This window comes from Hirundo rustica, chromosome 1 (genome assembly GCF_015227805.2).
Source record: "Hirundo rustica isolate bHirRus1 chromosome 1, bHirRus1.pri.v3, whole genome shotgun sequence".
NCBI classification, from domain to species: Eukaryota; Metazoa; Chordata; class Aves; order Passeriformes; family Hirundinidae; genus Hirundo; species Hirundo rustica.
In genome coordinates this window covers 62,527,518-62,671,696 of record NC_053450.1, presented here as the reverse complement: position 1 = coordinate 62,671,696, position 144,179 = coordinate 62,527,518, and the positions used below count along the sequence as shown (strand labels likewise).

Genomic DNA, 144,179 nt, shown 5'->3' with positions numbered 1-144,179 from the left:
CTTGTGATATCTCTTCAGATTTAAGGTAGTGAGATCTGCTTTGCACCTAAACCTGGAGTTCAGCCTCCTTCTTCTGCATAAAAATTCTAAAAAACTTACTCTTTGGACATTGAGCAATTATTTTGATACTTAAAATAAACTCACTGGACAAAATAGAAAAAAATGCAAATGAGTTTGCATAAGAAAAACACCATGAAACCGAGAGAACATGAAATATGAAAATATAAAAAGCTGCATCATCTTAACCATTTAGAAAAACATCTACAACATACAACTTAAGCTGGCATTTCCAAGCACATTATTTTTAACTCTCACACACTGAAGTGTTTTGAGGCAAGGTATTTTATCTACATTTCTAGTCATAAATTGAACCATTTAGAGAAGTAAAATACTGAAGCAGGGATGTCTAGAGAACAAGGGCAAGAGCAATCTCTGCAGTTAGCATTACAGGACATTGTGCAAATAGCTTTGTGTGAAAGAACCAGGCAGAAGGGGTATCTACCAAAAGCCTGCAATGCACACTGAAATCACTCATGAAATCAAACTTCTGCACACTCAGCAGTAATAACACTCAGAGAGTAGATCCTTACCTTTCATGTTGCATTAACTGTCAACAAAACTAAACTTACACAAGGCAAGGGTAAAATTTTACCTCATTTTGAGTGCATGAAAAATTGTCATTTCACCAAGGAATATTGTCAAGGTAAATTGCAATGTGCCTCATAGTTCCTTCCTCACTTCTTCCATTTCTTCCATCCAAAAAGTCCATCTTCCATGTAATCAACAACAGCAAAACTTTTCTTTTGCCAGGCTTTCCTTGCAGTCCAAGACATGGAGAGCTACATCCTCCTGGTTATACTTACAAATTGTGGGGAAAACAGGTTGGAGTAAGAGATCTGGGAATTTGGATTGATTGATGGCCATTTGAATATGGGTCGGCTGTGTGCCCTGAGCCAATCATAACCTGTGAGTCATCAGGAGATGGAGATAATAATGGTGATTATTGTCCTGCTCTGCTCTGCTCTGCACAGGGACAACCTCATTGGAGTCTACAGCCTCCTCAAGGGGGGCAGTGGAGGAGGAGGTGCTGAGCTTCTCTCTCTGGTGACCAGCAGTAGGACATGAGGAAATGGAATGGAGTTGTGTCGGGGGAAGTTCCGATTCTTTACTGCGATGGTGATTGGTCCCTGGGACAGACTCCCCAGGGGAGTGATCATGGCACTGAGCCTGTCAGAGTTCAAGGAGTATCTGGATTATATTCTTAATTTTATGGTAATTTTAGTAAGTCATGCAAAGAGCCGGGCGTTGGGCTCAATGATCCTTACAGGTCTCTTCCAACTTGAGGTACTCTCTGATCCTTTTCCTAGTCTGTCATTACCTTCTAGAAACCTTTTTGTTCCCCTTTTCATATCCCTTTCCCTCTCCTACTCACTTCTCTGTTGCCATAACTTCTTCACCGAGTGTTTTGTAGAGTGCATTGTGTTCAAGGAGCTGGCAATCCTGAACATCCCTGTTCTACTGGGCCTTGTACACAGGGCTGCAGCAGTCCATTCATTAGCGTGAGCAGCCCAACATGGGAGCCACCCCACACCAGCCTGAGCTGCACTGGTGTCTATGGGATGGAGATAACATTCCAAGCCACTGGAAGACTGACTGTTAGCCAGACAGCCCACTCAGATAATCTGTGACTTACAAAACGGTTGAGAAAGGCGACTTTTGTGTGGATCAGGGTGTGGAGCGCAGCTCTTCTGCCTGGGAGAGAGCTGCCCCTGGAGTGATTATCTCAGTTGCTTGGAACATGATGTTAATAACACCAAGGTCACTGTTTGATCCCTGTTTGGGCAATTCACTTAAGAGTTGGACTCGATCTTTCTGGTCTCTTCCAACTCAGCCTATTCTGTGTGATCGTATTTCTGTGTGAGCCCTGTCACTGTAACCCCAAGCAGGCGCAGGTGGGTGCTGGTCTGCCTGCCCAGCAGGGTCCTGGGGCTGTGCCAGGTTCCACAGACCCTCTGCCTCCAGGACTGCCTCACCTGCATCACAGTCACAGAGCTGCCTGTGCGCAGCTCCCACACCATAGCAGCAACTTTGCCTCCTACGTGGCCTTGCCTGTATCTAACCATGCAGCAAAAAGTTCTGTGAGCATCCTTTGGAAACAGAGTTTTCTTGTGAGAAAATCCTATATTAGCTCAAAGAATCAAAAGGGGGAGGATGAGAGAATGTCATGGACAGGATCTGCTCTGTGCGGAATTCCTTGGGGAAATCCATCTGGCTCCATCAGATGCTGCATGAGCACAAGAGTGCCCAGCATCTGAAGGGATATAAAATGTACTCACTTTATATATATTCCTCTTCTTATTGTACAAACCCTGCTATTTTATGAAGTTGTTTAATTTTCTAACCTTTCTTGTTGATATCTATAACAAGCCCTGCTCTGTCCCTTTCCCCCTTCACCTCACCCCCTCCCCAGAGCAGAACAACCTCCTCTGCCTTTTCCCCACTGCAGGTGTAACCCTGTCCTCTAATCCCTCCACCCCTCTGCACTGTCAGCTCACTTCCCTCATCACAGCCCTGAGAGCCAGGCCATAGAAAGGCTTTGAGATGCTCATGAAATGGCATAAAGTCCAAGCACAGGCGACTGAAAGATTCTGTCACCCACTTCAGTGTGTTTGCATTACATTTATATTTCTCATACTGTAACATATTCCCTGCACTGAAGAGTTGCATACCATGCCTTGTGCAGAAACCAGCTACACTGAGCTGGGGAACTGTCTATCATTCCTAGACTATGCAGGTGCCTAATGCTACCAAGTCGCCCAAAACCGCGCAGCAAGCAAGCAAGGCGAAGGAGAGCTGCTGAGATGACTTCTACTTGCACACTTCTCTGCCTTGTGTTTAGCTCTTTGTGAGACAGGCTTTAAATAATTCTGTTTTCAATAGTTTTGTTTTGTTTTGTTTTGTTTTGTTTTTGCCTGACTGTCATTAGTCATCACCTGACTTGGAAGTGCTCAGGGTCTGGGGAAGCCAAGGCATTTTGGTTCAGCTGTCAGGTGAGGCTTGTGACAGATGGCAAAACTTTATTCTTAATGAGAAGTTTTTCCACCACAGGTCTCCAGCAAGGGAGTCCTCCCTCCCTAAGGCTGCAAGTGAGCCCAAGGTCACTGCGGCAGGATGTGCTGAGGTGAGTGTCAAGGAAAAGCACAAGCCCGGGGGAGTCTGTAACAGTCTGCAGGTGGTGCAAGTGATACCCTGAGGACTGTTCTATCTTTTTGAACACCAGGGTAATGATAAGGATGGCAACAAAAGGACAAACCTTTAGCCTTGGGGAAAACTGAAAAAGGGGCTTTCACACTGGAGCCAAAAACAAACCAACGAAAAATTGAGTTATTTACTTGGACTTTATTACAGCCTTCATCCATCTGCATCAAACATTAGTCATAGTCACAGAGCTTTTAGTAGAAGGAATGACTAAATTATAATAACACAGCAGGCTTATTTTCTAATATGCTACAAAAATGACTAAAGTATTAGCAGGAAAGCTCTAAAACTATAGACCCAGCTTCTTATGGTCATATTTGAATTATATAATCTCTAATAATTCTTTCATATTTTTCCAAATGTATACCAATGGAATTGTTATCACAATCTTTTCCAAATTCCTGACAAAAGGCATCAATGTGAATAAAAAAATTATGGCATAGTCGTGATTAGCTTTATGGTATGTAAGAGTCATGATCTCTGTCTTGTATATTTGTAACTACCTGTATAAAAATTTATATCTAAACAATATTTTCTGACCCCCTTTTGAATATATAGCATCTGTTAGGAAGTAAACACAGATTTTCTTGTACTGTATAAAAGATCCCAATGTTCTAGAAAATGCTAAGAAAATGTTTTAAACATTTTTTTTCTTTTTTTTAACATGAGTCTTTTTTTTTCTCCCTAGATCTGTGAAGAGACTATGTTTTCCTACTTACTATTTCCATCACACAGAGGAAAATTTTATTTTCCTTAATTTAATCATAGAATCATGGAATGGCTTGGGCTGGAAAGGGACCTTGAAGATCGTCTGGTTCCAACCTCCCTGCCATGGACAGGGATGACTTAATTAGACCAAGTTACTCAGAGCCCTATCCAACTTGTCCTTGAACACTTCCAGAGATTTAGAGAACTCCTAGAATAAATCTAATCTCTCCCTAGACGTAACAAGCATTACAGGAGTTGTCCCAAGCTGATAGAAATTGTTATACTTCTGTTGGAGCAAATCTTTGATTGTTTACATCTTCTGAAGGCTTGCTTCTGAACTGTGGCAAAGTGGAATTTTATTTGTTACTTTAGTAAGTGTTCAATATGCCCAGTTTGCTATGATATAAATCAATTTATTGTAGCTCCAGCACACTACAAAAATCCTCTTACGAATGTTGGAAATTTATTCTACCATTTTCAGGGCAGCAGTTGAAAGACAAATTGAATAAATTTTAGGTGGGTGTTCATGAAACAGGAAAAAAATCAGCAGCCTCTTAGGCAGATTTTTCCCTTTCTGGCTTTTTTTTTGGTTTTGTTTTTATGACATAGAAACAGGATGTACTTTCTCTCTTTTATTATAGATAATTGCATCCAAATCTTCCCATATATTAAAAATAACTCATTTTCATGCATCTTTGTAAAATACCTGGTGGGTTTTTTGGGTTTTTTTCTATTTTCTGCATCTCTGTTATTCCAAATTTTATTACATCTGTTTGTCCAGGACTACACGTTTTTTCAAAGGAGATCATCAGATGCAATTTGACAGTATGTTTGAAGAAGCTCTGATAAACAAAGAATGACTAATAGGGGTTTTATCATTATTTCACATCATTGTTCAATTCCAAGTGAAAACCTCAGCCTACATTTTTAAGGATGCTATTTATACGAACAGCCTATTGGTTTGTTCAAATATTTTCTCAGAGTAGTTCCTTTTCTTTCCCTTCTTCCAGTTACTTTAAGTCCTTACTTGATACTTACAAGCACATTATTATATGAATATTTTAATTTTCAGCACGTGGACATCTTTCTGCTTTTAGCCTGCATATATTTTGTCCTTTCAAAACTTTAGAGATTATTTTTTTGTGTCTAAGAGACTTATATAGGTTAGCTGTTTATTTTGCTAAGTCATGTTCTTCTTTCTGAGTAAGACTGAATTCTAAGTAAGATTAGTGATAGACTGAATATTATACACAGTTATGAAATATATTAACCAACACATAATATGGCAATAATTTAGTTTTTATATGTATAATACCTATAAAAAGACAATCATATTAAAGCCCAAAATTTTCTTGAGCATTGGAGGCTGAGATAATCTGGTTTAGGGTTTATACTTCGTCATGGTTGCATTGATTTATGTCTCATTTGACAAGAAGGTACCTGATAAAGTGTCTTTTGAGTCATAGGACAGGAGGATTAAAGAAATCTAAAGTTTTCATATCTTTGGGCTCCAAATTCAAGTTAAGCATTGTAAAGCGGAGGTGACCTACCTTGCAAAGATGCTGAGTCTCAGCTGGTACGGACGTGAATTGTTCTCACTCATCGCATTATCCCTCTGAAATCCTCCTGTCTTGCCCTGTCTGTTCCCTGTTACATGTGACATGTCTTCTCTGATCACAGATTCCTTCACATTCTCTTGCCCAATTGTTTTTCCCCAAACCTCTTTTCTCCTTAAACCCTTTCAAAACTGTGCATGCTTGTAAATATTTCTAAATTCCATATAGAATTTTAAAAGGCAAGACACTAAGTAAAACCTTGACCATGACCTTTTCTTTGAACTCTCTTCTTCCATAATCCCCATTTGTTCCCATGGTATATTATTTCCCCTGTTCCTAACCTATTTAGAGATTTACAATGTTATGCTACTATAAAGAGATTTCGGATTTTTCTTTCTTCACAAATAACAATTTATTCCAGACAATGGACATTTTTTTTATCTCAGAACAAATATGGATTAAGGCCATGCTTCAATGCCTGAAAATTGTTGATGATCCTGCACATATGAGTTTGGTAATTTGTAGTTCTGAGTTCTGGGGCTCCAGTTGTCTTATGACCTTTCTGTAGAAAGAGGAAGGTAACTCCTTGCTCCCTTCCACCTTCCCCCAGTGCATCAATCCAGCCCTCCTGTGGAGACAGGGATATATATGAACCCTCAAGACTGAAGATGATATGGAGTCCAGTAGCCAGAATTCAGCTTAAGAAGTCCAGTTTTGCACAGAATTTCTGAGCAAACACTTCTGTCCTGCCAGCTTTGCTTTGCATTAGAGAGCTGTTACCCACAGCCAAAGTGCAGAGTGGGTTGGCACATTTTGTTATTTCCTAAATTGCTGCAACAAGTTTTGCCTGAACTTTTTGATCAATCTCCTCAACCCATAGAGTGAATATAATAACCAGGCAAAACACAATATTCACAAACAAGGAGGCCTCTTATCTGTCAGAGATGTTATTTTTTTCTGTCCTGGTTTCTTTTCCAGCAGACACATAATGGAACTGTCACCTTTTATCATGAGATGTTGTGATATTTCTCTGTTGCTTTCCTAAGCAACAGAGTCCCTTCAAGGCAAGTACAAGTTATGTTTTCAGTTAAAGCACAATGTCATACATTTGCTTCCATTTCCATCTCATTGACAAACAGTGAAGGTAAAGAATATATATTGTATTTCCATCCAGTCTGTTCAGGAATTTGAGAACCACTCATAAGCTGGCAGGGCAAAAGTATCACTGTGCATATGTAGCTTCTCACACTTATCACAGATTTGCACATCTAGGTCTGAAACGCATATCCATCTTTTCAATGTCATTTGATTTCAAGTAGTTGCCGATTTCACTCTGTATCATTTAGGTAACACCTTTAAGCCCAGTGTTCTCCTCCACTTCTGAGTACCGTGACCGTTTTGATCCATTTGTGCAAATGCCCTCCCACACAAAGGCAAGTCAGAGGTGTGATACTGGTCTTCACCACCTGGAAACCTATTCCTTTTAATAGAGAGCTATTTTGGTCCCATTCCTGAGTTCAGCAAATATTTTTACATTTAACGTTCCTATCTCTAATAAAAAGAATTGTCTTACATGAATCATTTCAGTGGGTCTGAAGAACTGCAGGTTTTGTTTTATTTTTGACTGAGTACAGTTTGGATTAAAATAAACTTGGTTTGTTTTGCTGAGCATCATTTATGAAGGCCTGGAAGGAGGTATTAAAGATGACTGGATGTGATGTGCTCTGAGCCCTTCATCTGCTGATGTGCCCCTGTATAAACTGCACTACAATATACAGGGTTTAAGGTGGACTCTAGGTAGCCTCCATCAGGGCTTTTACCACACTCCACTGAGGCTATGACTTTGCAAATGACAAAACTTAAATTGTTTAATCTCCAAACTAGAAGATAAGTCCCTTTGATGTCTTTGAATGTAGGGCTGCCAGGAATTCCAGGGCGCACTTCATACAGAAGCAAATCACCCAACACTGTACGAGACATTCTGGAAAATCTTTCCAGAGCTGCTTCTGTACCACCTACACAGGCTGTCCTCAGCCTACTACTGGCAGGCTGACCAAAGCCCTTTATGGCTAGTTTTCTTAAAACTTGGCATCTTCTTATTTCCTCTCCTCGTTGAAAAGAGCTTCTGCCGGTAGGTTGCTTTTTGCTCTGCTATGAAGGCACATGTACTCTCTGCTAATGAAATATGATGATAGCCTTTCTTATCTTTGCCCTGCTCCTTGATTTTCTTCCTTGTTGTTCAGCTGAGGCTGATTTTCAAACCTTTTCAAGAAACTTTAATTTCTTAAGAAAGAATTTGTGCATGGATCATCCTCCCTCCCACTTACAGCAATTGTGATTTTCTCCTCTTATTTGAGGCAACAATATTTCTAGAGACATTTCTTATGTGGAAATTTATTGCTTGGAAAAAGGCTTCTTCTCCTATTACTATTTCACAGTTTATCAGCTAGGATGGAGCTAAAATGGCTAATCCTATATTTAGTTTTCAGGCTGTAAACCACATATAATAATCCTATTTTGAAGTCCAGCAGCAGACATAGAAGGGATTAGATTACTCAGAGGAATAAAAAAGGCTGGGTGAGTATCTGGAAACATTTTCTTGGTCAGCCTGTAAAATATTGAACAGTGATTTCCCCAGGAGAAAAAACCAAAAATAATAATTTTGAGTAGCTTGAAACATTGAAAACAAGATTGGATGCAACAGCTCATAGAAGAAGAATGTTGTACTAAAGCAAATAATAAGCAAAAGGGCTTGAGAGTTCTTTCTGTTTCTTCTCTATGGAATGGTAATTAGGTATGTGCACAATTACAAAGCAAGTGGCATGCATGATGATTTCCTCAGTCAGGTTTGTTTTTCAGTTCTTCTAATTTGGCTTTAATTAACACTAACACAAATAGAGTTTCTTCCTGAATATAAGCACAGATATGTGCTGTGGTTAAGGTTTTAAATCACGCCTGTGGTGCACTTAGGTAATTTCTGTTGGTATTAGGGAGAATAACACCTTTCTTTTTTTAATGTGCATCTGGAGGAAATGGTACCCAAGTACAACACTGATAGTCATGCTTTGTTGTATGTATGAAATTTAGCAAAGGGAATTAACAACCCAAATGAGCGCTCCCACATGAAGGATAGTATTAAAGAAATCTAGCTCTAAGTCCTGACCTTCCTACCCATAATTCCTGTCAGGAGACTTTGAAGTCTGATTCTAAAAAGACTGTGGAGCTTGGAAACTGAAAACAGCTTTTCACAGGTATTAGCATGATAATTAGGAGTCTGTTTAACACATGATTTTAATTTGAAAGTAAGTAATCAGAGCTTAGATGACACTTCACTTAATTATATTGAGTGTTTGACATGGAAGTAAATTAATAGCAAATTTATTTCCACCATCTGCTACTATTAACACTGGGAAAACCAGTAGAACTCCAACTGTCATGTCTGTGTTTTATACATATATATTTTAATATTACTATCCAAAAAAGATGCTGCATCTTTGTAAGAAACAACACAGTGCACTCAATGGAAGAATAAAGCAGCCGAAACAGTTCCCTGGAGAGCAGAAGACAGTGTGGGATGTGATTGGAATTGAGCCTGTAGCACCACCACAGCCCACTGCACAAGGAAAACGCTGTTCCTGGAGTGTCACACGTTCCAGACTGTCTCCTGAAGTAGTTTGAGTATAGGTAGATAAGAAAGGAAAACAGTCCCACTAAAAACACTCAACCCTTTGCAACATAGAGAGAATCAGAAAGAGAGTACACGTGTTCAGATTTGTCATTATTCCTCACAGTTAACCAAGGCTCCATGGACCCTGTCCTGAGAAAACTGTCAATTGTTATCATCCCTCAGTTTCACAGACTGTTTGTTACAGAAAATATTCTTTCTTTTGAAATGTTCTGCCTTTGGCATTGTTATGAGGATTTTTTAATCTCACAATGCAAATTATGTCACAATCTAAATGTAGGAACCATTATCACTCTAATATTTTTGTTATGAGGAATACATAATTGGAAATTACTTCCTCTCCTGAAGAGCACAGCTTTCTCTACAAGGTATACAATTCATATTTAATAAAAAAAGACTACAGCGAGCATGAATTAGGCAATAGAACAATGAAGGTGTTTTTAAATGTGAATGTTTACTTGCTTTTACAACACAGTTTGAAAAAGTTGGACAAAGTCTGGAGTATAAAGGGAAACACTACCCCCTATCTAAAGCTGCTGTTGCTATGGGTTATCTCCCACAGTGGGTATATGTCATTTAAAACCTAGAATAATATTGCATCCAGCCAATATGGGCTATCACTGTGATCTGATTAAACCTGAGACAAGTTGTGCTCAAGTTGTTGAGGAGTGGCAATTTTAAAATATTCGCGTTCATAACACAGAGGTCCGTGACAAGGGTGGGACAGGTGTGGTACTGCTTCACAGTAGCTTAGGGGTAAAATGGAACTGCCATGTTATATCTCTTGAGATTAAGGTACTCCAAGAACACTTCTTCAAATAATGTGGACCCTCCAGCAAGAGAGCTCTCTTGTCTCACTGCGCTAAACAGCAGCAGAACCACTGCGCTTGTGCTGTCTTCTTTACACTGCCTTTGGCTACTGTTTTTCAGACTATTTTAGAGATCAGATTAGCTAAAAGAAATTATCTTAGAGAACCTGGAAAAGAATCCATCCTGAGAAAATAAAAAAGCTCAAATGAAAAGCCCGAGCCACTGTGCTGAAAAGAGCCAGGTTCTGGAGAGGCAGAGCTCAGAGTCCTGCAGACAACAGTCAGCAAGGCACTTACTACCAACAACTCCTAGTGCTTTACAGGATGCTTGCAGAACAGATTGGAACAATTTCTTGTTGCTCTTGTTGCTTTTGTTTCACACTGAGCCATCCCTCCAAAATTCCTGTCACACAAATGATAGATGTTTAAGGTTGTGATTCTTTAGGATCTCAAGTGGGTATTTGTTTCAGTCCCTAGGAGATGAAAAGGGGAAAAAAAAATTAAAATGTTTTTAGCCAAGGACTCCCATGTTACACTTTAGAGAGTGTATTTCCCAAAGTATATTGCATCTTGTTTATTATGAAGTCTACTGTATGAGTATAGACATTTAACATATACACTTCATATACATATATACCTCATACATCCTCAGAAAGGGAAGCTGAAAGCCTTTGATTTATGCTTCAGTGGCAATTTAAACTACATGGATTGTCTGTTTGTGAAGACAAAAATATCAAGATTACAAATTACTGTACGTTAGCTAACACTTTGCCAAATAAATAATTTTAGACCATGTAACTGGTGACAAAATTGAGGTGACTCCTTTATAGGAAATATCCTTAACATCGAATTTCATTTCCAGACAGTGTTCAGAGAGCTCCTGAGAATGGCTGTGAAATCAGACCAGTTTATCAATTACCACTTTCACAAAAGGGTTGTTTTAAATCCATTTTCCCTTGAAAGTATCTCAGCTCTTCTCAGTGAGAGAAAAGTTCGAATGGGGGAATTGGAAATAATTTCTCTTTGTCTCTCCTTCCATATTTTTTTTTTTAACATTTAAATAAATGTGTAGTGATTGTGCTTAAGTAGAAAAAATCAAACACTATTCATGAGCTAATTTTTACTGTCATGAACTTCCCACATCTGATTTTCCAACAAAGCCCCCCAGGTTTTTAATCTAGAATGATTTTGTTCTCTGAGCCTTACTTAGTCTCTCACAGATTTCCTTGAAGAGAAAGAACATCATATTAGGTGCCACATTGCTGTATTTTTCACATACGCTCTCACACAGCATGACAGAAAGGAGATTTAGGGGCAGAACACTCGGTTAAAAGTTCAAGCAAAAAGATCTGGCCTTCTCAAACAGTCCTCAGGTTCACGCTTGCCATGACGTATTAGCAGAAGGAACCCAGAATCCTTTGTTTTTCTTTTACAACTCTTTGTGTCACCACTTGTAGAGGTGTTTTTATCAGGTCTTCCACAGATCACCCTGTGTTTCCCATCCTAGTGGTGACTTGCTTTGTTAAAGTCTAAAACTAGAGAAGCAAGACATGGATTTGGAATAATTAAAATTTTAACTGGACAAGAATGTGAGGAGAAATGAATCATATTATCATAGTCAGAAAATAAAAGCAAACCCCTTTTTTCACAGAAGAAATTTTCTGTGCTGGATTTCCGTGAGAAGACTGGAGTGTTGCCACCCCTAAGAGGGAGCAGTAGGTGCAGTGCTTATGCAGCAGAGCTGCAGAGTCAGTGTGACTTGGGTGGGCTATGGGCTTTCCCTCTGACAGAGAGATTGTGTGTGATAAAAAAGTTAAGAGATAAAATTTAGATGCTTAGAGTTTTAACGAACTGGTTTGGTGTGAAACTCCAGGGAAACAATATTTGCAAATGATGCTGGAAGTAGGCAGAAATTATTAACCACTCCAGCACATCCATTTGCACCTTTGAAAAGAACTTGTCTTTCTTACTTCATTAAATACGTAGTTAAAAAAAAATACATAAAACATATAAAGATGTTTCCAGCCTATTTTACAAAGTGACCTGAGCCATAGTAATATCTGAATTTTTATGACTGGCTGCTCTTTCCTCTGTAGTTAACAAAGAAACAGCCAAGGAAAAAGAGTATCTTACTCTCATGGATCTATCTGTGCTGAGAATTTAGATTATCATACTGGAGCACAAGAGAGACTTACCTTCTCTTTACAAGACAATAAGGGAAAGATGCACCTCAATTTGAGGTGAGCCTCGTTAACAATCTTGTTAAGTCAATGGTCATATTAAGAAGCACAGACTTATTTCCTTGGTGGTGATCCTGTGAATAAAATATCAGTCTGTTAGACTTGTGCTATTCCTATTATTTTATGTATAGTGCTGTTGTTTAGGTATTTATTAAAAGTTATGGGCCTTGATACTCAGGATGGCCAACAAGGACAAACTTGGCATTTTACTTACTGATTCTCACGTCTGATTGTAGTGCTGTGACATTCAAATGCAAATCCATGAGGGAATATAGCACCTCAAACACAAAATGTGTCGCTGAAGTAATTTTTAATGCATAAGAACAACTGCAATGGCCCAGACTCCCAGGGCATATTTTTCTAGTGGTCATATTTGTCTGAATCCCAAGCTGGAAGCAGAGCTGTTTCTATTAAACAGGCAGTCCTGTGAACACCAGATCTCAGGAGTCCTGCTTGCATTCAGAGGGATCTCCCTGCCGAGGTGCAATCAACAGAGACACACTCTGATGGAAGACTGGGTTCCCTAACGAATCAGGTATGAATTACAGATGAAGCTTTCCTAAAGTTCTATCTCCCTCCTTTCTCACCTGCTTTCTTCAAATGTACTGGAAACTTGCATCTTTGAAACATCTGTCTTTTCTTTCTTTCTTTCTTTCTTTCTTTCTTTCTTTCTTTCTTTCTTTCTTTCTTTCTTTCTTTCTTTCTTTCTTTCTTTCTTTCTTTCTTTCTTTCTTTCTTTCTTTCTTTCTTTCTTTCTTTCTTTCTTTCTTTCTTTCTTTCTTTCTTTCTTTCTTTCTTTCTTTCTTTCTTTCTTTCTTTCTTTTTTTAACAGTCCTTGGCTGTGTCTTGTATTCATAGGTCATTAGGGGAAAGTGAAATATGTACACAAAAAGCAGTATCACACACTCTGTATTCATTCACTGGAGGCAGTGTAGAGTGACATGGGCTTTCTTGTCACCCACATGTGAGCATCGGAGTTAGCTCTTAGGGCCAGGATGTCAATGTATTTAAATGTTCACTGACTTCACAATAGATGTGGTGTTTTATACAAGTCAGAGACTTTGACCCCTGTATTTCCAAAGTGCAAACTCATTTAACTCACTTGATCTGAGAAACACTCCTGATTAAAAAGACTTTATTAGGGATAGCTGTTCATTATGCATACCCACAGCTTCCCAGAGAAACTCATTCTCAGCATCCTGCTGTGACAGAGATTAGTCATTATGCAGTAAAGCTGTACTGCTGGGACCACATTTGCATTATTAAATGAATTAGAGTATTACTTACCAAGAAAGCAGTCCCACAGCAGTGATCACCACCCCCAGACCTAGGCAAATGTGGCCAGGAAATGTCACAGGACACATCTCACCATTTCAGAAGAGGACTGCATCCTCAGTCATCTGTCCCAGTGGACCAGACTTACACTGGCATCTTACAGGATACAGTAGAAGGGAAGCCTCATAGAAACTTCACATTGACAGCCAAGTACCTAATATCAAAAGCAAAGCAGCAGTAGATACTGCTTATAAAACACTACAAATAGTGGATTGGGTTTTCTCTCCCACTGCACAAAGCCTGCAGCACCACTGAAACACATCTACATCCAAACTTTCTTCCAGGGCACTGCCTGACCCACTGGTGTCCTGGCTCAGCCAGCCAGGAGCAGCTAGCAGTTGAGGGGCAGGCAGGAAAAGCTTTTCAGTGACCATTTTCCAGGCATCTCCTCTCTTTGAAGTTCCCTTCTCATCTTAGAGCAAGCTTAAGTAGGTGTGTGAAAAGCATTTTTTAAATTTTTTAGTCTGAACTAAAGTGAACTAGAAGGACTCACACAGTCCACTTCTGTTTTGGGAGAAGACAAAAATGAGCTGAGGGCATTTCACTTTCTTGAATGGCCTCCTGACCATCCTAGGACATTTAAGCTTTTCCAGCCATTTTCAAGGCAATTTTAAACACAACTTTAATAAGGACTTGTGTTTCACCTTGAACCTTTGTGAATTAGGAAACTTCACGTGTGGCGCAATTAAAAAAATTCCTTATTTCTGTGCAGCTATAGATTGCCCACTTTTAGCCTCTGTTTCTGCCTGACTTATTCAAGCCACTCAGCAGGTAGAGCATGGGTCATGGCTACCTTTAGAAATGGGACTGCTCTTGCCTCTGCTCTGAACCACATCCTCAAGGAGCTAAGCCAGAGCACAGCACAGTCCAGGGCTGGTAATATGGCCAGAGAGTAAATGAGGGTACATGCTTTTATTCAGGTGCAGGTCTAGCTGTTCAGACATCATGTGCCACAATTCAGGCAGCCTGGAAAACCATGTGAGGGAAACCAGGACGGAAAACTGAGCTGCCAGCACGTCCTGGCCATCCAAATGAATCAGAAATGGATGGAGGCCAAATGCAACGAGCTGGTGCACTTTAGAGTACAAATACCAAATTCAGTAACATTTTGGAAAAAATGCCAAAATCATGCACTCTGGAAGCACACAGTCTCTGACTGAAATTAAGGCAGCCTTTTACCCCCTGCAGTAGCTATTACTGCAGGCTGTGAGCAAACTGGTGACTTGAACTCAGTTCATATTTTCAAAGTTACCACCACAATCAAAATTGCACAGATCCAAACACAATAAGGTATAGATCCTAGCTGTTACCAAACTCTTTGAAAAGCAAATCAAAAAGAAAGTTACAAGCCTAGAAGAAAAACCCACAAGCCTAAATATTTTATGAAATCTGTGCCCAAAAGCTTGGACTGTAGAGGCTTTGGGTTATTGCAAATCTATTGTAGGAGCCCAAAGGTCCAGTCAGGCCAAATAGGCTGAACTGATCCATCAACCCAGGGCTGCTAAAAGAAACAGTTCTTCTCCCTCTCCTCCTTTTTGTCACCAGTATCCTCCTTACTCTTCCCCACTGATCCCCAGCACCTCCCTGGGCTAACTTGGAGCTACCTAACCTTTCAAAGAGGCAACTGAGATCATGAAAGTGGTAGAAATCAAGAGTTTAAAAAAAAAAAAAAAAAAAAAAAAAGAGAGAGAGAATTATTTTTTAGACATAGCAAGCTGTGAAGTCAGCTAAGCCATCTCATCCGATTGTACCTTCAGACCTGCTGAGTATGAAACAAGCAAACACTGGCTGCTCTTGAAAAAAAATCTGCTGAGTTTTTCAAATACCAACATATGGCCTTTATTAATCTTACAAAATTGTATGAAGGTGCAAGACAATAGAGTCTGACTCAAAATCTGTAGAGATCTCTTGTTCTAATTAGAAGAGGCCTTTCCTTGTACCAGTTCCAAGTTGTTGCCTGAACTTTCAAGTGTTTCTGAAGACAACTGCAATTTCTTACTTGAATTTAAGGACCAAGGGCTTAATATTTAACCTGTAGCTGTTGTCAGCTATTTAACCTTGTCCAGAAGCGAATGGGTAATTCCCCTTTGCTAACACAAGTGTAAGAAATATCTTAAAATGACCTTGTGCTGAGTTTATGGTGAAAAGTCACACTTCAGTAAAGCCACACAGTGAGTAACAGTGTTGACCATTTGTTCTTGGCCATCTGAGGACATTAAAATCTGACTGAAACCTGAGGACACCATCTTAGATTCAAAGCAATTAAATAAAACAAGGGGCAATGGTAGGGAGGATCAGCCAGGCTGAGGCAGAGTGAGCTGAGCTCTGCTCCAGGCAGCCCTGAGGAAGATCTGTACTAATTTTACCTCACTGGTTCTTGGCTGGTTTTAAAAATTTTGTTATCAGAATAGTCTTCTTTATTTGGGCAAAAGCTGACTAAGAAGGGGGTTTTATTCATAATTAATCCTTATTTATTTAAGGATTTATTCACATTAACAGGCAGCCAGTATTAATGACTCATTAGCATATGATCAGAGAGGGTTTTTAACCCCTCAGGCTTGTGAGCAGGGCTGAGAGAATCAATAGGAGAAAAAATTATGTGTTTGCATTTGAAAGTTTGTTTTAGGAAAATAATCCAGATGAGAGGGTCATTAGTTATTAGGGACCTAGAATGGCTAGTGGATATTCCTGTTCAAGGCATGAGCATATTAGGATTTCTCAAACTGTAGTGTCTGTGCAGTCATATGAAACTTAGACTATGCTGCCAGCAAAAGGCAGAGATCTTTACTTATGACCCATAGAGCACTCTGGGGCTCTTGATGGCTTGGAGATGTCAGCCTAGTTACTCACACACCTGAAAGAAACAGAGAAAATTTTGTAAAATGCAGCTCATCAAACTTGGTTAATATCCCTGAAGGGTGAAACATGTCTTTTAATTTCACTCTGTGAGGGTGGGACCTACCTGATGTAGCCCTGTGAAAGCTAAAAAGGGAAAAGTGGATATTACCCACTGCTCTGCTACAGCCTCTTGGTACTCTTTAGCACAATCAGGCTCATCTGGAGAAGAAATCCCGCTTCTTATGAGTCTTAGTAATGAAGATTTTCTGATTCCCACTCAATGCCAGCCATGTGAGACCTTGCTTCTCCAAAGAAAAAACTGTGCAGTTCTCTGCAGAGGAAATCCCACTGCCCTCTGACTCAGCCATCATTAAAAAAAAAAAAAACAACCATTTGCTTTGATATAAAATTGTTCCTGAATGCACATAAAAAGGCAAAGTTTGAAATTTTGGTGTGGAATTTGTCTTTTGGGCGCAGTTTACTGTCTCTGCCATAATTATGTTTTGAAATGCTTGATTTCATTTGTACTTCTGTCCAAATGAGCTCTTATCCTCTTCCCCTGTAACCAAGCGGATCTTGCATCCGTTGTCAACAGAGTGGTGGCTCCTCATTCTAAAATGAGAGAAGGTGTGTGTCACCCTGCATATCAGTGATCACCATTGCAGCCTCTTCAAAAGTTTCCAGCAGCCAGAAGCAGGATTACGCTGCAAGTTCCATCTCCTCCTTGCCCCTTATCCAAGGGAGGGATACAGAAAACAACGTCCCGCTCAGCGCTGTGGGATGGAAGTCTTGGCTCTTTTGCCATGGGCAGCACGAGCTCTCCTGAGCAATAGTCCCAGCTCTGCCTTCAGCATTGCCTTTGCAGGCTGCCTGGCTGCCTCCCACCCCTGAGAGAGAGTGTGGTGCCTCTGCCCACGCAGGCACAGCGGGACGGACTGGAAATCACCGGTCACGGTCCATTCCACAGGCATGCTAAACAAACAGAAAATAATGGCTGGGAGTTTTCATCTGCGCATGGGAAATTCAGTGTGGCCTGCTTTGTTTTCAGACGGCTGGGAGAAATCTCTTTTGATTGCTCAGACTTCAGAGCAGCTGCTGTAAACATGACGTGTCTCAGCGTTTCTTCTGGGCGAGCGCTGGAGACAGTGCTGCTCGCAAATTCTGCGAAAACAGATTATCCTCCATCTTCCCGCTCACCCTTTTTAGGGCTAAGTGACAAGTCATTAATCCTCGAAAATTTACGACAGCTATGGGTCTCTTTGATTTCCACCTAGCTTCCTCTAATCTAAACTGATTTTTCCAGAAGCCAAAAATAACTGCTGCACATATCCAGCTGTTCCTTTATTCTACCAGGGGTGGCCTAAATACCAGTGGGGATGACAGCATGATTTTCTGCTAAATACCTCTGTCCCATCTCATTCCTGCCCCACGGAGATGATTTTCTTGGGGCCAATGACTGGCTTTGAAGCTCCTTGTGGCAGTGGAGAAGAAAAAACCGAATCACAGCAGAAGGGAAAATCAAAACATAAAGGTCACAATACTGATACTGAACTCAGCTATTTACTTAAAACTTTCCTAAGGAGGGAAATGTAAAGCTGTTACTGATGGTAAAATTGCAATCCAGAAGATAGATTTTTATCCCATTTCTGGAGGGTCAGCTGTGTTCTAGTTTCCAAGTGAAGACAATGTTTCACAGCAAAGATGAGCAGGTGAAAGTATGCACCAGCAGTGACCTATTTTATAAAACAAAATTTAATTTGCAGGTCTTTTGCAAGTGCCCAGCATCCAGTCTGAAAGCATGTGTCTGTTGACAGCATGACTTAATAACAGCCTCATTAAAAACAAAATCAAAGCAGCTTTGGTCTTTTGGCCACCTCAAGGCTGTAGAATTGTCCTCCCAGTTGGCTGTGTCCAAAATCCCCTTTTGATTTTCAAAACCTATTATCCAAATGCAGGAAGCATGCTAACTAGAACAATGAGCTCTGAACACAGGACTTTGCCACCCAAAAGACATTTCCCTGTGACCTCTAAAAAATAAAAGTCTCCCCACTCCTTTTCTGCCAAGGCAATGTCTGCATTAACGAGTTGTGCAATGCCAGTGGAGCGAATCCAACTCTGCAGCCTGCAGTCTGAGGCTGTGGTGACGATCCAGTGTTGACGTTCAGTGTTTCAGCTTTTCTCTGGTCATCTGGTCACCTGCACTGACAGCCCAGTGGTGGCTAGCACACATGGAGTGCAGTCCTGGAGCATACTGTCTGATGGAGCCAAATGTTCAATGTGCTGCCATGCTAAAGGAAGGGCTTTTCTAGGGACCTTAGGAAGACCTCATCCACCCATGTCAAAGACCTCTCTGTGATGCAAATAAAAACATGGTGAGTGAACAGAATCAGGAGAATCACTCAAAAAGCATAATTTTGATCCAAACTACGTCATTAATGCAAACATATTCTGACTGAGCCAGCACCTGCCTGGGCTTAGCTAACCAGAGGTGGGTTTTAAAGACGATGTCAGAAGAGGGGCAGCTTCTGATGTGCTCAAGTCTGTGAAGGCTGGTAAGACCTCACAGGGGTCAGCATTCCCAGCTGGCAGAAGAACCTTTATCACCATGGATGCACTCCATCCTTAATTGTAAGGGACATAGGTTTTTTTCATTCCCTTTTCCAGAGGATATGGGGAAGGTTGAACCATTCAGTCAAGTACTAAAACCGTAAGTTTTGCCAGGCAACACCAACAGATCACTGACCAAATCCTTTTTTCAGGCTATAGTTCAGCCTGAGGAAATGAAATATTTCAAAAGAAAAATCTAAACACAAAGCCTAAGAAAAATATGATTTTCTGTTATTCTGTGGCTATCCTGAATTACTAGCTTGAAATATAAAGTCATGGGTGTGGAATTGTTTTTGAGCCATTGGCTATTGAAGTGTGATGTTTATGCATTTGTAACCCAGTTAGGGATATGGCAAGCAAAAAAAGCAACCTTTCAAAGTCTTCAGGCTTTATGTAGGGCTATATGAACAGAAAATACTTCATGCTATTTGAAGTCTAGAATGTATTATTGCACATGTTTAGTGAGTACTGGGCAGAAACACGAAACAAACCAGCCCATATGGATTCCATAATTTCTTTTCTCTTTTTTTTAATTTTTTTAAATTATTTTTTAAGTAGAAGCTTTGCTAGCACTTTATAGGAGCTTCGTAACAGGCTCATGCTCCTATAAATAAAGGAGACCTTCAGCAGCTGGGGATTTTACTGTGTCACTGATGTTTTCATCCCCACAGACTACCACACTGAACAAATAAAAGTTACAGCTTTTGAAGGAACTGGAAGCAAGCTGAGACCCTTCTGATATGAAGAGAAAGACCATGTGAGCATTCCAGAGAGCAGGCAGCCTCTAAAAACAAACTGGCATGGAAACTTCTGCTGTTTTCTGAAGCGGAGAAACAGTTGAAAAAAGTATGAGTGCTCACTGCTAGAGAGACTCCCAAGTAATCAAATTAAATCCTGAACCCCAAATTTCATATGTTTCTTCATAAACTTCATATGGAAAGGATTTCAGATGCTCCTTAAGTGTAAGACGTTATCCTGTGTGTCTTCCAGAAAAGTTCTAGCTGACTGCCAAGGTCTCTGGCTAGAACTGCCTTCAATAAAGACTGTGCTATCCTACCTGTTTAAAATGTCATATACAGTCAAACATGACACCTGTCTCTGGACAGGCACTGAAGAAGTGAGTAATTGATTGTGGGTTAGGGTTGGCTATGGCCCTAATGAATTACTAATTTATTGAATTATCTACCTATATACAGGATGGCCATGACTTTGAAGATTACAAAAATAACTCATCTGTAAACTAGAGATACCCCCTCACTGTAGAAGAATTCTGCACATATCAAAAAAGTAAGACATCTCCAGTTTTTTCATGATGGATTGTCAGACATGGGATAGAACGTTGAAAAACAAAATATAAAACAATTTCCAGAAATTCTGCTAAGTAACAGCTAATTTTGTTGGTAAGAAAAAGGCTGAAGTGACCGTACCACAAGCAATAAAAAAGCGTGCCAAACAAACAAATCATAATTGTGGCAGTAGATTATTTAAGATGAAGTGGATGACTCATCTCTAATAACTTGAAGGAAAAAAAGTTTAAAAACTCTAATAGCTACTTCTTTTAAAAGAGAAAATAAAGACTGATGAAAAGGACATATTTTTCTCAGTATTCTCTGATAATTTTAATAGCTGGAATTAAATAGTGATCATAGTATTATTAACACCAGTTTATAAGGGGGATATTCTACTAGGAATACAAGAATATATTGTATCCTCTATCTAACTGCTGAGATCATATGCTACATATAACAACATGCGTAGCATAGCTCTTGATTTTAAAGGTATGTAACAAAACTTTCTTGTCACTCCCATTTATGCCAAAAAATGGCCAGAAATTTCAGGATATGTTTAATTTTGTTAGCAAAATATACAGGTATTCTGAGGTTTATTCACCAATGATACACGTTATCACTAAAAGGCACTTAAAAGCTTTCCAATAAGTCACCTCTGTATGTTAGGTGAAGATTTATCAAATGCAGTCTCTAAATTGCTTCAAGATGGCGAAGGTGTGGATGATGGCAAACCACTTTTGGTAACTGAAATGCTGCTTATATTCTTTTATAGTGAGCTAAAATCTTTTAATGGTGTAATCTTGGAGCAGTTTAATTTTATACGCTGAGATTTCTGAAATTATGCGTTCCCTGAAGAGTAATGACAAAGATCTGATGACAAATTCTTTTGTCAGAGCAGTAACTTTTATCTAAGAAACACATCAAAACAAAGCACAAGGCGTGTGAGAAGGGATAAATTCAGTAGCATATCTCGGCTCTCAGAAACTTGACTTTTTAGTTTTGTGTAAGTAAACAAATTTTCAGCCACCTCCTATAGGAAAATATCACTTTTCAACATAAGTAGAACTGAAGGGCTGAAATATGACAAAAGGCTGGAATTGGACTGTTTAAAAATAATACGTATGAAGAATAATATCTGGGGAGATATAAAGAATTTTTCTGAGGAAACTGTGAATGTATACCTAAAACTTACAGAGTTCCTACTTAAAACACTACCTGATATTTTTATGTTATCCCCTTTCCTTCCACCTCAAGGTGATCACGTAATTTCAGTTGCTCTTGTTAAGTTCAGAGTTTTTAACTCTTGCCTAACAGTTCTCACAACACCATTAAATACAGAATCATCAAAGCTGGAAGAGACCTTTAAGGTCATCCAAGCATCAACCCAGCACCAGCATAATCCCCCCTAAAGCAGAGCCTCAAGTTCCACATCGAGATGCCTCCTGAACACTTCCAAAGACAGTGACTCCCCCACTGCCCTGGGTGACTTATTCCTATACCTAAATTACCTTTCAGTGAAAAATTTCTCTTCCTAATGTCCAATCTAAACCTCCCTGGTTTAGATTGGACATTAGGAAATTAAGGTCTTTCCTGCAATTTAAGGTCTTTCCTCAAATACCCACCACAATGAGTTACTATTGCATTCCCATTAAATATGGTACTCTGGACTTTAAAGAGATTAATGGTGCAGGCACACAGAATGGACATAGGACTCCATCAGTGAGTGTTTCCCTGAAGTTTTCCTCAGCAGCATCACCTACCAAGGGCTCTTCAAAAAGTTCAGTGACTATTTCTTGCACACCTTTTCCATAGAAAGTGTGTTGTTTTCTCTCAGCCTGGAAGTGCTCTCCAGGCAGCTCATCACAACAAAGCAGGAAACTTTTTTGCCACTCAGGGATGCTCGCCCCACCCCAGACCCATAATATTATGCTTGTCATAAGAAACTGTTCTCAAATACCAGAAAACCAAAACAAGTATATCCAAGGAAAAGAGCATGAGACAGCTGTAAAAAATAATTCTGCAGCTGTTGGTCTCAGTTCCCAGCTCTCTACCATTCCCCCTGCTTCATAACAGCTGCTGCATAGACCTTGTGGGCGATTTCCAAAATTTTTAACATAAGCTGTTTTGCCTTATGAGAAACTCACAGTTTCATTCCTGTTTCCAGATTTAGAAGAAAAGAGCACCATGTTCTAGGGGATTTAACCCACAGCCACCTAAATCCTGAGAAAGCTTTCTAAAATCACTTGGAATTTGCCATGGAGGAGACTGCGTATTAAGTTCAGTGCAACCGCAGTGGTGTAACAGAGCAGTGAGGACACAAAGCATAATGCAGCTAAAACTGCTCAGTTGCATAAATATTGCATTTCCCATGCTCTAATGGATGGCAGCCCTTCCGACTACTCAGGTTGGAGGCAAAGTCTGAATACAGGTCAGCAGCAATAAACAAGGAGTGGAGGACCACTGGAATTCTCTTAGCTGAGCCCTTCCTGCAGGCATCCCAGTTAACGTGCCTCAGGCTTATCAGGTTGGGAGAAGAGCAATAGCATTCTCTCCGGTGATAAGTGATTTCACACTTATTTTTCCTGGTACTTTGAATAGTTCTATCATCCGTTTAACTCTCAGCAGTATCAGTCATCAGGGGAAGAGACAACTTAACTGAATCCATAAATTAATGAGTGCTTGGAAACAGTTGTGTTCCTCTTAAGTGTCCATGTCTTTGAAATAGTTGAAATAACTGGTATCATCTCCCCATCTTACTACCAAAATATATTTTTGGAAAAAAACCCAGTACCCAGCTGCCTGCTGTAAGGTGTGATTAACTTGTGTTGTGCCTCCCCCCCATGCTCTGTTACCCCTTTTTCTGAGGTTCTCTTCAAATCCACATAACTATTTACATGGAAAAAATAAAGGGGACTGAGAGAGCACAGAGGGTGAGTGGGTTTTTTTTGTGTGAGCTTGAGAAGAATAATCTGCCCGTAGCAAATTATGCTCAGATAAAACATCTCTAAATTTCAAATAATGAAGTGACCAGGTCCAAAATACCTGAAAAATAAAATACAATAGCAAACAGAAGAAATGGCAAAAAATAATCAGTGTAAAATTAAACCAATCAACAAATAACACCCCCCAAACATGCAAATTAAGGCAATTTTCTGCCCTAACACTGTTCCAGTTCCTAATGTCATCATTCATTTTAACATCAAATTTACGGAACAACGTACCTGATGAATGAAACTTGGATTCATGAGCTTACAAGGTAGTATCACACACATAGAGGTAAAATTCTTCAGAATAGGACTTGACCCATATCTATTAAGGCTTTTCTTATTTCATATTGTGGGCTGTGCTCTGTTTCACTGTGAGAAGGAGTGTGCACTATCCCCACACCAAAATGCAAATGTTCTGGAATAACAGAGTCCTGGCTATGCCAACACAGGAAAATGTAGAAACTGGGAAGGTTTTGAAGAAAATGAAGAAAGTGAAGAAAGCATGGGAAAATACTCTGAACAGAAGAATTATTGTGATGGGATTCTTTTGCTTGTAGCAATGAGAGCACTGCTTTGCCCCAGTACTGATCCTAAATGTTCTGGGCCTCTTGGGGAAGTGCTTTATACGGAGTATAGCTAGCTTGTTCCAATAGACAAGGAATACTGGCTGTCACAGATATGAAATTTATCTTTCTGTAAATGAATTACAGGCTTAGCAAGCAGCCAAGCCTTAGAAAACAAAACTGGAATTCAGATTGTCGAAATCTTAGTGAACTGTTTTGCACAGTGACCTGCCATTTTATCTCAGACTAAGTTCTTATACCAGCCCAGCTGCTTAGGACCCAGAACTTTCACAAATCTGAAATATATCTTCTAAAACAGCACTAGCAACTGAGTGATTCAGAAAGCTATTACTGTTATCCCCCTGTGACCTGTAAAGCTGAAGTCTAAATGAGAGGAAAGTCTCAGGTAGCTGTTCCTGTAAGAAGTATTTAGGAGGCCCGCCATGTATTTTATTTTCCAGGAGTATTTCTTAAAACTGATAATTTGTAGTTCCTGGGAATTCTATGGTTGAAAAATGGATGATAACCAAAAACCAAAATACTGATTTATTAATTTTCGATTAGCAAATTTCAGTTGAGATATGTAAAACACCATAATTTTGTCTTGGTTTGAAACCAACTTCTCCCTCCTCCTTCCTTTTGTACCTCAGATGAAGCTCTTCTCAGCACCCTGGGCTTCCCAGACAGGTGGCATGTGCCATTGCCCATGGTCCCCAAGTGCAGTATATCAGTTTAATTCAGTCTAATGATGGGGGACATTGCCTGACTTAGAATAATTGGAACTAAAAAAAAAAAGAAGGGATTCCAAACTAAGCTGCTTCAATTCAAGACAGACACCCTTGAAATCTCCTAATGAAATAATAATTTTTTTAATGGCCTATATATCCTTTATTAAGAAAAGAAATTGTGTGCAATTTTACTACCCTGGCCTACACTGAGAAAGAAATGCATTTCTAGATAGGTGTTTCATTATTGGAGCTTAACAGGAAAGTAAATCTGATCATTTTCCCTTACTCTACTTCCTTCTTTTTTGAAAAAGATATTCAGAGAAATTATAATTTTTATTAAATGGTGGAAACCCAATAATTTAAATATTATCTTTGGAGAATTAATATTTTTAAAATATTAGTGATTTAGAACAACTCTGACATATTTCATATCCACTGCCTGTTAATTTTTCTCTTTCCATTTTTCTGTCATGTATATTACCCAATGCAGCTGCCAAGTTCAGCTTAGAGTGTGCTCAACTTTCATAAATTTTTCCTTTTATGTTCATGCTGAATTTATAAAGCAGTTTATGATGAAAATTCACCATAAGAGAAAAAGTTACAAGATATTTTCATGGAGCAGTCATAAGTTTTACAATTTAAACTGGGAAGCAGTAACTGTGAAGTCATTGCCATTCCCGTGGTATATTTTAATCATCTGTCTACAATATGCATAAGTTGGAAAAAAGTTTTTAAAAACTGAAGTAGAATTTCCCCTCCTTGAGGAACAACAGAAACAGGAATAGAATTCTGAGATTTGGAGACTGTCATTGATACCAACACTCTGTAAAGATAGCAAAAATGGAATGTTACTGAAAGAATGGATTCACTGTTTGTTGACTCTTCTGTCAACAGTGATAGAAAGGACATAATACAAGGATGGAACTAATGACAGTTCCCCCCATGCTCAGAAATCCCCTTCCAAACCAATAACAAAGGCACAGAGAGCACTGCTTCCAGACCCTTCAGCTGAAGTCTCTCACTTGAACATGACAGTCAAGAGGTAGCAGAGTACAAGAGAAAATACCAGCCTCATGAAAATAAGTTATGGGCTAGCTAGAAATTTACATATCTAAAGCAACACTTCTGAATCCCCAAACATAATCCTCAACTAGCTGTTGCAAAACAGCACGAGTACACCGGTTCACGGTAAAATATCCCAATTAATGAAGCCTTCCATCTTGCACCAGTTTCAGTCTGTTAGTGGCTTGGATTTCCCTGTAGTCCAGCTCTGAGGTGCACAGGCAATGTGTAGATATTTGCTGGAGGGGATCACCATCACCATTTCATCTGTCACGGGTTTTACTCAGTATATAAACCAGCAGACAGGAGAGCAGAAAGTTCAGTCTCACTTGGGAGGACGCCTAGAGGAGCAGGGCAGAAGAAGGAGGGAGAAGGGGCAGCCTTTTCTCTGGGTAACTACAAGACAGTTGTGTTGTGAGGACAGTGGTGTCCCAGAGGATGGGATCTGGGTGTACTTGCTGTATTTTTTTCCAGTGCCACAAGTTTGAGGAAAACAAGCAGAAAGGGATGCAATTTGCAGAGGTAGAGGTCCAACTTAGAATCATAGAACATCCTGAGTTGGAAGGAACCCATAACGATCATTGAGTCCAAATGCCAACACTTACCAAATAGGACCAAAGGAGAAGTCTGCTACAGACCTGAACACAGTTTATGTGACCTGGAAGGAGGGCTGACAGTGAAGTCTGTGCTGCAAAGGATCAGTACACATCAGTAGCTGAATTAATGCTTTTCCTGGAACTTAATTACAGAACTGAGAGTGTACCCTTCAATTTAACTTCTTCTGCGAGTGGACAGGAGACCAGTAAGCCAGAACTGAAGGCCAGGTTGGGAAGGCTAGCATGGAACCTTGTCAACACTCTCAGACTCCACAACCATATTCAGTGCATTTAATCAGTAGTTACAAACTTTTTCTGAACCCTTAACAGAGTGTATTTGAGATAAACTGAACAATAGAAGTTCTCACCATGGTGGAATTGCAGGTGATGGGCCAACAAGTAAGAGCAAATTTACTAAAGTATTAGTCAGATTAGCAACATTTTATTTTATGAAGTTAAGAATTTGTCACCCAAAATGTCAACATAAAAATATTTGAAGCTCTCTTGTGAGCCCTTTTGCATGCCTGCACAGAACAGCAAGTAGCTGTTGTCCTGTAAGAGATGGCAAGGAGCTGTTGGTGGACTGACTTATCCTTTTCCTGGGGTGGGCAGAGTACATAAAACACCACGGGCTCATGGGTCAGCGGGTTGGGCTGCATCCCACAGCAGGAGAGGAGGAAATGGGCTGTGCCAGGAAAAAGGGTGGTGCAAACCACTTCCCCTCTGCAACAAGGAGGACGCTTGACCCCATGAGTCAGAGTTCCCAGGTCGGTTTGGCTGTGCCTCTCCTTTACATGGCTTGAATTGCTTGGTGGAAAGCCAATGTTCTGGGTTTGTTTTAGAGAGTTAAAACAGTTAAATCCTTTTGTTCAAAGTGTCTGCCCTGGGTTTCCTTCTGTTTAGGGTGGTAAAGCTTATTCATTGTGTTACAGAAGGATTGGAGTGGTTCCCCATGAGATTCAACAATACCAGTGTTTGAAAGGTGGTTTTCCATTTAGCACAGCGTTACAAAAAGTGTAACTGGTATATTAGTCAACTTCCCCATTTGCCTGACAAATTAAAAACCCTGCCAGAACTGAGCCTCTACACTTCTTTCCTTGTGATCTGACTCTACAGAGATCCTCCTTTTTTGTAGTTGTGAAACTTTATTAAATGTCTTGGAACTGGTAACTTCTCAAATTTTATGTTTGGAAATAGTTTCTCACTGCATTAATAATAACAATAGTCTGTGGGAGAGTAAACCTGAAGCATCCTCGAGCTTTACTAAAAAAAATACACCTGTTAAGGAGACATCTGCTATCTTTGTGTCTATGCAGTGTTTGGCATATTTTTGTCTCTATAATCCGAATTCTAGTCTAGGTATAAACAAAGCCTAACTGCTTCTCAAGGAGCGCTCAGGTTCCTAGCTTCACTTAAGCAGTATATTATAATATCGAAAGGGATTTGCCTAAGTGGCAGAGTGTACTGCTGAACAGCTTAGAAATGCTTTCTGGGAGGACTGGAGTAAAAAGAAATAGGTGGTCTGCAAGGAAATATACAGCCAAGCTGATGCTGAGTAGAATGGATGGTGAGATGACACTAGTTAAAAATATAATCCACCAATGACTCAGCTTCTACTTGAGCAGCTTCCTAACCATCCAGAATGCTATTGGTTCAAAACCCATGAGCTATCACATATGTATTGGCAAAAACACACAGTGAGTCTCATGGTTAGAGCAGAGGATGGAAGAACCCAGGCATCTGTTTATGGCTTAGCAACAGATTTGCTGTGGAAGTCCAAGTACATTTAACTCTTTATATTCCCCTAACTCAGTCTGCTAACTAGAGAAAGAAAAAAAACCAGCGAGTTATGTTGTAACATTAAAGTCTTGTCTTTAAGGAGTTAAAGGAAAAGCAAATATGTCAAAGTTAGTCCTAAATCACTAACTCTTTTTGCTGTAGCTACTAGTAAATTCCTCCCAGTAAGAAATGCCAAAACTAATTTAAAGTTCAGTCTCTCCTGGAAGTCTCTTGCTTTTGAGAAGGAGGGGAAAGGAAAGGCACCAGCCACATAAAGGCACTCACTTTAGAACTGCAAATGAGCCTGCACAATGTTTTATCCTTCACCAGTCCTCTTTGTCTCCTTCTCTTCTGACTGCGTTCTTGGAACATCTTGTACAAGAATTTATAAGACTATTTGTTTTATTGCCACATTTTTAACTGCATAGACCACATTGCAGTCTGAGAAATACATTTGAAAAAAATGGTGAACTGTATAATTTTGGTTAAAAATGGTTCTTGCTAAAACCAAAAGCCGTGTTTTTCTTACATTACAATTAAAGAAAAAATACTTTGGCAGAATTAGGACATGAAAGGTACCTGGAAAGTTGAACTGTGTGAACACTGAAATGCTATCAAACAGGGTTTCATTAGAAATTATGAGATGTAGCATCACTTATAAGTACTCATGAGTTTTATATATTTAAAATACACAAAAGCCACCTCAGTTTTCTGGTATTAGCAGCTTTCCTCACTTGATAATAATACCTGAACATAGTGTACCTGCTGATAAACAGAATTAAAATCAGTCAGAAGTGTTTAAAATTTGAGTACTGTTTTTATTAAAACCATAAGCCATAAGCTGTGCCTGGAAGAGAGTGCATATGTGCACCATGAGTGCAAATAGCCCTTTGCAGGTAAGATCTCTTCAGAAGGCAGCAGCACTGCTCACCTGCTAAAAGTGACAGATGTGCTGCTTTCCTGATTATCAGAGCAACTGCAGGGGATGGAAACACTGCAAACTCTGATCCTCCAGCCATCCTTTTGCACCAGCTAATATTTCAGATAAAATGGGTAAATTTCACTTCATGGAAAAAGTGACAAACGTCAGCAAACTAATCTGAGCATGCTGATTGCATCAGTAGGCTTTTGGTTACTGCAGGGTGCATTATTGGATGACTGGATCCATGAACTATATGGTAAATATTAAAGAAATTTTCAAAATTATATCATTAATATGATGACAAAATAGAGTCTGCTTCTTTCAATCATTCAAATTGCCTTGAGATAAGTGACACAGACAATGATTACAGAGGAAAATATAGAAAATAATTACAGGGAAGTAATACAGGCTAAACACATTAGTTGATGAAAGAAAACAAGTTAAGAGGTTTTTAAAAATACGTTTAGGAAAAATTAATAGGGAAGGCAAGCTTAGAGGTTGCAGGCTTCTACTTTCATGACATAAAGGCGTATTTCTCTAACAACGTCATTCCTAATCTGTAACAAAAAAAGTCTGTGGGAATGGCATTTTTTTAATGAGATGATACAAAATTGGTTGAAAATAGTATTGGATACAATTTTTTCCCATAAGTATTTAAAATAATTCAATGAATCAATTTTATGCATTACTTTCTACACTCATTCATTTGAATGGCACCATCTGTGAAATGCTTGCATAAAATGAATTTCAGTCTCACTACCAAACATTTGTTGGAAATAATTCTGAATTTACTTTGGAAAATATTCATGTAGAAATCAGATGAAAGCTCTATGTTCAATCAAGTAAAAGAAATTACCAGCAAATCTATAGCCAATGATATTAGCCTCATTTTTGGCTTTCAAATAACAAATAGCACAATATAAGAAATTAAAGAACACTTGGGTTTACATTTTCCAATAAAGCCTACACTGGAAAAAAAAATTGAAAGAAATTATACTCATTGCATCAGGCTGTTAGAAATCATATGACAGGCTGTGAGAAAATAAGACTAGTGTTCTTTATAGCCTTCTCCAACAGATCACAGCTGCCTGGAACACATTACTGCTGCACAAGTAAATGCTGCTGCACAAGAACTCTTCCAATTTTATGAAACTGCTCATTCAGGTTTTCCTTACAATGACTAATACATGGTTCCTGAGTCTTTCAAATGCAAAGACATTTTCAGGAACTACCAGCTTTGTGACTTATAATAGGTACTGTAACTTAATCCAGTATCCCTTTATTTTGTTGAAGTAAGATGTGCTACATACCTATGAACATTAGGGAACAATATTCAAAGAGTATGTTCAAGCTTAGCTTGTTATAGGGTTCCAGATTCCTGTTCTAATCTCTGATTTAGGGATCAACAGCTTTCTACAAGTATTTAAGTCTTAGGTCAGAAATGGTGATAGGAGAGGATCCCTAGCTCTGCATTATAATGGAGCAACAGGTTCCACCTACATTCAGCTTTGGGCTTTGCAAAATGTGTTGGAGAAATTATCCTAAAAAGAAATCTGTGTCTAACAAGCCTGCTTAACTTGTTGGCCTTGCCTGCCCTCTGTGCTTTAGTGCTGTGGAACAGAGGAGGCTCAATCATCTCCATTTGCCAACAGGCATTGATTTTAAACATTCCTCTGAAAACATGGAACTCCTCCATGAAGTAATATTAAAGTTGGCTAAAGAATTCCTTCTCAGATTGAATGGCTATGAATGAACTGGTTAGTGCTTAACAGCTGCATGGTTGGAAAAGTATGAATTGAAATGTCCATGTTGGATTGTAATGGTATTTTTTTTTTTTTTTAATATGGGACCTAAACTTCATGACTTTGCAAAAAGAGAGGCAGCTATTAACAATAAGAGTTTGACCTCAGTTAAAAAAATTGAATGGAGTGGCCTAAACTTAGCCTTTTTATCCTTGATCATAGTTCCTGGCATTGTCTTTTTCCAAGGCTGAACTTAATACAGTCCTACTTTCCCACCTAAAAAATCTTCTAAATTACCCTTCAGTCAACAATATTAAAATTTTGTCTGTCATCCAATGGACAGGGATAAAAGTTTACACAGCAACGTGTTTCAACTAGTAATCATTAAAACACCTACTCAGCTAAACCATGCAAATCCTCTTTGGAACAATAACATCACTTGTTACTCTTTCTGACTCTCCAAGATGCTCTCCAAGGCTGGGATCTATAGAAAGTAGAAGCCAGAGAATTGAATACACCAATTCTCCCAGCAGCCTCACATAAATAATCCGGAAAAGAGAACACTAACTACGGTATGGTTGGATCAGCTTTCATTCTTAGGATCAAAGGAAAATCTCTTTTTTTTTTTTTTTTAAAAAAAAAAAAAAAAAAAAAAAAAAAAAAAAAAAAAAAAAAAAAAAAAAAAAAAGGAAAATCAGTGACTAATTTTGAAGGAAAATTGCCAAGGAATCTTTTTACTGGGAGCAAATCTACTTCTGCTCTCTCTGAGTTTGTCATTGATTTTTGACTAGAGAAGTCTGTATCTCTGAAAAGCAGAGGAATAACTAATAATATGTATCACTACAAGGTGAATTCATCATTAGAAGGTGAATTCGACTACTGGGATACTTGATGATCAGTACTGTTCAGGGTCACATAATCAAAGAGGAGAAAAGGAATTCCTTCCCTTCCTCCTCCCCTCCCTCCCTCCCAATTTGCATCCATCACATTAGATGGGAAGTAAATGTAAAAAGAGATGAGTAAATAGGGATAAACTGCCTCTCACTATCAACTCTAGAACAGGACAAAAATAGAGTCATGACAACTATAAATATTGTAAGGTTCAATAGGTGCATGTTCCCTGAGCCTAATTCCTGCTAGCAATCTTTCCACATTAGTCTGCCAAAAACTGAGAACATCCATAGTGCCAAACAGAGGGAAAGGAAGAAAAGTTATCAGGTGGTGGGAAGCCAGAATACAACTTCACGACCAGAGCTTGGGCCATGTAAATGGGAATTCACAAATGTGCCTTTTATTAACCTGTGCCTGACCCAGAGGACTCAGGAGACAACAGCTGACTTCCACTGCAACTATTTTAGGCCAGCGTGTGAAGGGTTTTGACTCTCACCAAAGAATTTCCTTCGATGAAATCCTAATGGGAGAAGTATAATGCAGCAAAACAGTTTGTAGGGTTTTATTCTTCCTTGCTAGAGAGAATTGTGACCAAGTGTAACAGAATCAAAACCTGTGAGCAGGTTTGCTGTATTCATATGAGGAATATGACAAACTCCTGATTCTAATCTTAGGAATATTTTGATCTGTAAAAATTGGGGGAAAAATATCCTAAGGGATTACAAATGCAGGCTTTAAATGAGGAGAATGTTAACTGGAAAGCAGTTGTGATAAGAGATATAAAAGTAACAGTCTAATTCAAATTGCACGGCAACAGTACAGTTCCATCATGCACATTAAGTCTATTGGGATCAGCATCTATACACAATATCCCTGTCTGAAGACAGCTTCTCATGCCTTTTATAAAGTGCCCTTGGAACACTGAACTTTCTCTGAAACTCTTATTTAATATGTGACTTCTTTTTAAGAAAGATTTTGAAGGAAGAAGCAAAATGATGCATGATTTAGGAGTCAAAAGTATTAATTCAGTTTGCATTATGAAGGCTTTGGAGAGAAATATCTTAAAGCACCTTCAGATAGTGAAAAGAACATTAGGAATGACAAAAGAAACTTATGTTTAAAACCCTAAGTGGACTCTACCGTTCTTTGTTTGGGATGAAAGGTAAAGCTTCAGAAACAATGCTAAACATAGCAATGCTATGTTGCTCCAGATCACACTTTTAAGTCCCAAATCTATTTTGAAATAAAAAGAGCAGTAAAATATAAGTACATTAGTAAAATGTTAAGACTGAAAAGATACTATTGAATATTTTTTCTTTTTTCTTCCCTGAATTTAGGTAAGAATTAATTGTGGGGAACACAGCAGTTTCTGTTTTGTTTCTGAATGAAGACAAAGCCTGACTGAGATTTCTTCAAAAAAAGACACCACCTTGAAACATCCATAGCTAAACACGCAGATGGGAAGTGGGAATTTAGTTTCAAGACTAGGATCTGAGGCTGGCTAAGCAGGGATTTAAATCAGGTTATGAAAGCTACATGTGTGACCTGTACACCAAGCTACACTAATCTAGGTGGATTTTCACTTTATGTCTTGCCTCTGCTGTGCCCATTTTTTAAAAAAAATGTGAATCTTAATCATCTCTCTTTCAAAGTCAAAGATAAGCTCTGCTAGAGCTAAAAGAATATAACTATTTGTTGTATCCCCTTAGCACCTTGATCATAACTTTTGCGAAGGACACAGAGGCAGATAAAATACAGTTGTTGCAGTTTCTGCTGGAAGGGCTGAGATTCCCTACTCGATGTGTACCGGTATTTGAGCATGACAGGCAGAGTAGGCAGCAATTCCATCAGGATATAATTATCAATTATATATCACTCTGTGATGTTTTAAGTTTCAAAAAGTACACTGTTTTGAAGTGGAGTGATATTTTTCTAATTATGCTGCTTGGTAAAACATATAGTATCTTGTGAGAAATCAAAATGGGTACATATAGAGGCATAGACAGTAAATTAAGTCTTGAGAATCCTGAAGCAACTTGCAGGCTAAATAGCTGGCATGAATGCTGGAACTCTGAAAACACAAACTGTCTCCCATAGATTGGTTTCTCCTCTTTTCAGAGAAGCAGGGTTTTTGCCATCCTTTATGGCAGGATCAAAGAAACATTGATTAGGAAACTATTTTCTCCTTATCCAAAGCCCACAATTAGATTTCACATTCTGATTGCTAGAATAGACCAGCTGTGAAAGAAGAAAGCTTGGACTCTGAAGCGCTTTCCACCTGTGATCTGCAAACTCCTTCCTGCCGAGGAACATGAACAGTGTCCCGAGCACACCTGAACATGCAGTGCTCATGTGGCACCACCCCAAAGTGCATCAATGGCAGAGTCGCCAGGTCAGGACTACTGTTAGTGAGTACAGCAAAAATCCATTCTGTCAACATTCTCCTTGCACTGCCACACCTCATTTTGCCTTCAAAACTTTTGCCTATTAGGGCCTGTCTGCATTAGGATGTCTTCCAAAAGTGGCTGATATTGCACTGGCAATTCAGTACAAATGTCAGGTTCTAAGAAATGTTTTTAGTACTTTGAACATGACTGGAAAAGAGAAGCTTCTAAATTTTCAGTTATTTACATTATGCTTTCTGGAACTTTTAATATTTAGTATAAACTCACTGAATGTACTTTTTTTCAAAAATCCTTGTGCTCCCTTGGCAATAGCTTGCCGCTTCCCCTTCCATTTTAGCTGCACTTACAATTTTCTGCTCCAATTCTGATACTTCAGCATGTACTCTCCTGCTGCCAGAAACAGAATTGAATCCTACCAGCTGCTTGTAAGGGTCAGCAACAATATCTTTTAGCACTGGAAGTATTGTCTTAGTAATGTGTATTAGTAATGTATTTGTTGGGCTTAAGTTGGTTTGTTAACTGAGAAACTACAACCCACGTTTTAAAAGGAACATACACTTAAACAAAGTAGGGTTTACTACCCTGTTAATGAGGAATTTTAAGTACTGCTGTGAACACAAGTCTAGAAGCGGCTCATTTTTTTTAGAACAGATCCAGGTTAATTGAACCATGTCACATGGGTGAAATTCCCTAAAAAATTACAACAGTTTGGAGGTCAGGGAGGCCTGAAAATTGCAATGTCCTTAGATACCCCTCGGTTCTTTTCCTTTAAGGAGATTAAAAAAAAAAAAAAAAAAAAAAAAAGGAGGAAAACAGAGCAACTGGGATAACTGATGCTCAATAAGGTATATTCTTAGATGTTGCAAAGATTATGCATGATAATCATCTAAATAGAACCCATGTGCATTAGCATCTGTGTAATTTTCCCCTACTATCTCATTAACAGCACAAAATGCAGACCAACAGGATTTTGATAGCCAGCCAGCTCATGCATGTTGCAATTACAGTTCCTCTCATATAATTCCCATACTTTCCTCACATGTATGAGCAAACTAAGAGAGTATCTGTGGCTTAAATCATTAATATCTATAAGCAGTATCTATATTATCACATTTTTCAAGGAGTGTGGTATTTATTACATGACTGTTAGCAAATGCACATTGGAAAAGAAAATAGCTTCTAATCTAAGTATTCATTTGCTGATGAATTAAAATCACCAAGTTATTCAGCACAATTCAAAATGAAAAAGCTGACATATCATTTATTGCAAAGGCCACAGCTATAATGGGAACGTCATTGTTTCCCTTTCTGCTGGTCTCACACATTCTTTTTGGTCTTGATTATTTGTCACCCTGTTGGGGACTTCTTATGGTAATAAAATCCTTTGTCAGTGATGCAACCAGAGCCTTTTGCTGCATTTTTCCTTCCTACATAAGTTACAGTTGCAGTTATAAACACTGTGGAGGTTTTTTCTGAATCATGCAATTCCAGATTGTTTGAAGGAAATGCACGTTCCTGGCTGTTGCTAGGTGGCAAATGCTCTTAAAGATTTTGCGGGGTAGAGATTTCTTGAAACCTTTAATCCTCCATATTTATTTTATAACCCATAGGAACTGTTAAAAAAACAACAAAATACCACTCAGTGCTAGGATGATTACAAATTTGAAAGAGATAAAAGATTTGGCATCAAAAGCTTGTTCCCAGTGCTAGCTACAGGTCAGTTTAAGACTTTCATGAGGGTTGATTATCCTGTATCTGCATGTTCCAAGGCTGCTTATGCCTTCTTCTAAAACTGATGTTAGCTCCTGTTTAGAACAAGGTCCTTGACTTAATGAATAAGCCTCAGCCACAGTCCTTTGAAAAATGTGTATGTGCAAAGGAAGAACTTCACAGACTGCAAGGAAAGAAGGCAAAACTTTTGCTTAGCATCTAGGAACTGATCATCTAGGGGATTTTGCCTGAGATGTTACAGCAGCACTGAGTTTCAAAGAGTATAGCAATGCACTGATAAATCTATATAATGTTTGTCTGAAAAGAATCCTGCACTCTACCGTTCCTAGGGTATGATTGTACAAAACTGCACATTAATTCCTACTTACAGGTCAAGTTGAAATTGTATTTTTCAGATGTCCTTTTGAAATAAGGCCAAATTCACAGCTGAAGATAAACTGATGAGACTTTTCACCTCCAAAAGCTGTCACACCAATGTCAGCATTAAACTCAAGTCTATATATCAGTAATATGTATTAAAAGACAGCACGAGGAAGCTCTAAATACACACACACACACACACACACAAACAAAAAAAGCCAAAAAAAGCCCAAAACAACAACAACAACAACAAAAAAACCAAACAAAAAAAACCCCCAAACCCCAACCAACAAACCAAAAAACCACAGGCTTTATTACAGAGCAAGTTCAGCTTCTCCTGCAGTACATAGTACCAGTTTTAAAGCTTAGCATATTCATATTCAACCAAAAGCACAGGTCTTACAATGGAAAGTCTTGGGTAACTCTAGCAGTATCCATTATATATTATCCACCACATCTTTCCTTGACAATAAAGTCTCCTATTATCATTAAAAAAGCAAATTTTTACAAGATGGAAAATTGTTCCCTTACTCTTCCCTGCCTCAGACACGCATCTTCTACAACTGCAGGTGGCTTTGGTAGGAAATATCAGTGTAAAAGTGGGATATAAACTTCAGACCCTGACTTTAATGTCCCTTCTTTAATTCTGATTGGCTGATTAAAGCTTCTGTGTTCTTTGTGTTCAGCATGATACAGGAAACAAATGTTTTGTGCCTAGATGTGTTCCCAAAAACTGCTACTTATTACAGAAGTCTCTTGATGGTGCTGGGATAGATGAAAAATACTGTGTCCTAAGACTTCCTGGAGAACTAGCACAGGTAACTGTATTCTTTCGAGCCCTGTAAAAGAGGCAGTGAAACCGTGATGGGCTATCAGCATCTGACCATCCAAACAAGATTCCTCGTTTTCCTCAGAAAAAGGGGACAGAAATGTTTTGGAGGTATGCCACACTTGGTAGCATGGCCAAATAGCTGTTACTTGCTAAAGATTTTGACAGCTACTGCCTCTTAAACTCAAAGGGAGAGAGAGCCTGAAATCACCCTCTGGCTGTATGGGCACAGATATTATATACATTGAATATATATATTATTATATCATTACTCTGGTTAAACCTTCAGTTTAAAATAGACTCTAGCTTGTAGCCTTTCACATCCATCCATCCATTACTTTTATACCCCCTCTTCTTCATAGTTTCTGTAATAACTGTTGCAATCCCACTGTGAAAGTAGTAAATTCACAAAATGACAGATATAGTCACTGTGGAGTCATAGAAGATGCTCTCTATGTTAAAAAAAAAAATAGAAAAAAAAGTAGTCTTTGTAAAGAGTATTATACTATGGGGCATGAAGCAAACATAAGAGATTGATTGTTTTTATGAAGAAGTAATGTACTTTGGAGTTAATAACCACTAACAATCAGGACTAGATGTTTCATGCAACGCTTGTCGCCCATCTTTTGACATTTCTGAAAAGCCTAAATTTTTTAGCCATCTTTAAAATTACTGATTTCACAAGCTGCCTGCAAAACATCCCCACTGGAAAAAAAAAAAAAAAAAAAAAAAAAAGAAAAGAAAAAGAAATACAACTTTGTCAATTTTAGAGGAAACTAGAGGCAATCGAGGGAAAGTTTAATCTTAAAGTGGATTTCTAAATTTCATCTGGAAGGATGATTGATGTGCTTTCCCCTCCCACACTGCTATAAGTTTAATCTCACCTGGAGGAAAGAGAAAGGGAGCAATCTGACACTTAGCCCACTCAGCTCTTCTTTCCAGACTGCAGCTGGGACATAAAGAAGCAACGGAGGCACTGCTTCCTCTCACCCTGGATATTTGGGATGCTCTCTGTGGGAGGATAAAGACCAATCACCCCTTGGCATTCATCCTCAGAGTGTTAATAATTTAGCTAATTCCTATGTCTTATTCATTATAAGCATGTGTTGAAAAGTGCTCATTATCAAAATTGACTAAAAAGCCCTCTGATCCCATCACCTGATCTCTACTAGTATTTCCCTGTTCTCCCTGCATTCTGTGCTTCCTAGACCAACTGCTCCTTGTGGACAGAAACTGCTAAGCTCCTCTTCACAGCTCACAAGTTCAAACCCGTCTTGACTGGTTAAATGGCATCTGCTTTGCTGCCTGTGCCTCAACAGCACATATGGAACAAGACTCCTAAGGAAGGTTTCTCCATGTGGAAAAGGCTTTTGTCTTCACTGCAGAACTTTATGCTGGTCAAGATAAGCAGATTAGCAAAAGCATAATTTAAATAGTTTACATGTTACCCATCTCATTTTGCTTTAAACAGGCCAGGAAACACACATCTTAGCTAGAAGGTAAGAGCAGGTTCCAGCTGCTCCATCAAACTGAGGCTGACTGACAGCTTCTTCAAACAAGCCGTGGTACAGGTAGCATAAGATGTGCTTAGTACACTCATTAGTACATTTCATATAATTCTCATCAAAACTAAGAGGTCAGCATCCATGGTGAGAGGCCTAACTACAGATAAAGGCTCACAACAGCCATCCTTGACAGAATGCCAGAGTGTGGAGAAATAGCACTTTTGTCTGAGAACACTGGCACAGCACTGTACTAGGTAGTAATGCTGTCTCCCATGAAAGCTACTTCAGATAGGAAAAATAAAAGTGAAGAGCTAGACGAGGGAAGTCACAGAACCCAAGCTCACGGAAGATCACGGACAGAGGAGCAGGCGTCACCTCCTTGAGTGAAGTCTGGAAACAATACAAGGAGGACCAGATTGACATGTTCATAATGGTGTGAGGAGGATATGAATCACTTCCTTCCCCTTGACCACCGACTAAGTTATGAAGTTAGAAATATAGTCCATTAGGCACTGCTCTTGTCCTCCATACTTCAAGTGTTTTACAGGTTCAAAAGCAGAGTTGAGCAGTGGTAACTCAAGCAATAACTCAAGTGGCAACACTAGACTGCCATGGCCAGTGGGTGGTCCTCACACCCTGCAGCCACGAGGGATGTTCTTTGTGGGGTGATGGGCTACTGCTTTCGTGGGCGGAAGATGATTGTATGCAAAATGTTCTTCTCTGCGCATTGCACAGTGTGCTTCCTCAGAGGTATGTGCTGGCGTGCCAAAGGTGTGGTTGCAATCTATCACACTGGCTCATTCAAATTGTCTTAACATAATTAAAAAGCACAATTAAGCTCCAGGCTATGATGTTTGACGATCTCCTCAAGGTGTCTTCAAAGGTATTAGTCTGCAGCATGCTACAGCTTATCAACTCTGTTATATTAGAAACATTACACGTGCCCTCTGTTTGCCTAGCACAGGATTCCAGAAGCAGAGCAGTGGTTTCCCTCATAAAAACTGGAAGCACCTGAGGAGGAGAACTGCTAGACAGTGTTGTCACCACCCACTAATGCTGCTTCTCGAGTGAAAACAAAATGCAAGCAGTAAAATAAAGTGGTAGATTAGGAACAGGACTTCTGTCTGCAGAAAAGCATTGCAAAGTTTGCACGATTTGTCCACTAAGTGTAAGAAATTATTTTCAAACTATTTTTGCCACTTTAAAACTCAATGTTTCTTTAAAAAAAAAAAAAAAAAAAAAAAGTTACAATCTTCAAAATTGGCCATTAACCTTTGTTACAAACGCTGCTTTGAATCAGAAATTGTCATTAATGGAATGCCTGATCCGTTACTGTGTTGAAGACAACAGGCAGCTGTCTTTGAAATTAAGTGACATAAATTGTCCAATTATAAACCACCTGTGCCTCCCAGTGTTCATGTCCTAGTGCATTTCTGACATGAATCATAAATTTATATCTCTAGATGCTGATGACAATTAATTTGCATTATGGCAATATTCACAAAATAGTCAATAAGTGGGAATAACAGGAGGAAAAGGAAAGCACTTCTCTCTGGTATTACTGACACTTTGGTGAATGCTTCTGCTCATGATCCAGAGCTCCTTTGTAGCAGTGTAGTCTTGGGGAGACTGCGACCATAGCTGCCCTCAGTACTCTATCAAAATGTAAAAGACAGGAGTTGTTGCCAGAGCTCAGAATATGGCTATTGAGAAGTAAAAGGAAAACATATTACCTGAAAAAGGACAAAAGATGTTGTAAGAAAATGAAAAGTTTGTGAAAAAAACAAAACAAGGAATCTTAGTGTGTTCTTAACCACTTTGATCAAGCATGACTAGCATTCATTTCAAGTCTACACCATCATTCAGATGTTTTTGTACTATGGCAGGTTCTCTTCTGAAACACCTGATGTTATGTAAGATGTCATTTTAGAAAATATGAGACTGTGTTGGAAACCAATTTCCTGAAGAGCTAGGAACAGGGTCATATCGTTATCTAGTGTTATACTTACAGCTCTGGCAATTTTCTTTTTTAATAAATATGGATAAGTCCACAGGACTCTAAAGGACAACAAATATTGTCCTTTATCTTATGTCTGTGTTTCCAAATTGTGGAAAAGATGCTATGTGCAAAAAGGGTCAGAAATCATTTTGAAGACATAAAATAATACAAAGTCCCTGATCTAAAACATAAAAAACCCGAAGACACGATTACAGAGTTGTGTTGTGCGAGAGCTGAGCAAACACTACTGCTCAGTTCTGACCAGGAAACTAAATAGTTACATGGAAGTGATTTACTGTCCCAGACCCTACACGAGGCTTGTACAAACCTTGGCAGTTTGGGTAACAGCCAGGAGAGCTCCGTTCTCTGTCTACAGTTTTGGGCAGACAAGCCCAAGAATCAGCCATACTAAATATATACAAGCCAAATGAGACCTGTAGACAACCATGTACGGATATTTTTCCTATACAGGTTACTAAGTAAACTGGAGAAGTGAGTTTAGCTTATAACAAACCCCACATCACAAACCAAATCGCTTTTATTTCTTTGAATCACTTTTGCCTTCCTTTTGCTAGATCAATCACAGATGTTCTTGCTTTAGCACCAGAGCTGGACAAACCCGGATAAGCACGATAGCTGTTCTCTAAGAGCGGCCAGGTGTGGAATACAAATCACCCAAAGCCTTCTAGAAGCCTTTCGTTCCCTTCGCCGTGAGGCTGCTAAGAGAGAAGCTGATGACGTTTAGTTTGAGACACCTCATCAGCCCCCCGGATGGCAGAAGTAGGCGAACCGTGACTGCAGCCCATCCCAAGAAGCGAGCGGCTCCCCGGCCGCCTCTCCCTGGCCCCCGCACCGGCGCCCCACACTTCCCGACCGAGACCAGCCTTCCCGCGCCAGCCGGAGCCGCTGCAGCCCAAGGCGGGTCACCGCCCGCCTCCCTGGGGCCCCCCGAGCCACTCCGGCTTCCCCCCTCGGGCAGGGACCCTCCGCCTGCCCCCGCCCCAAGCGGGACCGGAGGGCAAACTCCGGGTGGGAGCGGCGGTGGCGGGGACCGCTCCCGGTTCCCTTCCTCCGCCGGCTGCGGGTCGGGGCGGGGGTGCTGCGGGAAAGGAGGGTGGCGGGAGGGTCGGCGGCAGCCGCCGGCGCTGGCCGGGCTGCGCTGCGCGGCGGGGCGGGCGGCGGGCGAGCAGGAGCTGCCGCTTTAAATCCACCCCGTCCCGAGGGGCGGGGAAGGGGCCGCCGAGGGGGGGCTGAGCGCGCGCGCGCGGCATCGCCCGGCGCGGCGGCGGAGCCCCGGCGGGGGCGGCGGCGGCCCGGGGGCGGGGCGGCGTGAGGGGAGCGGCGGGGCGCGGGCTGCCCGTGCGGGAGCGCGGCGGCGGCGCGGCTGGAGGGGGTCCCGGCCCGGCTGCCCCCGCTATGGCCACGTCCCCGTGCAGCAGCAGCGGCGTCTCCTCGTCGTCCTCGTCGGGGCTGGGCGCGGACGCGGGGCTGGAGATCCGCACGCGCTCCGTGGAGCAGACGCTGGTGCCGCTGGTGTCGCAGGTAGGAAAATTCGCCGCGGGAGAACGATTTCCCGCCCCCCGCCCCCCCCCCCCCCGCTTCATCCGCGACCTCCGGGAGGCTCGGCCCGCCCGGGACGGAGCTCGGCCGCCGCCGAAGTTTGCGCGCTCGGTCGCGGCGCTCCGGAGCCCCCTCTCTCCGGCCGCGCCGGCGGGGGCGGCTTCTCGGAGCCGCGCCCCCTCCCGCCCGTCCCGGGGTCCCGCCGGCCGCGGGCGGCTGCCGGAGCCGGTGCCGCGTGTGGGTGATGCTGCTCGCACGTCCCTCCCCGAGAAAGACCCCGAAGTTCCCCGCAAGGTCGCGGGGGAGCGTTGCGTAACGCCGGGCGCTGCGGTGGTGCCGCCGGCGGTCCGAGCCCCGGGACGCCGCGGCGGGTGAGGGGCGGAGGGACTGCCCCGCCGCCCGAGCGCTGCCGGCTCCCCGAGCCGCCCGCCTGCTGGCCGCCCGCGTGGGAGTGCGCTCCTTCCCTCCCAGCTCGGCGCCGGAGAGAGCGCTCGTCTTCCAGGGGCTTTGGCGGAGCTTTGTGTTTTCGCGGTCTGGCCCGAGCGTTGCATTGATTGGAGCTCCTACTGCACCCCGGGGTAGTGCCCGGTGTTTAAGAGGTTCGATAACAGGCAAACTGTCTTTATGACCTTTTAGCACGTCCCGCACGGTGCTAAATGACCGTAAAACCCCCTCAAATCGGGCTTTTCGGTGCTCTGCTAAGTAATTATACTCCAGTCATGTTGGCGTTGGTGTTTTTTGTCGTTGTTGCTGTTGGGGGTTTTTTTCAGACGTTTAGTTACAAAATTGGCGTTTGACAAACTCATTAGAATTTTTTCTTGAAAAATAGTGTCTGAAAACAGCACAGTGTTTGCTTTATAGGATTTTTGTGCTTTGAGCACTGATCAATGAAGTTAGCAAGTCAAAACCTATCTACAAAATCTTTAAACGCTATGTAACAGTTATACAAAAATTGCTAGTCCTGGTAAGGTCAAGTTGTGTTTATATCCTTATAATCCATCTGGAAACAAATTGTGGTAAGCCTTGTTCTGCACTTGTATGTCTGGGCTGCCAGAAGGGTCTCTGATGGTTAATTGTGTTTCTCTACCCATCATGATAATGTGTATTTATTTTTCTGTTTGGAGAAATCGGTGTGCAGCAAAGCCCTTCAAAGGGATTCAACCACTTGCTCCAAAGCAAAGTAAATTTAAATGAATTTTCTAGTCCTGAAACAACTGAGATAAAATAGGGAGACCTTTTTTAGGAAGCTTAAGAGCAATCTGAAACACATCCAGTTGCAGAAGCTGATTTTAGTTGCGTATGTTAAATTTGTGCTTTTAACAGATTTATGTGAAGACATTCTTATTTCTCTGGAGTACACTCTAATAACAATGATCTTATTACCTTTGCAACAAACCCACACAAAAGTGTGTCATGTATGATTTTTCATTGACCACAAAGCGCATGCCAACATCTCCCAGGAGGGCTAAGCAGCTTTCCCTTCCCTGTATACAGGGTGTCTGAGTATTTGTGAGCGCTCGGAGCTCGCTGTTTTCATGCAAAGGCACTCCAGACTCGAGATTAGTGTGTTCCTTGAAGCGCGAGCGCTGAGCTCTGTTCAGATTCAGGCTGCAGTTGCTGATGGTGTCAGCAATAGCTCCCTACACCTGCCTGGGAAAACACCCCACTTACAGTAGAGGTTTATCAGCTCTGCCTGTACCGTTCCATCTGGATTGCTCAGCTGAGATCTCACTGGCTGGCTTTGTTCTGAAATTTATGCAAAATGGTGTTTATAGAGTACTTCTTAGTCTAAGAAATTGCTCATAGATTCTGCATAAGCTGTGCATGCGGTAACCCTCAGAAGTTTGTTTCTCTGCTTGTACAAAATACATTTGCAAAGGGCTCTTGTTCCTAGTGTGAGGTTAACTTCACAGCTTACCCTTTTGTTAAAATCTGAGAAGCACTATGTGATACTTCTATACTACTGAAAAAAAATAGTCAGAATGTTCCTGCTGCTTTTCACTACTTATTTTAAGCAAAGAGGAAACAAAAGGTGCCTTGTCTGACAAACTCACTTTCAATCTCTCATCTGGGGCTAAATCTTTTCTTTAAGAAGAAAAAAAAAAAAAAAAGCTGCATTGATTCTTATTTAAATTAATGTACTGTACCGTACATTGTCCTCATTGTAATATTGTAAACATGTGTTTGCCTGCTTGTTCTTCCTCAGCAATTGGAGGGTTGGTTTTGTTTGATTTTTTTTTTTTTAATTGCATTTTGCAGCTTGCTTTTTTTTCCTTATAGACTGTGTTGTAACAGAGTATATTTGCTATCAGCAGTGCTATAAGATTCCTATTTTTCCAGCAGGAGAAACCCTTAGAGTCATTTCTGCATGTACTTATTAAACCAATTAAAAATTGTTTCAAGACTTAGAGTATTTACAGAGTTAAACTAGATCTGTTCAGACCCTGATGTGGCCCATTTTTAAGAGTGCCACAGATGACAAAGGTGACAAATTTAAGCCACAGTATTAAGCATATTTGCTAGCGCTTCTTTGTCACTATCTACATAGCTGTACTGTGAGAAGAATATTGTACAGTATTTTGCAAAGCATGTGGCATGCAGCTCTGGCTTCTGGGGTCAAGCACCGCGGTTTTCTTATAATAGGTAGCATTTTCTTCTCTGGGATAGGTGTCTTTAGTTCAATTTTCCGTGCATAAATACTATGACATTCTTTAAAACTCTAGATACCTCCTTCACTGCTGCTACCCATTTCCAGTCTAATTATTTGAGGGTTCATTCTTTTAATAGGAAGTTTTTGGCATCACACGTCAGGAAGGGTGTTTGAAGTGGTCAGTGCTGACTCATTTAATAACAAGTCGTTTAAACAGTTGAGGAAAAGCAGACAGGGAAAAATAATTTTTCAGGATGTGGCTCCACCAGTGGCTTCTGCGGCTGCCATTCCATTCTGTACCTGTTTGCTAGTGTCAGAGCAGTCGGGTACCTTCACAGCTGTGGGAGTTGGTCTGTCTACATCTGTTCTAAGGAAGCATTTTGAGAAACAGCAGAGTAGGTATTTGTCAACCTTCACAATCAGGTACTTGGGAAAAAGAGATCTGTCTGCCTGGAGAAGAGAAGGCTCTGGAGAGACTTGTTGCAGCCTTCTGATATCTGAAGAGGGCCTGCAAGAAAGCTGGAGAGGGACTTTTCACAGAGGTGTGTAGTGATAGGGCAAGGGAGAATGGCTTTAAGCTGAAAGTAGATATGTTTAGATTAGATGTTAGGAAGAAATTCTTCTCTCTGAGTGTGGTGAGACGCTGCAGTGGGTTGTCCAGAGATGCTGTGGGTGCTCCATCCTGGAAGTATTCAAGGCCAGGTTGGATGGGGTTCAGATCAACCTGATCTAGTAGAAGGTGTCCCAGCCCTTGGGAGTGCAGGAGTGGAACTAGGATGCTTGCATGCCAAATCATCCTGTACTGCTGTATTCCCAAAAGAACAAAGTTGCTTTTCACAGTTGAAGGTGGACTATCCTCCAGCATCCAAAATGCAGACCAGTGTGATTACAGCTGCTCAGCTTTCAGAGGGCCCATTTTGTCATAGACGCTTTGGAGAATGATTCTGTGCCCGTATGTTAACTGAACATGTTTTTCCAATTTTCTTGGCATAGGACATCCTGCCAAGAGGTTTTGGAATTGACTTGACCTATATAGTAAAAAAATATAAGCTTTTAAGCTTTTCTTTAGTTTAGCTACAAAAAGCCCATGATACCAATGCTTCTGAATGCTTTGTCAGTCTTAGATTCTACACAAGTTAACAGTGCCTTGAGGTGAAGGAAACAAACCTGTTCTTTACTGTTTTATTGTTTCCTTGTTTTGTGTGAAGCAAGCTAAAATAATTCCCATTTCAGTAAATGTTATATAACATTACATAATGTTCTGCCAGTGTTCTGTTTTTCCAGAAGTTTCTGGAGTTGTGTATTAGAGACCAAAGAAGAACCCATAGCAGATGTTTTCCAAATAATGTGAAAAGCTCACTGATGCAGTTTTCAGACTGGAGGTGTGACTTTAGAATAGCCATTGTGCATCAGGCTTGAGGTCTGTATATAATCTGTAAACTTTTCTCTGTTGGGTTTTGGTGGGTTTTTTTGGTCAATTATCAGGGACTGATATGGGGGCCAGTACTGTTTAACATCTTTATTAATGATCTGAATGTTGGGGTGAGCATGGACCAGCATGTTCAACAGATAGGTGAACTTCCCTGCAGCAAGTTGGGGAGTGTCTGACATTGTGGATGACAGGGCTGCTAGACAGAGAGACAGCCTGGAAAGAGGATATGACAGGAAGTTTGTGAAGTCCAAATGATGCAGCTGAGCCAGGGTAATACCATGCAGCACTACAGGCTGGGATCAACTGCCCGCAGGAAAACTTTGCATAGGAGTCCTGGAGGACAAGTTGAATGGGGATCTGCAGCGATGGCCAGCTGCACGTGGGGTTGGTAGCATGAATGAGCAGACTGCAGAAGTGATTCTTTTTTTTGTTTGGCACTTGTGAGGCAGCATGGGGTCCAGTACCGTGTTGAGTTCCGTGCTCCGCAGTACCAGGGAAAACACCGATGTAGTGGAGTATGTGACGTAAGGAGAGGCTGAAGGAAGTGGGTTTGTTCCACCTCGAGAAGAGAGGTGTAATGGTCTGATAGCTTTCATATGGAAAGCTAGGCTGGTGCTTTCCTCTCTGTATCACTTGAATCTGCCGTGATTTTTTTTTTTTGTCTGGACAATGGCAGAGTTTACCGCAGTCTATACTACCCACCTAATGTCATGTATGGGGAAGACAGAGACTGATCCCAGACGTGTGGTGACAGAGCAGGAAGCAATGGACAGAAGATGGAACATAGGAAAGTCTAATGCGATGTAAGAAGGCTTTTTGCAATGGAAGGTGGGCCAAACACTGTGCGGAGTGTGTGCAGGGCTCGTACAGAATCTGCAGTTTCAGAGATGTGCAGAATGGATAAGACCATAAACAGCACTGGACTTGGTTTGAGCAGGGAACTAGACTAGGTGATCCTGGAAATCGTTTTCATCATAAGCAAGGCAGATTTTTTCATGGATGTCTGTTTCGTAAGCAAAAGATCTTGCTGCTGAGGAGTAATGGTCAGCTGAGACCTAGCTTTCATAAGGAAAGCTAGGAATGTGCTTTCCCATCTGTATTACTTTGATCTGCAGTGATTTTTTGGTCTGACATTTTGTTCCCTGGTCAGTGCTGCAAGTTTCTGCAATTCTATAGTCAGATCTTCTTTTCACTGTCTCAGATAAATTGGCATCACCAACAAATTTTCATCATTTTATTGCTTTCTTATCTCTCCTCTCTCTTTACAATTATATATAATAATCCATGTTGCAGTACAGGTTTCTGTGTAACTCTGTTAAAGTAAGTAATCATTTACTTTCTGATATCCTCTCTCTTCCTTCTCATCATTCTGTCCCTTGATGAGTTCAATATTCATACCAAAGATCTGCTTCTGTTTTTCTCAGAGACTTGCTTGATGTCCTTTGAAAACTGGTGTGAATTTTGCTTCCTAGTTTTTTTTCAGCAGAGTGCCTTCTTATCCATGTAATTGGTAATGTCTGCGGAGAAAATCTGGTTGTTTTGTGAGGCAGTAATTCCTTTAACAAACACATTTCTTAAATCTTTGCCAATATGTCATATTTATTTGGGTGTCCACTACTTCTTTTTAACTTTTTATATTGATTTGACATGTATGAGTGTCAGGGCAACATTCATACCTTCGCTGTTGACCTGGTTTTAGGCAGGAGATTGCATGAGAAAGTTGATACAAGCCATTGTATCTTTGAGCCCCTTGAAATCCTAGTGAATAGCATCTAATGTTGGCAAGTTATTCCAGTTCATTTTATCTTACATTTTCATATCAGGTTCTGCATATCACTTTGATTCCATGCAGATTCTCCAAGTACCTTGTAGAGGTACATTCTGGAGTAGGGATTGCTTCACTTTTTTTTTTGCAGCTGAGCACAATTACGAATAGTTGCTCTGCCCTGTTCTTATTTTGTGTCAAAAGAACAGGGCAAAACTATGGTAAGGAAGTAATAAAGTACATCAGGGTTATACCTTCTGAAGAAATGGATTGAAATAGCTGGTACATTAATGTTTCTTTAGTGGAACTGATGTTATTCTCCATGGAACTGAAAAATCATGTACTGTCCAAGAGAGAGATTTAAGAGAAGTGTAAAACTGCAGACATGGAGTTCAAGTATGCTATTGTCAGTGCTCCTGACACTGGCCTTTGGATTTTGTCTGAAGGCTGGCAGTGTTTTTGGGGAAGCTGTTTTGTGGATATGCTGGCTTGGAAGTCCTCAGATGGCTTCTTCAAATACATCAATAACAAAAGAAAAACTAAGAGGGGTGTGAACCTGTTACTAAATGGAGGGGGGACGGTGGTAACAGAGGATGCAGAGAAGGTGGAGTTACTGAACACCGTCTTTGCATCAGTCTTCACTGGCAACACCAGCTGTCAGCAATCTCTGACTCAGGAGACCAGAGTAAAGGAATGTTGGAAGGAAGATTTCTGCCTCATCAAGGAAGATTGGGTTAGAGAGCATGTAGGCAAATTTTGTGTCCACAAGTCAATGGGTGCTGAAGGGATGTATCCATACGTGCTGAGGGAGCAGGCAGACGCAACAGTGAGGCTGCTCAAAGGCATCCCTGAAAGGTCAGGGCCATTGGGAGACGTGCCTGAGGACTGAAGAAATCAAGTGTCACCACGGCCTGCAAAAAGGGTAAGAAAGGGGAGCCAGGGAACTACTGACCAGTCATCCTCACCTTAATCCTTGGAAAGGTGATGGAGCTCCTCATTCTGCAAGCAATCTCTGTCCACATGGATGACAAGAAGGGGTTCAGGAGTAGTCAGCATGGATTCACTAAAGATAGTTCATGCTTGACCCACCTGATTGACTTCTATGAAACAACTTCCTGAATGGATGAGGAGAGAGCAGAGCATCTTTTCTACCTCAACTTCAGCAAGACTTTGAACACTTGTTTCTTGCAACATTCTCATAGGCCAACTCCGGAAGTGTGGACTGGATGAGTGGACAGTGAGGTGGTCTGAGAACTGGCTGAACGGCAGGTCCCCGAGGGTTTGTAATCAGTAGCACAGGGTCCAGTTGGAGATCTGTCACAAGTGGTATCCCCCAAGGTTCAGCACTGGGCCCAATATTGTTTAAACTGTTCATCAATGACTTGGCTGAAGGAGCAGGTGTCTCTTCAGAAAATTCACTGATGAAACAAAGCTGGGAGGAGTGGCTGATACCCCAGAGGGCTGTGCAGCCCTTCAGAGGGACCTTGACAGGTTGGAGGGATTGGAAGAGAGGAACCTACTGAAATTAATTTGGGGTTTTTTTGGTGAGGTGTTTTTTGTTTTGTTTTTGTTTGGTTTTTTGTTTGTTTGTTTGTTTTTTCTAACAGCTTTAAAGCAGACAGTCCTATATTAAAAACACTGTTAGGCTTCTAATTTATTTATCACTAGCTCTTTATTCTTGAAAGTCCATAAAAATGGGGAGGAAAAACCTGCCACGTTCTCCCTGTCTTTTTTGCCTCTGCATCATGCATCAGTCTTGTATATAAGCTAATGTTTGAATGTTTGTAGCCATAGTATTGTATTGCAGTACAGGCTCATTACATATCTACTTTTGAACTTGTTAATCACATATATTCACTCTTTCTCAATTCGAGTCTAAATAGAAGTGTCTCATATAGTCTCTGGACAATATTTGTAATCTTAAGGAATATGTGTGCTCTCATTCCCTTCTTGAGCTTCAGCATTGAGTCCAAACTCAGATCCATTTCAACTTACTTGCATTTCCCTTGCAGCAGATGCACTGACAGATTTGTTCCAGCAAATCCCTCGGCTGCCTTGTTTCACTGGGCATTTTTTTGGTACCTTTAGGTCTTTTTCATATGTCTGAGGTGCTAAATGGTTCTTACATTGTTGGCTGTTGTTGCTCTTGTGTGGTGCCAGAGCTTGTGCATTCCCCCTTATGGCTCTTTTTGGAGGACAGGGAAATTCTTTTTTGGAAAAAGTAGAATGATTAATATTTGTCTTTAGCTCATTGCATTTGAGGGGAAAAAAGGATCTGTATGCACTCCTTTTAAAATGCTTCTTGGGACCTTGTCTTTGTTTTTCAGTACTTTAAAAATCCCACTAACTTGAAAGCTTTGAGAAGCTGTTTCTCCTCTTTTCCAGAGTTTTCTGTCTTATGAATTAATTTGGTACTCACTTTAGGCTTGAAACTTGGCACTGCTGTTGGGTGATAAAATTGTGAATTGTGGTGTAAAGGCTTGCGTTGTAACTTGTCTGGAGGGACGCAAGCCTCTTGCTAATGTCAGAGGAGTTTACATCCTGTATGGCAGAGAAGCTCTGCCATGGATCATATGCTGTAATTGCTGTGGGTCTGGAAGCATCTGGTGCTGCCTGGGTACAGAGCTGTGCCTCCGTAGTTCAATTAGTCACTAACTCAGTGACTCTTCTCCCTGCGGTTCCGTAGGTATTGCAGGTTAACTTGTGAGCTTCTGGTTTGTGTTAAGCATCTTGTGCTCCATGCAAATTCTTTTTCTGGCAGAAGCTCAGCTGTTACTCAGCCTGCACTTGGTGCTCTGTGCCCCTAAAGGAGTCCGATTGTTTCATTTTGTTTTATGCAGTAGAGTTAGTCTTAGGGGATTGTTATCTAGATGTAGAAAAGGTGATTATTTCAAAGTATCAATTGTATTTCTTAGCTGATGTGGTTGCAGGTTTCCGTTTAATGAGACTAGTTTTTAATTGACAGCTTTTAGTCATTGAAGCTAGGTCATTGTGAAACACTGAAAGAGAAATAGATAATCATTTACATTTCTGGTTTATAAGGTATGTTGGGGAGCCCAGGAGTACCTTAGAATAACTTAGAGGTAAATTAAATTATTTTATTCCACTAAAAATTAATGATGTTACTATCACTAATTATATTCTGCTTTACAAGGAAAATTACACTTGAACATTTTATCACATGAGCAACAGCACTATTATGAAACAGCTGTGGTTTCAGGCTTTTTTTTTCTGTGAACCCTTGGATAGTAAAATTGGCTTTGAGTTAAGCTTGGCTACTGCTTTATAGTGTTCAATACCTTAGACTTTGATGTGATAAATGAGTCAGACTAACATTTCAAGTGGCTGAAGGAAGATGCTTTTTACTGACATAGCTGAAAATCAATTGCTCTTTTTCAGTGGTATCTTTCATATTTTTGAGATCTGATTAATGACTTTTCTGCAGATTAAATAAATTTTTGTAGTTCTCCAGTAGAATGAGTATTAAATCAAAACTGCCTCTCTGTGATCCTGCACAAGAAGAATTAGAGCAGCTTTCTTGCTATTCAGCATTGTTAACAGATGGCTTTAGATAGATTAGGTAGGGAAATCCCCAAAGGATGATTTATGAATTAATGATTGCAAACAACTCTGATTATAGTTTAGTAAAACTATTATGTGGTACTATGAGCCCATGGCTTTCTGCATGGATTTATTTTGTGTTTAATTCATTAGAAAAGTATAACTCTTGCTAGGCAGATCCTTAAAGTCTATTTTTTACTTGTTGAGCTATATTGCATATCATTAATAGCCTTGTTTAAAGCTAATGGGGTAAATGAGAGGTGATATGGACTCTAGAGCCAAGTTATAACTGTTACTCTAATTTAGATACTGAATTGGATTATTTCTTAGTTGTATGCCTAAAATGAATTCTCAAATGGTAAGATAACTCCTAAGCACAAATTGCAAAAGTAATTTATGAGCAAATCCCAAAGTTCTTTCAGATGTGCATAGAAAAATAAAAAAGGTGCTATTTCATTTGTTTTACAGAAACGTATTTTTATTGAACAGAATGAATATAACCATTTAGAACCAGACAAATCCTATTTTCAAATAAAAATCTAAGTTGTTCTGTAGTAGCATAATCTTTTCTGCATGGGGGTTGTGATAGTATTTTTGTTCGTTTATTCACAGGCATGAAGAATGTTTACAAGCAGAAGGGTAATACTGTCCAATGTTGCAAGCACTTAACATGTAGGAGTTACACTGGTGCATGGAGTGTTCCCATTTAATTATCAAAGATTCTGTATTGAATCTCTATGTTACGTTTAAATGTTCTTAAATTTTCCAACTGCATGAGTTTTGGTTGCCCTGGAGCTCTTCAATGAAGCAATCGAAAGAACATACAGGCACTTTAGCATAAGTAAGATAAGATAATAGTTCCTGGATTATATGAATTTTTGTTTTGTTTTGCACTCCTGTAGGTGGATAGTAGTTGGATTTGCATAGCCTTTTCCAGAGCACACCGTGCTCTCAGTTAATCCCTGGAGCATGTCAGTGCTTTTCAAAATGGAATGCCAGGTGTCGCTCTGAACTGAAGTGGGATGTCAAAATGCTGCTCAGGAAGCCTCTGAAAGATGCTGCAGGAACTCTTCTGTCGGGAACACGCACTGTAAGAAGGATTGAGGAGCTGGTATTCATGGCAGGGAAGCCACCTGCTTATGAACTAACAAGGAACATTTTCTACATTTTGAGGAGCCAGTCCCAGTTTGAATTGAAAGATTTCTCAGTTGCAGGTGAAATAAGTGTGTTGTCCCTGCTACATCCTTTATTACAATGTCTGAGTTTTTAGTTCCACAACAGTGGTGGTTTGGTTTTTTTTTTTTTAATAAGCAGGTCAGAGCTGGCTCAGGCATTGTTTGCACAAGTAGAACAAAGTGAGGTACATTAACAGCAGCAAGTTAGGGGGAAAAGCCAGAATTATTGTTTGCCAGTTTCTGGTTTTGAGGTTACCTGAGTATGTTAGTAAATTGAGTTATTTCTGAGACTTGCATCTCTCTGGTGCTGAAAAACACGTCTGCATCTGTTTTGACCGCTCCTGATGAACTTCCCTCTGAGCTGGATTTTCTTAGGCTCATTCCTGCCCAGGTTTTCTAGGTGTGGACTGAAAAGCAGGAATTGCTTTGTTTATAAAATCTAGCTGTTTGGGTAAGAAGATACTGAAGGGCAACAGGAGGGGAGGAAAGTGTATGTGTGCCTTGAAACCTATTTATTTGGTCTACTAGCTTATGCTCACCTTTTCTGGTGACAACTACCAACTGAGGTAGTTGTGCATTTCAAACATCAAGACAGCAGTTGAGTTAGAAAGCCAGTTTTACTCCTGAGCACATTTTGTAATAGGTAAATGCATATTTTATGACGTCCAGCGTGCTTGTTGATGCACATATTGTATTATCAGAAAAAGTTAAGTTGGACCGTGTTTGAAACACTGTCTTTGCCAACTCATGTCAAGTTGCTCAAAGGTACAAATTTTGGTGCCAGCTCAGTGTGTGAACTTGCATACATTTCTTTAAAAAGAGAAGGGTTGGACTTGAATTGTATGGAAATTATGATCTTTTTCATGGTCACTCGTTGCTATAGAAATTCTGAAGACACCTTTTTTGGGTGAAAGGGGGGTCAGTCCTCCTGTACAGGATGTGGCAATAAGAGTAAACAAGGTATCCTTGATCATTGGTTAAACCTCACTGAGGATTTTCCAGTGGTTGGTCTCCTCTTCCATATGCAGAAACAGGAGGATAACAGCAATGCAGATCGGTTTTTGTGTACTTTCCTGCTTCACCTCTGCACATCAGTGGGGGCCCCTGGTTTTAAGGAGTCTGTGAAGAGAGAGCATTAAAAAGAAAGCATATTTCTCCTCTACAGTAGGGCACTTTAATAACATCATTAAAGTAATTTAATTCTCTACGTAATATCAAGAATCCACAGGCTGCAAGAATAGTGAGCTGTGTTCATTTTTTTCCCCCTCTGATATTCCTTTTCACAATAAAAAAGAAAAAAAAAAAAAGTTGGGAATAATTTAATCCCACAGGGGGAAAAAGGTCCTGGAGTTTTCAGAGTTCTAATTTCTTTGGGGAAAAAAAAACAAAAAAAAACAAACAAAAAACCCCCACCAAAAACCAAAGAAAGAAAACCTACCATGCAAATCTCCAAACCCAAAATAACCCACACTGGAGGAAACAAACTGGTGTCATCAATTGCATTGCACTGCATTTGAACAAGTTCATCTCTATCACATTTTAGCTAATCATTTTATCCATGGTGTTTAGTTTGGAACTTGGAATTGAAAAGTTCCTTGGTTTTCTAGGAATGCATTCAGCACAAAGAAAGGGTATTCACTACTGTAATACAGTCTTGCTCTGAGTTGAATCTTTTCTTTTGATCTCATAAGAATTCCAAGAATGTCTAACAAGTCCATAGCAATGGTACTAATAATCTGAGGTGCGTATTTGAAGTTCAAATGTGTACTCTTCTCTTTCCTGGTGAACTTCACAAAGAATAGGTTTTGAAGTGTAGATGTGAAGGAGGTGAAAAGGACTGTTTTCACCCCTTCCAGATAATATTTCTGTCTGCTGAAGCTATTGTGCTTGTGAGAAGTGCACAATCACGTCTTGTGGTGTTCTAAAATTTAATGTACAGTTTGCAATTAGCCAGCTGAAATCTGGTTCCAAGTGCATTATAGCTTGTGTTGCGTTTGCTTGTTTGGCCCTCATGATCTTTTCTAGGCAGGCATGTGGAGGACTGTGGGATATAGGATACAAGGTTAGGTACCCCAGTGATATGAGCTCGTAGGGCTGTTCATGTGTTGCTTGGCAGCTCCTGCTTGTCACTGCAGGTCAGGGATTGTTCCTCCTTCCTTTTCAGAGGTGGCTTACCAGTTTGTTAGACACCTCCTGTGAAAGATTGCCTGAGGCCGTGCTAAGCGTGTTAGCATTTGCCCACAGATAAGTGACCCAGCCTACAAGTTGTTAAAGTTGTTTATTTAATTTGCTTCCCTGGAGGTTTTTGTAAAAGATGTGTATGAAACCAATGAGAAGATACTTTTTAAAAGCCTCCAGGTAAGGGTAAAACAGTCTTTAGGCCACAAGTACTCAGTAGTCTTGGATATGCAGTGCATTCGTACTGCTCTTCTAGACACCAGTCCAGAGGGACTATAAGAAAAATTCATAAATAGGGGCAGCTGGATTACGTCACTTCATGGAAGCTGTCTCAAAAGTGTTGACTCAGCATCCTGAATGATGTGTTGATGGCTGTGTGGCTTCTGCAACAAGTGTTGCTTGCCTCTTTGCATGATAACACATAGAAGAAACTGTTCTGGTTCGATTGTTCATAAAGCAGGGGCAATTGTCTGAAGTGTTTTCAGCATTAAAAAAAAATGGGTTTTTACAGTTAACTAGTGTATTAGTAGTTAGTGCAGATGAATTTCATTTTGGTCTTTTCCAACCTTTGAAAACTTTAACAGTTGTGTTTCTGCAAAGTTCTTTTGTTGAATTTTTCTACAAAATTAAATACAAATAGAAAGATACAAATTTTCTGATTCTGAAAATCCACACACTAGCTGAAATTTTAAAAAATATTTTAGTGTTTGAAATTGTACAAAATGCTTAAGATTTCCATTAGTGCCTGGACAGGCATTTAATCTTAACAGACTTTTGTTTTCTAGGACAGGTAAGCAGGTAGCCCTTGCTCACTTCCCAAGATCCCTGAGGCTCATCTTGTGATGAGAAGTCTGTGTGGCAGTTCTGCTTGTAGCCCTTATGGACAGGATGTCAAATGCCAGCTGCTGCTTCCCCGCTCTCTCTGACGCATGGTTGTATTCTGTAGCAGGTGTGGGTGTTGGAACAGCCTGTGCTGCTGTCTGGCTGAACGAGTCCGAGCACCTGATCGTCCTCAAGGAGTACGCAAGACCTAATGAGAGCCAGTATCTAAAATGTAATGTTAGAAGTTCCTCTCTGCCCCCAAATTCAAGAAGAACTAATGAAAGTACAAGCAGTGTAGGAAAGACCTAGATTTCTTTGTGTTGTATTAAATGCAACTCAATTTACCTTACAGCACTCTTGTAGAGGTTTGTAACTTCTTTCCCAGTATGTAGTGCTATTACATCTTCTTAGCAAAGACTGTTCATTCCTGGTATTGCTTTTTTCTTTTTTTTTCTTTCTTTTTTTTATTTTTTTTTAATTAACAGATTTTCTATCATTGTAAAGTCAATGGAAGGTAGAAAGCAGAAAATACACAAAATGGAAGAGGAGCTGTTACTCTAAGGCAACTAATCCTCATTGCATAGAGATAACATCTTGATTTTTTTCTAGCAGGAAAGCTGATCAATATGGAATTAAAGAATCAATGGCCTGGGTTGGAAGGGATGTTAAAGGTCATCAAGTTCCAATCCCCTCTGCCAAGGGCAGGGACACTTTCCAGTAGATCAGGTTGCTCAGGGCCCCATCCAGCCTGGCCTCGAACATTTCCAGGGATAGGGCATCCACATCTCTGGGCAACCTGTTCCAGTGCCTCACCATTCTGAGAGTAAAGATTTTTTTCCTAATATCTAATCTAAACAGATTCTCTTTCAGTTTGAAGCCATTCCCCCTTGTGCCATCACTACGTGCCCCTGTAATAGACCCTCCCCATCTTTCCTACAGGCTCCTGTCATGCACTGAAGGCCGCAGTGAGGTCACTCAAAGCCTTCACTTTTCCAGGGTGAATATGAGTGTGTTTGGTTTGTGTGGCAAGGTTTTGGTACTGGGGAGGCTGCAGGGGTGGCTTCTGTGAGAAGCTGCCAGAAGCTTCCCCCACATCTGACAGGTCCGGTGTCAGATGGCTGCAAGATGGGCCCACCAGCCAAGGCCGAGCCAGGTAGGGATGGTGGTAACGCCTCTGGGATAATGTATTTAAAGGCAGGGAAAAGGTACTGTGCAGAAGTAATTGCAGCCGGAGAAGAGAGGAGTGATAATATGACACAAACAATTCTACAGATACCAAAGCTGGTGCTCCAGTTGCAGGACTAGAGATTCCCTTGCAGACCATGGTGAGGCAGTTGTCCCCCTGCAGCCCATGCAGGTTCGTAGGGATGCAGGCATCCCATGCTGGACCAGATAGATACCTGTAGGAGTGTGTCACCCTGTGGGAAGTCTGCGCTGGAGTGGCTTCTTGCAGAACCTGTGGCCTTGTGGAGCTGATGTTGGAGCAGGTTTCTTCACAGGACTTGTGATCCCAAGGAGCGCCCATGCTGGAGCAGCCTGCTCCCGAGGGACTGGAGCCTGTGGGAGGGGCCCATGCTGGAGCAGTTAGTGAGGAGCTGCAGCCCATGGGAAGGACATGAGTGAGTTCATGGAGGAGCCTTCCATGGGAGAAAGCTCATGTAGCAGGGGAAAGAAGCCACTTGCTGAGGAGGAAGCAGCAGCAGAAACAACATGTGAAGAGCTGATCACAACCCCCATTCCCTGTCTTCTTGTGCTGCTGGGGGAAAGGAGTTAGAGAATTAGGAATAAAGGCCAGGTGGGAGGGGTAGAGGGAAGGTATTTTTAAGATGTGTTTTAGTTCTTGCAATCCTACTCTGATTTGATTGGTTATAAATTCATTTAATTTCCCGAAGCAGAGGCTATTTAGGCCATGACGGTAGCTGGTGAGTGATCTCTCCATTCCTTATCTCAGCCCACATGCCTTTTATTATATTTTCTCTCCCTTTCCCTACTGAGGAGGGGAATGATAGAGTGGCTTTGATGAGAACCTGGCATCCAGACAGGGTCAACCCACCACACAAGAGGCAGTAACAAATACTACTCTTGAGAGTCTAAATCATCCTGTGTACAGTGTGGGTGCTTTCCTAGGGAGAGAGGTGGGCAGGATATTTCCAACATGACTTGGCAGTTTAACTCTTGTGTTTGTAGCAGGGGCTATGAAATAGTTATGTTTCCTCTGGTTTTATTTATAGATGTCTATAAATACTTCCTGAAACCCAGTCTCTTTAAGTATCACTTAATTCTGTCATGCAAGACTTAATTACACTGACAATAAATAGACATTAGAATATTTTTAGCTAAGTGTGCTGTCATGATGCTTCCTGAGCATGAAGCATATAATGACTTAAATGTCAGGATCTGAAGGCCCTCAAAAAGATCTGAAAACAGCTGCTCAAAAATTGCCACAACTGAGCTTGTTTCCTTAAATATGAAGTACAGCTTAACGCATTATGGCTATATCTGTTAGTTTTGGGAAAGTTCTTGAGAAAAGGCCATTATTTTTCTGTGGCTTCTCGTAACAAGTGACAAAAGATTGTAGGTGACAGATTCTTCAGACACTCCTTAAACTGATTGTCTCAAATCTCAGATAAACATTCCACAGAAATAGTATGAGAGCTCACATTAAACAGAGGGTGAGTACCATCAAAAGGGTTGTTTCCTTTCTAGGACCTGATCGGTAAATCCTTAAGTAAACAGCATGTAACATATTGCTCTTGTTCAAAGGGACTTGCAGGTAATCCTTTCAGCTTCTAACTCCTGTCCAAACATCACAGATGTTGGTGTCTGGGAAATACATGATCAGAATATAACAGATTAAATATTTGGGAGGTGTTAAGCCTGAGGAAGGTGTTAGGTGATGTTCTTGTACTTGCAGGGGTTTCCTTCATTAAAAAAAAAACCCAAAACATGGTAATAGTTCTAGTCTGGTTCCAGCTGGATGGACTGCAGGGGAAAAGCAATTTCTTGTAATCTGAAACATCTTGAATGTTGCAGGTTTTGCTCGGTCAGTCTTTTATAGGCTCTTAGTGATTCTTTGGTTGGTTCTTGGGGAGAAAATTCCTTGTTAAGTTTCTTCTGCATCTTTCCTTTTCTCTGTTTAACTTGTCCAATTTTTTATCTTTGTTTTAAACATTGTTTAAAAGTCAGGAGCAAAGCCTTAGCTTATTTTTTACTCTAGAAGCCTTTCTTATTTTCATTTTAATGCTCACTGCTGTATTTGTGTTCTGAGGCAATCATTATTGAGTGCTGGACTGGTTAAATAATCTTTGCACTAATCATGAGCATCACAGTTTCCTTCAGTTTGTCACTTAATGTACTAGTGAAATTCCTCTCCTTGCTAATTTAAGATCTTGTTATTTTTTTAACCCTGACTGTTAATTACAAGTTTCATTAAGTCTTGAAAAGAATCCTAAACTGCAGTTACCATTACCTCTGCTTTTTTAAAACTTCATTTGACGTGGAGGGTGTACCTGTCACTCTTAACACTCTGAGGGAATGAGAATGCATAATTCTGAAAAATGTCTTTCTCACTGTTCATAGAACAGTGTTTTCTTAAAGCCCATCTGAACAGCTTTCCTCATGCCTTTGACATAATTACATTTGTTTTATGTGTAACTCATGTTTCTAGAACCAAACCCAGCCCTTTTTTCTTCAACTAATCTATATTTCATATCCTTCTTTTTTTATCATGACCTACCTACTCCTATTTCAGGGCTGTTTGTTACTTATTTTTTTATAGGAAATATCTTATGCAAATCTAATATCAGTATACGCTGCATTTGCTACATAATGTTGATCACACTTGAGAGAGGTGTTACATGAAGCTATTTGTTGTGATGTTTCAAACTTCTTGACCAACTTCTGTTTTGGTTCTCTCAAAATGGTTGTTTTGAATTGTCAATCCATACAGTTTTTTTACTTATCTGAAAAGAAAAAAATTATGGACCTCAACCAACTTCCCTCCATTCCAATGATCAAGATGGTTACTAAACTGGCCCTGAGTTAGCCAGTCTGAGACAAATGATATTGCCCAGCCAGGAGCTGATTATTCCAGGAGGCATGTTGTGTATAACCATAGGTTGAGTTTGATCTTTGTATACAAGCTGCTCAAGTGGGTGTCTAGAGTAGGTCGTAGCATCAGAGAATGGTTTGGGTTGAAAGGGGCCTTTCAAGACCGTTTAGTTCTACCCTCCTGCCATTGGAAGGGATACCTTCCACTAGACCAGGTTACTTAAAGCCCCATCAAAGCCTCAGGTTGTTCAAAGTGCCTGGCCTTGGACTCTTGTAAGGATGGGGCTTCCACAGCTCAGGGAAATTGTTCCAGTGCCTCACCACCTTCATGGTAAAAAAATCCCTTTTTAAGTCAAATCAGAATGTACCCTCTTTTAGTTTAAAACTGTTGACCTCTCTACTTCACTATAGGCCTTGGTAAAAAGTCTCCTATCTTCTTCTAAGCCACCTTCATATGTTAAAAGGCTGCTGTGAGGTCTCCCTGGAGGTTTCTGCAGGCTGAACCATCCCAGCTCTCTCAGCCTGTCTTCACAGGAGAGGCACTCCATCCCTCTGACCATCTTAATGGCCCTCCTCTGAGCTGTTTTCAACAGGTCCATGTCCTTCTTCTGTTGGGGACCCCACAGCTGTGCAGCCCTCTCCACGTGGGGTCTCACCAGAGCAGAGGGGCAAAATCCCTCTCTCAGCCTGCTTACCACACTGCTTTTGATGCAGCCCAGGATACAAGTACATTGTTGGTTCACATCCAATTTTTCTTACACAACCAGCACACAACTAATTTTCTGCTGGGCTGTTCTCAATCCATTCATCTCCCAGCCTGCATTGGTACCCAGGATTGTCCCAGCCCCTGTGCAAGACCTTGTGTTTAGCGTTGTTGAACTTCATGAGGTTGAGATGACACTGGTGGTAGACCAGGCAAAACAGCTGCTTTTTCTTACTTGACCTTGGCGGGGGGGGAGAGGGGTTGTTTTTTGCTGCAAAAACTATGACGCCCTCTGAAGAGAGTGCTAAAGAAATGATAAAAACATAAAAGGCACTTGTGTTCCTGAGAGTGTTTTTTAAGACTTTAATAAAGCAATTTAAGCTGTGATATCTTCATGATTTTTATTATTTGCATACCTCTGCAGTAACATGGGAATTAAAATAAATGCCCTTGATGATTTGTAAGAGACAGTGGGATTCCTTTCACTCTGCAGTGTTATTTGCATATGCATTTTTTTTTTCAGGGTTATGCAGAACATGTTTAAACTTCTACTGGTGTAAAATGCTGTGGGAGGTGAACTTGCAGCCAGTATGTAAACTTGCAGTTTGTTTTAGGCCAGTGTTATTTTATATATACTTCTGAGAAGTCAATAACTGTATGAATGTGATATTAACCCAGTACTGGGTTGCTGTTTGCTTAAGAACCAGTTGAAGAAACAAGGTTGTGACCCTCTGTCAGTTTGGTTTTCTTCAGCATTTGGGCTAATGCTCTCAGTTGGCTTGCTAGCCATGTCTATTCAAGAATTCAGCACTTAGCACTGTTAGATTAGCTGCTGACAGGTATTCCTTTAATTCTGTATACCTGAAGTACCTACAATGCAAGAATTCAGGAGAGCTGCATAGTGCAGTTGTTTTTACCATGAATTTCATGCTGGGCTGAATTTCCATTGGAGTGACGGCACTTGTGTGTTTTGAGGAATGCCATTCCTCATCTAAAACAAATTTGAAGATGTTCAGGTATTTCTTCAGTTTAGTCTCTATTAGGACTCTCTTTTCATTGTAAGAAGATCTTTTCACTGGAAAGGCATCTGGCGTTCTTAGGCTTTGGAGTCGAAGTTTGGTGATCCAGGGGGCTCCAACAGGGACAAATTTGTTGTATGAACTATAGAAAGCTGCCTTCCTTTAATCCTTTTGGCTTAGATACAAATTGGAAAAGTAGGGCATATATAAGAAGGCAGTGGCCAGACAATGCATTTCTGTACTGATGTTTTGTACCAGAACAAAATATTCTTCCATTCTTATAGCAGTTCTTCCATAGGGCAGCACTGTTCTTGGGTTGTTTGGCTTTTTTTATGTTTCTTGTGTGTGCAGAGCACTCTATGAAGTGTTGATATTTCCCATTGCAAAGAGTTTAATACTGGAAACATGGCTAACTCAGCTCCTGGCATTCAAAACCAGCCTCAGCAAGGTGTTAAACAACACCACTCTTTTTTTTCCTCCAGAAAGACAGCCCAGTGATTCCTGAATGGTAAATCTTGGGCATTGATCAAATCATGAAGCAGAGCAGTTCCTACACTGCTTCCTGCTATGTCCTTGAATCTGTAGTATTACAGATACAACTTGTATGCTCCTGTCCCACCTCAGGCTTGACTGGTAGAGGAATGAGTAAATGGTGATTTGAGGTTTTTTGAGGAGCAGCAAAGACATCTGTGATCAATCTGATACAGATGAGATGTTCAGGCACTTACATGTAATTCTGATATTCTCTGAACAGACATCTTTGAGCTCCTGGGGATGTGGCTTACAGTGGAGTTCTGTAGGCATTTTTAAACGATACTCCTACTGAAAAGAGTGCTTCTGCCCATCTTCCTCTCCTCAGGCTGTACTGTTTCCCTTTTGCCACCAAAAATATACATGAAGCTCTGCAGTGAACAGACTGGGGACCTGCTTATGGGGAAAACTAAAACAACAAGCATCACCTTCTCTACAACTGAGGTTTAACCCACATCAGATAAATTCATTGCAAAATGAGAGTGGGAGACAAGGACAAGCAGGAGGACTATTTTTATTGGGTTTTTATGCTGGTTTAGGATGTTTGAAACTACAGAGTTTAATTTCTCTCCTGCTTCTCACTCAAAAAGAGTTGTAGCAAAAAACGTAAAGCTCATGTTTGTAATTAGTTGATTGCGGGGGGCAGGATTGCATACTGTTTTCATGTTTACCTGATGCCTTTGTTGAGAAGCTGCTTCTGCAATCCTGCCTTTCTCCTCTGTGAAGGGAAAGGATCTCTTTGTTTCCTCATGTTTGGTGCTTTGGACAAATCTCTTGTCCCCTGCAGCCAGCTTGCATCTGATCCCCAGTCCGTGTGATCCGAGGGGGCAGAAAAACCAAGTCAGGAGTTCAAAATAGGAATGTGCTCACAAATTGTCTTACTGATGACTTGTATCTAAATGGCAACCTTTTTCTAAAATCTGGGAAACATGTAACTGAGGATGTGTAAGTTATGAGTATGGTGGATATTGTAATGGGGGAAGGGCTCTGTGCGTAGTGTAAAAGGCTGTTGAGACCCAGGACAGCTTATTTTAATACTGCAAATGGAAGTGGAATAAAAATAAAAATCCCTCTTTTCATCTGAGATAAAGTGAGCAGATGAGCAACCTTAAGTACACTTCATTTTTTTTCCGTTCTTTGAGAAGTTAAATGATACCTCATGACACAGCACAAAACTAAATTTTTTTAGTGAAGTACTGTAAAAACCTATTAATGAGTTAAATTCAAAACTTGCCTTTAGTATTAAAGTTAAAATGTTCTAATAAATAATTCTTCTTGTTTGCAGATAACTACTCTTATTAATCACAAGGATAAACCAAAGCGCTCCGACAAGACTCTGCAAGCAATCCAGCGAGTGGGCCAAGCCGTTAACCTGGCAGTCGGGAGGTTTGTTACTGTGGGTGAAGCCATAGCCAACGAAAACCATGAATTAAAGGAGGAAATGAGCGTTGCTTGCATCGAGGCAAGGAGAGCAGGTATGTAGTTACTCATGAAATTGTACTCGTGCCATTTTTGGCACACTATCTTTAGTGTCAGGCATCATGTAAGAACTTTATTATTTAATTGCTTAACCTTCCTCTGCTGGTTCATTCAAGGCCTGATCTGTTACCTGATTTTGTCACTTACTTAAATTACTGTCATCTTACGAATAGGGAATGGAATTGTGTGCTGGCTTGGATTTTTATAGGATCATTTGCCACAAGGAATTACCTGACTGCTCTTTTTTTATGATGTTACTACAGACAAAGAGCAGAGTGTTGGGAATACAACTTTAGAGTTTATTGCTGCCAAATTAAAACAGTGGAGTATTTTAATTTATTTGAGTGTTATGCTATTGAGGTCATTGCATTCCAAATCTCAGTGTCTGAATGAAGGTCAGTGTCAACCCATATTTCATCAGGACTCGGTAAGATGACTCACATCAGTCATCTGATGACTCCCCTCAGTAGAATGAGAATCGTATTGTGCTTGCCTTTTTGCTGGATTCAAGTTTTGTTGCAAACTTGCTGTGTGTGTGAATTGGATGTGAATGGATGTGAAGTGTGGATAATTGAGTTGCCTGCTGTCACTCTCCTTCCCCCAGAAGACTCTGCCTAGATGAATAGGGGGTTGCGTTCTCTGATGTTGTAAGAAAATGTCAGTGTTGTGCTAGAAATTACTTTCCTAGATACTAAATACTATTCCTTGCGTAATATTTCAGTGGCCCTCAGTAAATGCATATTCTTAGACCTGCAGTGGAGGCTTCAAGATGGCATCTAGTAGAATGTTCCTTTTGATGTTAGTGGGGTGAGGTTTTGTTTTTTCTTTCAAATACTTTTGGATTGTGGGAAATTCTACTTGAAGCTTTCCCAGTTTGAGCAGGTGATTGAAACTGCAAGTGTGAGAGTCATTCTGCTTGCTGTGGCTTCAGAGAGACAATCTTGAGCTTCTGTTGTGGGGACAAATAAATGACCCTTCAACAGCCCTTCAACACTAATATCTTGATTACTGCAGGATGGAGCAGTATTCTACTCCAAAATGTGGGTGACTGTACTTGAAACTGATCTCTTAAGTTAGAAAGGGGGCTTGGGCGGGTGTTTGGTTTTTATCTTTGAAGTGACCTCAGAGTCCTCAAAGCTTGTCTTTGCTGTTCTAACTGGGGTACATCTTGTTGAATTGCTGTTCAAGCCTTGGACTTTGCAGATGCAGTTTATACTATTATTTGTGATTAAACAAAAAAAGAAGCTTAGAAATCAGGCATGGTGCTGTAAGAAATCCTCTGAAAATCCCTCAACAATGAGTCACAATGTCTAGAAACATGCTGATGATGAATGATTGTACTTGTGATTTGAAGGACTGTTCTGGATAAACTTTAGACTGAAAATTCCGAGTTGCTCCAGTAAACTTGGCTGCAAACAGAAATGTCCTAATTTAAAAAACATTCCATTTGTTATGTGAAGCACGTGTTTTCTCTTCAGAGATCCAAGTAAAATGCTGACAAGCCAAAATTGCCAAAGTTCACATCGATAATCTCAGCTGATGGAAGAGCTGAATCTCTTTCTTGACTTGCCAGTTATGCTGTGGTTAAGTACTTTTTTTCTCCCTATCACTGTATGCAGGAGGAGCTCAGAACCTAAAAATAGCCTGCAGTACTTCATCCCAGCGAAAGACTATAGTTCTTTTGCATTGTAAGTTTTATTTCCTGTTATGCAGTAATAGCCTCAGTCTAGAGGATTGAAGATATGGGCTGTTTACATTTGTCAGCCTCACGTTTGCTTTGGCGTGGCTCAGCTGTTCTCTGCCTTTGAGATCTAACTGACGACTTACATGGGAAATTCAGTATAGCAAACGTTTGCTCCTGGTTATTTGTTTGATGGCGGGTTTTTTGTGCCAGTATTAGCTCTGTGGACTGTTCAGTGTTGGACAAAGTAACATAGTCCTTTGAGCAGATAAATTCTTATGGATAAATGTCATCTGAACTCAGTTTCTGAACATGGTTACTCAAGTGCCATTTTTGATAACTTTGGTGTTCCCAAGCAAGCAAAAAAAAAATGTCCAGGACAATTACAGCCGAGAATATTGACCCATATTAAGGAACCCTGTGTTCTGAGGGCATAGGCAGCCGAAAGCCTTTGCTCTTTAGGGCAGGGAATCTAGTAGAGCTGTTCATACTTCTTTTTAGGCAATAAATTAGATTGGGTCTCAGAAATTGAGATTTTGTTTGGCATAAAAGATAGATTTCAACACAAAAGGATTTAGAACATTAAGCATCTCAATTTCTGAGAAAAGTAGGGAGTCTTTAAATCAATTGCATATCCTGCAGAGGTTTTGAAGGATGACAGATGTTGTATCTGTCTTTAAGGGTATAATCAGTGATCTGAAGTGTTTTAGACTTGTTATGACTATTTTCTTGTAATAAACCTTGTAATTTGATTGACTCAAAATAGAATCCTAAAACACTGCAGAGGGTCATGTAGCAGATTTTTTGTGTAACATTATTCTTGCACTGTATCAATGTTTACAATGGCAGTATAGTAGTGGAATGTAACTTAAAGAAGCACATTTTAGATGCCCATCTGTGACTTTTTTTTGTCTCTTTTTTTCTCTCTTAAACTAGGAAAGACTGGCTAATTTAAAGGAGAAAGCACATGTCATGAATAAGTGTCATAGCTTTTCCAGTGTTCTCTGCCAGTTGAGTACATAGCCCTAAAGGAAGACATGGAGTAAAATAAAAGCAATAAATAATTCTCTACTATTTTTTTTTTGCTTTGGGTTTTAGTACAGAGAGGGCTAAATTAAGAAGGCTGAAAAATTGAAATTTTAATGGATAAATGGAATCACAGACTAACTGAAGTTGTAAGGGACATTTTAACTCCCAAGAATGGAGATCATACAGTTTCATGTACACTTTTCATTTCTTACTTCTTTCTTGTGCCCTTACTCAAGGGTGTTTGACCACCTTTACTGTGGCAAAAGTATTTTCTTTTATCTTGTTTCTTGCCTCTTGTTTCATCAGCATACATACTGGTATCACTCTTTCTGTGTCTCTCCATACCTGCCCACTCAGGGGATAGATGTAGAGCGCAGAAAGCTCTGCAATTGGGCTTCTTTTCTTGGGGCAGAATAAACTTCCCCCCCTTCATGCTCTCCCCTTATGTCACTGGCTCCACTATGTCAGCTGAGGTGGGTGCTGAGGAGCCCAGAAGTGGGCATGGTACTCCAAATGCCTCACAAGTGCCAAAATGAAGGGAAGAACCATTTCTGCTGCCTTCCAGGTGCAGCTGGCCATTACTGCTGACTCCTGTTCAACTCTTTGTTGGCCCCCCATGTCTTTCCCCTGTTAACATCTGATCTCAGCATGTAGGGCTGAGTGATGTTATCCTGGCTCAGATGTGGTATTCACTGCCCTCGTTGGACTTCACAGATGTTCTATCAGATCATTTTTTTTCAGCCTGTTCCTCTGTCTAGCAGCCCTGCCCTCCACAGTATCAGACACTCACCCACTTTAGTATTGTTCACACACTTGCTAAACATGCTGTGTCATCACCCAGGGAATAGTTTGGATGACTTCTGTCCGTCTCAGAGGAACGCCGCTGGAAGTTGGCTGCCCCATGAACTTTGTACCCATTATCAGCATCCCCAAGCCCAACAGTCAGGTTCATTTTCTACCCACCTCTTTGTTCACTTAGTTCATATCCCTTGATGAAATTATAAGGCAACTATGGGAGATCATGGCAGGGGCTATGCTGAAGCACAGCATCCATTAGTTCCTTTTCCTTTTTTTAAAAACAGTGTCATCTCATCGTAGAAAACATTCAGATCAATAAGGGACTATTCACCCTGGCAGGTCTGTGCTGGCTTTTCCTGATTGCCTTTTTCTGCTTAAGGTGGTAACGTCTTCCAAGATTATTTTAGTGGTAATCCTGGAGGCTGGTGTGAGGCTGACTGGCCCACAATTGCCTGAATTTTTCTTGTTAACCTTCTTTGAGATGGATGTGACAGCTGTCTTTCTATCAAAGGAAATACCACTCAATTGTCATAATCTCTCAGTCATGATAGGAGAATTACAGTGACACCAAACCATTTCTTTGACATGCTCAGATATATTTTATGGACTGGTGTACACACAGCTGGGTATAGCTTCCCTAGCTCCATCTCTAGCCTAACAGGTCTTGTTCCTAGTAGCTTACTCCCAGGGTAATTCCTGCTCCTGTAGTTGCAGATCTGTAGGCTGAAAAGGAAGGCTCCATTCTGTTACCAGAAGTGTTGAGTTTCTATGGAGCTTTTGACAGGCAGATGTTGCAGGTGTTTCAGAGTTCTCTGATAACTCTTTATATGACTAGCTGCTTCACCTATGACTTGATTCATGCTCAAGAAGGTAAATCCCATAGCATAAGAAATGGGATAATGGTGTGCATCTTTTCTTGGTTACCAAAATAACTTTTCATCTGTTTTAATTGTTCTCTATGTATTTCTACAGCATTTTACGTTGTCACAGATACTGTGAAGTCAAAGAAATAGATAAGTCTGCTGACAAAGGTGAACAGGTAGAGACTGGAGAGAAGTGAAATGAATTGGACTGTGGGGAAGGCAATGCCCAGTGTGTTTCACTATCAAATGATCTCGTTACTGACTGGAGATTTGCCCTACATCTTCATGGGAGTGCATCTGGCTGCCCCCTCACTCTTTGAACTGTAGCTGTACTTTTAAAACTTCTCTTGCTTCTATCAATTTTCAAGGCCTTCAGCTGTGGACCTCAATGTCTCAGACTGTACTATAGTACAGTATATTGGAGTGACTCTCTGATTATTTGGAGCATAGCTTTTGTGGCCTGGCCTAGTCCCAGCAAATGTACTGCAAGTTCCTTTCCATAGCGCAATACTATTTCGGCACCTTAAGAACCCAAGGGATTATGATTATCAGAGGAGAGAAGCACTATGAAATGTGGAGCTCTATGGTTTGAAGGACTGTTAGACTTTCTTTGTTCTATAGCATGTGGTATTTCTGGAGTACCAGAATAATGCAGGTTCTTCAAGTGAGAGCACTGGCTTTATCAGGCTTTAGGAGTATTTTGCCTGTTTAGGTGAATTACCTTCATTGAAGTTTTGGAGATGAGTCATAGGGAATTTGTTCAAATCTCCTAGATTTTATCTTTAAGGACCATCTATAGGTCAGCTGTAGATTGATCATCCTGTCTTGCATGCTAACAAAAATCATGTCTCAGAGCTTGCTTGAGCTCAGTCTCCCGGCAGCCCTTCTCTGGTTACAGACTGGCAAATTGCTCTGTCTTTTCCCGTGTTGCACTACTATCCTAGAGTACTCCAGAAGATTCACTTGGATAGGGTCTGTGTTTCTTTCTCAGATAAGGAAATCCATCAGCTGCAGCGGATGTAGAGTTTTACCTGCATTAAAAAAAAAAAAAAAAAAAAGGTCAATTAAGCCTATTTAACTAAATGCAAGTTGAACAAAAAGATAGTGATGAACGGAAAACCAGCAATTCTTTGCCTTTTTTTCCTCTCCTCTCTCTTGACAGTGCCCTGTTTAGTGGCTTTGAATGTAAGTTCAGTAGTCTCACTATAATGCTTCAGTCCTATAAATTGTAAAGTTAGTGTTTGGAATCTCTTTATTATTCATGCCTGGAGACTTCTACAGGAATAGGAAACCCATAAATTATGGGAATGCTAATTGAAATTTGGAAAGTGGTGGGGAATTTGTAGTTCTTTCTTCCTTACTGCATCCCACTCTTTCAGTGGATTGATGCTGCAAGTGTGGACACTGGTTTGACTTTTGCTATTAAAATCAGAAAAATGCCTCCCATGAATGTTTTCTCCCTCCTCACTCCCTAATTCCACCTATCACTCCCCCCTCAAATAGCTGTAGATTACTGTAAGAAAATTAGTGTGTGTCACGGATGGAAGAATAAGGTAGTAGTGAATAGTAATCCACGTTTAAATATGGATAGGGTGCCACCAACAGTCAGTCGAAGGAAGTGAAGTGAAATAAAAATTGTCTGAAATTCTTATCCCTCAAAGGTAAAAGTTAAGAATGCTTAATAGCCCAGCATTTTTCTTCTAAGTATGGAAAGTAATTTTATTTATTTTTTTTCCTTCTAGGTGAAACAATTGCACAACTTACAGATGTGGCAAGCTTGGATCATCCAGAATCTGATAGCCACATAACAATCTTTACGGACAAAACGGGTGTTGTAAAAGCTGCAAGGATGTTGCTTTCTTCTGTCACAAAGGTGCTGGTGTTAGCAGACAGAATTGTTATTAAGCAAATTATAACTTCCAGGAATAAGGTATAGTAGCTTCTTTTCTGTTTTGTTTAACTGATAGCTGTAATCAGTGCAAAAGAGTGGTGGTAAAAGTGATATTGTCATTGTCTCTCTCTAGGAATTATCAGATTATGAGATAAAAATGAATGTCTTGTACATGTTTACTTACCAAGTATCTGAAAGGGGAGGGCTCTTAAGTCAGTAGCATTAAAATAACAATTTTCAGTGATTCTGCATTTTATGTCACCCACATTGCTTTATTCACTCATTATGCTGGAGAACATGCTGTGTTACTGCTTATTTAACTTTAAATTTGCTGTGAGGTGAAAAGTGTGTCTGTTGGTAGAATGGTCAATAAATCTACTTGCTAATGACAGGATGTCATTAATTATGTTAATGACAGGATGTCAGGATCAAGACAAGGAGAGCATTGTGGCATCTAAGCAAAAAACTGTGAGGAATGCACATAAAAGTCTGTGCCAGTGAAGTGAGGTTTACTGGTTAAAAGGTTTGTGTGCAGTTTAACTTAGGTCTTGAAACTTAGGATGAGACTACTTGGTTGGTTTAAATATTGTATGAAGGCCCATTTAACCTCAAACGTAATCTATTTCATGCAGTACAGACTTCACTGTCTTGCCTGTAGTATATTCTTCCATTTTTTTCTTCACAATGGGCTAAAACAAAAATAGAAAATCCTATGTTTGAAAAATGAGAACCTCATAAGGCCTGGAGTTTTCCATTAATTTTGAGCTTGTAATCCAGAGCAGTGCCCTTCTTTCCACTTTTAACTCCTCATGCTGTCTCTATTCCTTTGTCCCAGTTTACTTTCCAGACCTGCTGGTCTATATTTTGCATCACCTAGATCCAAGACACTTAGTTCAGTCCAGGATTCAAAGGCATTAGACTTGGCAGCACTGATCTGCTGTCTTTGTGCTCATTTCTTCTCCCAGGGGTCGATTCAGTTGGCAGCAGTTTTGTCAATATTGGTTCGCTGAAGTCCCTTGCAGCTTTGGTCTTCTTTTGCACTGAAGACCAGAATGGTGCATTTCATACCTTTTGCTGCTTTTCTGCTGTCGTCTGCAGCCATGCAGTAAATCCTAATTAATTTACCTTTCCAGAAGTGCTGGGTTTGGGCTGTGGAGCAACTGTGCAAATGCACGTATCATCAAAGGATAAGGAGGGATATATCCTTTCAGGAGCAGGCTAGGTTTCTGATAATTTTAAATACATATGAAAATACTGTCATATATACACCAGTGTGAATATAGTAAGCATAGGTGCAGCATTTAATTTTGAAAACATTTCAAGCAATCTTGTAGTCCAGAGTACATGTATCTGACTGACTACCATAGGCATAGAATCCTAGGATATCCTGAGTTGGAAGGGACCCAAGTCCAACTCTTGGCCCTGCACAGGATACCCCGAGAGTCACACCATGTGCCCAAGAGCATTGTCCAAATGCTTCTTGAACTCTGGCAGACTGGTGCTGTGACCACTCCTCTGGGGAGCTTGTTCCAGTGCCCAGCCACCCTCTAGGTGAAGAACCTTTTCCTGATACCCAATCTAAACCTCCCCAGATAAAACTTCAGGCTATTCCCTCAGGTCCTGTCACTTGTCCTGTCACAGAGCAGAGATCAGTGCCTGCCCCTCCTCTTCCCCTCCCAAGGAAGTTGTGACTGCAATGAGGTCTCCCCTCAGTCTCCCCCAGGCTGGACAGACCGAGTGACTTCAGCTCCTCCTCATGTGGCTTCCCCTCAAGGCCCTTTGCCATCTTCATAGCCCTCCTCTGGACACTCTCTAATGGTTTAATGTCCCTCTTACAGTGTGGCACCCAGAACTGCCCCCAGCACTCGAGGTGAGGCCGCCCCAGTGCAGAGCAGAGCAGAGCAGGACAATCCCCTCCCCTGCCCGGCTGGCCAAGCTGGGCCTGATTCACCCCAAGACACAGCTAGTCTTTGATCTCCTGGTTTTATTGTATTCTCCTTTCTGTGCATAGTGCACATGTTTGGGGAAGTCTGATTTTGTCTGTGGTACCAGCAGAACAGTTCACATCCCCAGGACCAAATTAAACAAATGATGGTGTCTTATAAAGGCCTAATATTTATATATACCCTAGTTTTTGTAGAGTGCACTCCTGAGAAGGGTGTCAGACACTGCTATGATGGATAGCAAGGAGGTGTTTCCTATAGGGGACACTGTGGTAGAGGGATAATGTGGGCAGGGATTTAAGAAGTGCACACAAATACTCTGAGACAGTGTGGTGTAATATGGCAAGGAGGATGGAATGGTAGGAAGAGGATGATCAGTACTGCCAACTGGAGAAGATTCTGGCTTCTTGAAATGCGTCACTGTTCCAGAAGATCTCAGTTCCATTTTTATCTTAGAGACTGAATGCTCAATGTTAAACTTCTATTGCCTTTTTTTTTTCCCCCCTATTTCTGAACACCTTTTTTTTTCATTGTCGCAGTCTTCCTCATGCGAATAGAGTCAATCAAGGGCAAGGGAGAGAAAAACAGATGCGTGGTTGGGCATCCAATTCCTCAGATAAATGAAGTGATTGAGGTCTTCCAGAATGGTGATCTCTTCTGGAATCCAGCCTCTGGCTGATGGTCTCCAGTGATCCTGTTCCTGCTTCCACATTCTTTGCTCCATATAGGCTGTCCTTGTGTTCTTGGATTGTATACATATTCTTCCATACCTGCCCACATTTTTCCTACCTTACAAAATCAGTTTCCTTGTCCATCAGACTTAGTCACTGCATCAGTGAGCTTAAGGTTTCGCTCTACTCACTGTCACCAGTCAAGTTAGGAGAGCCAGAACACTAAGCAGGGAAGTGACAGATAGTGAGGGAGTTGCTGCTCTGTTCATTTTGGATCAAAATATGGATGTGCCCTGAAGTGATATCGGCCTACACCTGCTGTCTTCAAGGCGGCATTCATCCTGCAGCAGTAGCTGTGCAATACCTAGTGCTAATTTAGATGTTAATAAAAGCTTAAAATCTTAAGGTTTTTTTACATTTTTAACCTTTTAATTAAAAAATATATGTCTTCATTACTATTTGCATATTTCTTGTTGAAAAAGTTTTAAAATGAAAAATTATGAAGACATCACGGGTATTTTGCATTGTATCAGCATCTTGAATAAGCTTTAGACAAATTTAGAGCTGTCTATAGTTTTTCAGAATGTCAGCTCTGCCTGGGATGTCTAGAATTATTCAATGTAATGGAAATGCATGTGCTTTCACTGAAATTTTTATTTGACAAGAAATTTGTTATGATGGAGACACAGAAAACTAACAGTCGTTTGCAACCAAGGTAATACTCATAAAAGTACTCCATTTGCTGAAACCCAGAATGGTTGAGTATCATTAGTGTTTCTTTTCATCTGTTTTTAGAAGAGAAAGTTGGACCTTAGCTTGTACGTTTTTCTCTTTTATCCACATTTAGTTTTCTACATCCTCACTTTCCCAGTCCTATGGTTCTTTCCTTCTTCCACTCTCATACTGCTAATTTTCACATCTTTATGCATCTTCCTTCCAAGTCCTTCATACTCCAGCCTTTCTCATGTATCAACACCTCAGTCAGGAAAACTTTTGTTTCTGCAGCCCTTGTGGAACTGTCTGCCCAACATAATGTGGTCAAACAGATGCTGCAGTCTTAATACTGCTTGATAAAGCAGGGAATTCCACAGCAGTCACAGGGTTTAGTGGGACAATTGTTTTTCTTCAGTTACAACTGAGATTGAGCAGCTGCTCTGCCACAAACAAATGGGTGCTTCTAGGAGAGTTTGCCAGGGTTGCAGGGAAAGGGGAATTTGTCACAATCAGGAGTGTACACTGCTTTTGTAGTTGGGGGGAAGATACTTTTGGCATAGAAAAGGGAAAATCAGGGGAAGTTTTTCTCTTTCAGGTGCAGTCTGTTAAATTTTCATGCACTATCTTATCTCCAGTCTGAAAGACAATACGGAACTGCTTTGAGTGTTTTCCCTTCTGAAGATATTTACTGCATTTGGAAAATCACTTTGAGATTAGCAAGTATATGTCTAACCTGAAAAAAACAGATATTAATTTCTGTTGCAATCATAATGTGGTGCCTTCACGGGGTACCTTCAGTAATCAGTAATTTATAAGCTCTATGATAGTCTTTGCTGGAAGTTAAAAAAAAAATGCTGATTTTACATGCTTTAATGTATCTTGAGTAAGAGCTTTATACAGCTTGGGCATATTTAGTTCTTTGTTTTATATGCAACTAATAAAAATCTCCAGAGTTACAGTAGGTTGTTAAGGAAAGTATAAAACTATGTATTCACTTATTTCTAGCTTTTTTGTTCAGTTTTGTTGAATTCTGTTGGTTTTTTTTTAATATGCAGAGCCACTGAAACACGTCTGTGCACCTGTGATTTTAGGTTTTGAAAAAGTTAGGCGTCTGAAATAGAGAGTTACAACACAGGGATATAACATGGGGATATAATCTGCATTGTTACTGTCATATTAAATTTAAAACCATGTTTTTTCCTGAATCTGGAAGCTGAATCCATTAATACTTTACTCTTAATACTGTGAAGAGCAAGAAAAATGCTTTTTTGGGGACTGACAACAAATTACTCAATTTGAATGAAGCATGATAATTATCTTGCATTTAATTTCTGGCTGTTGAGTGCCTAAATGCTTAAATGGTAACAAAATATGTACATTTTAAACTACGCACTTAGAAGTGTCCGCAAATAATAGTACTCCTAATTCAATGATAATGGTTTTTGTTCAGCATCTTGATAATCTACAGTGTTTTCCCTTTTCTTGCAGGTTCTTGCAACAATGGACCAACTAGAAAAAGTCAGTAGCTTCCAGGAGTTTGTACAAATATTCAGCCAGTTTGGAAATGAAATGGTGGAGTTTGCCCATTTGACTGGAGATCGGCAAAATGTAAGTGTTAGTAAAAGGTTGTGAGAGATGTTGTGCAGTATCATCCTCATCTTATTATCAGGAAGGTATGGGTTCTTCTGGGATGATAAAAGGAAACAAAACAATTGCTGGTGTCCTGTCTCTGGAGCCTGGCCTCTCCTTGCTCCACTGAAAACGTGTCTTTTGATTTTAATGCTCAGCCTTGGAAATATGGCTGCATTGTTTGCCCTGCATATCTTCCAGAAGCCTGGGTGTGTGTTATTTGCATTGTCTTTTGGCTTCAGTCACTGTCTTCTGGCTCTGACTTTTCTGGCTCATTACTCTGGTAGAGTTCGTCTGTTGTTACTTGACAGAAATATTTGATGTTTGCGTGTAGTGAAAGAATGCCATTATTTTATAAAACTTCAAACAGATACTAATAAAGCATCTGCTTGATGGCTTGTTAGGGTTTGGATTTAATTATTATTATTATGGAGTATTTTTCGAGGTTTAGGTCAAAACCTTCTTACGTTAAGACAATGACTTTTAGTTCTCACATGCAGCTACTCTTTCAAAGGATTACATTCATACCAGAAGCTTTCTTCCCACTGCTTCCATGTAAATTAAGAGGTTTGCTGAGGCTTAAGACTTCTGCTGTGAGCTGTAGTTGCTTTCCCTTGATAATCCAATCCTCTGTTCAGAGCTAAACCAGGGTTTGATATAAATATACAGAGTCCCTAATATCCAGCAAAATTCAGAATTCAGTTTGTATAAACAAGCAGGCCAACATCATGTGAGTCCGTTTACTGTTAACGTATGCATCCTTGGTGTCAAAGAACCATTACTGGGAAAGCTACTTAAATTAAAGGAAATACCTGCTTAGAAGTTAACTCTCTTTTTTTCCCTTGAAGTATTTTTTCCCTGAAGCAGCTGTTCTTTTGAAAGGGAAACATGCATTGTTAGAAAGTTGTAGTCTTTTCAGCTCCGTTGGATTTTCAGCGTTAAGTGGTCTTCTGCTCTCCCCTACTTGGCTGTTTTGGAAATAATGCTGCATCACCACTTTTTCAATTGTGTCAAGACTTCCATGATATGCTCAGTTTACAGTGTGTAGACTATGTGGCACTACTAGTTTCATGGGGAGGAAACATCCCTCTTAGTATTTTTAAGTGTGCCATAAATTCTTGGGTGCTGTCGGATTTATCAAGTATTCATGTCTTGCCCTCTTCCCCCACATCCTGGTTTGGAGTCTAAACTCTTCTCTTTTGATATGCTTTGCTGCTGGTATAGTTCAGTTTTGCAGGTGTATCCATCTTTCTCTGGAAAGTTCTTGATAAGTTTCTGTACTCAAAGCAGAGAAATACAGAGGAATTGCTTTTTCAGCCTATTAAGACTTTTTTTATTACTGGTGTGTAGCAAATACAACACTCAAGCAGAAAAAAGACACAGTTACATTTCCTCCACTGCAGTACAATGAAAAGCTGGTGTTCTCTGTTTCTACCTTGACCTCCCCTCCATTTCAGAAAATTATTCTTGTTAGCTATTCTTTTCACCTAATTCTTCTGTTTTATGAATAATGCTTTATGATAAAGGTATTAAAATCAGCAACAGTTTACATAACATGCTCTGTATCTTAGAGATCTTCCTTCTTTGAAATCTGAATTGAATAGAGCCAAGAATAAATGCATAATTTAAAATGTCTGAAAAATAAGTTCTAGATCATGGGTTAGGCTGAAAATAGCAGTTGTCAGAAATTAGAAAGCTTTCTCATAACCCATTCACCTGCAAGAGCGATTCCTTTTTCCAGTTAATATTTTAGATACTGTGTAATGTTTGTGCCTTTTTTTGTGGTGTGTTTAGGATTTGAAGGATGAGAAGAAAAAGGCTAGAATGGCAGCATCTAGGGCTGTTCTTGAGAAGTGCACTATGATGCTCCTGACTGCTTCAAAGGTGAGTGAGTTTGTGCACCCTTACACAACTTGGCTAAATTACAAAGCATGGCATCTGCCAGGAGAGCCGAGAGTCCTCTCTCAGCCCCGCTTTAGATATCATGCTAAAGAAGAGTAAAAGTGTAAAGGATGAGGAAAGAAAATCTTTATATTCTGAGTCGGTGTGAATTTGACTTCAGTTTAACAGAAAGAATTCACCATATTCGAAACACATTCTTTAGACTTACCTTAGCAGGAAGCATTCATTTCAATACACTGCATGTGTACTCTGTCATAATAGTTACTCTGCTTTCTTTAAAAAGACTTGTCTGAGGCATCCAGACTGTGAATCTGCTCGTATTAACAAAGATGGAGTTTTTCATCGGATGAGACTAGCTTTGGAACAGGTAATCGAAATTGTAACTGACTCTAGACCAAATGGAGAAAATGAAATGGCCCCCATCAGCATATATTCTGGCATCAAAGAATTCAAGGTAAGAGTAGAAATAATATTGTTTTCTACAGCCAGTAAAGTACCTCTTAACTAGGGTATGAGGGGAAAAAAAATGTGGTATTAGATTTCAGATCATGGAGCTGCATCTCTTCAGCAGCGTTGACTTAAACAACTGTCCCAAAATGGTAAAGAATCTATCAAGAGCTGACTATAATTTAACAGTTATTGCCAGAATACATCTCTCCTGAATCAGTATGCATTCAGAACTCTAACATTTTGTTGAGGTGATGCATTAACATTGAATAAACTGAAGTATCAGGATCTGATCAGACCTTTATTAAAACAGTTGTCTGAGAATTCTTGCTTTGTGAGTGTTAGTGTTTTTAAAACTGCACACAAAAATATTCATACAAACATTAAAAAGAGCAAACTGTCATTCAAAAGAAATGTTCCGAATTGAAATTGTATCCTGTAGCTCAGTGGACTTTTTTCCCTCATACAGGCTTTTCTAAATTTCATACTCCATTAAGAACAGTTAATGAGCAACCGTGGCTTACTGCTTTTGAGCCTGTCCCTTGATTCAATTTATTTGTTTATCTATTTCCTCTCTTTAAATTTCAACTGAAATTCTTTGAGAATGCCTCAAAGTATTCAATTTGCTGCATACGTATTTTTAGAAAACTATTCAAAATGGATTACATGGATGTGGAAGGATCAAACAAAATTGGAGCACATATTTAATTTCTGAAACTTACTGAACTTAGAAACTTTCTATTGACAGCAGTAGAACAATGATGTATTTGCTGTTATTCCTGATAAGGGGCTAGTAAACTGATGATTGTATTATCACTTTTAAAAAACATCCCAAACCCCAAACTGCAGGTCTGGACACAAGCAAATTGTTGGATTACTTTGAAAATAAGGGAATAATTTTAAAAAGCACTAAGGAGAAAATAAAATGTAAAATTATGAATCTGCTTTCTGCAATTGTCTAAATCACATAAATTCTCAAGAAAATGATGTGCTTCTTTTTCAGAATAAGGTGGAAGGTCTCCGTGAGAATCTTTATTTTCTCTCAAAAGAGAACCTTTCAACAATGCTGGAAGTTATCCTGGAGCATACAGAAGACTTCACAGACTCTGCCTATACCAGTCATGAGCACAGAGAACACATTTTGGAGCTGTCTAAACAGGCTAAAATGGAACTAGAGCAGCTGGTTTCAGTGTGGATGCAAGCTGTAAGAGCTTTTTAGCAAAGTAAATCTTTTCACCTCTACTTTGAAAAGAAATTTTGAATGCAGTCTTTCTTCTGGTCTAGGAAGAGAGAACCGAGTATATTTGTCACAGTGGGAGCTGATCAAGGAAGCCACAGTTTGTTCTGTGCTTCTGCAGCTTCCATATGTTCTGTCCTCCCTGTACCCCAGTGGTATTACTTCATTGATTCTTTGATGGCTAAATTAGGCTACTGATGGTTAGTAGACTACTTTTAATGAAAATGTGAGTGGAAACAAGGCAGTGAACAGAAGCGTCATTGCACAGTCTTAAACAATGAAGTCTTCTGGTGGAGTAGTTCAGAGATTTCAATTGTCTTGATCCCATAGCAGAGTTTTCTTTCTTCTTTTCAATGGAATATTGGAAACAATAAAACTATGGGACAATGAAACATTGTAAAAATTGACCTTTTTTTTTTACTATTATGGAGAGAGAAGAGAAACAATAAAACAGGCTATTTTTGTTTGTCCTTTTTTGCATGATGTAAATGATAGTAGCTTTTCCAGAAGCATGTTAAGTCTGCCTCTATCATTTATCTTACTTGTTCCTCGAAAAAGATAGAGGATACATGCAAAAGGGGAAGTGAAAGAAGAGATGGAAAATTGTTTCTGGTTTTGATGGTGACTTGCTTTCAGTCTTGCTCCTGGGGATATGTATAGCATGAAGTCTTATCAGCACTCTGAAATACGGCAGATGTGTCCTGGTATAGGATATTTACTTAACTGAGTATATTTCTTAAGAGAAAACATTTTTGTTCCTTTTCTCCTCTTTGAATCAGGTACTGCAGTCACATGTTTTTACTGCAGTAGTGTTTGAAGGGCATATAAATCTTACTGATAATACAGAATATTGTTATGACAAACAAGACACATGTAGAATATTAATTGCATAGACTCCCTTTAACTATTGGAGCTAAAGCTGTGTTTAGCTTGGTGTTGGTGGCTACCCCTGGTAGGCAGCTGTGCAAACACTGCTCAGCAATAACTGACACCATGTTGTCAGCACTGCTTTTATCACATATCCAATGTAGCAGCATGCCACGTTTATAAAGAAAATGAATCTATCCCAGCCAAAACCAGGACACTTGGTTATTTCTAAGCTCTATTACTGGTGGAAAGTAATCACCTCTAAATAATTTATAGGCTACATTTCAAGAGATAGAAACAAGAGCCTAGTACAAGATTATGCATATATATGATCTGTGAAAATACTTGGGCATGCACATGTGTGCTTATGCATTAAGTATTTTCATTAATAAATAACCCAGCCTAGTTGTGACTAAAGACACAGTAACAGAAAAAATAGTAACAGCTCACTGAGGTGGATTTTTGGTTTCAGCTCAACAGCTTCATTGCAAAGTGAATGTTCTGAAGAATCATTTTATAATTCAATATAGAATATTTGGTATAAAATTTTAGGTACCGCTTTATTTTAAAAGGGTGTTTGTATTAAAATAATACCTTAAATGCTTGTTTTACTTTAGGATGATCAGGTAGAAGATTTCTGGCAGATGTCAAGGAAACCTTTTTCCAGAAAAAGGCTCAATGAGGTTTAAGAATAAATTCCTGTTGAACGCAAGCAGTCAATCAGATTGCATCACTATTGGTTTTAGATTGAATTTGTTGATAAATGTTTCTATTAAAGAATTTTTGAAGTAGAATATACACAGGCTGCACAAGTGAAAGTATTTACTCTAGAAAGAACAGGCTGTCTTCTAAAGCTTCTTGAGCTAATGACATAGGATGTGAAGGTGGGGTTTGCTGGGTTTTTTGTGTAATGTCTTGTTGGTTTCTTTCTTTTGTTTGTAGCAAAACCAAAAGACAAAGGATCTCATGGAAGACTTGGAAGTAGCCATTTTAAAAATGTGCCAGTGCATGAATGATCTTAAAAGAGAGGTAAGCAAAATAAAGCAAAAAGCTTGAATTTCTTATTTTTTGTATGTGAGGCTGTAAAATGGGAACTTGTGCCTAAGAAGACAGTCTGTTTATAGACAAGAGTAACCAAATCAGAATTACATCATGGAGCTAGCCACATCATCGTTGTCCTTACTGATTAGAAATCTGTTGGCTGCATAGACTCATTGCTAATCCACAAAAAATAAGTGTTTGGAAGGAAGTAAGTACTATGTGTGTAATCATTATTTTAAATGTAAGGGCAGACTTCCCTTGGGGATGCATATATCACTGTTTGTAAATACATTTTCTTCTGGTGTGCACCTAAATTAATGAACTATATTTGCAGTGTATTTGTATTTAACCTGTCCTATTGATTTCCTTAGTAGAAATATGTTATGACAGTGCCTTATACTCAGGACTTTTTTTCTCAGCAGTTGGCAGCTGTTTATTTGTCTGTGGTAAATCATTATTCTTTTCCTAAGTGCAACTATGCTGAGGTCAGCTTGCATACGCACATGGAATAGCTGCCTCATTTGCTACATGGGATGAACTGCACTTGCTGCTCAGGGTATTCACTCTTCCTATTAAGGATAGCATTGCTGCCTTGTCTGTTCCACAGAACTGACACACATACAGGATCTGGCTTCCGGCAGCTTCCTAAATATTTGCACATCATTCTGCTATCTTTTCAACTGCTTTAAATTGCTGTTCTTTTAAACAGATGGAGAAAGGAAGATTAAGAACAGTGAGAGTTTCAACACAGAGCAGTGCAAAGATACTAGAGGAGTGTGGTAAACTTGCTTAAGCTGAGCTGTCAGCTGCTGTAAATGGAAAACCTCTACTGCTGAGAAAATCGTGCTCCCCTTTTCTACCATAGGCAAAATGAGAAATTTTGTCCTCTGACTATAGTACCTGCAGCTGTCCTGAAGATTTGAACAGTGCTTTCCATCTGTTTCAGTTCAGTTGCACTTCTGCTGTTAGGCAGAGCATTGGACTCCAGAAAGTGGAGGATACCTAATTTTTGCACTTTGATTATGTGCTGGTTTGTAATTTGGTCACCATTATGGAGGAAATGGGTAGCAGAGCTTTTCCAAAGTGGCATTCACTTTGGAATGTGAGCACTTCACAGTGCTTTAATGATGAGATTATCCTGTTTGAGTAATGTTGTTCCCAGGTGCTGAATGAGGTGGAAGAGTTCCCACTCAAATTAGGATGTGATTATTTAATTGCATAGATCATCAAGCCACAAGTGGCTGGAATATGTTGTGTGAAAGAAAGGATTCATGCTCTTAGAAGGAAATTCAGAGAATGATGATGCTTTTGTAATTCTCTGTGTAGTGATTGAATTTATTCCAGAGTGAGTGGCCATGCTTCTGTACGTGGCTGAAGGCTCTCCTGTCAGTATGACTTGGGGTGCTGCAGTGTTATCAGTCAGCAACTAGGATTTCTACTGGTTAAATTCAAATATTGTGACTAATTAAAATGTTTTTGGTAGCCTGAGTGGTTGAGAACAAAAGACAGCCTTGTTAAAGTAGTTATCACCCATCTCTGTCTTTTTATAGAAGAAGCAGAAGTTGTATTCCTTTCTTGAGATGATTTTACTGCTAATGATCAGAGACAGCATTAAGTAGAAGTATATTTCTATTTTGGATCAGGATGAAAAGAATCTCTAATGAAAAGGTGATCTCTACGTAGTCTACATATAAATGAGATTTGCCAGTTTCTAGTCCACCATTACAAGCCTTTCAGATATTCTTTCTCCAGAGATGACTTAATTTCTGGGATTAGTGATTTGTGCTTATTTTTAAGGCCATGTGAGCAAGGTTATATAAATAGTTTATAACAGGTTGTCATAGCTGGTTTTTCCCACTCTAATTGCAGCAGGTTTCAAGGCAATAATTCAGTTGTCTTGCCTTTTGTGAAATTAAAAAACAAATCCAGAAGAAGTTAATTCTGGATGCACAGGAAGTACTGCCAGAGAAAAAGGTGTAAAAATGGAGTCCAGTGAATTAAAAACCCCAACATACCATTCCAGTAAACACTCTTCTTTACGGAGTGAGTTCCAAGCTCATTGCATTCATTAGAGCTGGAAGAATACTTCCTCTTGAACACCAAGTTTGTTCTGTAGTGTCTAGCAAAGTAAGTGCAGTATTACAAGACTTAAAATAGTCACATGAGCATACCCTGCTGTTTCTGGGGAGGTTGCTGTTTTGGTTTTACCAATGTTCCTAAGATGGGGCTGATTGCAGGGTGCAGGTAACCTAGTGGCTAGTTACTAGAATTAGCAGCAGCTGTCACTGATGGCTGTTGTCAGCCTGAGTCCTTCACAGCAGTTTCTGAGTATGTGTCTGGATTTAGGGATGTGTTTAAATGAGAAGCTTTTCCTTGCTTGTTGGAAGTGTAGGGAAATTGTTTGAGGCTTCTCAAACAAGGTGCTTTATACTTTCCTAAGGCTGTGTCACAAGCTAAGTATATTCAAGCTTTTCTTTGTGTTACTGATAATTCTAATTTCTAATATGTTATAAATTCAGTTTTGTGGGGGTTCAGTCTGATTCACACAGTTCAATGTGTGTTCTTTAAGAGAAGTGTAATGGCCATTGTGCATGCTGAACTTGATGACCCACAGATTGATGCAATTGGTTTTTCCCCAACTGTAACATAATCAGAAAGCAGCAGTGTGATAACTTCATAGCCTCATTTCACCCAGCTGGTCTTTTGTTTCTCCCCATATGTGGAGTTGATTTTTCTTGTTTGTGGGGGGAGTTTTTTTAGCTTTTTATTTTGGCTTTTTTTCTATTGTAGTGGACTTTATCTCTGTTCTTTGAATAGTAATTGAAGAAATAAAAACTCCAGATAATAGGCAAGCTGTATATGAGCTTTCATGGCAGTAAATTTTTTTTCTTCTTAAAAAAATTAAGCTGTCTCTTACTCTTGTTTGACTTGGTACTGGATAGACCTTTTTTTTTCCATTCCATGGATTATCTCTTCTTCTTTTAATGCCACTCAAGGTCCACAGTGCAGCAACATCTCTGGCAGCAGATCTTCTGAAATACCATACGGATCATATGGTTCTCAAAGCATTAAAAATCACAGGAGTAGAAGGAAATCTTGAAGCTGTAGCAGAATATACTTGCAAACTATCAGAGCAGAAAGAACAGCTTGTTGAGGTAAGTGCACAGATGCTTTCATTGTATAGGACACTTCGAAAATGAATGGCTGTATTTGCATCAATCTGTTCTTTAGGAAGGCTTTGGTCTGTGTTTTTGTAACTTTATTTTATTTTCCTAGCATGTTGTTGAATTTTATATTGTTCTTGTCAGGATCTGCCCCAGAGATGTCACTGTGGCATGCAAGTGTTGTAGAAGGGATTTACATTTGTGCCCAATTCTCCTCACGAATCTAGACTCAATCTGTTTGTAGACATTTGGCCGAAAATATTAATAAAAAAAGTAAGTTTCTAGATCCAAGAGGAAATGATAACCCATTTCTTTCAAGCAGCAGGCATCCAGCAATAGCTGAATCCAGGCATACAAGAATGCTGGAGCAACATGGTTAAATTTCTGGACACAGTGAGTTTGATTTTTTGAAGATCAGTCAAAAGGGCCACTGAAAATCTTCCTCCTTTATGAAAAAGCAGTGTGTGGAGGAGATGTCAGCCACGTGTACCTTGTTGCTCTTTCTCTCACAGACAGGCAGAGGTTCCTATGCCAGCAGGAGACATACAAATATAAATCACTTGATCTGAAATATGGTGATGCCAGAAGCTGCACTTGCATGGTATCTAATACTCATTTCTAAAAAATGATGATACATGGGGCTGGAACATTCCTCCCAGAAATATGAATATGCAGAAGCAGGACCCCTGAACTTCCAGGACTGGCAAAACAATGCTTTGAATTCTTAACTTCAGCGCTAATGCCCCCTTGATCTGTGGTGATTTAGTGTTCCAGGTAGACGCTAATTTTTTTTTTTCCAGGCATAACCACGAGGTTAAATAGTGCTTGTGTGTGAGACCTTACAGCATGTCTGATAACAGACAGTGCAATAAGTTTCATACATGCTGTCTCTGTCTTACAAATTCCTTTTGATCTAAAAACTTCTGTGCTCCTTCTCAACCCAAGGTTCACTCTTAATCTTCCTGAAAAAAAAAAAAAAAAAAAGAAACTGTATTACTCCCCTAAACTAATTTGATGCTGATTTGCTCAAAGATAATTCAGTCTCCTGGATCATGAAAGCAAAAATTTTCCACATGGTTGCTAATTGCTGAATAAGCCTGTTCTGCTAAAATTATTTATGCTACAGTTTTTCCAGGTTCTCTGTGTGTGTGTTTACGTTCAGTTTTATTCAGTCATAAATATGTGAGATCGTTTTTGTTCCACTTTAATACAGTTATTAAGACTTCCCTTTTTCTCAGTGGTTTTCCATCTTTCAAGTCAGGATTTAGCCTCATTTTTATTTTAATTCTCCCTGAGAAGCACCCAGCTGTACAGTCCGCAGTAAATTTTTGAAAGGGCAGTCAATAACTTGGTGTTTGTGTATATTTTTGTATGTGTACCTTTTCTCAGTACTACTAAATGTACATTTTTTACAACTATTTTTGTATCTTTTCCAATAATTCAGATGTGTCGCTTATTGAGACATGTGTCTGGAACTGAGCCCCTTGAGATTACTTGCATACATGCAGAAGATACCTTTCAGGTCACTGGCCCACAGGTATGTTCAGCTTTTAACTGGCCTCTTCTGCTACACATAAATCAAAAATTACTTGTGTGAATTTTTAGGAGGCCTATTGTTTACCTGTTCAAAGCATTCATTTCTAAGAAGGAATTTTTTTCTAATGCTGGGTGGTAGCTAAAAGAATGCACAAGAAAGATCAAGCCTGCAAATGTCAGATGAATACAGAGATGCAATAGTAGCAGTTTAATTTTATGTTTTGCCTGTGGAGGCATTTGTGAATTCATGTGGAACACTGTGTACTAGGACTTGCAATAGCAAACGCTTTGTTCTTTGTCCAGATAATTTCTGCTGCAGAAACCCTGGCATTACATCCATCTAGCAAAATCGCAAAAGAAAATCTTGAGGTGTTCTGCGAGGCCTGGGAGTCTCAACTGAGTGACATGTCTTTGTTGTTAAGAGAAATCAATGACGTGTTTGAAGGAAGAAGAGGTAAGAATGCTGTGCAGAAATAGAAAAATGTAACTTCAAATCTAAGAATTTTAAGTGTGTTTTAGGAAATTCAGTTTTCTTAAGAGTGGAGTGCAGTAAACAGTTCCACATCCCATGGGATCTAGGGAGTAATACACAAATATTTGGTTTGTATAGATGTCAAATCAGGCTGCTTATTGGTTTTTCAAATAAAAGCAGCAAAATATTTAAAGGCCTGATTTATGTAAGATTAGCTATGTTTGATTTTCTGCACTGGGATTAGTTCTAGCAAAATCAAATGGAACTGTTCAAAGGACACAAAAGAAGCTGTTAGACATAGCTCTTTGCCAGCAGTGTCCAAATACAAGGGGTGTAGGACTTTACCCCACCTTTTGTTTTATCTAGGACATATCATCAATTCATGACAGGCAAGCTACAACTTGAATTGTGATATGTTTAATTAATGTCCTGTATTTATGGAAAATACATATATACGTATGTATTCTATACTGTCAGTTGCCTTGTATTCACTTCATAATGTAGTGAATGTAGTTATTTGATTTTTAAACTGCTGTCCTTTCTCCTGGATGGAATTTCTGACGACTCTGCACAATCTTGGGATATTTTCTCTGGTTGGTAAGTTTATTGGTATTTGTACAACATGTAGAAGAAAAGCTTGCTGTCTTAAGGGAGAAAAAAAAAAAAAAAATCTGTGTCTACTTTTAGCATAGGGTAATTTACCTTTAAAATGGAAAGCATTTTGGTTTTAATTTTTATACCGCATAATTTTCTTTCAGATTATGTCTTTAGTGCAGCCTGTCATACTTCTTAGAGATAATGTGTTTGTTTCAGTCTTTTAAGGTATAATTGCATACAGATAGAATGTAATATATAATAATACTGAATGTCTTGTATTTTTAAGAAAATTGCTCAGGTTCAAAAGCTTAGATTTAGCTAAATACGGGCACTTAATTTTTTGTGTCCAAAATACAGAAAAAGTAAATCCTTATTCAGGTTAGATGACACTTTATCGATGATATGTTACTTTGTCTTGCTATTGAGACCTCTTTCATTTTCAGACTTTATTTTGTAGTTTAACTTTCTGTTTTTGATTTTTTGTGTAAGCAGTTCTTTACTGCCAGTATTTTGAGCACAGCAGCAACCAATCACGGGGTGTACTATCTTAAATTGTTGCTGCTGGTTGGTGAATGAGTGTGTGCCTGAGCCTCAAGACTTGTAAAAGGAAAACGTAGGTCGAAATTCTGAGTAGGTTTACAAGAATTGTGTGCACTGCAGGTTATTGGCAGTCCGAGACTTTTGAGGGAAACGTGATTGTTATCCCAGCTGTTCTTCTGCCTGGGTCTGGAATACCACATAAATATGTGCAGCAATCAGTTCATGCTCCTTTTCACTTTCAGCAGATCTTTGTTTGTTTGTTTTGGGAGCCAGGGTCATACTCTCTTTACTTAAAGAGAATATTTTATAAAATAAAACTTAAATTGTGGTATTATGCTACTATTAATGTGTTAGAATAAATTCAGGATCTTTAGGGCTGATGATGCAGTATCTGATTTTTTTCATATTCATACAATGGCCTAGCAAGGTTGAATGATAACCTTTTTATCTATTTATATCTATCTGTGTGGGTGCATACATATGGATATTACTGTATTTAAAAATAATAGGGTGAGAATCATGCAGCCACAGCAAAGCTTATCCTTGGCTCTCCAAACAAATTGTTCTTGATGTCAGATGCCCAGCCTCTTCTGTGGTTAATAACTTTCTCTTGGGGCTACTGGTGGCAGATACCACATTTTCCATAAGAGGTATTTTCCACTTTCTTTGAAGCATTATTTCACAAGGGCCTCCCAATGTCCTTGCTTGAAGGAGGGAAAGGAGAGTGGGTAGGTGTTGCTGAGCAGGTTGGAGGCCATCGTGAGTGATGCAGTGAGGACTTCTCTTGTTTGGCATAACCACACAAGTATGTTCTTGTTAGTGTCTTTCATTTCCTCAGTCCTTCTTTCAGCATAAAATGTTCAGATACCACCACTGGTAAGATACTGACCATAGCTTGTGTTCTCTCTGTGGGCTTGGGTGCATTAGATCTTGTATTGCCCAAACACTGTTAAGAAATCTCCATTTTCCTAGTCACATGGCCCAGCCTAGTAAGAGACTTTCATCTGAATGTGGACTGTTGCATAGTAGCCACCAATCATGTCCTTAGAAGTAATTTGGTCTCTTATATCCACCTGTCTTCTACAAAGTTTTCCTCTGTATTGTGGGCTCTTCTGGTTTTGTCTGCTTGTTTTCTCTAGTTGGACTTAAGAGTGTCTCTTGTCATTAAAAAGAAAAAAGGAGGGGAAAAATCTCACCCAAAAAACCCCACCTTTTTTCTACCAGAAAATAACTCTGAAGTTACTTTGCCACTTCCACCATTTTCATTCTCTGAGAAAACACAACTGGTGATCCATTAAATAAATGAAACTAACATATTTACTTGCTCAGAAGTTATAGGAGTGGCATTCACAAAACTTTTGCCTCCAAACACAGTGGAGTTTCACAATATTTGATAAGACTTTATTCTTCTCGTAATTCATGATACTTGTCTTAATGTTGAGGTTGGTAGAAGTGTCTTTATTTTACAGACTAAAATGTATCAAGTGCTTTATTCCTAGTAAAATTGTGACTGTATGTAACAAGAGATAGAATTACAGTAAGAGGTATATTTTTTTTTCCTCCTCAGTTTAAAAACTTGTATTTTTGTACTACCGATTTAAATGTTTGGCTTTGTTAGAGAGTTCAGAATACAGCTTAAGATGCAAAAATTGAATGGTGACTAAATGTGCTGGACACATCAAATAAAAGAAGCATTTTTCTGATTACACTAGATTCACATTGTTTATACTCATTTCTTTATTTTCACAAGCGATTGCATAGCTCTTTACCCAGTGTTTTTTTCATAGCATAAAATGAGGTATTTCTCATGCTGAGGTTCCAAATACACATGGGAGGAGCTGGATTTAGCTGAAAGTGAAGCAATATTTTACTCAATTTTAATGAAGCTGTACCAGAACATGCCCAAATTAAAAAGGGCTTCTCTAGGGGGGCAGGATTCACAGGTACGATGAGGTGGGGGAGGTTGGTGAGTACACCACAGCCCAGTAACCCTCATTTGTATTTTGGAAATATTCCTGTGCTGTGCAGAACTGTGCAGCAAGGTAGAGTTGTCCTTCTTTTGCTCAATCCTAAACCACTTTTTAATCCAGCGGTGAGGAGGCCTCTTCTCCACACATTGTTGGTCTGTCCAGGCTGGGATGAGGAAGGTGACAGGCTTCTTGAGAGGGTGGCTTCTGCCAGGCATGGGATGGTTTGGTTCATTTCTATTTGATGCTTAACTCTGAGGCTCTTGCACTTTGAGATGAACCACCAACAAAAGTACCTTTCATCAATCCAAGCTGCTGGCTTGGATGTCAGCCAGTCCCTTTTTTCTATTGTTTTCATTTGAACATGGTAGAGAAGAATGTAAATAGATAATCTGACTTGCACCCTTGTAACTTGGGTCAGAAGTGAAAGAATGGTTTCTGAAGATAACATACTTTTCTGTCCTCCTTTTCTGTTTTGTGCACTTGATTTGAGAGGAGTTGAATGACCATGAGGTTTTTGAAAGGCTGTAGTGTGATGACTAGGTGATACAGATCGGAATTTCAGAATTAGGAAGATGAAATTCTAGAAAGAAGAGTGAAGCAGGCATGCTGCCATACTCTCAGAGAAGAAGTGACATCAAAAGTGGGAATTAAAAGCTGAAATAGGGATATTATGGAGGGAAGAACAGGATTGGAACTAGTAGAAAGCAGAAAATAGGAAGACAAAGAGAATGAAATAATGAAAATTAAGTAAAAAAAGGAAAAACATGTTTAAGAAAACACATTATGAAAAACAAAGGCAGAGTCAAATAAAAAGACCATTATGTGGTAAAAAAAGCCTCTTGATTTAAGAGCAAAGATCTGATAGACAAATTAAGGAAATTAAATACCTAAAAAACTGTAGATGTATATTCTGTTAATGGAATAAAAGTTCTGTGATTACACTGATGGAATTAAGTATTTTCTGATTAAGTCGGATTATCTCTGACCTGAGTTGATCTGCTCTTTTGAAAGGTCTGGTATCTGTGTGTCCAGTAAAGTGGGGTTTTTGTGTCAGTATTTTGTGGTCTTTAGGGATTTTTAAAATGTTCCAAGAAATAGTTAGATCTTTCTTCTTTTTGAATATGGTGAGCGACTAAATCTTGCTAAGCCAAATAATGGGAATTACTAGAAGAGCAAAGGCAATTTTTATTTTCTTGTTTGCCACCACTTTTAATTTGGTTTCTGTAATTCTGAATGCCTGCCTTGTGTGTGCAAGTACTGTGCCATTGCAGTGAGAATTTTTATTCCATTTGTCATGTTGAAGCTTTTTGTGTTTGAACTCCTTAACAAGGCACAAAAAGTTTTTACATAGCTCCAAGGAGATTTTTTTATGCTGCAGCATTTAAAATTGGAAGTTCGCTTTTGTTCTTGACATGTCTTAGCTGCTTTCTTACATGCCCTTTAGCTGATGTTTTGATGTATAGGATGTTGTAAATGACTTCTCATAATCTGTATCAGTCTTTAGGGAAAAATCTTGCTTGGATACATGTTTGGGCAATTAATATCCAAATAACTCTGCATTCTGGAAAAAAAAAATGGTTATGCAGCTTGTGCCCTGTTAGCTCATTCATTTCTTGCAAAACTGTGTAGGGGAAGGAAAAGGTGATCTTAGAAAGAAAGATTCTATTTTCTGTGTTTTTCAAGAGGGTTGAAGTACTCTTGTTGGCGTCCTAAAATTTTAGGAGTCGGCTGCCTAGACACAGAGATTATGATCTTCCTGTTGTGTCAGGAGCTAAAGGGCATGCTTTCAAAAATCCTCAATGCACAAAAGAACTGTCTTCTGAGGACTCAGAATGGAATTTGTCTCAGAGCTGATACAAGAGGAGGAATTAACAATTGTAGAGGGGTTTGTTTGTCCTTTGTTGCAATGCATCCTCTCTCTGTAAACCTGTGCTGACATCCATTGTAGTAGCCCTTGGGTTTTAGTTGGTGGGGTGGGGTATTTTTGATTGTTTCTGGGTTTTTTGGTACTACCAATTTCTTAGTAACTCTTAAAATTTTTACTTATTTTAATTTGGTTTCACAGACTTTACTCTCCTGAATCTGTTGTAATAAGTGCAAGTCTTCATAGACTATTATGTCTTCTGGTAATTGAAACTACTCTTGGGCAGTTAGCCCAGGCACTGTTTCTTCTTGAAAAAAAGTACTTATCAACTTTTAGGTAACACCCAAATTTCTTTCTTAATTTGTTTTGCTCAGACTTGGAATGTTGTAGACTCCTGGCAATACAAGAAACAATTCAGTAAGCGTGTAAAATGCTGTAGAACTTCCTTCTTTATAAAATGCAGCACACATAGGATATGTATACCACAGTACAACATGAGAGTTTTGTTTGCATTACTTAGGAAAACCTGCCTAGGTATTTCTCACTGGTGTCACTGTCTACGCCAAATTTCAGACCATTCAACCCATGCAAGGAAAGCCATACATGGAGCAACAATTTTATGTTCTGTATTTTGTGACAAAATAAGTGCATGTAGCTATTGAGTCATTGGAGGGAGTTGCTTTACTTCCTTGTGAAATACATGCAGGGGACTAGAAATGTTACTGAGGGAAATGTTCAGAGCTTTCTTAATTGCCACTTGCTAAAATCTGAGCAGTACAAAGCTCTTGGCCTGTCTCTGAAAGCAGGAGACAGAGGATCTTCTGCAGCATTCAGAGAGGAGGAATTGCAGGTAAGTAATTGGCTTTTATAGTACTGTAATTTAAGGAAGGATGAAATAAGGCATTTGATCCCACTGATTAAAATCTGCATACAAATTTTGTATAAACCTGTGTGTTCTTCATAGGAGAGAAGCGTGTCTACCTATCACTGCCGAGACCAGGGGTAAGTTGCTTTTGGGTTTGTTGTGTTTACTTTGTATCTGCTATTATCTGTTTGATTTCTTTCCCTGTCATGGCTTGATGGGGGCCTAACAAAAGCTTGGTAACATGCATCCTGACTGGATGGCTGACAGTAAAATGTCAACATTTGTCAGTTTATTAAATGAATAATAGACAGAAGACCAATGTAACTAGTTATGTAATGTGCTTTAATCACTTTGATTGTGCATAAACGTCAATTCCTGTTCATTAGCTTTTTACCACATACTCTACTGTCATGCTATATAATAAAAAGTGCATTATTGCTATTTAAACAGTAGGAATATGCTGCAATTTAGTGAAAACTGAAAGAAAAAATAAATCATACTACCAAGACATAACATTGTAGCCTGAGTTAACCTACTTGGAACAAGAGTTCATGTTCGAGCCTGTTGTAGCCTCTTTAAATAATGGGTTCTTGTTTCCTTCTTTGATCTTAAGTGTGTTTGATGCAGAGAAAAAAGTTACACCAAATACCCAGTTTTTAGGTGTAAGGTATTTGACATCCTTAGCTGATTATAATTTATATTGCACTGTTTCTGAGAGCATCTATGTGGTAGGAAGCCTCCTAAACATTGTAAGTGTCATGTAATTTGATCCACTTGCTATCAATTGAATCTTTCCATGGGCAGGAAAAAGGGAAAGAATGGTCTCCAAAGAATACAGTAAGCTTGAGCTTGTTTCTTTCTTTCCTTAACCTGTACTGTTGAGGAATTTGGGTCTGAAATGGCCCTCTGTCTCCATGTCTTCTGTTGTGCAGTTCTACGGCTTCAAACACAATACCACTTCTGATCCATAATGAAAAGAGAAAAGCTTTATAAATCCAGTATTTTTAAAGAAGTTTTATAAATCCAATCTTCAGATTTAAAAAGAATATATTAGGCTGCATGACCATGGGTGAATTTCACAGTTAGGGAACTAAATATTGAAACTTTGGATAGGGTTTCTGTCCCTGACCAGTTTGACTAAGATACATAGCTTCTGGACTTCATAATTTAGAGATTAAATGTTTGCAGAGTCCCACTTATAGATTCATATGTTTTTAAAAACACTTCAATAAAAATTTTGCAGTGAGCATTTAAACAGTTCTGCTTTGTTACTGTTTGAAAGGTTGCTGCCTTCTTTTTGAGTTTTGCAAGATACTTACCATTGTGGGGAGTTACAAATGCACAGTTGGAAAGTAGACAGAAAATGCAGATTGCATCCTCAGGACACCAGTTTCTTCACAGAGTAATTTCTTTGCTCTTTGCTTTGGAACTGCCTCTCTTCCTGGTGCTGTTCCTCTCAGCAGAGCCTCTCTTCCCTCTGCTGCCACCCCAGATCTGCTGTGCCTGGCAGACACCCACGCTGTCCCTGCACAGAGGCCGCACTGTTCCTGCCAACCTAATTAGATCACAGATTTTGTTACATCTGTTTAATTGCTGTTTGCTGGTAATGAGTGTCACCCTAGACATGCTGTAGATGAGGACTGGAGCAGCAGTGATGATTTGTGTGTGTACTTAATGCATATTTTTTCTCTATAGTTTGAAGTGTTGAATCATGTTTTAAAAGCAGCATAATGTATCTACTGATCTGACTTTTAACAACAGTACTATTCAAACATTGCAACTGAACACTAGAGTGGAGAAAATTGCAAAAACTTTCTGAGCTTTCTTTAGTTATTTGTGAATGGCAAAACTTACTTCTTGTAGCCAGTGCCGGTTTTCTTGAATACCCTTGACTCTGCAGGTTAAATATTTGCCATACCTTCTAGAGCAAAGTTAGTGCTGACAAACAAATCTAATTTGGTTTTGTCTTCCTTTCCTCTTTTAAGACACTGCCTTAAAAACAGCATTTCTGAAATTGCATTTCTAACATGCAGTATAGTCAAATCACAATTAGGAGTATCAGTCCTTTGTGCTAAATGTTTCAATATGAGATCAGCATTTCTAATACATAGGCAGAATTGCAGTGTCTAATCTGGGTAGACATTCATAAGATTCAGAATATTTAAACCTTTTTGGATGGGAAAAGAGAAATAGCAGAAAGCTAAACTGAGCACCAAATTGCACTACGAACTTCAGTATGAGTATTTTGCTCAGATTCTTGAAGCGAGAAATGGAGATAGCGCCTAAATCTCATTTCTGATGCTGTTCACAATGAACAGTGTTTCTTGGTTATTTTTTCCCCTGCAGGCATTACTGAGCCTAATTTGCCCAAGTACTCCCACCAGTGAACAGCAGCAGGGTTTTTTCAGGGTTTTTCAGAATCTCAGACAAGGCTCTCAGTTGGGCACTGAGATTATCCAGCTTCCTCCTGTGCCTCACACCTCTCCAAGTTATGACACCAACTTTGTACTGTTCCTCTGCAGTCCTGTGGTTTCTGAATGTGGACTCTGCCTCCCACTTCTGGTGGTTTGGCTGTCTTTGCACAGTGGTAGCACTAGCATACGAAATTGAAGCCAAGAACAGCAAATAATTATTAAATAAATGATGAATTACTGCCTAAGTGTGTCATGCAATTGGCAAGCACTACCTTACCAGGTAGTCCACTCACATCACTACCACTAATTACTGTTTAATATGAAGTAATATTTGGCTTGCAGCCAGACTGATATTTTGGATAGTTCATGACTTAAATAAAATAAGGAAAGCCATTAAAAGATCACAGTTGTCAGTATTTGTTTACAGCTGCTTCCCCAGAGTGACAGGGAATAATGGGCTGCCTCCTCACACCAGCATTCGTATGGGTTGTAGCTTACATCAGCTTCCTATTAGCTAAATCAGCATCCTTGTTATATCAGTACCTTCACTAAGAGAAAAATCGGTGCAGGAGTACCTGCTGAAGACTGCCTAGTCCTGGATATTATTGAGGATTTACAGGGTAAAGGGAAGAGACGGTATTCCATTAGGAAGTGGAGACTGAGAACTGTGGAAGAGGTCTTTCCCTTGCAATTTCAGGGCATCTGCACCTGTCCTTTCAGGACAAACAAATCAGAACAGGTTCTCAGTTTCTCCTGAGAAGTTTGTTTGAACCTCTGGAACTCTCCTGCAATGTCTTTCTCTGAATATAGAGCTACCTCTTTAAGATTTGCTAGTAAAATGATTACCAATTCTTTTTATTTAAAAATATTATTTTTTGTTTGAAACAGAAGCATAATGCAAATCTGAAAGCATTAAAGCCAGTCAAACTAGATACTGAGGTAAGATACCATCATTTTAATAAAAAAACTCCTTCCATATTTTTATCTTGTCTGAGGAATGTGTTTTTAAGTGCCATAAATATGGTTACCATTTACAGGAACAGGCGAAAATTGCAAAACTTGGATTAGAATTGCATCTGCTAACATCTGATGTGGATTCTGAGACAGAGAAATGGGAGGATCAGGAGAATGAGATTGTGCAACATGGGCAAGGCATGTCAAGTATGGCCTACTCCATGTATTTATTTACCAGGTAATTACACTGCATGTGGAAAAGAGCATTAACAGTGTTTATAAGAAAGAACAAAATTCATTTTCAGAGCATAATAAATGGCACCCATTTAGAAAGGAATTTGATTTTTTCCATAGGCTTTATAAATTTTTGTAAGTTTCTAAGCTGTTTAAAAACTCCTAATTTTAAACACACACCCTCCCCTTTTATTTTTAAAGGGCTAAACACCTGTTTTGTTGGAGGGCATCTATTTAAATGTCTCTTGGGTACAGAAGACATTTTAAGAAGTATGTTCATACTTTGAAAATTAAGGGAATTAAAGCACAAGTATATACCTGTAGATGAGAATTACTGATCCTTGCTGTACTGAGAAGTGTTTATCTGAAACTTGCCTGTGCAATGTCAGCTTTCTTACTTGAAGAATTTAGGTTTGCTTGGGGATTTTTTTACCGGAGTTGGGGGTTTTTTTGTTCCCTACTAGTTCAATTATACTCAGTATGCCAGAGAAATGGATTTCTACTATTGTTCAGCTTATGAGAACTGAGCCATTGTGAATTCCCCAACAGTGTTGTAGCTACTGAGATGTTTGTGTATTGTAGGTAGTTATTGTTGTGTCTAGTATCTTCTAAAAGACTGATATTTACAGTTCACTGCTGTGAACTGTAAAATGTTCAGTGGTGAGACTATAGTTTTTTTAAGTAGCAACCGAAATAATTTGCAGTCTATAAATGGCGTATTTTCGATTTTGTTATTTCCCACAGAGGAGAAGGACTTCTGAAAACTACTCAAGATTTATTTCATCAGGCAGAGGTAATGTATTTTTAACAAAATAGGATGTAGACACTCTGAGTGAAGCCAAACAGGAACTTCAGTGTGATTCCTTTCACATAAGTACAGTGTATCATGAATTGACAGGCAGCTGTAGATTTTGAGCAGCCTGACTCAGGTGCTTATTCTGAAAGTGAACTTCCCAGTGTTCCAGTAGATGCTTCAGACATGATCATTACATTGATAGATTCGAGCTGGGAGGAGGGATAGCAAACTGGCATTATGGCAAGTACACTGGACTCCAGCACACTTGTAGTGTTTGTTGTGTCACGCAGCTCAGTCCCTAGCGTTAACAGATAGTAAATCCTAGCCTGAGCAGCAGCGTTTTCATGAGAAAGAAAGAAGATGTAAAAATGTGTACAATGCAAACAGAGGGCCCAAATAAAGGTATGTGGGATGCTATTTCTAGGATGCATACCTGTGTGTAACAGGATAATGGTTACCTTTGAAAGGACAGTAAACAAACAGGGCAGGTGTCATCTACCCACAGAACATTTGTGAGCTGCCACAGTGCAAAAAATAATTGGATGTTGAAAGTTTTGTTACATGTAAAGGGAAAGCTTTTAAACTCTGCTTATCTGTGAGGATGGCAGTTTGTAGTCCAGGTCGTTATTTCAGAAGTCACTCCAAATCGCTGACTTGTGAATTATAGATGTATACAATTATTACAAGTATTTCCTGCTACCTTTTTACTTAAAAGCACACTATTAAAACAGAAGGGGAAGAGCCTTACCTTCTTTTGTGATTCATTTTGTTACATGCTTTCTCCTCTCAGATTTTTGCCACAGAGGGCACAAAGCTTGCTTCAGCTCTTCATGCTCTTTCTGATCAGGTGACGTATCTTATGATATCAGTGATACTGCTTAGAAGTTGCCTGTGCTGTCTTCTCCCTTAAATTAATGTTGGAGTCTTTAACAGAATTATTTTGTCTTCCTGGACCACGTACCAGGTACATGACAACAAGCCTTTGCTTCTGTTGGAGGCTGAAAAACTCAACTCTATGTGCAAGCAGCTCCAGATAACAGCTAAAGCTTCTGCTCAGGGTAAAAGTGCTACATTTACAAAGGTAAGCTAAAAATTATATATATTTCTCAATTTTTGTTTTGAAATAAAGTAATTTACTAATTTATGCTCCAGTTAAAATATGGAACTAGGTTGCAGTAGTACTGTAATCCACTAGAACTCCGATTCAGATAAACAGGAACTGTAATTAAGTCTACCTCAGTATGGACTTCAAATTTTAATGAAGGTAGTATGTACTTTTCTCACTGTAATAATTACTGGTATTATTGTTACTGATGATTAACATAAATGTACCAAATTCCAAACCCCCAACTCCACTACATGAAATACATTTGGTTCTCAGTAGGTAGTGTCTACCCTGGACTGCGCAGATTTTTTTTTCCAATATTCATATCTGCTCTAAATAACTTCATAGACAGCTGCCATGAAAGTTTCATCACTCTTACCACAAAAAGTAGATCTGCGAAGGTCAGAGGGGATCAGTATCCCTGAGTCAGCAGTGATCAGTGTGAGCCAGACCATTTCCATGCACCTGGATGTTTGTTTCCAATTGGCTGTGGGAAGGGTGTTTCAGTTTTACAGCAGGGTGTGAAACTGGCTAAAGCGTGCGAGCCACTCAGAACCAAACTGAGCACCTTGGGGCTACTGTGTGGTTTATTTTACACTCTCTATATTAAATGGGAACTGTTTATACAGTGATGTATCAGTACATAGCAATAATAGGTTCTCAAATTAATGTTCGAGGGCCCAGACTTGTGGCCTGTGCTGAGTGTTAAGATTTAAGATAACTTTCAGTGCAACATCCAACTAAGGCTTAGATGATGCATGGCTTTCTAAATCATGCTGGCAAGACATAAAGCAAAAGGAAAACCATGAAGTATTGTGATGGATTCATACTTAGATTGTAAGAGCTCCTTTCCAAGAGACTTCTGTTACTGTTTAATATAATATTAGTAGTAGTTCGTTCTCTTGGGATGTGTCTGCATCATAGCTCAAGTCATGCTTAACAGGAGGGATGCTCTTGTTTTACATATACTATACAGAGGTTTTCAAAAATGTAGGGAAACCCATTTGATTAGGAGATATTTCAGATGGACAAGTATTACTTAACCCAGCTCAAAGCAGATAACCATCTCATGCCAAAAACAACTGCCTAACACAAGTATTGAGTGGTATTACTCTACTATTAATTGTCTGGTTTAGGTTGATGCATGCATTCTGAAAACAAGGAATGTGATGACTCTGTTATGTCAACTTCTTCCACTTTGCTGCAAATTACTGAGAAAGGTGAGTACTTGTTTAAATTGCGCTATTTAAAAGTTCTGGGGTTTGGTTGGTTGGGTTTGTTTTTAAGAGATCTTTCTTATATACATACACAGAACAAAGCAGGAAATGGTTGTCTTAAGCCTGCTCCACCATGGAAAGAAGACAGAATACGAACTGGCACAAATGCACGTACTCCAGAAAGAAGAGTGGACACATTTGGCATCAAGTCTTTAGAAAATCATGTAACAAACATGACGTTTTTAGAGAGCAAGTAATCATAGCACTGAGAAATGCAGAAACTCCCATTTGAGAATAACACTTGCTGAAGTTTCAATACTGCTTTCTTTTGTGGAAAGTCAAGCCAGGTTAATTTGATATAACTGTTGACCTTTGTCACATCTAATAGATGTCCCGTTACTTCGCCATTAAAACACCAGCTAGCTGAAATGCTCTGTATTTTTATAATGTGAATGCCTTTCCTATGCTCACTATTGATACCGATTTTGTAATTAATGCTTATGAATGTCTTACTGGATGTGTCAACCCAAAGATGCTGCTAATAGACATTTGATGTAAAGACCCCTGTGCTGCATTGCTGTATGTAACACTACTGTTGAAGTCTGTAAACTCCTCTCTGGCCTATTTCAGTCTATGTATGTGATAAAGCAGAATCAGGAATATAGTCTGAAAGGCTGTGGCCTGAAGCACTGAAATCTTACCTTAGTTACAAGTTATACCTGCAATGAAGTAGTGCTAGGGAAAAAAAAAAACCCTCTTTCAATAGCTGCACCCCTACATTTTAATCTTGACACGATTCATCTCTACAAAAAGTATATTTCTAAGTGATTAATAGCCTCAACCCAAACCCTTTTTCTTTCACCCTATTTGTAGATGGCAGTTGTTGCTTCCTTTTTTATTTAAACTTACTGAGCAGAATTGGAGTTGCCTGTAGAACCACTGAAGTATTATGCAGATGTGACATTATGCCATTTAAAATTGAAGAAAAGAGATAGTGATTATTACAAAATTCTGTACAAAGGGCATTATTTGACTTCAGGATACTACGAAAGTACAACTTGGTCTGAAATATGTATTTTGAATTTTATCTGCTCTTTGTACATAGGCTTTTGTTGCATTTTTATTTTCCATTCACCTGTGTCAAACTCCATATTGTATTAGTTTAGCTAAATTACATGATAGCTAAATGCTATGATTTTTCTGTATGTACTATGCTTGCATTAAGCAGAAGCAAAGCTGATTGTGGAACATAAATGATCTCCAACATGTCATTCTGAGCTTATTTAAAAACCTGTAGTCCTAGAATTCAGGAAAAAGAAAAAAATTACAGCAAGTTTTTACAATAATTTTAATATATAAACTATTTGAACTGGTTTATTCTTTTATGAATCAAAGAATTTAGTTCCAATTTTAAAAACTGGCACTGGGCCTTTTCAATACTATAAAACTCAGTGTACAATAAAAGTCACTTATTTAGTATCAAACACAGGCAGGAAGTGTAGAATTGATTTCATGAAGCAGAACTGCGGCGTTTCAGCAAAACTTCCTCGTACTCCTTCTGTGTCAGAAGTCCCTGAGTTATACTCTTGCTTTCTTCAAATTTGGGTAGAACCACTGCAATGTACCCCTCCGTTGATGGCTAAAAAGCAAGACTGAAGTTAGCAGTGAAATAAAAGCTGAAAAATAAAGAACAAGAACATGTCTTACCTTTTCTTGCAGAAGAGCAGGATTACTAAGGATGTTCTCATTCACTTCAATCAGTCGCCCTCGTATGCAACTGCAAAAGTGTTCAGATTCTGTAGATGTGTGTGGTATGACAAGGTGAGAAAAAAAATGGGAAAAACCTTACCTGTAAATGGTGTATTCCTCTCCATCTGATGAAGATATCCTGCACAGAGGGGCAAGTTCTGTTAAAAACTGAGCTCCCTGTATTTGGAAAATAAATAAACATGTCTTAGTTTTAATTACACAGGGATTCTAAAAGTATTACCATCAACCAATGTCTAAAAGGAAGGATGTGTGATATTTACAGGTCATTCCAAGTTCCAGAGCTGGGCTTCCCTACGGAAGGGAAGATGCTAACTTAGTTAGGTGCACAAATTGAAAAGAAGCTCATTACAAGCTTAGAGATTTAGTCATAATTAAGATTCTTGCAGACTAGCACCCTTGTATTTTGAGGAGACTGGAGTCAGGGGACAGAGGAGAGGAACAGCACCACTGATTATGGTGTAAGCAAGTTAAACTGCACCTTCAAAAACCCACCACACTGAGCTGCCCCATCTGCCATCTAGATCTGCTTGAAAATAACAGTACTCTCCCAAGTCCTTTACATCTTCTTGGAAACAAAATTTTATTATTTTAGGGATGTGTATGTCCCTTTCTATACGACCAAAAAAATTACTAGAAGCGAGTGGGTTTGAGCAACACTGGAAACCACCAGTGCTGTAGGATCACTGCAAGACCCTGGCTGGGACAGACCTCTTGAGCCAGGCAGACCCCTTGAGGAAGTCTACATTGTTCAAGTGCAGAGGGGCTGGTTTCAAATGAAATACAAAAGTAACCTGCTGCGTTTCTATCCAAGAAAGGACAGAAAGATCTCACGCAGTGTGAGAGATTAAACTGAAAACTAAGGAAATCAAAAAGGCATACCCTTTTTGACTTCCCAGAGACCTTATTCTGAAGTCTGCTACAGTTGGCACTGATTTGGTAATTAATGTTTTTAATTGTTTTCCCACTTTGAAGAAGGGGATGGGCTTCTGCCAAGGTGATGACACAAATTCTGCAAAAAAAAAAAAAAAGAATAATAATACAATTATTCCACCGTAGTTGTAAGAAACCACACCTTTGTGCTCTAAGAAGTCCCACAACCTTCTCTGCCTATCTTGTTTGACACCTGCTGTACGAAACAGAATGAAAATGGCGTTCTGACCTAAAGCCACCCCCCTAGGAAATGCTTCATTTTGAGACACCAGACTGGACTGTCAAAAGCCCTACACTTCTTACTGAAACAGAACCACTGCTTTTAAATAAGCTAGTGCTATCTGTTGTACCCCAAGAGAGCATGGCTGGTTCATTTCAGCCAGTAGCTGAAGTAGGTACTCAGGTTAAGACAAGTAAAGCACTGTGTTCTTTCTGTGTACAAAATGTAACACAAAGCAGTGTTTCTCAACAGCTAAAGGCCCTTTGTGGAGAACAGTTACAGCTGATTAATCTTTTGGTTAGTTAACTTGCTGCTTGAATTTCATTTTTTTCTAAAGGAGGGTTATTTCTCACCGTGACACTGGACAGTTTGAGAAAAGCCCAGCTGAAGAAGAGACTAGGCCTGCCTGGCCTAGAACCATGCCTATTGCACAAGCATGAACTTGCCAGTAAATGAAGACTGGAAGCTATTCTGTTTGAGAGTGTAAAACCTACAACAAGCACCAGAATCAACAGAAAAGTAATTGCAGAGAAGACCAGGGCACAGAACCAGATGTGTCCCTGTGGATGCTGTATGCTCCTGGGGAGCTCTGGCTGCGCAGCTCCCACAAGAGGGAGCTGGATCCTGGTGAATGCATCCAGCGTGTCCTAGCAGCAAAGCCACCTCCCTTCACCCCAGCTTCCTTCTAAGGGGAAGGTGACAAATTTCCTTCGAGCTGTTAACTGATGGAGCTGAGACCTCGCAAAACAAAAACTCAAGAGACAACTTTACACTGCCTAGAAACTGAGCCACATAGATAATAATGCTAAAATACTTCACAGAACATCTGGCTAAGCTGCTGTGGAATCCAAGGGTCCTGATATTTCAGAATTCAAAGTAGCAGAACAGTGTTCACAGGCAGTTGAACAAATCAATAGGATTTAAACAATTGTTTACATCAGACACCTGAGATTAGTAACCTTATATTTAGTATTCGGTACAAATGGAAGGGTGTCCTTTCCTGTTACTGTCACACCTGTTATTTCAAGGTACTCTGTTTCCCTTTTGGAAGAATTGAGGAAGAACTGCAGGAAAAAGCCACAGAGAAGTTCCAACTCCAAACTGCCCTGTAGCAAGCATGTCCTTCTTTTACTCTGAATTCCTAGAGTGGGCAACTCACCAGGAACACAAATGCTACCTCGCCTTCCCTCAACCCATGAGCCACTGGCCCTGCCAGGTTTTGTGTGGACAGTAGTTAGGTTCTGTTCTTACCTCTGGGACTAAACACTCCAGAAATGTTCCTGATGCCCTAACAGGCTGCAGCAGGGGGAGGTAATGTATGGAAGGAGACTCCACATCAGGTGCCAGTTGATTTACTCCAAATAACTGGGTAGCCAGCTACATCCAAGCAGAAGCAAGACACTTTCCTATCTTGCCTACACAGAAAACCAATAAAGTTTTACCTAGAAAAAGCTGAATGTTTGTTCAAACTGAAGGAGTTCTAAATCAGGTTAAACAGATTCCTTCAAAATGTCCTTTCAGAAAGGTCTTTTGGAACGTTGTTCTTCTGCAACTGATGATCACAGAATCAATCAGGTTCGAAAAGACCTCTGAGATCGAGTCCAGCCTACGACCGAACACCACCGTGTCAACCAGAGCATGGCTCTGAGCGCCACGTCCAGTCTTTCCATGAGCAGCCCGAGGGAGGGTGCACGGGGCCCTTGCAGCAGGAGAGGGTGCAAGGGAGCGAGGGCAGCACCACGGCCACTGCTGAGCCGTACGAGGAGGGTGTGCGGCCGTCACGGGCGAAGAGGCCAAGCCTCACCGTTTCTCATTGGAGCAGCAATTAAAGGGCGGAGAGGCCGATTTGTCGCTCTCCCGACCTCCCACCTTCCCGGACGACGCAGGCTCGCCCGGTGCCGTGCCCAGGCCAGCCCTGTCCACGTCCCGGCTGCTGGAGCCACCGCCGCTCCCTCCGGGCGCAGGGCGAGCGCACCCCTAGGCCTCCCGATCGCCCGGCGGCAGAGGCGGACCCCGACTCCCGCCGGCCACTCGCCTGTTGGAGTGCTGCAGCACGCAGAAGTCCTCGCACGGCCGCCCCTTCACGTCTGCAAGAAGGGCACACAGAGGAGTCACGGCCCCGCCGCCCCAGCCCGCCCCGGCCCGGCCCGGCCCCCGTGGGTACCTGGCTTGTACCAGCGTGTGAAGTAGCGCTCGGCGCCGCCCGGCCCCGCCGCCCCCGCAGCCATGCCCGGCCCGGCGCGGCCCGGCCCCGCGGCGCGGCGCGATGACGGCGGGAGGGCGGCTCCGGCAGCGGCCGCCCCGGCCCGGCCCTCGCCCCGCCCCGCCCCGGGAAACCCTAAGGAAATGCTGTATTACTACCTTTTTATTTATTTTTTCTTCCTCGAGACTAGAACATCTTTTGCCGTACCCGCATCACTGAGAAAAACGCTCAGACGCCTGCGGTTTGGTTCAGTGGTTTATTTTCTCTAGCACACACCCATACAGTAACAGCTACAGTGACCATATATACACGCACCAAAAAATACTTTAAATAAAAAATTTTAAAAAAAAAAAAAGGAGGGAAAAAAAAAAAACCCACCACCCGCAACACATTCCATTAGCACATTTTTTTTGTTTCCCGCACGGGGAAAGCAGAACGACCCAGTTTTTCCGCAGAGGTTTCAACTGCACTGGCATCTCAGTTCAGACAGCAGGAGAGCCTCTGTGAATTCCATTTCAGCCTTTGAATTCCGTTTCAGCCTCGGTTGTGTTTTATACAAACATAAAAGAGTTGCATTCCCACAACACACGTGGCATCACATTTAGGCACAAAGGATGCAGAGAAACCGTACCAGCACCTAATCCCCACAGACCAGGCATGGGAGAACTTGAGAACCTCCACCCCCCTTTGCTCTGACTCCTGCTGCCCACGTCTTCCGTAAAAATACAGGCCAAAACCATTAGAAGAATATGTTACAGAAAATACCCAAATCAAAATTGATTGCAGCATTGTTTGCCTATTCTGTTTACCAGCATCTAGCACAGCATCTAAAGGCAGCTGTAACAGCATGAAAATCAAGGTCTGTACCATTATTAAGCTAGAGACAGATACACAAAGCAGACACTTGAGAGTAGCCAGGCACATTAAAAACTGCTGCAGAAAAATATATGCATAAAAATAAAGGGCTACTTCCAGGCTCTGTCCCACCAGTTTGCCAAACCATGGGTATTTCCAACGCGAGTACATTGCAACAGATGCAGGTTCTACTTTATAAGGATGACAAAGGGAAACAACAACAAAGCAAACAAACCAAAACCAACTAAAAGAATAACCAACCTTTTGTCATCCTGCTGATACAAAACTACAACAAGCTTTCGTCTGTAGCCTTCTCAGTTATCCGTTTGGACAGCTGCCTGTCATGGACATTTCTCCATCAGTGATTGAAGAGCACTGAATGGGTGGAATACACTTGTGTACAGGACAGACATTTCTGCCCACATGCTCTAAAGGCAATTAATTTTTCTTTTTCTTAAATTAGCAATGTGTTTTGATATGTGGATATTTTAAAGTCAGTTGAGTACTGACTCAGCCAGCCAAGAACCCACTGGAAACACTGAAATTTGTAGATTTGTCTCCATCATTTAGTCATTAATCTTAAAATCTCTTGAGCAACAGTAGGCTACCTGCCCACTTCCTGTGTCATATCCAGACAAGGGAATTCCAGCTGAACTGGCAGCTATTATGGCTCTAGGCTAACAGAAACCAGCAGTGAAAAATGCAAAGCAAACTGAGCTCATCCAAGTAAGAAATCCCCCAGGACTCCAGAGATACCCAATTTCTGTAGCAGCCAGGATTGTGGTGCAGAAGGGGGAAGCCCAGGTTTGCATTAGGGGAGATGAAGGATATACACCTTTCTCAACCCCTGGCTTCAAAGGAGGTGCAGAACAAGATTTCATCACTGTGAGCAGAAAAGTAAGTACCAATCTTGCTAACCTGAGGAAAGGCTGAAGGAGGAGGAGCTAATAGTCCACTAACTGCAAAAACTCCTGTGGCACCTATTTCTCAACTTCTAAAAAACCCTCAAACTTCTCAATTAACTGAAAACATCTGTTTCTGAGGTGATAGGATGGTTCCTGGCTTCCAACAAACTGTTTTAACCTGTCAGACATGGTATTATCAAACATTTCTCTTGTTGTTCAAGTTTTTTATTCAGCTGATGATTTGAAGCAATGGATCAGAAATAGGTTCTAATTGCTTTATTTCTGGGATTTTTAAAGCTAGTAAGATGGCATAATTCTGTTATTTATTCATCATTAAACAACTTTGACATGTTCACCTTCCCGACAAATGCAGAATTTATTTTGCTATTGGTTTTTTCAACCTTCTTTCTTCAGTGACATTCAGGGTAGTTAAACATACTAAGACTGTAGGCTTAAACTACATATTTAAGTATACACTTATTATCCTTAACTGCTTCTCTAGATATGCTACCAAAGAAATTTCATTCTTTTGGATTTCTCAGCTTCAGTTCTTGCAAAAAATATAGCCCAGGTTTGTGTGCAATCACACCGAACTAGAAGTAGGCAGCTCTCCCACTCAGCTCATTTTCTCAAAGTACACCAACACTTTAGTTCAGGAAGCTGTTGTAGGAAATTACTGTTTATCTCAGCCTGTAGCACTCCTCCCCCTTGATATCAAACAGGCTTTAATACACCTTTGTCACTTCAGGCAGTGCAGTGCGATACAGCACTGCTTTAAAAGTCTTTTTGATGGAATTCACATATCTTAAAGCTTTAAGAGCTGGACTTTTGCTGCTGATTTGAGAAATCAGTGAAGAGAAACTCATATCAGAAGGGATGAAACAAGTTAAACATTTGATGTAAACACTTAGAATGTGGTTTTACATTAATTTGTTTGGAGTAGAAACCAACTGGAATAAGACATAGGAATCCACAAGCTGCTGAGAGAACCAGCACTACTACAAAGGATGGAATGGACTTACCTGCCTTTCTGTATAAATCAGGTGGATGCAGGAGAGAGGAGTTTTCACCAATAAACACATGTAAACCATTACATGTGTTGCTCGCTATACTTTGCTCACTGTGCTTTGTATCCACTGATTTTAATTGTGCTAAAATAAAAACCACCGTTGTTTTACCTCTTTAAACCAACAAAACCACTGAAGTAAAAAACATTACATATAATTACATACGGTAAATAAATTCAGTAAAAAAACAACCTAACCCACCCAAACAATACAGACAATACAAATAATATAGATTTGGCCACGTTTTACTAAGTACCACTTTCCACAGTACCATAAGCAATGCTAAATCCCAAGTAAAAAAATACAATTAAAAACAAACAAAATCCCAACAAACCCCAATGTTTACAGTGTTCCTTTCTATCAGGCAAGAAGTGAGGGAAGTACACAACAACAAAGCACACCAATAAAAATATCTAGTCTATATCAAATGTACCTTTCCAATAAGGAAATTCGTAGAAAAAAAAAAGCCTACCACTTATAATTTAACACCAAGGTGTCTTCCTGGCAACCAGGATTACAGGTTTATGCTGAATACAATCTTATGTTCAAATACTGAGATAAGCAGCATTATCCCAAAACCCAGGAGAATCCCAGCATTCTGTAACAGGAAGTATCCCCAGCGGCTACATCCATGGTCACTGGCGTCATTGTGGAGCATTTCAGGTACCTAAACAAACAAGAAAAGTGTCAAAATGCCTTCAAAAGAAACACTTGCTTCAAATCATTAATTCTTAAGCTGTTGTTATACAAAATTCAAATAGGCCTAGGCACTTACCATATCCACAAGAGCCACATACATGAACAAGCCAGCAGTAAGTGCAAATATCCACATTGAAACATTGTCTGCGTAATGGCCAATAAGGATCCCAGTCGCCATACCCAGATAGGCCAGCATAGCTGACAGAGCGTTGTAAAGCACAGCTTGCTTGACAGTCATACCAGCTTTTAGAAGGACAGCAAAATCTCCTATAACAGGGAAAAAAAAAACCAAGACAAGACAAAGTTTTCATTCTCAGGTTAAGTACTGCAGTGTTGTCTTACTTACAGGTCTCTTACAGGATTACTAAGCTACTTTTATGCTGTCGTTCGCCTTTTTTTTTTTTGCATCATAAAATCAGAAATCACTGAGGGACAGAATCTTAAAAGGAGCACATGAACAACACCACAGCAGTAAATAATAAGTTTATAACTTTAAAGTCTTTGCATTTTTGAAAGAAGCAGCTTTTTGCTGAATCACAGAACATCCTGACTTGGAAAGGACCCACAAGGACGATCAAGTCTAACTCCTGGCCCTCCACAGGATACCCCAAGAGTCTCACCATGTGCCTGAGAGCATTGTCCAAAAACTCCTTGAATGTTCAGCCTTGGTGCTGTGGCCACTTCCCTGGAGAGCCTGCTTCAGTGCGCAACCACCCTCTGAGCAATAAACCTTTTCCTGATATCCAACCTCTGCCTTTCCTGACACAACTTCAGGCCATTCCCTTGGGTCCTGTCACAGGACAGAAGAGACCAGTGCCTTCCCCTTATGAGAAAGCTGTAGAGTGCAATGAGGTCTCCCCTCAGTCTCCTCCAGGCGGAACAGACCAGGTGACCTCAGCCACTCCTCAAATGGCTTCTCCTCAATGGCCTCAAGGCCCTTCACCATCTTCATTCCCCTCCTTTGGATGGTCTCTAATAGCTCCATATCCTCAAGCAGTCTGAATTTAAACCACCAGTGTAAAATGCTGCAGTACCTGATATGCCCGAGTGTTCCTAAAATAAAATATTCCCACTCAATTGCATATTCATTTTAATATCCTATAACTGTTCTTTGTACTTTTAATCCGTTTTATAAATTTAAAATTATTTATTAATTTCTGCAAATGACCCTTAACATCTTATTTTGACTTGAAGGAATGACAGACCACCAGCCAGAAACAGATTCTCTGTAATTCAGAACGTATTTTTTCTAAACCGGAGTAATATAAGCTTATTATTTGAAAATAAAAAGGATTCTTTATAAGTTATCTCCAGTTAAAGTAAACAAAAGCGATTTTCAAAGCTGATTTGAGTAATGTGTAACAACAGCCTTTCCTACAAGCTACTGCAATTAAGATGAACTGGTATATTAAAACCATCGCTTAGCATTAACATCAATAACACAATTTTATTCCCAGCTAACTTTAACTAGCCCCATTTGTTTCAATTTTTCTATGCCACTTCATGTCCTCTGGTAAAGAAAGTATTTCCTATCAAGTTTTCTGTTCTGATTAAAGAAGTATGACTTAAATTTTAAAATATTTTTCTTATTTCTAAAACCAACAGAGCAGTTGAGTCTAAAATTATCAGGTTCGTAAGATGAATTTTCTAATTATATCTGAACTAATAATATTTAGTATGTGTAATTGATACAAGTTCCATGATTAGTATGAACGAGACTCAATTCCTCCCAACCCATAAAATCAGGTATGTTTTCTCCACAATTAGGTATTCCTATATAACATTACTGTACAAATACATCAAACTTTATATAGAGAGACAGTTTAATGTTTACACATACTGGTTTACAAGCTCCATTAAATGAAACTGAATGTTCTCCCCCCTCTGGGGAACTAAACCTTAAAAAAAGTGAAAACAAACCCTTCCTTCTTCATTCTATACACCAAGTATGACTGTGACCATGACAGCTAAGAAATAAACAGCAGTTGCACATCCAAAATGATTTGACAACTGGAAAGATCAGCTTCATCTCGAGTTCAACTAAGTACATCCATCCTGTTCTCACCAGCTGCCCTTCAAAAGGGCCAGATCCTGAACTCATATTGTAAGACACGACAATAATCTCTCATGGGACTGCACATGAATTTAAATCACTTGAGCTTGAAAGACAAACTGCTCCCAGAAAGATTTCTAAGGAGTTTCAAGTATAATTCAGAGCTACAGCAGTTCTTTGCAAGACTTAATGAAAAAGCAGCAAATGTTATGCAGAAAGTACTTTGACTAATCGTGACCTTCCTTTTAGCAGCACAAGCACGAGAATAAAATTAAGGAGAGATGTGTGAAAAGCAAATTCTGTCATGCATTCTCCTGCAATTCACAACTTATCTTATATACAAGGAGAATAAAAACTACAACTAAAGTAGAAAAAGCTGTAACTGCAAGAGACAGTTTTAAACAAAGTAGCTGAAATATTTAGATTCTTAAACTATTAATTCAATTAAGAAATTATTAAACAGTCTTTAAGTAAATCAGAAGTATCCTTGAATAGACAACCTGACACAAATGAAGTTTTCTGCTCAAATTTTTTCTCCCCCATGCACCTGTAAGTACACACACATGCAGCATATGGAAATGCTGGGGTCTTACCTAGCTCATGAGGTAATTCATGGCAAAATACAGCCACAGAAGTGCTTAAACCACTAGACAACCCTTCAGTAAAGGCAGCTCCTATGAAAAGACAAGAAGAAAAAAAGCAAACAAAACATTACTACATATTCAGACATCAAGTGCAGAAGCCCTGTTGCGCATGCTTGTATCATATTAGGACATATATCATATTAGGACATATATTTGACTCAAATTTTTCTTTGTGGAAGCATTTAAACTTTAACTGAACAGTCGTTTATGGTTCTTAAGTTGCAAAATTCTTCTTCAGAATCTTGCTGTTCAAGTAAAACGCATTTCACTATCTTATTTCTCAACGAAGCCAAATAAATTCCAACAACACAACCCTTCCCAAAAAATGCAACAAATGGAAACACCGTCCGAAAATACTTGGTTTTTTTAAGATACAAAGGGAATAAAGCAGCTCAACTGCACTTGAGAGTCAAACACCTTAGGATAGGAAAGTCAAGACAACAATGAGAGGCTACAAAATCAGCAGTGACAGATCAGCAGCTAAGCAGCTCACTTCTAAGTAAATACCATAACAGCTTGCTTTTAAGTGGAGAAAAAAAACCTCCAAACCACAAAAGCCCCTTAAACTAGTCCAACAGTCCTCATCTTTCTCGTCTTCTCTGCTCCTCCTGTTGCTTGCCATTTTCTTGTTTGGCAGCAGCTCAGGAGGACACAGGACACTGCAGGGCTGCAGAGCTGCACCACAGCTCACACACGGCATGTCAGGGCCCCAGCTGCATGGAGAGCCTCTCCAAGGGTGCAGAGCCACATCCAGCTTCCTCCTATAGCTGCCAGGAGCCTGCCAGCACACAAGATGCTGCCAACAAGCAGCCAGAGGCGCAAAGCCATGTCACAGTGGCCGGCACACAAGGGACCCACGAGCAGTGCTCCCAGAGAAAGCAATACAATGGCAATGACTCCACTAAAGACAGTCCTTTCTGTTCACTGGGGAAGCTATATGCTAACCCTTGAGGGAGACACAGCTATCCACGTCTTCAAGTGCAAGAAATGACTGATGCTCCTCTCTGAAGTGATGACAACAGCAGCAACATTATGTCTGGGATGTGTGCCGTGCCAGGACGTGGTGAGCAGGCACCTTTGGATGGCTGGTAACAAAGAGGATCAAGAGGGTCTTCAGAAGAGGTTCTACAGAGGCAAAAGCCCAAGCCCATGAGACTAAAGAGGAAGGCACGATCAAAGTAGCACTGGAACAGGAAACATGAACTCTGAGATGAGTAACATTTGAAAACAGTGAAGTCTGGCAACAAGAAGAACCTTCTGGCCCCACTGCCGCTACTGATCGGAAGAGCATGGCCATGACTCTGGCAGCAGTGAGAGGATAAGTGAGTCCTGCCTTGCCCAACAGTTCAGTACATTCAGATTAGAAGTACAAAAAGAAAGGAAAGATTTTTTATTTTCTTTTTTAGTGATAGGAGATACCCTCCCATGCAGAACAAAAACAGACCTGCTGCCCAGGGAAGTCCACGGGTTGCCCAGAGCCTGCCTGAATGATGCTGTGGAGACACCACCAAAGCTTGTCTGGTCTGTCATGGATAGATACCAACTGCCCACAGGGACAGAATACAATTCACCTTGGGGGTTTTTTGGCTGCCTCCATAAAGGGATTCTTTGATCACACAGAGCTCCAGTATAAAAGCACGTGTGAACTGCAGTTCCACGTGTCTATTCAGTCTCTTGGTCAATCAGAGTAACACTAGGAATAAGGTTAGAGATCATCTAACCAAGGAAAGGTTGTGGATAAGCCTACCTATGAACACAGGACATCATCATTCACACAGAGTCCTCTGCTGTGGAGGCAACAGTACTAGGCACACAAGGCAGGATGTTCCCTAATTGTACTGGTGATGGTTTCCTACTATAGGTGACACAAAAGCCAGCCAGGATTAGCATTGTAAACTGACCTGCTGCTCAGAAACAAGGAAAAACTGATGACAAATAGAGCAAAATATGACATCTTGTGAGCATGAGGTAACTGAGTTCAGGACACAGGAGGAAGCTGGAAGAGGAAGAAGCATAATTAAGACTCTAGGCTTTAATGAAGCAGACGACTTATTTAAGGAATTGCAGCATAAAATACCCTGGGAATCAGTCAAAAGGGAAGGGATGGCTAGTTTCTAAAGCACAGAGATGCACAAACAAACAAGCCTGTTTGTGCAGAAACACTTGCAGAAGATGTGCCCAGCTAAGCAGTGTGTCCTAATAAATTAAGATTCAAAAAGGAAGCACACAAGAAATAGGAACAAAGACTGGCAACAAGGAAGCTAAAAGCATTGGAATAAAAGGAAGACCAAAGCCCAGCTTGATCTAAAACTAACAAGACTCCAAGGATAACAAGAAACAGTTTTACAAGAATGTTAGCTGAGAAACAGAGTTTGTGAAAAATTCAGGTCTGTTGATAGATGAGGAAGGAAAATAAGCAGCAACAAGAAGCAAAGTACCAGCACAGCCTTCATCTCAGTCTCTGTCAACAAAGCCAGATCCTAGCTCCATTCCAGGAAAAAAGAGACAGCAAACCACAGAAGCAACAGTTCAGAGAAATGCAGAAAAAACTAGAAATGCTCAGGTGCACCCCAGGATGGGACTCATCTGAGGGTACTGACAGAGTTAGTAGTGTGTCTAAAAAGCTGCTGTCAATCATGTGTGGAACACCATGGCTATAGAAAGCCCCACTGGAACTCTGGGGAAAGGATAGCACTATTCCCATCTTTAAGAAAGGCAAAGAACAGGACTCAGGAGCGGTCAGTGTTATCTCAGTTCCTGAAAAGATCATGTGGAATATCCTCTTAAAATCCCTCTCCAAAAGCTGCATCCAGCTTGAAGAGATAATTGACCATACAGGTGGAGAATATAACAGAATTTTAGTAGGGTTTCTGACAGTATCTCCTATAGCAGTCTCATCAGGGCAGAGCAAATATGGGCTTGCACACGGACTGGACTGCTGTGCTAACAGGGCCTGGTGGCTGGTAAGAAGTAGAGCTCACCAGGACAAAAACTGCAACCCATTTCCTTCAGTAGCTTCACTAATCATCTGGATAAAACAGTTGGCACCAACAGCAAATTTAGGGGAAACTGGGGAGAATGTAAGTGCTGAGGTGACACACCAAGCACTAGAGCTTTAGACAAGACCATAGCAAACTCAATTCTTATGAAGTTCAAAGAGGAAAAGTAAGAAGTAGTCAAAGTACAAGCTTAAATATCAAGATTATCTCTTTCTATTTTTTCATTGCTAAAAAGAAGTCCTAAAATGTTAACAAGCTGAAGATGAAATTAACGTATCTGGCATTATCCCCTCTCAGGATGCTGATTTTATCTTAAAATATACTTTTAAGACATGACTTCTCTCAAAAGCTGAAGAAAAAATATCTGCATGCAAGACTAGTGTAAAAATAGCGTTCTGCATTTTACTTATTTAGTTGTAATTACACATAAAAGTTCAAATCACAGATGATCCTTCTGCACAAATGAGTCAGATGCAACAGTTCCACGCCTTAATAAAAAAAATAAGCACTTTTAAATCTTGTTCCTACATAATTAGCACAACAGATTTGAGGAAAAAAAGTAACTGATGGAACTTATGAATAACAAATCACATGAAGTGAATGAACTTAAACAAAGGGTTATGCTGGCTAAAGCTATCTTTACAGAAGCGTTCACATCTTCTTTAAAATACAGATGAACTACTACACAAGTAGCATTGGCATTTTCACAACACCATCAAATTGACGTTTTCCCATAATACTTTTAAGCACACACAGAACTGAAAGAAACTCGTATTTCCATCAACCTGAACAAGCTACACAGCAGGACCTCTGAAAGCTATTGCTCTCACTTGTTCAATAAGCCTTTATTAACCTTTCTCATACTTTTCCCTTCACAACTATAAAGTCATAGCTCCTTCCCAAATCTCCCTAATGCCAAGAGGTAATTGATTCTGTGCCATTTGTATGCAAATCTTCCTTCTACCACATTTTTCACTACTGATCTGCTCAAAAATTTACATTTCATGCTTCAACTTTCATCAAAAATGAGATTAAATCAGAAAGTCTCTTTTCACATTACACTTTGAATTGACTGAATCTGAACAACTGTAAATATTGCTGTGAGAAAATAGTTATTATTGGGTTTCCTCTTCAAACAAGAACAAATTTTTTCCTACAATAAAATTTACAAAAAGACTGATACTGCTGAGCTGCCTCCAGTATGCTAAACAGTCTGGAAATGAATTCAATACCTGTAAAGATTAGTCCTAAATACGATAGTCAAGATCAGGAAAGATTAGCCTAAGTACTGAAGTTTATTGATTTGACTTCACTTTCTGTAACTTACTTTAACCTTTTAAATTCAATATACCTGTAGTCTAGTTCTCCTTCTAGGAAAAACATGAGTTCCCAAACCTCACCTCCCAGGCAGAAGTCCAAAATAAAATATTCAATCTACTATTTTTGTGATAAAGAAATATTTTCACTGAAGCATTATAAAAAAAGACTGAGCAACTACACACATTAAGGGAAAAATAGGGGCATGAACTAAACAGAAACAAAGAGATAAATGCTTTGTTTACGAATAAAATAATTGTTTATACCTGTTCCATTTTTTTTTAAAAATGGACCATTACGCTCAACTTTAGGAACAAGGTTTTGAGTATAGTATGACCACTGTTTCAGAAAACAAAATTTTCAGGCTAAAACAGACTGAAACCAGGGCCTCATCTCCCTACCCATCAGTGCTCTAGAGGACCACTAACTGGGGCCCAGTACAGGCAGGCATGCATACCAAGTATGGAACCTGACCCCGCTGCATCACAAGAGAAGATGAAAGAGAAAAAAAGGTAAAGAAGCCAACAATACCAGTGGCCTGACTGAGGTGAAAAAACTCACAGTTATTTTGTACGTGACAAAAAAATACAAGCCTGTCCTAAAAACAATTAAAATTTAAAAAATTACTGAGCACTTGCAGGCACTGAAATACAAATTCAATCTTCCGTATATCTTCTAAGCTTAGCTTCAGTTTGGAAAAATGTTAGATTTAACTCTTCAAAAGCAGGAAATGAAGCCCAGCTTACAGATTTTCTAAAGAAACACAGCTGCAAACACGTAATTTCTGTTTCACATATCACTTATCACCAGGCTATTAAGCTGAAGATTTTTTTTACTCATTAAGATGATGCTCTCAGAAAAGTTTAGGCTTCAAAGATCCTCTGCTAATTAGCTACATCCCTAACAAAGGTAAGAGACAGCTAGAAGACCTCCCTGCCTTCACATCCAAGAAAGCTGCAGCATCCAAGCTAGCACTTACCTATTGCCAGTCCATCACTGAAGTTGTGCAGTCCGTCTCCCATGATCACCATCCACGCCAGAGTTGCTATCCCTGCATCCTTCAGCTCTTCGCGCGAGTAGCGCTGACTGTGACTGTGGGGATGATGGTTCTGATGATGATGGTGGTGCAGAATGTGATGGTAGTCATGGTGATGGTGACTTAGACGATCTGTCTGGCCTAGAGTATCATGCAAATGGGAATGGCATTTGTTTCTGCAGCCTCTGGACACATATTCATTGTCAACCTCCTCTTGATGAGAATGAGCTATCATCACTTCCTCTTCCTCTTGTACAGTTGGCTGCTGAGACATGAAGGTTGATGGATCTTGAGAGTCTGCCCCTAGATAGCCCTCAGGTCCTGTTACAAAAACCCAGAGTACAATGTTACACTTTTTTAAAATCACCTAAGCAAAGATACAATAAACAGTTTGACCATGTGAAGCAGTAAAAAAGTCTAGAAGTCGAGACTGATAATCCAATTTCTTGAACCAGAAGATGTTTTTGAAACATTTCCACAACTGATTCAGATTTCAGAAATAATTCCCAATATTTCAAAATAAGGAAAACTTTTAGTTTCTGTCCCCTATTGCTGAAGCAGCCCTTACATTATGGCCACGAATGCTTCCTAAAAGGCAAAAAAAAATCTTTTTATCTAAGACTCACTGCAATTTAAACAAAACAACAAAAGGCTCTAAGTCCCAGTTTCACAGCATGAAGACTGGTAGTTCAATTGCTTCGAAAAACCAACTGCTTCAGAAAAACCAAATATCTGAAAAGCATGTGCCATCTAGTTATCTCAGGGTTGAAGAAAAAGGACACAGAAGATTATGTTATGGATAATTTTGGAAACTCCTGTATTTCAAAATAAATACAGGCACTTGTGTTTAACACCTGAAAAATATGCACTAAAAACCAAAGACATCAATACAGACCATGAAATACCCTCATATAAACATTGCTGACACACCACAGTAGTTTCTTCCAACTAATCTCTGAAACTTGATAAACTCTTCCTCTTCAATTAAATGAATACCTTTTTTTTTTTTTTTTTTTTACATTACAGACAAGTATTTATTAGTTATAAAATTACTCTGAAAATCTGAACATCTCTTTTAGCAACACGAGCTAACAAGTAACTAGTCTGGTGTGTTTTGGCTTAAGGCGTGTTCTTGGGGATACATGGTCATTTGCACTCTGCTGAACTTCAAGTATTGTCTAAAACTCTGTAATATTACCCTTATAAATATATATTAAAACTAACAAACCCCAGAAATCTAAATGATGAGTCATGCATGTAACATCTAGCAGTCTAAAGAGAAGTGTAGAAGTCAGTAGGTACAGCTGTATTGCAACTTTCACAGAATGACTTCAACTTCTGCTACTAAATCCAGAATTAAGAGGCTTAAAGTTCCAAAACTGTGAATCCACTTCCTCCAACCCACGGTTCCTTTTCAAAGGAAAGCAGCAAATAGACCTGGTGCTCTACATATCAGCAGAAAAGACAGGGTTTGTTTTGAAAATACTTCAAATAGGCAGGGATCCAACCTAGAGTAAGAACCAGATCTAGGAGCTGCCATCAATCAGGTGTTTTTTAAACAGTGCTGACACAAGTAACAACTGTGTGACATCAGTGAGACTTACGATCATCCGTATCCAACTTTTCGTCATTTGCTGAGAACTTCTTACTTTCTCCATCATCTTCATTTTTTTTCTTATTCCAAAAGAAAATACTGCAGTTATGAATATTTTACTTATTTTTCAGGATATACATGAGCAACATTATATTCACAACATTTATGCAGCCTGCACAGAAAGAGGACAACATGGAAGCCACATAAAGAGTGTAGAAAAGGAATATTAAAAACTTACTAAAGTAAGATGACAAAGGTTCCTCAGGCTCCATAGCAGGGGAGAACAAAACAAAACAAAACAAACAAAAAAAATCCCAAAACAACTACAAACAATCAAACCAACCCACGCACATAAATGCCCTACATTTTTCACAAGAAATAAGAAGAAGGTTTTCATTTGAGAAGTGAAACACATCAAACGGTGAGTAATTTATTCCACTAATTCTTTTCTATCATAATGTCAATATAATGTTTTTTAATAATGTACAGAAGGAAAACCAAGTAAAATCTTTCCTCCTTGCCCACTAAAAGCTGTATCACAACAATTTATGATCTGTGACTCAACATCTAGGAGGGCATAATTAGTCTAACAGGAAACCCATTCCTTGCCAGGGAGGAGACAAAATTCTTGCTTTGCTTGAAACCCTTCACGTTCTTTCCTGTCAAACACATTTAACTAGAGATAGGGAAATCTCAGAGTTAGTTTAGCTATGAACCACACCAACACAACCTCTCATGATCAAAGAGCTTACAGGGCATCTACCCTGCAACTACTGCCTTAATGACCAATTTAAGGAGAAAACTAAACAGAGATTATCAGTCTTTGAGGTAGCCTAGCAATTAGCTATTTTTAAACTAAGTAATTAGCATTTACTAACTTTCTTCAAGCAAGGCTTAGGACTGGTTGGAACCAGATGACCTTTAAGATACCTTCCAACCCAAACTACTCTGTGATTCTATTGTATCACCAACTTCTGCTTAATCGTTCTTACTGAGTCAACTTTGATATCATCCTTTATTCCTGGCTACACTGGTCTTTAAAGAACTGTTACCAGTAATTGGCAAGTTACCAACCCTAATGACCTGCCAAAATTCAGTTATTTACCTTACACATAAAAACCAGCATAACAATCTGAGAGCTGCATTTCTGGGGAAGAGAAGGGGAAGCACCAAAGGGCTTGACAGACTGTGTTTCCTCATGGAATGCTATTCCAAAAAGTAATTTTCTACAGCATACTTGGATGCTTATTTATGTAAGCACTTACTGCCAAGCCTTACCTGTCTGTGCAAGTGCCCTCCCCAACAGCAGTACAATAACTGCACAATGCAAACTTACTGCACCCAGGAGTGGAATTCAAATAATAATAAAACCAGTTCAGATAGTTATAAATGTCTCAATATGTCAGAAGGAAGTCAGTAATGAAGTGAGTTCTTAAATCACTGTTAAAACTAAAGATGCAATTGGACATTTACTTATTAAACAATTCACTGCAATGTCAAAGCCTATACTATACTGTCTGGTTATGGAAATAGGAAAGAGCCCTTAATAAAAAGATCACACAAAAAGGTTATCACATACTTTAGAAGTGTATGCGTCCCTAATAGAAAACTAAATTCCAACACTAATCCAGTCAGCCATTGCTATTAAAACAAAAGATATATGATATTCATAGAAGGTCTTTTTTAATAAGTGTTTTCAGAAATGAGCATGCAATACAATAGAGCTCTAAAGTAACAGTCTCCTTACCTTTTTCTTCTTGTCTTTAAATTGCTTTATTAAAGTGATCAAATGCTCCACTAGAAACATGAAGTACAAGCCTCCAAGCGCTGTAAGTCCTTTCCATGTAGAATCCAGGTAAGCACTCTCCTCTGTGCTTTGAAAAACAAGATGTCTGTACATAGAGCCTTTTTGATCAAGCAGAGGCTTTTCATGGTGATGGTGATGGTTTCCATGAGACTAAGGGGAAAACAAAAAGGGGAAATTCAAAAGAACTGTAATGTAAAAAACATAGGAAGTATCCTTCACATCATCTTCCTCATATCTGGAGTCCTGAGACTTGACGATTTTTGCAGGGCCAATGCTCTGCTTACAGACTCAAACAATCACAAAGCAATCTGTTGATTGGAAATTTGGTGATAAGAAGAAACATTGCAAGGACTGAGAACAGGCCTGGCACTGGCCCCCACACTGAAGCTGCATGGACACTGTTTAATCCAAGGTGTGCAGCTGCACCCACACCAACTCCTGACACGCACCAAGGAAACCACATTTTAAGCAGTGGTCACAGCCTGCACACCAGTTAGCTTCCCATCTGAGAAAACTCAGAGATGTCAAACAACTTTTTCCACAAAGAAGTTGGCTGTAATTTCCTTCTTTAAAGAAAGTCTGACACTTTTCCTCTCCTTACTGGATACTGGTTTGTTCAGAAATAAAAAAATCTTTTTGCACATCTCATTCACATGTGTTTTGATTTACATAACCTCACACAGCAAATGAAAAATTAACTGAAAGGAAAAAGAACTGGTGGATTACAGGCAAGACTGGGAAACCACAGAATCTGCAGTAACTTTTATCCATTATATTTGAAAGCTGGAACAAGTTACTTTTGGGAGGGGAGTGAGGGAAGAATGTCTCTTTGCTAAATTTCTGCCTTTCCTGAAGTTCTCAATCATATTCCCATTTCATTGTCCCTATTATGTAACAGCAATTATAAAATCTATCAAGTAGTATCTGCCCCAGGACTTCAGAAATGATGGAGTCTGGTAAAAAAATCAAATCACAATGGGAAAGCCATCAACATAAGTAGCTTGTAAGAAAAAATAGTGGAAATTGCTCACTGAACACTTTAAATGTGAAATGAATAATCCACTGTCTCTAAAGTCCATTAAACTGGGGGGCGGGGGGAGGGAAATGGGGGCAGCACTGCAATAAACCAGTAAGAAAAATTATGCAAAATTCTTGTGTTCAAGGAACAACAAAGACATGGCAGCACATATGACTAAGAATGGGAAATAGAGAGTGGGATAATGCTATAAAGCTCTTGAACTTTTAAAGACTGTGAAATGAAAAATACAGATGTTCCAAATGGAAAACATTTCCATCAAAACAGCCTGCATAAGAGGGTTGAGAAATGACTCATCAAATGGGTATGAACTCATAGGGCACTAATACATACAGCTGTCAAGCTCTCTGCTTTGAGATAATGGATGAAACAGTAATTAATACTTACATGTGGAAGGAGGTGTAAGAAGGCATCTCCACTCAAGGTCCCCACAGCCAATGCCACGAGAAAACTCAGAAGAAATTTGAAAAATACTCTATTCATCAGTGGTACCAATATAACACCCAGCAAGGAAAGAAAGCTGATGACAGAGATGGATATAAAACCTCCAATCCAAGCTGGCAAAAGAAAATAAGATAGTAACAACAATAAGTAACAGTACATGATTTTGTTTGCTTAACATTTCTGTTATCAAACACAACTGATCATTCAATTAATCAGAGGTTAAAAAAAGGTATGCCACAAAGATTTCTCTCTATAATCTTGGTGAAGTGCCAAAAGAAAATGACACTTCTTACAACTATGAAATAGGTTTCTTGGATTTATAACCAACATAAACATTTTTCCATTAAGCCTTGATGTTACAAAAAAAAAAAAAAAAAAAAAAAAAAAACAGCCTACCTATTTGCAGAGAGTAACTTTTTGGAGGAGTTTCAGCTTTTTCACTAGTAGCATGGACTATGCAGTACTTGCCATCGATCTGATTAATAAGAGCTGGGCAGAGATAACTAAATTCTGTAGCAGACAACAATACTTGAGTGCCTATTCCATGCGACTGCATCAGTTTGGATGCATTGGAGCACTGTGGAAAGAGACGTGTTAAAGGTTGTTTAACCAGAACCAAAATACAACAATACATCTTAAAAGGACTGCACGTCCCATCTTAATTGAAATGCAGTGGCACCACATGAAAGCAGCTACATCAGCACAACCAAAAAACAAACCCATTTAGTAAAAAAAATGTACTTCCACCCCAAGCCTGCCCCAGACAGCTGGTTTGGGAGTCTGAGTAGATGATGTGCAATTATTACTCATTCTCAGCACAAATGGGTCAGATGCTTTGATGTACAAATAGAAAAAGCCTACTACTTTTCAGTCAGTTTTAAAGGCCACCTAAGGAAGCACTAACAAGGTCAAGTATCTTTTTGTAGCAGTGACTGCTGTGGAAAGTCTTGTACAGAGCACGTTTTACATACACTCCCTCGAGTAAACAACTTCCCACTGTACAACCTACACACAGTCTCAGTGGGTTTAAAGAGCAGCAGGACTTCTGCTTCGACAGTGCAGAACACAGCACCAACCTGTGAATTCAGCACCCACCATCACATGCCACACAACACCCACTCAGAATTACCTGGTATGGCTGCAAACATTAAGATCCTGCTTGCTTTTTGAAGCCTTTAATGGAACAGGATCTGACTGTTTAAGAAAATTGACTACGACACAACTATACTCTTTATGAGTGCTTATTTTATAGTACTTTAAAATAACACAATTTTGCCACAATCTTTCTTAGAGTTGTTTTTTTCATATATGGGGAGGTGAAGGTGTTAGAGCAGGATGGTTCTACACTATCACAATGTGAGACAGCTTTGATAAGAATCACAGCACGTTAACTGTATTTTTTTTTACTTTCACTACATTAATAGGAAAACAAGACAGATTCCTGATATAAGGCAGAACTGCAAGTTTAAAACTGTAGATGTTTGTCAGGTTTAGAAACAGTTTAATATTTAGTAACGGTTAAATATAAAAATCATAAAGGCATTAAACCAAGTTGTACGTTGATACTTGATTTTCCTCTGAGCTTGTTAACATAACCCATATTCCCTCAAAATGTTAAGTTCCAAGGAAAGTTGTTTGCATGTGTTTGGCTATGGGTATTGCTACACCACAAAACTTGCACCCAGATAAACAATAAGCACGTGAAAAACAAGCCATGGCAACATTCCTGGTGGATCTGGATTCCTGAGAATAGAACAGAACCCGCCTCACCTCTTGAATGTTTTGCTTTTCCAGTTTCGAATAGAGGTAGCTCCCTCTCTCCAACTCCTTCGGAGAAGCACGAGATTCGTTTGCCTTTGTGGCACCAAGCCAGGTGGCATTGTGGGCCCCTGTGGCATTAACAGCACCAGGGCCGGCCGCTCCCACGCGAACAACCGTCTTGACTTCCCCAGGCTGCACGTTCTGGAGCTCGGCGTGGCCGCCTGCGGAAGCGGCGACGACGGACGCCGTGATCTCGTGAACCGCGTTCTTGCCGCGCACAAAGTTCTGCTGCCGTTCCACGCTCTCGGCTCTGTGAGGCTCCTTCGCGTGGCTGCTCCTGCGGTCTTTGCTAGCATCGGATTCATGGCTTGGACAAGCAGTCTTCTCGGAGCTTTTACTCAATGAAACATGATTATGATGAGAGTGATGATCATGGTCATGGTCGTGATGGTCATGATTGTGGTCATGGTCGTGATTGTGGTCATGGTCATGATCGTGGTCATGGTCGTGATCGTGGTTGTGGCTTATTTTAATCCTTTTCATCTTATCTATGCCTATGTTCTGTAGCAGTTTTCTAAACCCATCAATTGACAGAGAGTTGTTTTCTCCATAACGATTAAAAAGTTCTTGAAGGTGCAACTTCTGTATTAGTCCTGCCAAGTCAGTATTAACACCCACTGTCTTTTCTGGAAAAGCTCTCTCGGATGTATGCACAACAGTAGCTGTCTCCACTCCTCGGTGATAACTTTCACACAGCAGTATAGAAAACGATACAAGGAAAATAACTGATAACGTACTCTCCATGGCAGTTCCTTTTCAGCAGTGAAAATAATCTGGAAAAAGAGGAAAATTTAAATAGTTTGCACAAAACCGATAGGACTGTCCCCTGTAACACACAATCATAATTTGCTTAAACAAAACAAAAACAAAACAAAACAAAACAAAAAAAAACACACCACACCAAACCCTGCTCGAAGTATCAATGCAGCAAGAGACATTTAAATCTCTTACACATTCAGCACTTCTCCCAGATGTGCTGCCTCAGGCAACAGAGGAAGCTGAATACCACAGTGAGGTCACTGGCCATGAACACCTCCCCAGGTGCCAGTTTGGCTTTGTTTAGCTCTGCCTGAGTCACTGCTCATATGGGCCATACAATGAGAGTCCTCAAGGGTGCACCAACCAAGTTCTAGGTTAGGGTTTTCTCGTGCTTAGAAGAAGCCCTGCAATTTCTCTCTTAGCAATGAATACGTCATATAAATTACACATTCCTGCTTAAAAATCGAAACTCCCAAGCCTTCATCACTGGATTTCCGGGAGGTTTTGGCAAACCAGCTGGGCAAGTGTTTCTAGCACTCCACAAAAATTTGGTTTTTTATGCCGTCACGTTCTGGTTTTGTTTTAACACTAGTGTCACACGGCTCCTTTCACTAGGCGGGCAGACCATTGCTGTGGACCAGATGCTCACAAGTGGAGCGTTTGTGTGTTTCATTCCATAAATACTCCAGCAGGGCAGCGAATTAACTGCTATGGAGACTGCGTGCAGGACTGGGCTGCCGCGGCCCTTTTCCAGGGAGACATGGAGAACCTCCATTTCCAAAAATATTAGTCATCCTGAAAAACCTCACACCGCCGCTGGAAAGAGACGGCTGCGAGGGGACCTCGTCGTTGTCCGTAGGTATCTGAAGGAGGAGTGCCGAGAGGATGGATCCGGGCTCTTCTCGGTGGTGCCCGGCAATGGGACAAGAGGCAATGGACAGAAACTGATGCACAGGGAGTGGCCCCGGAATACGAGTTAGAACTTTTACCGTGCGGGTGACCAAGCGCTGGAACAGACTGTCCAGAGAGGGTGTGGAGTCTCCCTCTCCGGAGATGCTCACGCACCGTCCGGACGCAATCCTGCGCCACGTGCTCTGGGATGACCCTGCTGGATCAGGGCGGCTGGACCAGACGCTCCACCGTGGTCTCTCCCAACCTGTCCCTCTCTGTCCCTCTGTGACCCGCGGGAGCCGCTCAGCGCCCACGGCCCCCGCTGCGACCCCGCACCGGCGGAGGCGGCCCCGGCCGCCCGCGCTGCCCCGAGCGCGGCGGCTGCGGCGGGGCCCGGGCACGGCACGGGCCGCACCACGAGAGGCCGCCGCAGGGGAGAAGGGAGAGGAGGGGGAGGAAAAGAAGCGCGAAGTTACCTCTGCCGCCGCCGGGCCGGGCTGAGCCGCACCACCGCCGCTGCCTGCCTGCCCGCCCGCGCCGGCCGCGCCTTCCCTTCCCTCCCCTTCCCTTCCCTTTCCTTTTCCGGGTACGGCGGCCGCCGCGCGCCGCTCCGCCCGCTCCCGTGGGGCGGGGCCGCCTCACGTGGGGCCCGAGCGGCCGCGGCCTCGACGGCGCCCGGAGCCGCCGCGGGGCCTGGCAGGAGCGGCCGGGGCCCCGCACACAGCCGGCAGCGGCGAGGAGGTGGCCCGGGAGGAAGGCTGCACCCCGAGAGGCTCCCTGTTTCAGAAAGCACCGAAGTTTGGATTTAGCGTTTCGTGGGAGGTGTGAATAATCCCCCAGGAGTTAAAAGGATGAGAGTGAGAGAGGTCTTTTCCTCCCAGAAAACACGAGTCATTCAGGGCTGGCAGCGGTGGGGTGGATGATGGCGCTGGGTGTGGTAGCAGTCCTTGGAGACTTGGAAAAGGGTTTTGTGCAAGGGCTCCCTGTCTTAAAAAGAGCACGTGTGCGGGCAAGCAAGGGCCGGCATTGGGCTGGCCGGTTGCGAGCAAAGGGTGCGGGTAAATGGCCAGGGATGTCGCGGTTCCACCGCATCCGCAAGGCCTTTGTGGTGAGCGCTGTTTGGTCAAACCTGTCGTTTTAATTAATGATCTGGCAGAAGAATCGCTCTGTGCATGAGTGGACAAAGAGACAGTAAGAAAGGACTGAGATCACCGTGGAGAAAGGCTTGAAACTTGCTAAAAACATGTTGCTTTCTTCTGAAAAAACATACTGGGTTTTTCGAATGTTACTTTGCTGTACTAATTAACTCCTAAGGTCAGGAGCCCTTCACCACTCTGTGTCCCAGGCACAGGCTCTCTTACACTTCCTGTTTCTTTCTCCAACATTTCCAGAGTTTTTCTCTCTATTGCCAAGATTAATGTTGCTGGTAAAGTGGGTGCAGTTGTGCTTACCCATGCCTGCTGCCTCTGGAATTTGGCCTCTCTTGTGTGATCAGTTGCCAGGGTTTTTCAGCTTGCTTGCTGGAGTGTGAAGGCAGCACTGAATCCTGCCCTTGTATCTGGCTTTACTGATGACTTCTGAATGTTATGACAGTGACTTAAACTTAACATCCAAACCATTCTCAGCCATCTTTCTCCTGCTGCTTGCACTCCTGACAGTGCCACCTTGCTCACGAGTCAGGGGGTGACAGATGTCTCTTCTTTATGTCTAATACCTCCCACTCACTGACTGAATTAAACCTCTTTGTTCATGAGTTCAGCTGACTGAAGGACAGAAGGGAAGTATGCGTTGTGAACAACTTGAGAAATAGAGAGCAACACATCAGAAGGTTATAGATTTGTTCCATGCACTCGCTTTTGAAGCATTGAAAAAAATTCTGTGTCATTCCACCCTACTCTTTTTTTTCTTTTCTTTTCTTTTCTTTTACTGAAGTAAGGGAGGGAGGCTATAAATGGAGGAGTGGGTGGGGTTAGGGTGTTTGGATTTTTTTTGTTTAATGCTAATTCATTTTGCATGAATGCTATTTACCAGATGCTGCCTTTATATTATTTCAGTAACACAACATTTATGCCTAAGATGCTAATGTTAGACATTTGTTTGTGGATTGTTTTTTTAAATATTTTGAAATTACAGCTGCTACACGATGCAGCCTCCTTTTCCTGCCTCTTGAATGCATCGACTGTCTCTGTTTCATTGTGTCAAATCTGGAGTTTCCCCTCACATCTTGTCAAGGTCATTTACAAACCCAAATATCAGAGCTTAGGTCACACAGAACTGGTCTTCAGTGCTTTCTTTTATTTAATTGGAGTCGTTAGTACACATCAGCTAGGCCAAAAAAAAAAAAAAAAAAAAATCCATTACAGTAAAAACAGTTCACCTTAAACACTTATTTGCAGTAAAACTTGAGGTCAGGTCTGTTTTACCTGAACTGTCAGGTCTATTTTACCTGAACTGATGTCAGTATGTTTCTCTTGTGGTAAAATTACTTTAATATTTTTTTCACATTCTGTTATTTAGTGTTTTAGTCTGAATACATATCCCGCTGTGGGCTCTGGAGTAGTTGTGATTACATAAAATAAAGGTCTTGGTGACCCTTGTGGATGGCTTAATGAATGTATAAAAATCTCTCAGCCCGTGGATAAATGGGAAGCATTCATTAGAGAGTTGGTGGAAAGCAAACCAGGAAGCAGCTTGATTGCTGTCTTAGTCTGTCATGGAACTGCATCTTAACCATAGCCTCTAGCTCCAGGCCCGTTACAAAAGGGGTATGTTTGGAATTGAAAACATCATCTTTATTGGGATTTTGGGGGGGGATTCTGTTTGTTTGTTTTCAGGAAGTGACAGCCTTTTCAGCATGGAAAATGGATGAGGAAGAAGAGGATGGAAGTGGAAAAGTTTGTGAAATAATACCACATTTAACTGATGTGATCGGTGTTGCCCAAGAATTTCTTGATTTCTGTGCTGAGTGTGTGCCAGTGCAAATGCCCTAAGACTTACCAGCTGGGAACAAGTAAGGAGCTGGCTGTTGGTGCAGTTCCAGTCTCTTAGCAAGGCTTTATCACAGCTGAGTTGTGTGAGTTCGACATTATGCACTTAATGGAGGCAATGATAGGGAAGTGGACCTGAGCGTGATGCTGAGGACCACCCTTCTGTGGTCCTTCTAAGCTTCTACCCCTAAAAGTTTCTTGAGATTTGGAAAGTTTTTTCTTGCCTTTTAACTTTTTATTGAGAACAGCTATGTGATTAGAGATATTAAATGTTTTATAAAATAAATGAAAACTCTGAAAATTAAAATTAAAAAAAAAATTGGTTCAGTTTAAACTGCAAAGTTGTTACCATACAATTTCTTAACAGCTGAAATCACACAAAACTCTCATATCTTTCTTTAAAATCTCCAGTAATCCTTTTATTCTATCAACACTTCACCATTGTAAAGAAATCCCTGAATCAGGAATTCCTTGTTGTTGTTCCAATTGGTTCTTCTTTTCAGTACTATGCTGAACCACAAGTTGTCAATTGCATATTTGATATTATTGTATTCTAAGTCCTAAAGATACATTTTAAGGTAGTAATGTCCTTTGTTTGTTTGTGTGCACATTCTGTGGTGGTTTTCAAAATCCTTAGAACTCTGTCTGGAAGAAAAAAATTGGTATTACTGGTTATGTCTCCCAAATGGCTACAGATTTACTGCAGCCTACAAGCTGAGCTTTAGAGGGGAGTTTTGGCTGGGTTTGTTGTTGTTGTTTTCGTTGGGTTTGTTGTTGTTGTTGTTTTGGTTTGGTTTGGGTTTTGGTGGTTTTTGGGGGGTTTTTGTTTGTTTGCTAGTTTGTTTTTTAAAATTAGCATAAATATGTAACATTCATTTCCTAAGTAAAAAAAAAAAAAATATTAATATATGGCAGTACAGATTCCTTATGTAAGGATCCCCACGACTTTCTCCTGTGTTCCTGTCTTCCTTTAGTGGCTCATTCTCATGTCAACAAATTCTTTTCTGAAGACCTGAAACAGAGAGGGTTTAGCTGAAGAGATAATTATCTGGAAGCTTCACAGCAAGAGCATTGGATCCTTTTGTGCTGTACTTAGCTGCACAGATGTCTGGGGAAGCGCTAACTACCAGGGTGGGGCTTTGACTTGTCTCATGGTTTTCTTACAAATCGTGGCTATAGGCATGACCTGCTTGCAAATAATTTCTGAAGAATAAGCCCTGAAATGATTGAAATAGTAAAGAATAGAAATAAAATATTAAATTTATGCTATTTCTCCCTGCAGAGCATCTTTTGCCTTTAGCCTGATCTGTCAGTTATTGAAGTCTCTGGAAAAGCTCCCTAGGGATTTGAACATATGATCACAGATACTTATAAACCAAAAACTTTGCAGTTCAGGTTTGCTGCAATTTTTGCGTTCAGTAATTTTTATTATGTTTTGTCTTCTTCAATGCTTATGACACATGTAGAATATCAGTGTTGAAAATAATTTGTACACTGTTAAGCTATACTTGACAATGGAACAGTATAACACAGAAAAGTGTCTTGGCATAAGCTGTATGTGGGGTTATCAGAGGCTCATTACCACGAGCACAGGGGAGCAGTGACTTGAGGGGAAACTCCAGTGACCAAGTCCCTGGGTAAGCACAAGGGAAAAGCCCTCATCTGCATCTGAGACTGTCAAAGGAGAAGGATCAGACCTTAGATCTGGGACCAAGTGTGAAATTCACCAGACAAGTTAGTGGAAGGAGCTGGCTGGATCACTACAGACATCCTGTCACCCTGAGAGGGACATTGAAGTCATTATGGGATGCAGAGACAGAGATTCTTGGGATTGTGCAAGGCTTATTATAAAATGTTTGGGCAAGGACAAAGGTTGGGTAAAAGAAGGATCAAGGTGATTTGAGAAGGGGCGAAGATGAGAAGATAGGGAAGAGGTAACAATAAGGGCCATTTGCAAGGCTGCTGGTAAGTAGTTGAACTTTCTCTGCTGCTTTTCCAGCCTTGGTACTGAATTCCAAGGGTAAGTTTGTGGATGAGGTCCTATCTGTTCTGTGTGGATGGATAAGTAAGTGCCAGTGGCTGGAGAGGACACCAGGAGTTATAGGGGCCCTTGCTTGTGATACCAGCAGCTGGAAAGACAAATGTGTGGAGGTCTGAGTGCCAGCAACTGGACAGGCCATAAGTATGTCATAGGTGTTCGTGTGTCTGAAGTGACAGCAACGGGAAAGACTGGAGTGAGTGCATATTGTGTGGGTGTGTACATCAGAGTGTGTAATTAATAGCTAATGAACATTAGGCTGGAGGTCCAAGCCAGCTGTTGGAAGGACCCATGGAATTAGGGGATGAGGCTGTGAGAGAGCTTGTTTGTACGTGAGGCAAGTGTCAGGCCAGGGGATTCAGAAGCCGGGTACAGATTGCCTAAGACCAGAGAGAGCCACAGGGCGCGTGTCAATGTGTGCACGTGCTCCAGTGGGTCTGGGAGCCAGCAGCCTGTGGAGCTACGGGCCTCAGGGGCTTTTATGTCCAGGTGCCAGCAACTGGAGACACCAGAAGATCCAGCAGGCGGTAACTAGACAGATGGAGTGTCTAAGAGCAGCTGCTGGAGTGATCTGTATTATGTCTGTGTATGCATTCCTTGCTCACAGGCTTTCATCCTAATCAGCCAGATGGAGGAACAGGATGTGGGTGCTGGTGCTGTTGGTGATTGTGTGAGGGCTGTGCTTTGGTCGGTGTATCTGTGTGACTGGCTCTGTGTGGGTACTGTGCACCTCCACCTTTTTTTGAGAAAATCTGCTCAGCCTCACTGCTGTGGGATCCAGAGCAGCAACAGCCTGGCCTCTACTGGGTAATGAGATTTGGTAAACTCTAGGAATTATTGTTGTTCGGGTATTATGATGGCATTAGATCTCAGGTGCAGAAAGGCTGAGTTTTCAGGAAAAGAATGTAAGCAGCAGCAAAGTATACTAGAAAAGAATATGGAGAAAATGAGTGAGGAAAAAAACCATATATTGTCGCGGTGTCCGCTGTGCGCGTGGAAGCGCAGGCTCACGGGCTAGCTCAGTTCCACACCGCAGCACACACGCTTTTCGGTCGGAGTTGCTAGTTCGACTAGCTCTCTCCTCCCTGTGGGATCTTGGTTCCCCACACCGTGAGACGGACTTGTCGGTAGTCACGACCACGGCGATGGATAGAAAGGTGACTCTGAGTAGGATTAACAGGGTTTTATTGAGGGGGAGACCAAACGGGAGCTCCACACCTGACCACTGCTGCTCAAGAGAGACCCTGAACAATGGTGGTGCAGTAACTTTTAAACAGGGGAGGAACAAGAGGTGGTAACAACAGATTAACCAACCAGGCTAACTCAGGGTGGAACTAGGGGTACAAACATTCAACAGGAGAACCATTCCGCAATGGGGGAAAGGGGATTCCCTGAGCACCAGCCTATCACTTGACACCCTCCCTGGAACTTTCCAGAATCCAGGGAAGGAGTGACAGACAGGGGGCCCAAGGAGAGAGAGAGAGGGGATTGACAGCAATACAAAGGGTAAGAACCATTGGGAAGAATGGGGGTACAGGGAATGAACCATTTTTCAAAACTTCTTATAAAAAACTGTAAATTAATTATATAAAACACTTAAAAACCTAATAAAATAACTTTTGCACCACCACAATAGGTTCCAGAGAAACCTATTCAGAACTGCAGAAAAAAATGCACTTTTTTATATAGCAAGGTTATATATACACCGGACGATAATATGCAGTAATTTTATACATTCTTGTAGGTGCTGCTGACTGAAAGATGCTGAAGGAAGAGAGTAACGGCATTTATTCATGCATGGCATGCTTTTCCGTAGCATAAGTTATTACGTATCTTCACAGGAGTTTTCACTACATAATTAAAAGGTATCCCAGGATGAGAGATTCTGTTCCTTTGTGCCATAGAAGTATAATAGTTAAAGTGTCTGAGTACAGTTTAATATCTGGTGCTTAGAGCTTTTACTTCTAAAAGTTGCCAAAGAGATTCTGCATCATAGAATGTGCATGTTTCAAGTGTATCTAAAATACTGGGGTAGCAATTATTTAATCAGCAACTTTCTCCTTAGTTAGCAAAGGTTATATTTAAAAATCACAGAACCAATACCTTCCTCATTTGTTTGTTCCTTTTTTATACATTTGGTTGTGTAAATAGAAACCTGAATCTCAAACGCTCAGTCAGCAAGGTGGGTTGCCAGCTTCCCTGGGTTAGGGTTGGGCTTTTCAATACTCATTGTCTTCACTTTTTTTACCTGAGCCAACCCTGCAACACTCACTTGCAATGAGGAAATTTGTGATGAAGTATGGTGGTTTTGATAGCAGCACATTTCTCCAGCTTTGGGTGCAGTGTCCTGTAAAAGGGATGTTGCACTAGGATGGCCTCTGTTGTGGCTCTTTTATTTGGGTCTGGATTTATGGCTGGCCACCCTTCCCTTTGATGCAGCCTGCTTCTTTTTTTGTACCCTCCTTTGTCCTAACAGAAAAGTGATGCCACTTTAGTTTGCATATTTTGAAAATGGATTGTAATAATGGAAGTCATAGCTGCTTAATGTACTGATGGAATAAATTTTTGGAGTTCATGTTACTTGGCAAAGGGCAGTTAAAAGCTGGATTCAAAAAGCATGTACAAGCCCTGCAATTTTTGCTGTATTTTCTGCTGAATACAGAAGATAATTGGAAGCCATGCATTTGGGAAGCTGTCTTCCTACTCCTAAGTTTAAAATCAAAGTTTTCAGGCCCAAATGCCTTTGAAATCACTGAAGCTAATCACTCAGCATCCCAGAATCTAAGCCTGCTTATTTATATTCTTCAGTCCAGATCCAGTGTTCCCATGGCATTTTAAAAGCCTGTCTTTAATGTAACCTGGATTTCTGACCAGTAAAGCTTTGATGAATGCCATTAAGGCAATGTAAGAAGTAAACCTGTTCTGACACAAAGGCCGTCTCACTGATAGAGTTGTTTACTGCATAATCTATATGTTAAAAATGTTGCTGTATTTCTCTCTGGCACTTTCTGGAAAGAAATAGTATCGTGTGTGTTGGGTAGTTCTTGGGACATGCCGCAGCTGCTTGTTTGCATTTTGCAGAACAGATAGTGTCCAAAGTGTGTTGCACTAATTGTACCTAACCAGATAAACTCTAAAATTGCATGTAGCGCTTACAATACCTTAGATACTCCTTTGCAACTTCTTGGCATGTGTAGGGCTTCTTAATATCCAGCAGCCCAGCTCTACTCTTCAGGACTTCTTGTAACGTTTCTAGTAGTAAGAGACCTGTCGTTGGTCTCAAGACTTGCCTGTTTTGATAAATTGTTACACTGATGTCCTCATCTCTTGGTAAATTGTTGTGCCTCGTGGTGTGCTTGTTTCAAAACTATGAAACAAAAGTAACCTCATAGAGCGGACAGATGCCACAATAATATTTAGCATTATTGTCATTATGTTTTCCTCTGGCTGGTATGTATTAAATTTGGATGGTATCATATCTCTTGTGAAATAGAATTCTAGTAGATAACTTGAAAACCTGGCATGGCCAGGTTTTTTTCCTATCAAACTAATTCCCTTTGAACCTGAAGCAGCATCCATCAGATCTTGTCAGCAGCACAATGAGGCACCTACTGTATATTGTCAGTGGAATACCAATTAGCCTTTAATTTTACCACAAGACCAATCAAAAGAGCTATTGCTTTCACATGATGGCAGAAGGTCATTAAAACAAATGATCTTGCTGCCAGACAGTGACAACAAAACCGCAGCTCAGTAAGTAGTGTATCTGTTATTGGGCGCTGACAGCACACTGAATGCTGTGCTGTACTCAGTGCTTTTTCATTCTGCCTTGTCTCAGGTGATCTGATGGCCTGAGAGCTGTTGCTAAAACTCTGTCTCCTAACTTAAACTTTTCAGATGCAATTCTATTTGCCTGAAATGTTCAAGTACACAGGTACTTTTGATGTCATAATTCTGTACTATTTCCTTTGCTTTCAGCTGTGCTTGCTGGTTAGTTCTTAACAATCTTTTCCAGGAAAAACAGCGGCCTGTCCTTTAATGCCCTGAATGGATTTCCTTCAGCCCTGCAAAGTAGGTGCTGGTGCATTACTTAAGTTGTTCCAGTTTGCCTGGGTTCAGTCATCAGGATTCTCTGAGGTATTACACTTCATTTTCTGCTGTGAGGTGTGGACAGTTTAGTGCTCTCTTCTGTTTGGGACATAAGAAAATTTCCAGGTTTTAGCTTTCTCACTTTTGAACTTTCCTCTTGTAAGGCCTGTTTTTCTTCCTTCAGCTTGAGAGCAACCTTCTTCACAAAATTTCATAGTAATACAGTTACAACTGTATAACTGGATGGTGCTATTCACAGATCTCAGTCAACCACACAAAGTTACTAAAATGCATTAATGTTTTTGCATTCAAAAAGTAACAAAACTCTGTGTACTGATAATAGATACTAATTCTCCTACCATTTTTGCTTTTAAGATGTCTGTGCAAAAGTAAAACAGAGAAACAAAACTGGGAATAGAGCATGAGTGACAGCCAAAAAAAAAAAAAAAAAAAAAAAAAAAAAAAAAAAAAAAAAAAAAAAAAACCACACCTCCTCGGTATGTAAGAATTTCAGTTCAAGTTTTTACAATTTTTTTTTCTGTGCTGAGTTTTTCCACTGGTTTTGCTCAACAATATTATCAACAATGAGAAATCCTGCAGAGCTGCTGTGTTGGTAATGATCAGAAAATAAAGGATTTTACCTTTGCTGCAAAATAATCTAGGCACCAAGTTTGTAATCTCTTTCTGATTAAGTTCTTAAAAGGAAAAATTTACAGTGATGGTAAATGGCCCTGTGTGAGGTTTTTGGCCTGTCTGTAAATCAGGTAGCAAGTGACCATCCAGAAAATTAGTATTATGTAACCATTGACCCAATGACCACGACTGAGAAAAGTTTGTTTTCTACAGAGGGTCACTGGAATGTTTTTACCAGGGAAGAAAAAAAAATGATGTAGCAGTTACCCAACTCAGTTGTAGTCTCTGAGCCTCCTGGAAATAATCCCTTCCTAAGTCATGTCCCAAGAAAGGATGGTGCATTCAGTCTGCTTCATTCACTAAATGCAGGGATCAGATATTTGGGTCTTCCACCACAGATACATGACAAACATTGCCTATACCATCTGCTGAAGCCAGTCCTGGATGGGTGTCCCTGATGGAATGGGAGGAAGTGCTTATTTAGTGCAGCACTGTTAAGTCTGATTTTTCACTGGGGGGTGTTTTAGATGCTTACCTGAAGCCACCGACCCAATCCCCAAGAGTTAACTTGTACTAACTTTTACAAGCTGGTGAAAGGATGGAGCAAAAGTGAGACCTGAAGTGAGAGAAGTCCTGTCCTTCAGGGAGAATGTTTTAACTAACAGTGAGAAAAGGAGAAGGGCTTTTTTTCATGATCTCATTTCTCATGCTGCCGAGTTTTGGTGGATCAAAAAAGCCTTCAGGTATCCTGTGTGCTCTGTCTCCTAAGCAGTTACAGCTTAAATCCTAAAGAGGAATGGGGACATGTAAGAATTTACATTTAATGTGTGTATTTGGTATAAAACTCTTAATACCTACCTGTAGTGAATTCATGGCTCCATATGGAACTTTATTTTCTGGTGTTTATTCTAAACCCCTAAGGTATCACTTATTTAATATCTTTAGAAATGATTATCAGTGTTAGTGTCTTTACAATACATTTCTAATGCTTGCAGTTTCAGGGCAAAGAAAGAAAACTTGATTCACATGCGCTTTAACATTTCAGAAATGAGCATGGAAAAGAGAAGGACAAATATGACTAATCATGATTGTCAAAGAACAGTGAGCCTAATGCTGAACACCTGAGTGACTAAAAATCTCTACGCTTTTAAGATTAAAGTAAATAAAATTTGGCTTCTGATATCAGATGATTCAACAATCTCTGCTTTTGGGGTTTTTGCAAACATGAGCCTGGAAACTCAAAATAGTCTTTTTCAAATAACTCCAAGTTGAACGCCAGATATTTTTGGACCATGGTTTACACTTTATCATATATTTCTGGACTCATGGTAAAACCTCCACAATCTCTAGCTCTGAAGTCAGAAGCCAGAGAAGGCTCCTACAGAAAGATGCAAAGATGCAAAATGCAGAAAGATCGAATACTGCATATAGAACAATGTTTGCTATATTATTTTCTGCAGAGATTTTCTTCATCACTTTGTCTTGTGACCTGCATATTTCAGTCTTCTATTATATCTACTTTATGTTCCTTATATAAAGATGGTGTGATTCTTGGGGTTGTCCTTTGTCAGGGGTCAGCCTTCGGTGATCCTTGTGGGTCCCATCCAACTCAGGATATTCTGTGATTCTGCGTTTCTTTATCTGAGTTGTTCCGATGTATGGATGGCAGGTATGAACCAGCTCTCTGCTTTCTGAGTAAACAGCACATGAGGCCACTCTAGTCAATAAGCCAGGGACCACATTAGCAATCCACTGTCAGAACTTGTCTCTCCAGACTTCTTGAAGAGCTTATTAGTTCGGGGTTGGTGCCAGATAGTAATGCAGTGACATCTATGTCTTTAAAACAAGCTTGCATCTGCCCACAAGGTCACACAAAAATTAAAACTAACCTCTTCTTTGTGGACAGCCCATTTCAAGCTGTGCTCAGTAGGTTTGGGAGCTGAAGCAATTTGAACAGACAAATATGTAAGTAAGCAGCCATACTTACATATGTGCATACTTATAAATGTTGCTTGGACTGATTTGGTTGAAGATATAGAGTTATGAGTTAAGTTGTCTGTATCCTCTTGACTCTAGGTAAGATCTTCCTGTCACCTATGTGAGCTGCAAGGGGTTTAACCACTGAGTCATTATTACTGGAAATTTGTTCAAGCACCAAGCCCTAGTGTTTGACTTTGTGCCTCCTGGGAGCAGAAGTTTGTCTTGTGCCTCGGTCAGGAATCAAACTTAGGGTAGGGAAGAATGTAGTAGTAGTAGTAGTAGTAGTCCCAGAACGTGTCAAAAACTTGTAGCTTGCTGACTAGTCAAAAAGATGGATCAGACCATTTACTTAACGTAAAATAAATAAGTGAAGAATCTGAAATTAACCTGACTTCTGAAGTCTGGCACCTTCTGTTGTCTTCCTGGGCCATACTAGCCCTACACAATTTTGTTTCACAGTCTTCTGAGCAAGTCTTCTGTGAACAGGCATATTTGTCCTTAACTTTTGCTCCATGGTAACCACTCAGTCACCTGATGTGTTTGGTTGCCACATAACAGCAGGTTCTGGACATTTGTCTTTCTCATACTTATTGAAATAAAGTAATACACAACGTTGTTACCAAGTGGAAGAGGAAGAAAACTGTTGCTAATAGAATAATGGCAACCAAATGGCATTTTTGAATAGAATATTATTTATGGAATACCCTAGCTTTCCAAATCCCACTGTAAGTAACATTTTTAATCATGAAGCGACTCTTAATTTAAGATATTAATTTTCACTTTTCTGTGGTGGTAATTTTGTGCCTGAATGAATTATCCTGCAAGTCCATGTAGGATAGATATTGTTCATTTGAAGATGAGGCACAATGTTGGGACAGATTCTCAATAATTATTGTTCTATATATGTGGAGTATTCATTCTAATTATGGACAGCTGAGAATGCAGCTGCAAAATCATCACATCATTCAGTTTACTGTCAGTGTTCATTACTGGCAAGGTCTTTTAATTTTTAGAATACAGTATTTTAAGCTCTCTCCTCCTTGTATCTCTCCGCAGATGTTTTGAACATTATTTTCAAAAACTAAATTTTACAGCCTCCGGACACAATATTTTTATATTTAGATCCTTTTTGTGGAAAAATAATAATTTTTCAAGAACTTGTATGCAAACATTTTAACAAGGCAAAAGCTTATCATTAGGAACTGACAAGAGGAGAGCTTAAACAACTCTACCATCTTCCTTGAAAATAGATAAGTCTCAATCAAAACCAGAAAATCAGCTTTGAGATTTGCTGGGTTTGAAAGCTTTAAAAATGGTAAGACGGTAATGAATTCTTTAGACTGGAAGGTTTGTTTCTGAACAGTGGGTAAAAAAGACACATATTTGCATCAAAGAAAAGAAAAAAAAAAGCTACTGCCAATCTTTAATATTTTGTATACTGTAATCTTGTGGAAGCTTTACTAGGTCTCCATTGTTAATATCTAAAACTTCATTTTCTTTTTCTTGGAAATAAATCTTCTGAAAGAGTTTATCTGTGGTGTCTTTAACCACACACACATTTGCAATAGTTATTTTGACTGAAAGCTTCTTCTCTACAGTTATAGGAAAAACATAGCTAATAACTCTTTCTCCTAAAAACATCCGTCCCTTTGCTAGTTTTAAAACTGTGTCATTTATGATGTCTCTATGTAGAAAGTCTGGTGGTTTTAACGCTTCGTACTCCAAAAGGGACAGAGCAGCATTCTCTTCCTTTTTATCTTTTCTGCTCCCAGAAAAGCTTTTCTGCTTTTCTGCTCGTTTTGCTTATGGTGGGCATTGATCCAAACCTGCAACTCTCAATTCTGTGAATATTTTCTCTCACTAAATTTTTATACAAACTGCAGGATTTGTGTCTTTACTGTTTCCTTTGAAGCATAGCCTGTCTTCCCACAGCTCTTTACTTGAGCCTAAAATCCGCTGTTTTAAATGACCAATTGTTTGCATTTTCCTTAATTTTTATGTAATTAAAAATTTTGCTTGAAGTCACAACAGTAAAGGTTTTCATTAATAAGAGTCATTCCAAACCTATAAAACTCACGCAATCAGTTCTGCAGCACATATCAGGCTACGCCCAGAATACTGTGCTCAGGTCTGGTCCCCACAGCTCAAGACACATGTGGACTTACAGGAGAGGGTCTGAAGAAGGGCCAGGAAGGTGACCAAAGGCTTGGAGAACCTGACCTCTTAGGAAACCCTGGAATTAGTCACTCTCTGGAGACAAGAGGGCTTGGAGGGATCTCATCACAGCATTCCAGTACTTAAATGGTAGCTACAAATAGGATGCCTTCTTTTTTTTTTTTTCCACCCCACCCCACCCCCCCCCCCCAGAAAAAGAAAAATTCCAGCCTGTCAGAAGCTTGTAAGTCTTTGGCAACTTATCAAACTAAATGTAAGCACTGCATTTTCAGTCTTCAATACAGATAGCTTTTCAGAACCATATAGTCAAAATTTGCAAGAATATTTTTAAAGTAATTGCTTGACATAATTATTTCATTACCATATAGGCATTATGATAGAAGGAGTAGCAGCCTCTAACGCAGTTTGTCTAGTGCTTTCTGTAATAAAATAAAACGGTTATAACCATTTTATAACTTTTAACAGCTCCACTTCCATCATGATTAGCAGCATATTTTGGGAGCTTGTCAGGAAAGAGTTTTTGAGTTAGAAAGGCATCTTTTAGTGCCATTATAAAAAAGTTCTATAGCATTGGCAGAATTTCAAACTGTCAGGAGTCATAATTTTTCCCACATACTGTATATTGTACAGTTTAGAGTTTTGCACTTCCTGCCAAAACCCTTGACATCTGAGAGCACTGTGTGCATTTTAGGAAGCCATCGTAAATCATCATTCTATGGAGAATTCAAAGTCTGAATGGATCACGAACCAAAGGAATCTTTTCCTGTTTAGAAAGCTTGTAGGGAATAGGAAATGATCAAGTAATGAATTCATTCTCCTCTTTGACTTTTTGTCTTCTGTATGATCTGTACCTGTGATTCTGCCTATTACTAAAAGTATCTTTTGCTTCACGAAGAATATACATGAGCTTGAGCAAGAAGACATCTAGGACAGATACACGAGCTACCTGCAAAGTTACACAAGGAAGACATCACTTAGAGATCCTTGGTTGTTTAGCCCACTAAAACAAGACTGGTCAGATATAAATAACCTTTTAAAAAGGAAAAAACCCAAAGTCAATCTGTCATGGCTTGGAAACCTTTTCGTGGATGTAATAACTAGTCATTGTAGGACTCCAGAACATCTAGTAATTTAATCTCCCATCTTAAATTAATGACATCATAAACCTCTGCAGATCTCCAAGTTTATACTCCACTAATATTTATTCCTCAAATACCAAGGGGCTGAGTCTGCTGATGGAAAAAAAATCAGAAAAAAAAAAAAAAAAATTGAGGGAGATAGCAGGCTATTATGAATCAATGTGACATTTATAGAAATCTGAGTTATGCCAGTCAGTGCATGCACAACAGCCAAAAAATTTCTATCTGATAACATTACACAATTTTGGTCAATAAACTTGCAGTAACTTGAATATGGAGTGGATTTTCTGAATTATACGATTTGATTTTTCATAATCATTGCGAAGATGTCAGAAAACCATGGGGCTGTTGTAGCAGTAGGGGCTCATTTCTGGTGTTAAATGTATTTAACACGCAGGATCACTGTACAGTAGCTGAAGCTGGCTGGCAGGGGAGCTCTGCAGATTAACTCTTGTGAGTGCAGCAGCCAGGCTTGAAACCAGGGTCGGAATCACTACCAGTGAATCACACACCAATCCAGGAGCTGTGAAGTAACACAGCATGGAACTAAACACTGTGAATGTAGTAAGCATAGTTCTGGGAGACAGGACTGCTAAAACAATGACTGAGATAATGAAAAATATAAGATGAATTTGGGTAGCATTTTGAGTCCCAGAAGCAGCAAGTACATTACAGAACAACAAAAGATCACAAAAAAGTTATGTGAAATGTGAACAGATAAAAAACCTGTTTTGTCACAGATTGTATTGGTAATGATATGTATCAAATGCTCGAACATTTTTCATATCTAAATTAACAATTTTCAAACCAAAGGAATTTGAAACTTGTCTAAACCCCTACTTAAGAAGATTCAATGTGTCACAAAAGCTGCCCAATTTTTTAGAAGTTAATGAATGAGCTAAACCCAGTTTCCTGTTACAAAAATGCTTAACTCTAGGCCAAAACATCACAATATGAGAAATCCTTTCTTGCTCCTACCAATTAAGTTTATTATTTATAAAGACACTTCCAAAAAGATGTAGCTTGTCTTCTGCATTGGTGTTTTATTGTCTGATATATTGACTTATTTTTCTTCTCTGAAATGTCATATTTGAGACATAATTTTTGGTTTTATTTAATTGAAGTTTGTAATTCTCATTTAGAAGCATGTACTCTGGCCTACAGAGTTAATTATGGATAAATTGCCAATTACTTTTGGACACAGAGAGATTGAAAGTGGTGCAGAGAGTTATTTTCCGAAAGGCCCAAGCAGCATGGACACTTAATTGATAGAGTTCAATGGGAATGACACACATGACACAGCGAGCTGCATTTGGAAATCCGGATATGCCCTTCTTTACTTCTTCATAGAATAGCTACTTGTATTCTTGTCCAGTCTTAATTTCTGTGATTTTTCCTGTACTTATCAGATGCTGCTTACAACTATATTAAAAAAAAAAAAAACCAACATAATTTTCTTGAACATTTTGAGAGACTTGTTCTTCACCCACTTCATCTTCTCAAAGACTCAAGAAGTATATTACAATAATTCAGTTTATTTTCCAGAAATTTATTTTAAATAATCATCAATTTCTCTATACCAGTGGTGTATCAGAACAGATTTCATAGCAGTTTTGATAACTAAGACAAATAAAAACTTCAGCCAGATTAATATAAACTTCTAATTGAATTCATGTCATTTGTCCTTTGATTTATGGGTTTTGCAGGTTGTATATATTTGGATTTTTAAACACTCTTGAAATGTATAAATTAATTCGCATAGGGATCTGAGGAAGTGATATTATCTTTCTGCATCTACAGACATAATTTTCTACACATTAGTCAAGGTTTAATTACACTGGTGAAGATTTTTCTTCCTACACATAAGATATTGCACATTTTAATAGATCTTATTATTTGAAAATGTCTCTTGAAATTCAGCATTTATCATAATTTGACTAACTTTATATCATTCAGTAAATTAAAAATCCAGTTGACTTTCTCCTGTTTTTTTTGTTGGTTCAGTTTCCAGAACTAGAAGTACTAAAGGTCCTTCATCTTTTATTTTTATCTTTAATGTAAAAGTTAAGCAGGCATTTGATTGACCATCTCTGTTTAACTTTGGCCGAGACTAAGGAAAAACAGGAGACCAAGGGTGCCTTTAGAGCATTGGCGTTTGAACTTCCAAGCATTAGTTGCTCCAGTGAACTGTTTTCAAAAGCTAATTTCTGAAATGTAATTCAAGGAGAAGTATAAGGTATTCTCTGACATTCTCAAAAGGTTAAATTGGAAGGAAAGCTGCGTCTCTGCCTGATGTTCTGGTAAATGGTGAAGGGTGACACTGGCTGAAGTCGGAATGTTGCTTTTAGTCATTACAGGCTTTAAGTTTTGTAGTGCTTTCAGTAAGAAAACTGTAATATTCAGAAACATTGGTCAGTTGCTTTGACTAAATCTGGATTGTGAAGGAGGAAAGATTAAATAATCATTAGGTGTTTGTAAAGTGACAGTGGAGATAAGAGAGAATCATAAGGAAATCACATAAAGAATAATAATTTAAAAAAAAATAGAATCATTAACTCCAGTGTTACATGGGCAGTATCAGTACAAGTGGCATAAAGACTGAGGTGGTGACTCAGATCTTACAACCCACATTCTTTACACTTCTCAGTGCTTATGAATATGTTCACATATCTGACTCCAGTTTAACACCCGCCACTTTCTGCTTTCACAGAAAATAAGGCCTCTAAATACAAATATGAAACATTAATACTCTTGTGAATTTGATTCTGTTCTTCCCTCTGTATTCCAATATCTGTAAAATCAATATTGCCTGCCTTAGTTTTATCTCATTTCAGTAAGGTACAATGATTTGAAACATGATTTTAAAGAGTTAAGATTTTAGCTAAGGGTTAGAAGCAATTTATATTGATCAAGATGTAAGTTAGATTAGTAAATGGTAGGTTAATGATTATTAGATGCCCAAGCTAGAGCTTTTATATTATGAGCTTGTTTATAGAAAAAGTGGAGTAAGTGAACCATCATAAGAACAGACTGAAACCACTAAGAACAATGGCCAGCACCTGGACTTGGTATCAATCAATCACGAAGCAGGGGACCTTGGACAGTGCCAGAGGGTCACAGAGATCTGACGAAGACTCTCCTGACTTCATCCTTTGAGACCACTGACCCAATTCGAGACCACCAACCCAATTCAAGAGAAGAACTGCGCACACGTGAAGGACTGATAGCCTCATTTTAATACAGAGCGGGAATGGGAGGTGCTGGGGTTATGCATATGTATTGTATGTAAGATCTTGGAAAATAAATAGAGAGCAAAGAGCCTTGTTCGGGACGGCCACGCCTTTCGGAGATGACTCCCGTGCTGCCCACCGGTGAATAAACATACCACTTTCTAACTTTAATTAGTTAGAGAGTCTTTGTCCGTGATTATATTGGTTTTCAATGACTCAGATTACGGGTCCCAGTTGTGGAAGGGTGACAATCTGTTGAGGGCATTTCTCAAAGATTACAGACAAGAAGGGATATCTTCAAGCAACCTTACTAGTAAATCAGAAGTAAGAGTTCTTAAGCAGTGTAGGGAAAGCAAGTGATAAATTAACTATTGCAACAAAAATACCAAGAAACTGTATTCATAAAAGTCAAACAGGAACTGGTATTAATTTTGTAGTTCTTTCTTGCAGCTCAGTACTGCGTATGAGAAATTTTCTATATTTCTTGCTTGAATTCAGCATTTCAACCGATTGTCCAGGCACCATTTTTTGCTGAATTTTGTTCAAAAGTGTTGTTCATAGAAGCCAGGAGATTGCCTGAGAGTGTGAGCTGTTCACAAAAGAACAGAAACTTGATTAATTTTTTTGTTGGTGTTAAAAATAAAATCCTCTTGATTGTTTTCAGTGCTAGATCCGCTTTTGTTTTTAATTATGTCATAGGGTTTATATGTCTTATGCTTTGAATCTCAGGTAATATGTATCTGATACTTAAGGAAAATCATGTTATATTGCATTTATTATCCTAGGATGTTTTTTATTCTTTGCCACCACCAAAAAAAAGTTGACTCATTTATGATTGTAGTCTCATCTATAAGTATTAAATGTACTCAGCTGATACTTTAGTTGGCTTATTTTGTCTTTTCATCACATCTGTGTATAGATCAGCAGTGTTAGGTTTATAGTCAAGTTTTATTTTAGTGCTCCCATGACTTCTAAGAAGGTAATCTGGTAAGGTACCTCATTTGTATACATCCTGTATAGGTTTTGCTGCAATCAAATTGCAGATGTTTCAGTTGCATTGGATTTGCTGGAGCTTTAACTATCCACCCTAATTATTTAGAGACCCTTATGGACAGTTATGACCTTGATTAGTATGAGCATAGGCAGAATGATAAGTACAGAAAAAAAAAAAAAAAAAAAAAAAAAAGGCAAAATATATAAGGTAATAGCAGGGAATGTGCATTAATCAAATTGCAGAAAAATTGAAAATTTAGAAGAACAACTCTGTATGCCATGAAATTTAATCCTTAGGGTTTTGGGTTTTGTTCAGTATAGTTTTGAATGCTTCCAGTAAAGGGTTTCCCACTACTTATTGATGAAAACTATTGTACTAGCTGAGAGTTCATAAATCCCACATACATTTAATTTTTCATCTTTTTACTCATTGGATAGTGATGTAGGTTGTAAATTAGAAATGTTCAAAGCTGACAAAGACTTAGCTTAAGAGATTTTAAACAAAAATGCATCACAAACCTTGAGTTATTCTAAATCATAATAGCCTTGAGGCTCCCTGGATGTGTACTGCAGCATTTCTAAAGACATTCTTGGCAGCAGGAAAATTGCAAATTACCTTCAGGGCTTCCCCCTGAGGTCTCAAAGAAATTATAGGGAGAAAGGTCAGTTCTTCTGAGTGCTTCCACTAGGCATCCATAAACTGGCATTATTCAGAAGTACTCAGAGAAAGCAGGTACCAAACTGATTACTCTGCAAGAGCTGCTGGTCCAACGGTGCTTTAAATCTCCCTGTTACCCCAGTCTACCTGAGTGTCCCAGCTACACCTTCACCGGGGTCAGCAAGTTAAAAATATTCTGCTTAAAAGTAACAGAGATGATGTCTTCACCCAGAAATGCGGGAAAAGGTTTGTAAGGACTTCCTACCTTGAAGGTTGACAGAGGCTCCACCAGGACATAAAAATTCATAGCTCACTACATGCTTATTTTGAAGACCGCTCCTCTCTTCTGTGAAGGCTATTTCCCACCTAATTCATAGTCAATCTGTTTTACTGAAGTGTTCAGTCGGAAAGGTGTCACTAGAGTTTACTCAAATTTCTTGCTGCAGCTCCCAACGTTGTTTATGACAGAAACTCCTCTGAAGTAGGATCAGAAATTTGAAGGGAATCCTGACTGCATGAAAAAAACAGCAGTCCTGTTGTCTGAACTTCTGTCAAAGTCTACCATTCTACTAAATACAAATTCATTTTTGTTGCAATTGTTCTTCAAGTGCACCTAGAGAAATTGAGGGAAAGTTTGTTTTGGATAAATGTCTCTCTAGCAGTACTTTTGCCCTTGCATGCACAAAGAAAGAATGGAGCTCTTTCAATTTCCTTTGTAGGACCTGTTTTTGAGAAGGAAAAAGGGTTTCTGATAGGAAATCACTCATTTGAATCAATCTCATCAAAAAATATATATGTATCAGGAGCTTCTCATTCTCAGTTAAACCCAGAGTGTCTTCTACCAGTTAGCCTGTTTCCTCTTAACATTAGCTGATCTCAGCTAGGGCATCCAAGGTGGGCTATCTTCACAGTTTTGGTCTGAGAAAGTTGCAGTATTTGTTTCTTTACTCCTCTGCTCCTACAACTCAATGTGTGTGCCTAGATTTTGGACTCAGAATGAAGATATACTCACACTCAAGACATCCAGTTGTATTTTGTACATTCAAAGGAAACTGAAACTTTCACTAGAGTTTCATTTCCCACTTTGTGTTGCTGATCTTCTGCCTCTGGTGTTTATTCTAAAATTTCTCCTCTGAGGAGATGTAACAGGTTTGCTAGTGGCCTGGTTATAGCCTGCTGTGAATGTCTTAGTTTCCACTGCAGGTTAGCTCAGAATGAATTTTAGGACCTCATGTCTTACCTTTTGTGCTGTTTTTGAAAGTAAGATAGTAGCATCAGGAAGTCATTATTTTTTTGTTGGACTTTTTTTTTTTCCCCTGTATATGTGGATCTCTAGCCTACAGATTAGCTGGAATCATGGCCTATGTATAACTAAATAAATGTATCTGCCTAAGATGACAGATAGCCTGAAACAGCT

At 39.9% G+C, this 144,179-nt stretch overlaps 3 protein-coding genes across 4 annotated transcripts; 1 reads left to right on the top strand and 2 right to left on the bottom strand.

The window, feature by feature from the left end:
* The first annotated feature begins 41,805 nt into the window (after window positions 1–41,805).
* On the top strand, window positions 41,806–99,759 carry CTNNAL1 (catenin alpha like 1). Its single transcript, XM_040056520.2, has 19 exons — window positions 41,806–41,966; window positions 63,156–63,345; window positions 69,463–69,650; window positions 74,428–74,547; window positions 76,363–76,452; window positions 76,754–76,924; window positions 77,921–78,121; window positions 79,964–80,050; window positions 83,059–83,217; window positions 84,671–84,763; window positions 85,066–85,216; window positions 91,170–91,207; window positions 94,373–94,423; window positions 94,522–94,676; window positions 95,417–95,465; window positions 96,259–96,315; window positions 96,433–96,549; window positions 97,710–97,793; window positions 97,886–99,759. The coding sequence occupies exons 1-19, from the start codon at window positions 41,841–41,843 to the stop codon at window positions 98,045–98,047; spliced, it is 2,289 nt and encodes a 762-aa protein (XP_039912454.1). The 5' UTR covers window positions 41,806–41,840; the 3' UTR covers window positions 98,048–99,759.
* Window positions 99,291–102,952, bottom strand: ABITRAM (actin binding transcription modulator). Its single transcript, XM_040056533.2, has 6 exons — window positions 102,875–102,952; window positions 102,746–102,797; window positions 100,440–100,569; window positions 99,640–99,716; window positions 99,498–99,567; window positions 99,291–99,429 (listed from the first exon to the last, which is right to left on the bottom strand). Exons 1-6 carry the CDS (start codon window positions 102,936–102,938, stop codon window positions 99,301–99,303), a joined length of 522 nt encoding a protein of 173 aa, XP_039912467.1. The 5' UTR covers window positions 102,939–102,952; the 3' UTR covers window positions 99,291–99,300.
* Window positions 102,953–103,155: 203 nt separating this feature from the next.
* Window positions 103,156–123,379, bottom strand: SLC39A6 (solute carrier family 39 member 6). 2 transcript variants are annotated; one of them, XM_040078288.2, is made up of 10 exons: window positions 123,317–123,379; window positions 121,140–121,963; window positions 119,766–119,946; window positions 119,313–119,482; window positions 117,830–118,039; window positions 116,093–116,162; window positions 114,432–114,809; window positions 109,086–109,166; window positions 106,516–106,706; window positions 103,156–106,407 (listed from the first exon to the last, which is right to left on the bottom strand). In XM_040078288.2, exons 2-10 carry the CDS (start codon window positions 121,932–121,934, stop codon window positions 106,255–106,257), a joined length of 2,229 nt encoding a protein of 742 aa, XP_039934222.1. In that variant the 5' UTR covers window positions 121,935–121,963; window positions 123,317–123,379; the 3' UTR covers window positions 103,156–106,254. The 2 variants fall into 2 exon arrangements, with proteins under 2 accessions (XP_039934222.1, XP_039934231.1); XM_040078297.2 differs by lacking the exon at window positions 123,317–123,379 and adding an exon at window positions 122,939–123,047.
* Window positions 123,380–144,179: the final 20,800 nt, after the last annotated feature.

Bases quoted from the DNA above. Each gene is read 5' to 3' on its own strand.
- CTNNAL1 (XM_040056520.2), top strand. From the start codon at position 41,841: ATGGCCACGTCCCCGTGCAGCAGCAGCGGCGTCTCCTCGTCGTCCTCG. The intron at 80,051-83,058 runs GTAAGCAAAATA...ATGCCACTCAAG, and splicing joins TGAATGATCTTAAAAGAGAG to GTCCACAGTGCAGCAACATC. The intron at 96,550-97,709 runs GTAAGCTAAAAA...TGTCTGGTTTAG, and splicing joins AAAGTGCTACATTTACAAAG to GTTGATGCATGCATTCTGAA.
- ABITRAM (XM_040056533.2), bottom strand. From the start codon at position 102,938: ATGGCTGCGGGGGCGGCGGGGCCGGGCGGCGCCGAGCGCTACTTCACA. The intron at 102,798-102,874 runs GTACCCACGGGG...CCCTTCTTGCAG, and splicing joins CACACGCTGGTACAAGCCAG to ACGTGAAGGGGCGGCCGTGC. The intron at 99,430-99,497 runs GTAAGACATGTT...CTTGCTTTTTAG, and splicing joins CTGCTCTTCTGCAAGAAAAG to CCATCAACGGAGGGGTACAT.
- SLC39A6 (XM_040078288.2), bottom strand. From the start codon at position 121,934: ATGGAGAGTACGTTATCAGTTATTTTCCTTGTATCGTTTTCTATACTG. The intron at 118,040-119,312 runs GTAAGTATTAAT...TTTTCCCCTTAG, and splicing joins TCTTACACCTCCTTCCACAT to TCTCATGGAAACCATCACCA. The intron at 114,810-116,092 runs GTAAGTCTCACT...TTTTTGTAACAG, and splicing joins AAAGTTGGATACGGATGATC to GACCTGAGGGCTATCTAGGG.